Raw genomic sequence first — 143367 nt, 5'->3', positions numbered from 1 at the left:
TGCTCGACAAACAGTTCACCCACACGTTTTCCATGATATTGACATATTGAAAAATTAGTGGTCGCTCAAGAAAGGGGATAAATTGTTCAGCAAACCAACTCAAAGCGCGATGAGATGAACGACAGGCCCCATTATCTTGCTGGAGAACAAATTTTTCGCCAGAATCCACATTGAGAAATGACAGCAATTTGTCCGAAAGTAAGTTTATGTACTCTTCGGAATTGTTGCGTGAGATTGATGAGAAGAAGTGATCTTTCCAAGTGTACTTACAGCTCTGCAACAACTGCTGCTGCTGTAGAAATAAACACTGTTCACGGAGAGGATACCGTGAGTGTAAAGACTGCGCAAAAGTGGTTTTCAAAATTCCGAAGTGGTAACTGCGACGTGGAGGATGCCCCGCGCGCTGGTCGTCCTGAAGTCTTTAACTTCGACGCATTGCTCGAACTCGTGAAAGCTGAGCCAAATTTGACAGTCGATATGATAGCTCTGAGGTTAAAGTCATCGCCTAGAACAGTTCACAGGCACCTGATTCAGTTGGAAAAAGTTTCAAAGCTGGGAAAATGGGTCCCGCATAGACTTTCCGTCGCCAACCTTCAGCAGAGAGTGAATGTGTGTTCCCAGCTGCTGCAACGGCTTGAAAATGAAAGTTTTTTGAACCGTATCGTTACTGGTGATGAAAAGTGGGTCATTTACAATAATCCTGTTCGCAAACGCTAATGGTTAGATAAAGATGAAACACCAGAACCGACCCCTAAAGATGGCCTTCAGCCCAAGAAGATTCTCCTGTCTATTTGGTGGGTTATGGCCGGTATTGTTTATTATGAACTTCTGGAACCAAACCAGACGATAACTGCTGATTATTATTCCCATCAGCTGTCAAACTTGAATGAGACACCTAAAAAAAATGGCCGTCTTTAGTTAATAGACGCAAAGTTTTGTTTCACCACGACAACGCAAGACCTCATACCGTAAGGCAAACATTAGCCAAGCTGAACGAGCTCGGATGGGAGCTAATGCCGCATCCACCTACTCTTTGGATATTGCACCTTGTGATTATCACCTTTTTCGTGGACTTCAATCCCATATGAGTAAAAAGAACTACTCCTCAAAATAACCTATAAAAAGGGATATCGAAGCGTATTTTGGCTCCAAGGACAAACAATTTTTTGAGCAGGGAATTAAAAATTTGCCTAAACGTTGGAAAGACATTGTAAATAATGAAGGAAAATATATTATTGATTAATAAATACCTTAAACATCTTTTTTATTAATTTTAAAACCACTTTTCAAAAAAACGCACGAACTTATGGATGATCAGATACAAGCTTGTGATATCCGTGAGATATAAGAAGTAGGCAAATAAGAAAGGGCACAAATATATTGTAGAAAACATATAAATAAAAAGCATTACAACAATGATATTAATAAAAATATTACAATATATTATTATATCAGCAAGTCAGCTGATTCTGTCAAATTCACTCAGAAGGAGGTAACGATCTGCGGATGTCGCCTACACCGTTGCCCAGAAGAATTCATTCATTACTTACTAAGTAGGCTTATACGTGACCAGATTTAGTATTCTTAAGCAAGATTTCCGCAGTAGCAATCAGAATGTGTACGAAAAATATCTTGTAATATCTCGGAGAGCCTTGCGGTATAACGAAGGCTCAAAGGCTCATATTTATGAACTATCGCTTGACCTAATCTAAACAAGTTGGGAAAATATTTTCTGTTTTAAATTTTCTCTCTATAAAAAAAACAAAATTTATAAATTAAATGTCGCACCTTGACGTACATACTTGTATGTATTAGTGCCACAGGCAGCGATGTAGATATGTATATATGTATGTGTGTATGCACGTTTATATGTATTTATGTATGAGTATGATAAAGTAGTGTTAAGCACTTCCTAGCAAGTTACAGTTCATATATCAACCCTTTCGAGTTGCTTTCTTTTAGAAATGTTAAGAACGCAATAATCTTTCCTTTCACATTTCTGTAACTTTTGCTGTTGTAATACAATATTTTCTTTATTTTCGGCAAACAATTAGATTAATTAAAATGCATTTTATTATTCAAGGTATTTCAAAGACATTTCACACGTCAATTCATATCAGAAATTCAGAAGGAGAAGGCAAGCGAAGATTATTTATACATATGTACAGCGGTGTTCGCAATAATAGCAGCGTGACACATTGCAAAGTTTTGACAAGTTAGTTATTTTTTATTATATTTTTTTTAGTTTTATTATTTTTTAATTAATATTTTTTAAAGTTTTATAAAGGTATAATTTATACTAATATAATATAATATATTATATTATTTTAATAATTTATTCAAAGTTTTAAACTTATATTAAATTAAAAAAATTATCAAATGCTCATCAAATTTTTCATCCCTTTTAATCCAAGCCTTTTAAAAAATTCCAGGTATGCAGTTTTGTGAGCGAATAAATTTTTGGGGCCATTAAAAAGTTTGAATTTTTGATGAAAATTTGTTGAGTTTTTTTTGGCAAAATTTAAGACTGTGAACTCTGTGATTTTATTGCAGTTTAAAATATATTAAAAAATAATTGAAAAATTATGAAACTATAAATGAAAAATAAATAGTCAAAACTTGGCAATATGTCGCGCTGCTATTATTGCGAACACAGCTGTATGTATATATGTACATATGTATGTATGCAAGTATGAACGCTTACATTTATATGTCGCAACCATGAAGAAACTTTCTTTTGTAGATAGAATTCACTAGAGAGTTGTTCGTATTTGTCTTGCGTAAAACGCATCGAATTTCATAACGTTCGAAATTTTTCTTTCTATTGTTTTTTTTTTTTGTTTTGTTTGCTGTAAATTCTATGCAAGCAGCAACGAGTTTTACATTTGGTATGAAAATTTTAAAGTGCTTGCATACATACATATGTATATGCATATGTATGTATAAGAAAAATAAAAATCCAAACGATGTACTTGCATACATACATACAGATGTACGTACAACGCAATTTGAGTTTGCAAAAAAAACACCAGAAAAGAATCTCCGTGCACAGGCGCACTTTAGGGCTCACTGCAAACACATCAAGAGATTCACTCCAATTACTTACATATATGTATGTGTGTACGCCTTGAAGTTAAACAAACACATGCGTATGTATTTATGTGCGAACTTGTAGAGTGTCAATTGATATACTTTCCTGTCTGAAAGGCTCTGCGCCTGTGCGCCATCGTCCTTTTTCCTACTCATGTAAGTATGTATGTGCATACCACCAGCTGCTCATCTGTGCGGCAGCTCCTTGAGATTACTTCTGTTTAATGCTTTTCCCTCCACAAGTACATATATTCAGCAGCTGAACTACCCCCTAATGGAAGACATTTCCAATTTTCAATATCTTTGCATTGTTTATAAATTTTTTTCTTGATTCTTTCCCCTGTCATTGAACCTTTCAGCATTGAATTTCCTCAAATGCTCCGCCACTAAAGGAGCTGTTAATATGTTTATAAGTATGAGTAAATGTTTTCATATATACCCGGTGGGGAAAAATTTCAAAATTGTCAGCGATTCCACGTCACAAAAATTAATAACTTTGAGATACATATATTCAGTGTTGGAAATTTGCGATTTTGAAAATATACAAAAAAAAATTTTAATTTTGGTATTTATTCAATGTTGAAAATTTTGGTATAGAGTTTTTTCGTATTTTTTGAACATTAAATAAATCTTTTTTCTTTTATAAAATTTACTCAAAAAAAATAATTTAATTTTTTATTCAACGTTGGGAAATTTATAATGTTGAAAAAATGCTAAAGAAATAATAATAATTTGGGGATTTATTCAATGTCGGGATTTTTGATATAGAGTTCGTTAGGTTTTTTTAACATTTACTCTAAAAAATTGTTTTTGGAAATTTTGGAAATAAAAAAAATTTAGAATTTTTCGCTTCTTTTGTTTCTTAGGATAAAATTTACTCTAAAAAAAATTTGCGAAACAAATTTGGGGAAAAATGTTACACAAAAATTAATAAGATATATTCAATTTTGAATATATGCCAAAACAAATTATTAATTTGGGGTTTATTCAACGTTGAACATTTTTGTATAGAGTTTCTTCGTCTTTTTTCAACATTTAATAATTTTTTGTTTGCATAAAATTTACTCAAAAAAATAATAATTTTGGGATTTATTCTGTGTTGGACATTTTCGTATAGAGTTTGTTCCGGTTTTCTTAACATTAAAAAAACTTTTTTCTTTTAATAAAATTTGCTCAAAAAAAATTATTTTCGGATAAATAAAATATTTTAGTTTTTTACTTTTACTTAGAAATTTGCGATTTTTCAACACTAAACAAACTTTTTTTGGGTTTCTGAGATAAAATTTACTAAAAAAAAATCATTTTTGAAAAAAAAATATTTAATTTTTTATTCAATGTTGGAAATTTGTTGTTAAAAAAATGCGAAAAAATAATAATTTTAGGATTTATTCAAAATCGAAATTTTTGGTAAACAATTTGTTTGATTTTTTTTTTTTTTTTGAACATTAAACAACTCGTATTTTTTGTTTTTTTTTAAACTTACTCAAAAAAAAAATTTTGGAAAAAAATATATTTTAATTTTTTATTTAATGTTGGAAATTTGTAATGTTGGAAAAATGCGAAAAAATAATAATTTTGGGATTTATTCAATTTAGAGATTTTTGGTATAGAATTAATTTGGTTTTCTTGGATATTAAACCAACTCTTATTTTTTGTTTTTTTTAAATAAAATTTACTCAAAAAAATTTTCGGTAAAAAAGAATTTTAATTTTTAATTCAATGTTGGAAATTTGTAATTTTCAAAAAATGCGAAAAAGTAATCATTTTGGAATTTATCGGTTTTTTAACATTAAAAAAAATTTTCTTTTTTATATTTTTTGGGATAAAATTTTTTCAGTTTAATTCTCATTATACGCAAGCCTACTAATGAACCAATTTTCAGGAAAATTTATGGAAATTACCAAAATACTTGGATTACTTGACATGAAATCGCTTAAAAGTGGTACGAGTTTCTAATTCAGAAAAGGGCCAAAATGCAAATTTCCCAGTGTGCAATGCGGAGCCGACAGGTATTCAAGCTCTATGCTTATGGCACGCAAATCACCATAACAATGAGCTAAATAGTTCGAGACGACCTTGTTTAGAGCCTTGGAACGAACTTACAGCGAACGGCAAGATTTTCAAATTCCACAAAGTTTCTGAAAAAAACATAATCAAATTATTTATCTTTCCAAGCGCAATGCTGAGCAGAATTCGCCAGCCGATACATAAAAAGCGAAGAAATACAAACTACTAACTACTCCGAGCTCACAAGAATAGCTGCAGCTCAGTAATAGCAAATTTCCCTGCAGGGTTGCATGCGCGTAAGAATGCTGCATATTTCCGTGAACGCACGAGTTGTGTATACGCGCGCCTGTGTGGCATGGACACTTATGTAGCTGTCGTTGCACATCTGCTCTGGTGACTCCAAAAATGGAGACAAGCGTAGATAATTGTGGCTGCTCTTGTTTATATCCAGTCTTCCTTATTTTATCGATCTCGCCTCCATATACATATTTTTCTGCTCTTCCCCTCTTTGTTTTGGCGCACGAATTGGTATACGCCGATTGTAGAAGCGAACCTTTTAATGTACGATTCATCATTTACCAGGCGTCGAAGAAAATGAAAAAAAAATGTGTGGATGAAGAAATGCATTTGGTGTTTATCTCCGTATGTATGTGCGTCTGTGTGCATTGAGAAATTTTTCAAGTGCCACCAAATACCTAACTACTTCTGCCCGTACCTTTCGGTTAGAAAACATCTGTCTTGCTATGGTTCATCTGCTCTTCATCAATCCAATTCAGGTCAGTTCAATTGTAAGATTGTTCCTACATGCATGCATACATATTTATGTATGTATGTACCTCATACTCGTACATACCTCAGCATCATGCCGCATTAACACATTCCATCTGGCCGATTAGGCAGTTTTCGGCGCTTATCGCCATGCCGCGGTCGAATACAGAAATGGATTTTCGCAGAATTATTACGTTTATGTAATTATAATTAATTTTTATGTTTTCAATTCAAAGAAGACGTTAGAGTTCAACAAAACGTACATACATACATACATATGTACATATGTATGTAGCTTTCCATGGTCTCTGATATGGCTCAAGTTGTCCTAATGGATACAAAGACTCCGACTCTGAAAGTATGCGCGATGCGGTACCAGCTGGGAGGTGGTAGCAGAGGAAGAGGAAGGCCTCATCTGGGTTGGAAAGATCAGGGGATAAGAACTTGCCTGAACTTGGTGTATCCAACTGGCGCCGATTAGCACGCGAAAGAAAGGACTGGCTTTGTTAAATTCGGCCAAAATCGCGTAAGCGGATATCGCGCCAATTAAGAAGAAGAGGAAGATACAGAACACAGTCTGAAGTATCCTCCTCTTCTATTTCTTCCTTCTTTCCTGGTTCCTTCTCATGATAGTTAGTTTCTCAGTTTAATCCGCTTGGCAATACGGTGGCCATGCTAAAGTTTGAATATTTTGTGACGCAACCAAAGTTTTGACCACTGGAAGTATGTACAGGTGTATTTTTCTTTTGAAAGATAGAATTATTAGGTCCAAATGTTTCACGAATCTCGGGGAAAGACGATTCAATTAGAGCTTTATTGCTTTCACGCCATAGAACGATATTACTCCACATACTATAACACCACCTTTACGGCTGTGATGTCGACTCAAGTATCCTTACCCCTTTCTTAAGACATGGAAATAGTAATTGTTCACAACCGGCCCACCCAGATTGAACTTCTTTTCGTTACTAAATACTGCTTTTATTCATTCACCGGGATCGTTATTTGAAGCAATGCTCCAAGCCATTGGATCTCCTGCAAAATGGAGCCGGCATTCTTTGCGAAATTTATTCAAAGGTGCTTTTTTGTCATTTTTTATGCTTCAGATGTAGCGCTTTTAGAATAGCCCTTCGAACAGTAGATTTGCTGGTTGCAACATTTCCAATTTTAAAAAATTTTTGCTGTCGAAAGGGTTGAATTTAATGGAATCCTAGGGATTTCAAGTGTTTTCTTCCGTGTTAAAGCCATCGCAGTTCTGCCTTGTAATTCTTACCATAGGAGGCACCTTATTTCACGTGAAGATTCAAAACATTTGGATTTGAACCAATATTTTTGACAATTTGGCGATTTAAGGTCAATATATCGATTTGTCCTTTTTCGCGAATATTACAATTAAGAAGTTTTCGACCAAACACAATGAATGCTCAACAAAACGATCGTTTTTCACAGCTTGATTGCGCCTCTATTTCAGTGAACCCATAAATCAAGCAATAATAGGTGTTATTTTGAATAGCCCGCTATTTCGATAGATGCCACTTTTGAAGCTGTCATTTTTTGATATTTGACAAGTAGAAGCTACGCCATTAATAAAATAGGAAAACGGAACGATACACGCTTAAACAACGCATATAAACTATTAAAATTCACTATAAAAATGGTGAAAATTTGCCAGAGAACTCGAACATTTTTGGGTCATCGTGAAGCACCTTGTCGGACCGCAATACAGAAATTGATGAAAAAATTCGAGCTGTTGGGACAAATTAGTGATGTGAAGAATAAAACCCGTGCACGTCGCTCCAGAACAGCCGAAAATATTGCTATTGTAGCCGAACGTGTTGAAGAAAACCTAGGTGTGTCTATTTCTTGTCGTTCTTTGGAATTAGGCATTCCACAAACGTCATTACACCGTATTTTGCATAAAGATTTGGGTCTTAAGGCTTATAAAGTCCAGTTAATACAAGAACTCAAGCCGGCCGATCATCAACAACGTCGTGTCTACTGATTGGGTCGTTCAAATGCATGAAAATGATCCGGAATTCCATCGAAAAATCATCTTGAGTGATGAGGCCCATTTTCACCTCGGTAGCTTCGTCAACAAGCAAAATTTTCGGATCTGGGGATGAGAAAATCCAAGAGTTATTGTTGATCTCTATTCTCAACGTGTGACTGTTTGGTGCGCTACAGCCGAGCCAGATGTCTCACTTTTTTTATAGATAATATAATGGCCGCCGTGGCCAAATGAGTTGGTGCGTGACTACCATTCGGAATTCAGAGAGAGAACGTTGGTTCGAATCTCGGTGTAACACCAAAATTAAGAAAAACATTTTTCTAATAGCGGTCGCCCCTCAGCAGGCAATGGTAAACCTCTGAGTGCATTTCTGCCATGAAAAAGATCCTCATAAAAATATCTACCGTCGGAGTCGGCTTGAAACTGTAGGTCCCTCCATTTGTGGAACAACATCAAGACACACACCACAAATAGGAGGAGGAGCTCGGCTAAATACCCAAAAAGGGTGTACGCGCCAATTATATATATATATATATATAATCAAGTTAACCGTACTACATAAGTATATAATCCTGTAAACAGTTCAGACTCTCAAGAGGAATATCGTCTGAGCCAGAAACTGGCAACTAAATCTTAGAAAATTCGATTTAGCAGACACGCTACAGCGAAGACAGGCCAGGCAGATGTCTAACTTGTTTTTATAGATAAGATAATGGGATCACCCTTTCTTTTATTACTACTTCGTTGAAATATTTAGTTCATCAAATCCGATAAATCTTTGAAATCAACTTTTCTGACTCAGCATTAAGCGGAAAAGGAATTTCTTTCAGAATTTAATATTTTTTATTACCAATTGCGTATAATTAAAAGAATAATAAAACATTTTATGTGCACATTTTCGAGTTTAAGACAAAATGAAACGCAGATTAAAATGAAAATGACGCACTTATAGCCACAACATTGAAGGCTTGTGCGAGCGCGCGTGCGTGTGTGCGTGCATCAAATGTAACATAATATGTTGTTGTTAATATTCTATTACAGTTGGCTATTTAGCTGTTGCATGTGGCATCTTCAACGCTGGCACCCCATTATGCCGGCCCGCCAAGCAGTAAGCCAGCACACACGCATGCCACTGTGGAGGAGAGTGGAAAAGCAGTGACTCCATAGCTGATGAGTTGCACAAAAAGACATGTCGTGTGGCAACAATGTGCTTCGAAGAAGAAGAAGGCGAAAGAAAACGCAAAAACAGAAAGTGATGCATTCTAGCTACGCAATGCGAAATTATGCGCAATTTTATGCATTTAAAGCAAAACGACAAACCGACCGACAAACTTGGCGTAAAGAAAAGGCAGATGTTTGATTTATAACCAGACGAATGACTGCAACATACCACATTGCAAGCGTTCAACGCTCGCCGATGCCACATTAACTTCTAAGTATAGGCTAAGCACTTGCCACAAAAACCGACTGGGGCAAGCTGCGTTTGCTGGTCTCTGGCTCGTTGGCGAGTTTGTGGTCATCAGCATCATCTGCTTCTATGGTTTTCAGTTTCAAATAAATTATAATTGTTGTTTTTGCACGCATAAATACCTACCTACATGTAATCTATTCCATTTTATTGCACATAAAGGCAGGTCTACATTTCGAAGCCACGACTGCGCAACCGCCAACCACCTCGCCTTGTTGCACCTCGCCTGATGTTGTTGTTGTTGCTGCTGCTGCTGCTGCTGTCTGCTTTTGGCGTTTATCTCGCTTCGCCACGCTTGTTGTCTTATTGTGATGTTTGCTTGTCTATTCTACAATTCTTTGTCACCCTCCCTATTTGTTAGTTGTAGAACACACATACACACATACGCACATAGCAGACATTTGCACGTACAGCTGCATTTGCTTTTTTCCTATTAAACATATCGCATGTCTCTGGTGGCCTTTTGTGGTGGTGGTGGTGGTAGCGATGGTGGTGTAGTAGAATTTTCCACTGGCTCTGGCTGATGATCTTGGACGTTGCGCTTGATTTGGCGCACACAATTGTACTGGTTGGCGATTCCCTGGAATCGTAGGGCGACGTGGTTGATGCCCACTATTTTGGTTAATGATACTATAATTTAAATATTTGTTCCACAAAAGTACTTAGTAGTCTGTAGAATAGTTTGAATTTTTCCGGATTGCTAGAATCGAGTAATGCACAGGAAAGAAAGCCGGAGTTGGCGAGCCGGCTGGTTAGTGGGTTTGATTGGCTTCGTTTAAGCATCTTATCGATTTCTTTCGCGTGAGTATCATTGATACTCCCTGGCATCAGTCATAATTTTACATTTTAACTAGTTCGGTCGAAAGATTGAAAAGAGAAAGAGAGAGTGAGAGAGGAAAAAAATTAGCGCGGTGATTTGTTGCAATGCGTTTTCAGTTTCTTTACACTCAGCCAAATTACAGCTGTAAAGAAGGTAGCTTATTGTTGTTATATCAGCATAAAACTTTCCTTATGCACTTTTGTGGAATGCTACACCAGTGCCAGTCATCTGCATGATAAAACTCCAAGTCATCCCGTTGGTGTAAAGTAAAGGGTGTACAATTATATTGGCGCACCATATTTTGAAATTTGAGGCAATGTTTACCTGCGTTTTTTTTTATAAAAAATTCGTTTTTGTATGTGGGCCACCGTAGCCGAATGGGTTGGTGGGTGACTATTATTCTGAGTGTATTTCTTCCATCAAAAAACTCCCCATACAAAACCATTTGCCATTCGGAGTCGACTTAAAACTGTGGGTCCCTAAATTTGTGAAACAACAACAAGAGGCACGCCACAAATAGGGGAAGGAGCTCGGCCCAACACCTAACAGAAGTGTACGCGCCAATTATTTATTTATTTTTATGGCACATAAAATTCAATAGAGAATGCAGTCTTGCGATTTTGAACTTGTTGATGATTTTTTAATGACTATTGGCCACATAATCAGCGCTTAAGCAAACTATAATAATAATATCACCCTTAGAATCCGATGGAGAATCCCTCTTGCCAACAAATGCTACTTTGGACTAAGTAGGCAATTGAGTAGTAAAGTCCTCTCTCGATGCTCAAATGAGACCCTGCATCATCCTGCCCATTTTAATATTTGGCGCAGAAGTTTGAACGATGATAACGTCAGTTGGAATGTTTGAGAAAAAGATTCTGCGCAAGATTTTTGGACCTTTTCACGTTGGCGACAGCGTGTATCGCAGGCGATGGAACGATGAGCTGTATGAGCTTTACGACGGCATAGACATAGCGCAGCGAATAAAGATCCAGCGGCTACGTTGGCTGCGTAATGTCGTCCGAATGGATACAAAGACTCCGGCTCTGAAAGTATCGATACACTACCAGCTGGTGGTAGCAGAAGAAGAGGCGGGCCTTCCTCTGCGTTGGACAGATCAGGTGTAGAAGTACGTGGCTTCACTTGGTGTGTCCAACTGGCACAAGGAAGAAGGCTTTGTTTAACTGGGCCGAAATCGCGTAAGCGGTTTTCGCGCTAATCAAGAAGAAGTTGGTTGGCATAGTTACGATACAATTTAAACAATAACGCATCGATTCTCACTTTTTATTTCAAAAGTTGTTCTTGGTTTAATGACGAGCACTAATAGCATATAAATTTAGTAGGCAACTTACATCAAAGTTTCGGTAGTGGATTTTCCACAATTGCTATGTTTCGTGACTAAAGCTAAATTTTCACACCGGACAATCATAAAACAACAAAACTAAGGCACTAAATTAAAAAAAAGCGAGCTCAGTTAGAAACTCGTGTGATGAAATTAGTGAAATCTAAATGATTAACTTGGTGAGAATTCTAGACCGAATGAAAATGGCGAATTGAAATGAACGCGGAAGGATTACCTCAGCTTCGGGGCAAACTCGTTAGCAATTTTATTTATTTGAGCTGAATAGCACGTGGAGTAAATTTGTTTAGCTTTGTTGCTTAAGAGACTCCGAAAGAGGGCTGGGCTCCTCCTCAGGACACGTTATCCACTTATTTGATTGTAGACTCATTGGTAACAACTTTCTTATAATGAAGTCTGCAGTGTATTCAGTATCAGTAGAGACTATCCAACTTTTCTCCCTATCGTAGCTGGTTGAAAAATGGTAGCTCGCTTCAAAACGTGAAGTCCTTCAAAATTACTTAATCATCAGAAAGAGAGTTTTTAATTTAAGTGACTACTAAATGCAACTTTCTTAACGCACATCAGTCTCTTGTGTCGATTTGATAACGTCGCTTCTTTTTCTGTGAAAAATATGAAGCATAATGAATTTTTTTTTTATTTTGCATATATTATATTTTTTAAGGTATTGTACATATTTTGATTTTTTTTATATACAGGGACTCACAGCTTATTTGATGCAGCCAAAAAAAATTATTCAAATATTAAATATATTTTATGGTATTTCCATTACAGAGTAAAAATCGTATATTTTGTATTGTTAAATAACATGTTTTATTCAATAACAAAAAATGTTTCTTCGTGGCAAATCAAAATAATTCAGTTAGATACAGTTTTGAGGTCACAGCTTAAATGATGCACTAAATTAAAAGTATTCAAAAAACATAAACACATAAATATTTCGATTTCATGATTACGGCTAATACTTAGTGAGGATATCCCTTTTGATTCAGAACAGCTTTTAATCGGGAATTCATAGATTCTACAGGTTTTGCTGTATAATCGGAACTAATTGTATCCCATTCTTCCTGCAGTGCCCGTTTCAGATCAGAAGCATTACAAATATTGTGGTTGAGATATAGACTCTATGCAGGTGTCTGTACTACATGTGGGCAGTTCGAGATAAGCCAAGTTTTTACAATACCAGACGTATGCTTGGGATCGTTGTCTTGGTAGAACCTAAACCCTAAAGCCCATTTTATATGCACTTTGTACTAAAGTATCTTTTAGCAGGTCCAGATACATCCCTTTATTCATGTTTCCTTCGATAAATGTAAAATTTCCGACGCCTGAATAGGACATGCAACCCCTTACCATCACACTGTCCCCGCCGTGTTTAACTGTAGAACGCAAATTACATGGTTGAAGCACGGTGTTTGGTTTTCTCCAAACGCAAGACTTCCCATCAGACCTGAAAAGGTTAAATTTGCTTTCATCCTCAAAACCAACAGACTTCCAGAACGAAATGTTTTTGTTCAAATGTTGTCTGCAAAACTCTATTCTTTGTTTTCTATTACGAGCATTGATCAACGGCTTATTTCGGGCAGTCCTTTCAGCAGTCCTACGAACAGTTTCAGGGTTACAGATCTTGCCTAAGAATTTTTCGATTTCGTTCGTTAATTTTGGAGCGCTTAAATCGGGGTTTTCTTTAACTTTGCGAACAATCCACCTCTTATCTGCATCATCAAATATTTGGCGCAGATCTGCCCTTAGCTTCTATCCTATTTTCCCTTTCAATAATGTGCTGGACAGTTGAGAAACTAATAGGAACAGTTTCTGCAATTTTTCGTTGACGAATAACGTCTTCCCTTTTTTCAAGTGAGGCCCGTTTTTCCATTTCAAAAAATTAAAATTTTTTCAACCTTTTTTTTACAAAAATTTTTTGCTTTAAGCTTTGAGCATATTTTGATGAGAAAACTATTTACTTCTATATTTTTTCAGCAAGCTTTGTTTTTGTTATTGTTCTTTCTGCAGTGGTAAACAGTGCATAAATATCTCATTATAAGTCGTAAACATTATTTTATTTTATATAATACAAACTCAGAAAAGTATACAAATGTCAAGCGTTAAGCAGCTTGTGACTATTATTTCATTCGCCATACACACAAATTTTCTATTCTCAGCAGGCGTAACATTCTCTAAACCGTTGCAGAGAACAACCAATAAAAGATCATAGCACTGCGCGAGGTTTTCAATTGGGCCACTTGATGAGAAAAAAACATTTAAGTTCCTCATTGTTATTCAGCTCCATTTCCTTAAATTGTTGTTACTTATTTTTGCATCTTTTAAAATTAACTAGTTTTTAAATTTTAATAGCTCTATAGAAACCTATCAAAAATTTGTCAACTTCGCACTTGCCATTAAAAAATAAGCGCCCACAATTTAAAACTATGATACAAACAATTATTTGTCTTCACACAACTAAACAAGCATTTAAGCGGCTTACCATTCGCCGCCACATAATTGAACGCTGCTGTTAAATACGTACATACATACCTATGTATAAGTATAAACATAACTTCAGAGCACCGGCTTACCAATGTTTTAACATCGTCACCCGACCAAATGAGGTCGCCTTGACAGAGGTCGTTCGTTCACTTGAAACGCGAAGTGAACTGAGTGAATGTTCAATAAAGAGCAAAGCCGATGACGGCGCTGATGACGATGTTGAAGTGATCGTTCACTTTTTTTCTAAGGCGAATGCTTGTATTAGAAGTACACACACAAGTTTGTATGTGATAATGTGAGTATTTATGTTTAAAGAGGTACATTGAAGTTACGAAAACGACATTTATGCAAATTTGTTTTATTTAGCGTAATTCATGTTGCTGGTGGAGTTGATTTAAGTTTCCGCTGATGAAAAATTTCAAATTGAATTAATTTAATTTTTTCTGTTATTTAATTGAGGTGCCTTCTCAAACTCGAGTTACTTCCCTTGTTTAGTTGATACTCTGGAGGGAAGATTACAAAAGTTGATAGCACTGAAGGGAAACCCTTTAGCTATTGCTTATTTACATCTTCCAAAGAGAAAGATTTGCTGGCATGCCTCAACATTTCGCTCTTGTGCTTTTAGAGCATCATAAGCAAAAAATGAATAAATAAAATCCAGATAAGTATACTGAAATTACCACGGGCGCTTCCCTTGTGCCGTGTAAAAAAATTCGTGGCAATATCTATTAACAATATTTAATAAGATGAATTTTTAAGATCACACACCAGGAAAGCGAAGCAGCTGTCAAACCCCTTGATAACCCGTCACCATAAAAGCAGTTACTAAATTCCACCAACACCTAACAAAATTACTGAGCTCTTGTTTTCAAGGCACTACGATATGGTAGGGTAATTGTGAAATTGGAAAACTTGCTCGTGTTGGATCGAGGTTTCCTTAAAATAAACACCAAACTGTAAATTAAAAAACTCACCACAATTTGGAATAAGGCCGGGGAACATACCTAGAACCCACGAACCAAATTAATCTGAATCATTAGTCGACGTATGAAGTAATAACTCAATCAATTTACTTTCGAACTCCTTACTGGACGTTGGTTGAGAGGCTTACATTCAGCCTTTTGAAGGAAAACGACACCATAGAATTTATTCTTCAGCACTGTACTGTTCGATCAAGCGCCTATGGCGAATAAGACTTTACACTTAGTACGGCCTCAGGCATTTCTACCATAAGCCAACCATGAAAGACACCAAGCAAAAGTGCACCACTGAAAAGTGCAAAATTGAGCACAATTGAGAAAAATTCCTCGAAAGTGATCTTACATATGAGCGATTCGATGTCCAGTGATCCATATTTTTTGGACATTAAGAAAATTTTAACATTCTAAAAATTGTCATTCTCACAAACTACGCATCTGCCTTCGCAGCAGAAATGGAAGCAGTTGTCTGGGAATGATTGTGTGCACAAAAACATAAAAAAAAATTTATTTTTTCTGATTTTCTATCGGTAATCTTAGCTATGAAAGCATCATTCACACTGATCCTACAATGAATAACATTAGGGATATTCTTAAGAAGAACAAAATGCTTAAATTACTCTGGATAGCAATTTATTTTGGCATTTGTGGTAATGAAAAAGCAGATGAATTAGCTAAGTTTGCACCAAAGCGCCAATCATGACTTCGCCATTCTTCAACAATAAAGACATCAAAACAGCTACCAACCCGATGGTAGCCAACATTAGCACACAAAATTGGAATACTTACACCCATTTTTACAAACACCACAATAACCACAATAAAACTCTTCTTCTCTATCCAACAACTGTACCACATAGAGAGCCGTCGCCTTTACCAGATTCCGAACCGGTCACACTTAACCAATAAATGTTTATTTGCATCAACTGCAATAATAAAAGCATGTCAGTCAACCACCTCACAAGTCAATGTGCAATAGCTCGATCCGCGGCAAATTCAATAGGGATCCTCAATCTATGAGATCTACTCAGTACTGTCAATGAAACAAACATAAAAATCGTTTCCAAATTTTTAAAAAGACACCATATTTTCTATGAAATATGACACACCAGTTAAACAAATAAATGTATTTCTTTGTAATAAATATTTGTTCATTCAATTATAAGGCCTTCAGTTGCTAGTGCTACCATAGAAATTAAAATTAAAATTTGTAGTTTATTTACATTTTTAAATAAATAATAATGATATTTTGGACATACATATGTAGGTACTTGTAAATTTTTCTGAAAATTGGTTTATTTGTAGGCTTGAGTAGGTATAATAAAAAGTGAACTGAAAATATTAAAAAAAAAAATTAATTAATTTTAAGATTTGCTCAATGCTGAGAATTTTGGTATAATTTTTTAAAGTCAAATATCCTCGGTTATTTTTAATAATATTATAATTTTTTAGGGTACAATACAATTTTTAAAAATAAAATATTTTGGGCTCTTTCTGAAATTTTTATAACTTTTTTTTAATTTTTTAGGATCAAATACAATTAAAAAAGTGAAATATTTTAGTTCGTTTTTTACATTCATTCAATTTTTTAGAATAAAATACAATTTAAAAAAAAGTGAAATATTTTAAGTTCCTTCTTACAAAAAAAAATTATTGTTTTTTACGATAAAATATAATTTTTAACAATTTAAATTTTTTACAATTTTAGGTTCTTTCTGACATTTTTGTAATATTTTATTTTTTCAAGTTTTTAGGATAAATTGGTATTTTAGGATTAAATAAGTGAAATATTTAAGGTTCCTTCTTATATTTAAAAATACTTTTTTTTTAATTTTTTAGGATAAAATACAATTAAAAAAAGTGAAATATTTTAATTCCTTTTGGCATTTTTTTAATTTTGTCGGATAAAATACAAATTAAAAAAAGTGAAAAATTCTTTGTTCTTTCTGGCATTTGTATAATTTTTTTAATTTTTTAAGATAAAACAAAATTTTTAGAATTTTTTTTTAAGTTTTGGGTTCCTTGTGACACTTTTTTTTTTAGTTTTGAGTATAAAATTCAGTTTCTAAAAAAGTGAAATATTTTAGGTTCTTTCTGACATTTTTTGATTTTTTTTTTAATTTTTTAGGATAAAATACAATTTAAAAAAAAGTGAAATATTTTGGGTTCTTTTTGAAATTTTTATATATTTTTTTTAATTTTTTAGGATAAAATACAATTTTTAGAAAACATGGTAATATTACAATATATAAAAAAGTGACGTAGTACGATAATATACAATTTTTAGAAAAGTTAAAAATTCTGGGTTCTTTGTGGCACTTTAAGTTTTTAGTATAAAATTCAGTTTTAAAAAAAGTGAAATATTTTAGGTTCTTTCTGGCATTCTTAAATTTTTTTTAGTTTTTTAGGAGAAAATACAATTTTTAAGAAGTACAATATTTTGGGTTCTTTCTGGCATTTTAATAATTTTTTTTTTTAATTTTTAAGGATAAAATATGCCTCAAAAACCTTTTTAAAAACCTTTTAAAAAATAAAATTAATAGGTTTTAGTCATTTTTGAAGAAAAACCTCTCCAAATTTTTATTTTTTCCTTTAATAGTTGCGACTATACTCATTAATCTCTGAAAGTTTCATAGTGGGATTGCTATTGCTTTTCGAGTTAGATTTGATCATATCAAAGCGGTGATACCTTCTGGAAACACGTACAACTTTAGACTTCCATCTATGACTTCCGCAGATCTAAGCCGCTTTTTGCCCATCAGTTTAAATTCAAATAACCCATCGTTCTGATCTCTTCATGTATGGATATTGATCAATAAAGAGAAATGCCTCTAAGCCCAGCACCTCAGGAATCACACACCGCGGCAACTTTGAATCTTTGTCAGTTTTAAACTTTACAAAAGTAACACCAAGGTTTCGCTCGACCTGCAGAAGTCTCGTCCTCCACCGAAAAATATTCGGTTTAGATTTACTCAAACTACTTTCAGACAGTCTCAAGCATTCGTGAATTTTCTACATAAGATATTTAAGGGGGAAGTCTACTGTGACAAGGGAAAAAACAGGCTTATTTTCCGGATTTTATTTCTAACAAAATATTGCTCGTACATAAAATCTATTTAAACTCTTATCTTTATTATATATTTAAGTTTTTGAAAAAAAAAGTTAAGTCAAAATATTCAAAATGGCCGCTGTGGCACTTCTGCAAGCGCAGGTCCGCTTTTCTTAGGTGCCTAAACGGTGTACATGAAATCTTACGTTTCGGTGATCTAAAACAAAAAAACAAAATATTGTTATCATATACATAGTATTGACTCTCGTCTGACGTAGGAATATGTCGATAAAAAATTTTGGCGTTGAAAAAAAAATTCTTGAAATTTTTTTCTTTTTTTTGCCTAAAATTGATGTTACTATTGTTTATAACAATTTAACAAATAACGATATCAAAAAAATCCTATGTCAGACGAGAGACACTATTACAGAGAATATATAATTAAATTTTTAAGCTGATTCATTTATCAGAACTCGAGATATCGTGTACACCGTATACAAAAACTTAGTTTCGAGAAAAATGCGTTTAAAGTTTCAGTATAGCAGGTACGCGCTTTGGAGCGCTTCGGGAAAAGGTCGAAATTTCAACGAAGAAAAATTTAGCCAGCTGTAACACATATTGTACCTTATTTAAGAGGGTTCAAAGTATTTATTAAGCTAATAAAAAAAAATTGATTTTTTGAAAAATTCACAGTAGACTTCCCCCTTAACACTCATGAAATATTCCCCCCCAGCCATGGAATGAACGGCAAAACGAATATTTGGCTGTGAGCCCCTTTACTTTATCAAAACTCATTTTAGTATTACGTAGTAAGTGAACTTTAATCCCCACTTTTCACTAAAAATATTAAATACTTTTCTATGAACTCAAAGACTTCGAGTACAACTGAACTTTTTAACTTCGGAGTGGACTGGCATTAACCATTTTTGTAATGAAATATACTCTATTAATATCAATATGTAGACTATTCGGATCTTTTCTTATTTAAATTTCAAATATTTACTTCCATTAAAATTATAAAAAGCCATTCAGACAGCAAAAGAGAGGCCGCAAAAGATTTATTCTAATGTAAAGTGTTGGTTATACAGAAACGAGATTTGCATAAAGAAGCGTGGGATTTTCAGGTAATTTAAGTTTTTCTTGTTATTGCTTTGTGTTGCATATGTAAAACTTAAAATATTTTATGAAAATGTGATCGTAGCCATTTAAAAACGGAAAGTCAACTTTTCACAGTATTTCAACTTCAACGCTTCACATTTTTCGCTGTTGTTCGAAAATATTTTTTGTTCATGAGAAATAAAAATAAAAAATAAAAAATAAGAAATAAAAAACAATTTACTATTACTGCGTGTCAAGCAAAAGGTCGCCGCTACTTTCAGTGTTTTTATTGACAATTGTTACCAAAATTACATAGACTGTGCATGGAATACTAATTACGCCCAACCGCGGCCCATTTTATCGTCGCTTGGGTTCAGAGTATATTGTGCATGCTGACATTACGTATAAAAGAGTATTTTCCCACATATCAAAGTGGGAATATTAGTTTGAATATCACTAGGCACCTTTTTTCATTTTTTTTTTTCTTGGTTTTTGTAACTTTTAAATTTTTCTTTGCTTTGGTTTTTAGCTTCAAATCGGTCATGTTTGTCGGGCTGCTTTTCTGCTTATAATCGCCGCAATTAAATGGTACCACAATTTTTCGTAGAATTAGTGTAAAAAATTTTTAATTTTCTAAACATTTTCTCGTACACTGGCAGGCAGAGAAATAAGCACAGTCAGAAAACGTGCCACGAAGGGTGACATTGTACAAAAATTATAAAATTAAATTCATTTTGATTAAACAGATGCACTTTAAAAGTTTTTTTTTTGTGTTTTGTGGTGAAAGTAAATAAAGTTCCATTTCAAAGGACTTAAGTGCATACAGGTTAATTCAAAAGTGAGAAAGAAACAATTAAATGTAAATTAGTTAATGAATGTCAATACAGCCTCACTCAACTTCAAAGCACTCATTCCAATTATCCTTTATACCAATAATCACTGATTTTCCGGAGGCTCTATAAAATAATGTTCCACAGCTGTTTGTTGAATCGCTAACTTTCGGAACAACTTTTCCACACGTAATTCTTTATATTTCATGAGTGCATGTGTACATGGAGTACTCGTTTATCTGCGCTACCTATACATGCATACATACAGCCGTTGTAAAATACTTAAAAACGATGCCTTGAGATCGGAAGCCGTAATAGTACTTTTTGCGCTTGAATATATTTGCAGTGATCATTGAAATGCGTTCATTTGTCTATTCCTCTTGAAGAGTTCGCATTGATTTTTTGCGTTGTGGTAGCGGCACTGATATTTTTGTGAGGAATATGCTTAAGAACGATTCAGTTTTTTTTTTTAAATTTATGAGTTGTTTTCTTTTTTATATTGTAACTCATAGGCAAGTAAAAAACAAAGTATCTGGAGGAATATTACAGCACTTTACTTTAGTTGAAACGATTCAAAAATGTCGAAAGAGAAAAATTGAACCTGCAGCTCTTCGAAAAACAGACATAGACTAGATTATCCTACAGTGATATTTCAACACAATTAAAAGTTTCAAAAACGATGGTTTTAATGCTTTGAAATTATTCTTAAATTGCTTCTTTGGACTCTCAAACCGGTGTAGTGTCTTCCAAGCTGAAATCTACGCTATAGACCAAGTAGCAAAAACGATCAGACTGATGGACTTACCTCCGACAAACCTTACCATTTTGGTTGATAGTCAATCAGCGATCAAGGCACTGGCCTCAGCGTGCATCAACTCAAGATGTGTTAAAGAATGCAGGAGGTCGGTTTCACTTATCCAACCACAATTTGTTGGGTACCGGCCGTGTGCATGTGCGAGAAAGGCTCTGAGTTCGACCTTCAGCGAGTGGTAGAGGACATAAACATTACTATAAACGAACTATACAATGCGATTGACTTAAGCGTAATCGCGAAAACCAATAGAAGGCTGTCTTTCGACTACTAACAGCAGGATCTCAAAAGTGCTCTGGCAAAATTGAATCTTAAATGAACAAAATGTCTGCTTGGATTCAACAGATCAACTACCAGTGTCCTCACAGTTGTTATAACGGGTCACTGCACTATTGGCCCCCTAGACAGTAGAATGGGTGTACCTCACAATGACTTCTGCAGGAGAAAAAATTGAGTCGGTACAACAACTCCTCTGTGGATGCCCTGCACTTCAAAGAAGCCGTGCCAAATATCTTGCCGATTATTTCTTTGAAGGCCTGCGAAATTTGGAAAATATCTCACTGGAGTGACTAGTTACCCTCTTCATAAGATCTAAGTGGTTTAAGCAACGTAGTTAGGAGATGGAAATCAAATGCAGATATCACAATGGGCCTTAGGGCCACCCCCGAGTTTCTGGTTTTAGATAAGCAAGATGGCTAAACTAACCAAACCTAATGTTTTCAAATATTTTACTGAGTATTAACAGCAGAAAATGTTTCCAGAAAAAAAGGAAGTGCGAAAGACCACTAGGCAGATTAATAAGATGATCGTTAGATTGTCAAAATAGGCTCCCAATAACGAAAAGAACAGTTGGCAAAAACAACAGAACAAAATTAGTGGCATTATATTTCATTCTGGAATGAAACGAATATAAATAGAGTTGGTTCAGATGGTAGGAAGTACGTGCGGCGGCCAACACGCTCGACCCCAATTTCGTGTTACCATTCATAAAGCCTGTGGAAGGCTCAATAATGGTGGGGGGTTGCTTTTCGTGAAACGGTGTCGGGTTAATTCAACGTATTTAATATTATATGGAAGCGGTCAAGTATCTTCAGATACTTCAAAATGTAATGCTGCTTTATTCTGAAGCGAATTTGTCGGTGATTTGGAAATTTCAACAATACAATGATCCGATGTACACTTCTGATGTGTCAAACAAGTTTTTCGAAGACAGTTTAATCAATTGTGTAGAAAAACTGTTCATTTCATAATTTTGGTGTTTCATGTCCGGAGTTTTGGATCACTACCGAATGGCAGCCATGTCCTAACCCATTCAACGACGGCGGCCGCTAAGAGAGGAATACGCTACGAATAGAGAGGAGACGCTGACGACTTCTACTCCAGTAAATAAAGAAATATGGTTTACGGGAACTTAAAATTGGTATATAAATTCGGATTTGCTCAAGCTTTGATTCCTCTATTTTTACTTCTAATCTACTAGTTTTGTTAAAACATCTGAAACATTTTTTTCTGAAACGATTTGCTCTAAAACTTCGATGTAAAAATTAGGAATTGTTTGTGTGTCAACATTTCTATGTTCATCACTGTTTCTCATGGCATTGTCTACTAGCTTTTCACAAAATTTCTGGTTTCAGCTTGTCACGCTACCAAAAAGGCACGTTATTTGCGTTTATGTCAACGAAATTACATTTCTTACATCCAAAAATATGGTATTAGCTTATTAATTACCGTTAAATGGGCGCACGTACTTTTGGACTAGAATTCTCACAAAAAACAAATGCAAGTTTTTGAGGCACAGAGCACAGGAAAAAAAAAATAAATTTATTACAAAAAATATCACATAAATAATCAAAAAAGAGGTGTTTTTAATAAAGCCATGAAAGGTATTTTAATACGCTATTATTTCAAGAAAATGACAAGAGTAAGAAAATTACTAATTCTCCCCATAATACTCTTCTAATTGGGAAGCGGGTAATGTTTAAAAGTATGTAAATAAATGTTTCTAATTGTTACCTTTTCTTCCTAACCTCTCCCATGGCGTGCAACTATGCGGGTTTTGTCCACCAAAACGCTGCTGTAGGTAAACTATTTATCTCATAACGATTCCCAATTCATTTTCTTATCTTTACCAAATATTTACCTACATTGAAGTCACACAGTTTTTTTCCATTAAAAACCTGTCAGCATCCAATGCAGGCAGCAACTCCGCACCATTCAACAACATCGTTTGCTTTTAACACCTACAAACGACCTTCCACTTTTTTATTTTTCTATTCCATTTTTCTCCTTTCAAATCTGGATTTTTAAATACCAGTTCAAACGAATTTCCATACACTTACTGCTATTGCAAATTTACTCCGCTTTGTCCTGAAGCGTGTCCACTCGTGACAGGTTTATTTGCCGCCGTTTTCTTTTTTTTGTGTTTTGGTTTTTGGAAAACCCCATGAGCGCTACCAACTGGCTTTGCCACAAATATTATTAGCAACACGCATACATAAGTATTTTTTATTTACCTAATGTTTGGCCGATACTGTGGCAAGCACCATAAACTCTAAAGCCGCATTAGAAGCTGTTAATTTGCTTTCTGACTTTCTGACAGCAGGAACTTCTTACTAAGCAATCGGTCACACCTTTACGGAATTAGTCACAACTGTTTGAGTTCGAACAAAGATTTAAGGTGTTTTGTAGAGTCAAGTTAAGTTAGTGCGATAATATCAAGTCTTCAGCACATCAAAAGTGTCCTTATGAAGAATGTGCATATGTGAAATATGTAAATCGATAGATGATATGGGGGGGACTTCAGCCCACAAATGTAATTAATATTTTAGCAATAGACCCTTCGATGAGATATCTCCGCTGAGCAATTAGCAATTAAGTGAGGTCAACTAGTCAACAAACAAGAAATAAACTACTCTATTCTTAAATTAAACCTTCGACAGCCTCTTTAAGATGAGCATACCGTCAAGAAGAGAGAGCAAAACACACAATTTCTTATAAAAACCATCTGCGATGAAGTGATTCTCGAAGATTCATTTCAGAAGTTTTATATTACTACTAATAAAGGGTTTTCCAATAACAGGTGTTATTTTGAATAGCCCGCTATTTCGGTAGATGTCACTTTTGAAGCTGTCATTTTCTGATATTTGACAAATAAAACTACGCCATTAATAAACATGCAACGATACACGCTTAAACAACGCATTCGAACTATAAAAATTCACTATAAAAATGGTCAAAATTAGGCAGAGACAGTTCGTAAAACTCGAACATTTTTGGGTCATCGTGAAGCACCTTGTCGGACCGCAATACAGAAATTGGTGAAAAAATTCGAGCTGTTGGGACAAGTTAGGGGGCGTCCATAAATTACGTGAGATGTTTAAGGGGGGGAGGGGGTCGAGTCAAATCTCATCTAATCTTACGTTGGAGAGAGGGGGGGTCTCGGCAAATATCACGCAATTTTTTTTCTGATTGAAACAAAAAAATTGTACATGCTTAAGATTTAATCTCAAGCGTAATCGTAGTATGATTAAGATCATTCACTAATTCGTTCGAAAGAAAATAATTTCATTCATACTTCGACGTTATACATTACTACTGTCAAACCACCATATTTGTTTTATACCAAATAGCTCAATTTAATCTGAATTTGCGGTACAGTGTAGCCCGTCGGTTGTTTTCGCGCCACTATGAGCCGAACGCCCTATCACTCAGGTTGACGTTTGACAATTCCGGACTTTAAAGAACATGACGGAAAATCATTTGCTCCGTTTCTAATACGCGTACCGATTCAACCGCTGAATGTCTTCATCAGCACGCCTATTGATCTCTATTGCCCAAGTATACGTGATGATTTAGAGAAAATATGCTGCAGTACATGCGGTATTTACTTCGCATCTATCACAAGAGCTGCAGAGCACAGGAGAGCAGCTCACATTGCACCAGCTAAGTAAGCGCGTATGTTCCGCAAAGCGCGACCCTCACGGATTATCACAAGACGAGCTAATGAGTTACTGTGCGCAAGCGTCAACGGCTTAGAGTGGCTAGATTAGAACGAAGTTGAAGGAGCACATGATTTTACTGAAAATCATATGAACATGTTGGTCCCAATAGTCTCTCTTGAAACCGCCCATGATTCTCCATGGACTGAATTAGAGTAGATATTCTTTTTTTAATCGCAGTAGTTACGATTTAAGTCTTCTATTGTTAAATTTTTATTACACTTATAACTCTTAGCAATATTTATTACTAGTCTTAACTAGTCGTAAATAAAAGCACGAAGCAAATTTTTTTTCTTTTTACAATAACAATCCAACGCGTTTACATAAGAAACCCACATTTTGAAAAATCTCACGTGAGATTGGGGGATGGGGGAGGGGGTTGAATAAAATCTCACGACATCTCACCAGGGGGGGAGGGAGGGTCAGAAAATTGAAAAAAACACCTCACGTAATTTATGGACGCCCCCTTAGTGATGTGAAGAATAAAACCCGTGCACCTCGTTCAAGAACAGCCGAAAGTGTTGAAGAAAACCCAGGTTTGTCCATTCCTCGTCGTTCTTTGGAATAAGGCAACGTCATTACACCGTATTTTGTATAAAGCTTTCGGTCTTAAGGCTTATAAAGTCCAGTCCATGTTTTGGAGATAACTCCGCTTCCATGAATTTCAACGATGTTTTCAGTTAATTTTTGATAAATTTAGAACGATTTCGTAGGTTTGCCATTGCCTGCCGAGGGGTGACCGCTATTAGAAAAAAAAAAATAAAAAAATCTCGAGTTTAAATATAATTGTGAATTAGTCTGTAAGAAATTATTGCTTCATAGTCTCCTAGAGTCTACTAGAGTTTTGGTAACATCCCTTGGAATATTTGCCCATATTTCTTCAATGGCTGATTTTAGATAATTTTTACCACTAATCTGACGCTTTTGCAATTATCTTTCAATGTGGGCCCACAAGTGCACAATGCGATTGAAGTCTGGGTTCTGAGGAGGATGAGGCAATGCTTTTTTTACATTGTTAAGTAGCTTTATCGAGACTACAACGCACTGTGGCCATCTGTTGCACCGGAGTTTTCCCGACTACTTCAGGCCCGACATTAGATACTCATGATTGATTCATGCTTTCAGGAGAGGCCTTCAAGGCCATGCTGAAACCCAATGTCCGGTATTGGAAAACAGAGAAGGCATGGACTTCGATTCAACGATTCTCTCCATGCCCCTTGACTCCATGCCATCAAGAGTCGTACTTGAAAAGAGATACAGTGTGGTGCTGCCAGAGGCTCAGTTGTGGTCAAACTCTTGAGGTAGTGGCCAATGAGCTCGGCAAACACTGTTTTCGCATTTTCACGAAAGGCTCCAGAACCGAGCACAGCTCCGGCTCTGGGGTTTACGTAGAATCCAACTGGATAAAACTGCACTTTGCTGTTGGAATGCATGCATCTGTGTTTCGAGCGGAGGTTATGCTGTTCAAGAAGCGATGAACTTTGTTGTGGAAAACAGATGCAAAGGCAGATCTATATGTGTCTGCAACAACAGCCAAGCTGCGTTCATCATCTTAGGCAGCCCCCACACTACATCAGGGGTAGTCGAGTACTGTAAATCCAGGCTGAACTATGTCGGTAGGCATAATAGTATGATGCTAACATGGGTCCTGGGACACGTGGGTACCATGGGTAACGAGACCTCTGACTCCTTAGCTAGGTTCGGCTCTGAGGCCAACTTCTTGGCCCAGAGCCCGTTCTGCCACTCCCTTCTGCAGCCATCAAAGCCACGGTTAGCAAATAGGTTACTACAACCCACAAGCGAGCTTGGCAGGCTGCGAGAGGCTGCAGATAGGCTAAACTGATATTACCTGTCATGCCCGATCGACTGTCGCAAATCCTCCTGGCATTAAGCAGAAGGGACTGCAAATAGCTGGTTGGACTGATGACGTGGCACTTTCTGTGGGCGAAGCACATGGAAGAGGTGGGCATCTCAGGCAGTGCACTTTGCCCAGTATGTGGAGAGGAGGATGAGACGGCGGACCACTTTCTGTGCGTCTTCCTCGCCTTCGCTCGAATCAGGCTTAAGGTCTTTGTCACTGATGTGTTAAGAAGTGACCACCTTGGCTCCTTGGCACCACAAGATCTGCTCAGATTCCTTCGGAGATGGGGTAGATTTAAAGAAAATTAAAAAGGAATCCGAGTTAAATACAGTGGACTTAATTGTGTCTGAGGACTGCACTTGCTAGTTGTCCCGACAAAAAAAAGCAACCGTTCCCTTACAATCAGCACAGTATGCTTTGGTTCGTTGTTGTGCATGAAGGTGAACGTTCCTGGTAACTTTAATTTTTCTATAGTACTGATAATGCACTCTTGGAATCACAGTACCAACCGCATTAGACGGATTAAGCGCTGTACTCTTCTTTTTCCAGACAAAACTGCGGTCATTCGACCCAAATATATTGACTTACCGTTATTATTAAAACAACAATTTTGCGTATCGAATAGTTAAAAATGAAATATACTCAACGCAAACGATTTCTGAAAAGTCTGTGATAATTTCTTTACTTCTATAAATTTGAATTTTTTGAATATTTGTGTCCCCGTTTCTTTTTAGTTCACTGTACATCAAACCATAAAATTTTGTTTTTCTTAACGAACCGCAAAACTTATTGCACGACCTAGTATATAATTTTTCTAATTTGAACCTTGAAGAAATATGAAGAAGTCTTGAATTTCACCGAACTTGATTTCTATGTATTTACAAAAAAAATTATTTAAATTATTATTAAAATTATTTAAATTGATTTAAATTATTATTAAATACATTTTTTAAATAAATTGAATTCCTTTTAATTCTTCTCTCAGTTGTATCATAACCAATTTATATTTTCTAGATTATAAATCTATTAAATAAATAAATATTTTACTAAATCAATATTTTTTGCCCACATTTTTTCTCATTCCACAAACAAAATTTTAATATGACTCAGCTATCGAGTGCAATAAAAGTCAATAATTAAGCAAAAATCCGCCAAACCCCTGCACTACTCCGAAATGTGCTACTTTCGGCAATTCTGCGCCAACGAACGCCTCGCACTTCGGTCAAATTATTCATGGGTCTGGTATGCGGTGGCTGCCCTTGTCAGAGCAATCAAGTCCAGTGTAACCGCATTCTTACAGCAAACAAGAATATTCTTGTACATCTGTCTGACGTGTATTACATGCGATTTCTTGTTGTTATTGCTAACTGCATAAACACGGAGTCACACCTCATGCATATCTAATGCATATCCCGATCTACTTAGAACATATGAATGTATGTGTGTGGGTAGGCACATTTATTTGTGTGTGTGTACACTGGCAGTTCTTGTTTCGCTGTTGGTCAACAAACTCTCATTTTCCACAAAATTCAACTTGTCGTGAGTTCTTTTTCTCCTCCTCCTCTACTACGCTTCATCAATGTGCTTGTGTTGTATGAGTAAATACATACATACATATATATGTATATGTACACATGCATTTACTTGTCAAGTCAGGTTGCTGTCGTTTGGTGTGGCACCTGCTTCCGTTGCATGATTGTTCTGCCAGTCGTGTACAGGGCGGCGGGCGTCCTTTCGATTTATGATTTGCTAAGCGCTATAGATTTTCTATGTAGGTGCACGTTCTCTTCTGTCGGTGTTTGCCTTCAAATATTTACGCCTAGGACGCCGCCGAATCGCCAGCACAACATAAACAAAGGATGTTAGTGTTTTTAGCGTGAAGAAAAGTTGAACTTTGTTGAAGATTGCAGGATATTTTGAATAGCTTTTGTGGTGAGCAATTTTGTTGATAAACGCTCGTAAGTAGTTTCGCAGAATTGGCACAGGAAGCCTTGCTCAAATATATAAAGTAGAGTTATAAGAAAATCCTTAAACAAATTCAGGAAATGTGGAAAATGGTTAAATCCGTTACCGACTTCAGACACTCAAGTGCCAATACATGGATTAACTTAGTTCACATTGCGTGAGCTGGAATATGTACATGGGATATTCTCTTGCCATACTTAAGGTCTGAATAAGGGTACAATAATATAGATTAAAGGAGATGGAAGATGCGTAACTGCACACATCTACTCCTTCTATACATAGATTCTGTTAAAGAAAGTTTTGTCAACAGAAATGTCAAGTAGAGACTGCGAATTTCACTGTTAAAACGCATCTGTTTTACCGAATTACTGTCTTCATATCCGCTCTCATTTCGCGGATTCACAACCCCATTTTAATTCTACCGCGCCATTTGCATGTGCGAAAACCGCAATTCGATTTGCTTGATGCCATTTTGAAAATGAAATGTTGAGTTAGGCGAGTTTCCACAAGAATAAATGAGACAAAATAAAAACAAAAATGTGAAAGATGTTAGAACACATTTAGTAGAAGGTATAGATGTGGGGTTGGAAATTTGTCGATGGATAGAGGATTTAGCCGTGTCATTCTCCCTATGACTGAAAGTCAACAGGAAGCATATACAGACTTGTCGTTGATACCATATATCAGCCATATGTTGTCCCCAAGGATTATGCTCTAGTGACTAGCCGATTTGAATTTAAATATGCGCCGCCAAATCCATAAGAAGGGTAATCCTGCAATCTGTGCCAATTATCGCGGGATTAGTCTTCTATGTATATATCGTCTATAAGGTTCTAGCTAGCGTATTGTGTGAACGACTGAAGCCCACCATCAACCAATGGAATGAACTTTATCAGTGTGGCTTTAGACCTGGAGAGCTCACCATCGACCAGATATTCACAATACGCCAAGTCTTCGAAAAGACCCATGAAAGGAGAATCGACACACACCATCTTTTCGTCGATCTCGAAGCTACATTAGACAGTACGAAAAGGAGTTACCCATATGCCGCGATGTCTGAATTTAGTATCCCGCAAAACTCATACGGCTAAGCAAAATGACGTTGCTCCACACCTCAAAATTGGGAAGGACCTGCCAGAGCCGTTTGATACCAAACGAGGTTTCAGACAAGGTTACGCGCTGTGGTGTGACTTCTTTAACCCGATGTTGGAGAGGATCGTACGACCCGCAGAACTTAATCCCTCAGGCACAATTTTTTATAAGAGCGTACTATTGTTGGCGTATGCCAATGATATTGACATCATCGGCCTTAACAACCGCGCTGTTCGTTCTGACTTTTCCAAACTGGATAAAGAGACAAAGCGAATGGGTCTGGTGATGAACGAGGACTAAACCTCCTTTTATCAAACAAACAGTCAACTCACACGCATATCGGCACCCACGTCACTGTTGATAGTTATGACTTTGAGGTTGTAAAAGACTTTGTTTATTTAGGAGCCAGCATTAACATCGATAACAACGTCAGCCTGGAAATCTAACGCTGAATCTCTCTTGCCAAAAAGTGCTATTTTGGACTAAGTAGGCAACTGAGTAGTAAAGTCCTCTCTCGACGAACAAAACTATCGCTCTGCAAGGCACTCATTATGCCCGTCCTAACATATAACACAGAAGCGTGGACGATGACAACATCCGATGAGGCATCCCTTGGAGTGTTTGAGAGAAAGATTCCGCGAAGATTTTTGGACCTTTATACTTTGGCGATGGCGAGTATCGCAGGCGATGGAACGATAAGCTGTATGAGCTTTACAACGACATAGACATAGCGCAGCGAATGAAGATCCAACAGCTACGTTGGCTTGGTTATGTCGCCCGAATGGATACAAATGCTCCGGCTGTGAAAGTATTCGATGCGGTACCAGCTGGGGGTAGAAGAGAAAGAGGAAGACCTCTTCTGCTTTGGAAAATCTGGGGGAGAAGTACTTGGCTTCCCTTGGTGTGTCCAACTGGCACCGATTAGCTCAAGAAATAAATGACTGGCGCGCTTTGTTAAGCTCGGTCAAAATCCCATAAGCGGTTATCGTACCCATTTAGAAGAAGATTATTCCTACTACGCACAGTGCGGCCGATTCCCAAAAAGCTGGCCAAAAGTCGAAAAAAAAAGTTTCTAGATAGAGTGTTTTTGTCTTTGGGTTCGCTACAGTAATGCCTTGAGTAGTGAAAACCGTTCATAGCAACGTCCTGTACCCTAAGTATCCTCTGTATTTTCAGTCGCAACGTGGCCTTCGTTTGAGCATCGTATTACTGCCGATGAATAGTGAAAGTTGTACACATTTGAAAGATTTTGTAATGCAGTAAATTGAACAAAACCAAATGGAATCATCTTCGGAAGGTTAGTAAAATACGAGAAATCTTTAGTACATATCAATACCTCGACACAAAATTTTTAGCTGCAGCAATACGTAGATACATTTTTTGCAATTTTTTTATAAAATTTGAGTTTTCAAACTGTATAGTAATACAACGCCGTCATATGCTGCTTTGAAACCTATTAAAGGTTACTCAAAAAAGTAATGGTTACTGAATAAAACAAGATTCAGCTGCTACCACTTGCTACCTTGCGACCCCGAAAACACATAAATTTACATGCATCTTGATTATTATTATTATCCTTTTCAACTTCAAATTGGGACTAAACACATTCAAATTGGGACTAAACAACTTCAAATTGGGACTAAACACATTCAAATTGGGACTAAACAATTTCAAATTGGGAATAAACAATTTCAACTTTAGTAATAAGAATTTTAAGTTGGAATTTAGCATTTTAAGTAGAAATTAAGCATTTTTAAAGTGATGCAAATTTGAAGTTATTTATTGTAACATACTAAACATTATAAATCATCATAACAAATAACACAAATAATAATTGAAAAGATATATATATATAATAGGACTATGAATAAGTTCGTGCGGTTTTTTTTCGAAATTTGAAACTTTATTGACGTAAAATGGTTACAAATTTAATATTCAAAATATTGTCCATCGCTTACTACTACTTTTTCCCATCTTTCTGGCAATTCACGGATTCCCTTTGTGAAAAATTCGGTCGGTTTTGCCGCAATCCACGAATCGATCCATTTTTTGACTTCATCGTAATTACGGAAGTGCTGGTCAGCCAGGCCATGTTGCATCGATCGGAAGAGATAGTAATCGGATGGCGCAAGGTCTGGACTATACAGCGGGTGGGGTAGGACATCCCATTTGAGCGTTTCTAAGTATGTTTTGACCACTTGTGCAACATGTGGCCGAGCATTGTCATGTTGCAAAATAACTTTGTCGTGTCTATCGGCGTATTGCGGCCGTTTTTCTCGCAGTGCTCGGCTCAAACGCATCAATTGTCGTCGGTAGACATCCCCCGTAATCGTTTCATTCGGTTTCAGTAGCTCATAATACACAACACCCAGCTGGTCCCACCAGATACACAGCATAACCTTCAGGCCATGAATATTCTGCGCCGACGTCGATGTTGAAGCATGGCCAGGGTATCCATACGTTGCCCGACGTTTTGGATTGTCGTAATGGACCCACTTTTCATCGCCAGTCACAATTCGATGCAAAAAACCCTTTCTTTTGTGCCGTTGAAGCAGTTGTTCGCATGCCATAAAACGGCGTTCAACGTCTCTTGGCTTCAATTCATACGGCACCCAATGGCCTACCTTTCGGATCATTCCCATGGCTTTTAAACGTTTGGAAATGGTTGATTGATCAACTCCCAAAGTTTTTGCAACCTCTTCTTGCGTTTGAGCCGGATCTTGATCGAGCAATTCCTCCAATTCGGTATCCATGAACTTTGGCGGCGCACCCTCGCGTTCTTCGTCTTCCAAGCCAAAATCACCACTTTTAAAGCGTGCAAACCACTTCTGGCACGTTCGCTCAGATAGAGCATGCTCACCATAAACTTCCACCAAGATACGATGACTTTCGGCTGCTTTTTTCTTCATATTAAAATAATGAAGAAGAATTCCCCGCAAAAACACATTATTTGGCACGAAATTCGACATTTTCAAGTGTGGTAAAAATATTGTTGTTTACGCTTCAAATAAAAAACTTATACTGACGTTTGTGCCTTACGACAGTAGCTCTCCAATGAATGTTTGGAAATGTGGATCGATGGAATAATAATCAAGTTACGCCATCTGTTGTAAAACCGCACGAACTTATAAATAGACCTATTAATAACACAACAAATTAAATTGATTAATACAAATAATTATTACATATGATTAAAAAGACATGTCATTCATATTTAACGCATCTGGTATAAATCTTTGGACATGGGCGACATATTTGGCACAAGTAGCTACATTTAATTTGGCGATGTTCGGTTGTATTACATTTTCTAGCCGTTGCAGGCGATACTCAGTTTGAGTCATATCTACTCTATTTTCGCCAGCCAAAATTTGTGGCAGTTCAATTGCCAGCTCACGTTTTACACCAGCTTTCAGGGTTGACCAGGCAAGCTCAATTGGGTTGAGCATTGGGCTGTATGGACTTAATCTCAGCAGGCGGTGATCAACAAATTCGTTTTCTGCAAAGACATCCTCAATGGAAGTATGGCAAAGTGCATTATCTATTACCAATATTACTGGTGATTGGTAAATATTTCGAGCATTACGAAGACAACGACGAATAAACTCATTAGCTTCTGCTTTTTTAAATGCACCTCTTCTTACTTCATGATGAATTAAACCCAGATTTCCTATACATCCAATTAGGTGAATATTAGCTCCACGACTTCCAGCTGAAATAAACGTACAACGGCTTCCTTTTTTGGACCGGCCTCGTTTTCTGGATATAAATAAGTTAAAATTGGTTTCATCCATATAAATAATAGGTTTATTCTCCGATTGATATTCTAAAAGTTTCTGAACATACACACATCTTTTTCTTTTATTTTCTTCATTATTTGCTCTTTCAGGTTCGTTTCGAATCTCTTTCAATGTACATATATATAGAATATACGCTATTTCACGTGAGGGGGTGGCCAATAGGGGTGGAAGGGGGTGAATTTTCAAAATTTTAAGATCAAATTCGTAATCAGCGACCCCGACAACCCCCGAGTAAGAAATTTTGAATCAATTACTTAATTTTTTGAGTTTTGGCCAGCTTTTCGGGAATCGGCCGCACTGTGCTACGGTTTAAAATGTTTCAGTTTGATAAGGAATTTCGCTACCTCCCTGGACGTCCTAGCACCCTTTTGGTATACGTAATGAGTTTGTCTCTAATACTCATCACTAATCTTGTTCTACAGGCTTCTGTTATGATACAATTTTGTAAACTACAGGTCTGTAATTTGCCCATTCGATGTTGTTCTTGTTATTGTACCAATTCATTAAGCACTGCCAGTATGGTTGAGTCACCGGCCGTCATCGTCTATCTCATTTAACGGGAGGCCCAAGAAACATGCTATATCGACGGGTTGGGCTCTCACGGGTGTAAGGTGAGTGGGTGCAGGGGGCATGTGAATAGATGGTTAGTGTAATGCGAAGTACCTTCATATGCCGGAAATATGTTCATTATTTTGGGATTGATTCTGGATAGGTATGAGTTGAACTTACTAGAACATCCTGAACGCCATTCTCCCAAGATAACACGGGACTCGCGAGTAAGCTGAAACTCTTCGCCTGCGATGGGCGGAAGCTTAAGAAGTTGGTAAGAGGCTCTCGGTGAATACCGTTCAATGTCTGTTTGTATACTATCTTGTTTCCGGTCCTGGATCTCGTCAGTGTAGCTAAAGAGATACCTTCTAACTCGCCTGGGAGCAGGCTCAGCAGAAATTGCTTGCTGTGCTTCTTAACCGGGAGCATAGTGATCTCTCTGTGGAAATGTATTAAGGAAGACAACAGGTGATGTTGACAGCATTCTAAAAGGTTTTGTGCTTTCTCCACTGTGAATCATTAGTACCAGGCGACCAGTCAGTTCGCTTCTCTGAACACCGCATTGATCTTGTGTCCACATTAGTCAAAGCTTATTCCATACCACGAAAAAATTCAGACTCAACTTACACTCCTGGATAATTTTGAGGATGTACGAGTAAATTCCTGAGCCTTTAGAGCAAGGACAGAGATCTGAAGTTTCCATCCACATGCCTGTCAGTCAGTTAGGTTAGGATACTCGGTTGCCCACTTGGACGAGAAACACAAATATCCATTGAGAGGATAAAAGACGAAAGACAGGAAAGAAATAATACAGATGGTTTGGGTTATGATTAAGAGTTACAGAGAAGACTGGACGATGGCTGCTTGCAGTTGTGTTAATCGTTTCATACATTTGATGTAATTATTTTTTTAGAGTACTTTTGTGCGATATCTAAACCTGCTGCATCGACAGGAGTAGCAAAAAAGTAAGAACCTAAAAGTATGAACCCCAGCCCAGAAAGACAGTGCAAGTAAGGAAAAAGTGCTGAGACGATTTCACCTCATCCTCCAGACAGCCGCTGTAGAAAGAACTCAAAGCAAATCCAAGTCAATACCTAATGAGCAATGCCCGAAAGAGAAACCAACAAAATTCCACAGATGCAGCTTTGTAAGCCGTAGAAGTTCGCTCGATCGCCCTCTATCCACCTTTGGTCAAAAGGAGCTTGTGACTTTACATGTCGCGGGCGGCTATTAGATAGCATATCCGCCCAATAGTTGCCTTCAATGTTCAAATGACGCTAATATCGAAGCATTCAGAAACGGTCAAGATTGAAGTCAGACACTCCCCGACTAATTTCGAGCGCACTAAAAACGGTACCTATAATGACTGCGTGCTTTCTTCCGAAGCCAAAGGGGATGTCTTACGTAGACTATTCTGCCAAAAATTCAGTTTTGAAAACATTTTAAAAAACACGTGCAAGTAATGTTCCCGATTAACCAACCCGTTGACTCTTCCTCCAAAGAGACAGTTTTGAAAATATTTTCAAAAAGAAATCGGAACAAAAATAAAATATTCTTATCTTAGGAATAACTAACACGGACTTATTCTTAAAATTTTAAGAGCGAAAGAGGTGACATTTAATAACAGTCAGACTAGATTTTAGAATGAAACATTTTTTCTTGGTGTAGAAACGAGATCTCACATCTACCTAGAAAATTATAAAATATTTTAATATTTTCCTTGGGAGTAACCTTTTCCTATCTAAGACTTTCTGGAACTTCTTACAACAGATTCTGAAATACAATTAACTATTTTGAGTACCATTTGACGATATCTGAAAATCAAGTTGTAAAGTACAGTTTTTATTCGTGCCATCCTCAAAGGGTTAATTATTTATTTTAGTGATTATCATTTTTAAAAGATCAAACATTAATTATTTCCCTTTATCACAAATTATACGCAAAATTTCATTACATTCAGTTCTATTTTCCTGGCGCATTTACACTTTTTAGGTATATATATATTTCCGTTTTTTAACTACAAAATTTTCTCTTCTTTTCAAATAGTCCAATGGCTTAGAGGTCGGTTGAAGCGTCATAAAATATTTTTTACTATAGTAGAACAGAAACAAAAACGCGAAATGGATATCGAAACCCACAAACGACTTGACAGCCTCAGCTCAACACTACATCAATACTTATAAACGCACATACATACATATGTATGTGTGTGTGCATGTTTGTAATTTTCACCATCACTTCAGTTTAAGTGGAGATTCTGCGTGCCAATGATTTCACGAGCTTAACTACTTTGAGCTGTCAGCTACTATAAATTTGAATGCTTAGTTGTGGCTGAGTTCTACGCAGCTCATGCGGTGTCTGTTGCAGCGTTTTGTTGGTGCCATTGTGGCGCAGTGACCGCTTTTCTCTGCGCCATGCGAGTTCACTGATATCAGATACCAAATGGCTGATGCCTGCCGCCAGTATGCGTTACTGCAGAGGCGTAATTCACTTTCATTATTTTTATGTGCTAGAAAATATATGTACATATGTATGTATGCACATACATACATACATACGTATGATTTGCGCTTTGACGATTTTTGATTTCTAAATGAATTTTTAATTAGACGAAATGAAGGTAATAGATTTGAGTATTTTATGAATGAGTTTAAATTTTATTGAAGTGATTGCTATCGACTTCATAGACCAAAGTGTGTATATGGATGTACATATGTATTTACATACATATGTATACGTATGTTAATTCGTAAAAAATTGGGAGAATTCACAGTCTGCCTGGCATCGTGTCATTTGCAATTACTGTGTCAACACAACAACACAATTTTTATATAATTCTATCATAATATGCCAATATTTAATTTTATTTCATGGCCATTATATACATATATATGCAATGTTTATTGAATTATAATATAGATTAAAATAAATTGAATGTATGAATGGAATATACTTTAAATACAATGAAACTCGACTTCTTCGCTCGGCTGCTACTTCACGACTTTTCTCAACTTCGGCGACTTAACGACTTCAACGTTTTTAATTCTGACAACTTTGCTAACTTGGCTACTTCGTTAAGATAATTGAACGACTGCTGATGCCACCTCCTTACATATATGTACGTATATACATACATATGCATATACGACTGTTTTCACAATAATAGGAGCGCGACATAATGAAAAGTTTTGAATATTTATTAATTAATTTTTTTACAGTTTACAATTTTTTTAATTAATTTTTCATAGTTTTATAATTCCTTAATTAATTTTTTTATTGTTTTATAATATTTTCATTAATTTTTTTTTCGTAGTTTTATAATTTTTTCCATTAGCTTTTTATAGTTTTATAATTTTTAAATTATTTTGTTTTTAAGTTTTATAATTTTTATATTAATTTTTTATAGTTTTATAATTTTTAAATTAATTTTTTTAGAGTAATATAATATTATAATTAATATTTTTATAGTTTTATAATTTTTTTTATTACTTTTTTTTATAGTTTTATAATTTTAAAATATATTTTTTTAGTTTGATGATTTTTAAATTAATTTTTTATAGTTTTATAATTTTTAAATTATTTTTTTTTAAGTTTCATAATTTTTAAATTAATTTTTTTATTGTTTTACAATTTTTTTATAGTTTTATAATATTTTAATTACTTTTATTTTGTAGTTTTATAATTCTTTTAATTAATTTTTTTATTGTTTTATAATTTTTAAATTAATTTTTTATAGTTTTATAATTTTTAAATTAATTTTTTTACAGTTTTATAATTGTTTTATTGTTTTATAATTTTTTAATAGTTTTCTAGTATTTTCATCAATGTTTTTTTGTAGTTTATACAATAATTTTTAAATTAATTTTTTTATAGTTTGATATAAAATATTATAATTTTTTTGTAGTTTCATAATTTTCTCATTAATTTTTTTATAGTTTGATAATATTTTAATATTTAAATCTGCTTTTGTATAGTTTTATGATTTTTTAATTAGTTTTTTATATTTTTATTATTTGTTTATATATATTAATTAATTCTTTTATAGTTTAATAATTAACGTTTATTGTTTTATAGTTCTTAAATTAATTAATTTTTTATAACTTTATACTATTTTAATTAAATTTTTTATACTTTCATGATTTTTTTGAGTTTCTTAATTTTTTACTTAATTTTTATTGTTTTATAAAATTTTAATGAATTCTTTTATAGTTTTATAATTTTTAAATTAATTTTTTTGTAGTTTCATAATTTTTTCATTAATTTTTTTATAGTTTGTTAATAACACAGTTTGACAAAAAAAAAATTAAATATACTTTTATGGAGACCTAGCACAACTTGTGGCTATAGAAAAACTAAAAAAATGGTATAGGAGAAATTTCCAATACACCCCCAAAATCTCATTTTATGGCCATAAAACCGTTTTTCAGTAGGTTGATGTGAAGAATAACTCCTAACTTCGCCAATTTCCATCCGATTTCGAATTTGCTTTCTTAGTTCGAAAGAACAAAAACAAGCCTTTTTGACAGTGTGTTGACATTTTTTCTGAAATGACAACTGACGAGACTGTAGACGGAAGTATTTGGAATTTTTATATTTTTTCTCTATTTTTTCAACTTTGACATAATTTTTACGATATTATCCGATATTGAGGATTTTTTTCAGTACCCTATTGTTATAGTAAATTTAATTTTGCGTCAAATGAGCTATATTTGACTGTAATTGAATTAAAATTAATAGAGTTGTGTGGGTTTTAAGATTTTTTCTTTTTTTTTACTACGAGGTTTGGTATGCGTTTCGAAGCATGAAAATGATAAGAAGTGTCATTATAAACACATAATATTTATTGGAGTATTGTGCAGTGCAGCACTGTACGGTGCGGTACGGTGCAGTACACAACGGAACTGGTTCCAAACTTAAAAATGCATTGGAAACGGCCCTTTGGAGTTTAGTATGATACGGTACATTTGTCATTCTCTTCATCAGATTTGAATACTTCTCTGTAAGAAATTCGATCATCATCATTCATCTTAAGTCGTCATCAACTAAATTCCATTGTTTAAATCGAGAAGCGAGTGTTTCAGATTGTCTTCCCGATAGAAGTAAATCACGAGAAAGATCCTGAAAATCTGAATTTGATACAATGTGTCGTTCTGAAGACTTAGAACCAGACGGAAAGTATGATTCATCATCAGGTTTATTGTTATCAGTTTGATCGTCATCAGCAATGAGTTGAACTTCCTTCAGTTCCTGCAGTTGAGTCAATCATATCATCCAAGACTGCGGGGTTCTTAACAGTTGCAACATCAGCATACTTTATGTGCTTTCGAGCTGTATAATGATGACCGTTTACGTCCGTTTTATAAAAATAAACGCCGCATCATCGGAGAATATTGAGAAATTCGACTTTTCGGCCAACGTTTTGATTTAGATCTCTTAAATTTCAATGAAACAAACAATACAACTTTGACGTTTTAATAAGGTTAAATTATAATAACAAACTTCTTTTGTTAATCAATGTACAGTGTGAACTTTGGTACACTTGGGAGCTTTTTTTCATTTAAAAAAAAAGTGCTATAATATGTCAGATATTTTCGTAAGTTCTAACCAGTTCTGTTGTATGCAGTACAGTGTACTCTTATGTATACATATACACTCCAATAAATATTACGTATCTATAATAACGCATCAAAACACGTCCTTATTCCCATTTAGCGTAAGCTATACCTACATACCAAATTAGTAAAAAAAAAAATAAAATCTTAAAACTCACACAACTCTATTAATTTTAATTCAATTACAGTCAAATATAGCTCATTTGACGCAAAATTAAATTTACTATAACAATAGGGTACTGAAAAAAATCCTCAATATCGGATAATATCGTAAAAATTATGTCAAAGTTGAAAAAATAGAGAAAAAATATAAAAATTCCAAATACTTCCGTCTACAGTCTCGTCAGTTGTCATTTCAGAAAAAATGTCAACACACTGTCAAAAAGGCTTGTTTTTGTTCTTTCGAACTAAAAAAGCAAATTCGAAATCGGATGGAAATTGGCGAAGTTAGGAGTTATTCTTCACATCAACCTACTGAAAAACGGTTTTATGGCCATAAAATGAGATTTTGGGGGTGTATTGGAAATTTCTCCTATACCATTTTTCTTAGTTTTACTATACCTACAAGTTGAACTAGGTCTCCATAAAAGTATAATTTCACTGTCGCACAGTGTAATTTAATTCCGTGTTTGTTGGTTGGTTGGTTGGTTTAAGGGTGACCCCGCATCGGAGTGCCACAAAGACCGCAAGTTGGGTCCGTTGTGTTGCCCTAGAGCTCATTATGTTATATGATTTCCCCACATAACCGAGATTTTGGTCAAAGATATTAATTCGTTTCGAGAATTTGATGAGAGATTCGATTTTCAGGCTCGAGAGTACTGAAAGATTGTCAATTGTTGGAGAGCCAAGAAGAGCGAGTCGACTTCTGGCTAGACCGGGACAACTGCACAGCAAATGTCTGCTCGATACTTCCTCATCTTCGTCCTCGCAGTATCTGCACAGGTCGTTTTGAGGAACCCCGAGCCGACGTGCGTGAGTGCCCAAAAGGCAGTGGCCGGTGATAAGAGATATTATATGCCTTAGTTCGTGTTTCGAAAGACTTATAAGGGTTTTTGTCTGTTTCAGATTGTAGGATGGCCAGATTTATCTGGTCGTAACGCAAGTAGTTTCCACTCGCCACCTCCGATCAGCAATGCCGTGAAATTCTCGATCGATGAGCATTTTACATGTTGAGAGCGGAATGTGGATTGTGGGTAAGTTACTAACATTTGATTGCGCACCTCCTACTCTTGCGAGCTCATCAGCTTTGCAGTTACCTTCGAATCCACTGTGACCCGGTATCCAGATAACTTGGACAGAATTCTGAACACTTATTTCGTTAAGTGATAAGAGACAGGATCGAACCACATCTGAGTGAGTATAAGAGGAGCTGAGTGCTCGAACGGCCGCTTGACTGTCGGTGAAAAAGCGGATATCCTCTAGTGATATTTTATTTTCTAAGAGAGTTTTCGCAGCATACCAGATAGCGCATACTTCCGCTTGGAATACGCTACAGTAGTCAGGTAATCTAAATGATAGATTGATGTGAGGGGAATTGGAAAAGATTCCAAATCCCACCTTGCCATCTTGTTTTGAACCATCTGTATATATAATCAGAGGGCCATCGATTTCGGTTAGATTTGTCTTCCATTCTTCCCTAGTTGGGAGTGAACAGGAGAATAGCAAGGGTGGTGATGGAAGACTTACATGATAGTCTATGTCGGAAGAGATAACAGTGTTCCTGTTCAGTATGGCCGAATGGCCAAGATACTTATTCCATTTCGATATAGCATTCATGCGTGTCGCTGCTTTCGCTGCAATCGCTTTGCCAGCCAGATCGATAGGGAACAAGTGAAGCAACGTATTTAGAGCCTTAGTAGGTGTTGTACTTAAGCATCTTGTTATCAGGAGGCAGGCTGTTCTTTGATCTCGATCAATTGTGGCTACTCTACACCGTTTTCCGAGTGCGGTCCACCATACAACCACACCGTAGAAGAGTATCGGTTTGATGATCGAGGTATATATCCAATAAATGATCCGAGGTGAAAAACCCCAGGTTTTGCCTATAGCTTTCTTACAAGTATAAAGAGCTATGAAAGCTTTTTACATCTGTTTTCGATGTTCAATTTCCAACTCAACTTCCTATCTAGAATAACTCCTAGATATTTAGCTGAATCAGATAGGAGTAATGATTCCCCTTTTAAGGTTATTGTTTGCAGTGGAGGAGATTGTTGTTTCCTGTTGAAGAGAACAAGATCTGTCTTTGCTGGATTCGCATTTAGTCCGCATTCGGTGCACCATTTTGACAGAATATTGATTGAGCGTTGCATAAGCTCAATGAGGGTATTCAGGTGTTTGCCTGACACGCAGAGAGCAATGTCATCTGTATAGGCTACAACCTTGCAGCCTGCTTTTTCGAGATTTCGAAGCAAACTGTTTACAGCGAGATTTCAGAGAAGGGGTGAAAGTACTCCACCTTGAGGAGTGCCTTTGACGGCGTACATTCTCATGCGGCTTAACCCAAGCTCTGAAGTGATTATTCTATTTTGGAGCATTTGTTCGATCATCTTTCGGATGGAGTAATTAATACCCAATTTGGCAATTTCAGACAAAATAGCGTTGGGTTCAATATTATTAAAAGCACCTTCTATGTCCATAAATGCGACAAGAGAGTACTCCTTGTTGTGAAGGGAAGTTTCCACTGTTTGCACCAGTGAATGAAGTGCCGTTTCAGTCGATTTCCCTTTAGTGTAGGCATGTTGTGCCTCAGAGATCAACTTAGTATCAAGTTGGGTTTTGATTTGCTCATCTAAGACTTTTTCAAAAGCCTTTAAGCAAAAAGAGGTTAGGTTCATGGGCCTGAAGTCGTTTGGTTTGCAGTGTGAAGGCTTCCCCGTTTTCGAAATGAATACTATCTTCGATTTCTTCCAAATTGTCGGAAGTAAGAGAGATTAAAACACTTGTTAAAGATCCTTGTTAACCAAGGCAGTAGAATTTCCAGTCCTTCTTGAAGTTCTGCTGGAATAATGTTGTCAGGACCTGGGATTTAAATTTTTTAAAACTTAGTATTGCTGTAGAGATGCTATTAGAGCTGATTAGATCTGATCTATTCCCATAATTACTCTGAAGAGGGCTGGGAAGTGCAGGTAAGTTGGCAACACAGCCTGGAAAGTGAGATTCTAGAAGTATTCTAAGAGTGTGGTCAGTTGAAGTAGTCCAAGTTCCATCTTGAGTCATGATAAAACTGGGAGAGACTGGGTTTGATGCAAGAATCTTGCGTAGTCTGCTTACTTCTGAAGTGTTCTGTAATTCTTGAGTGTATGATCGCCAGGATGTGCGTTTTGCACTTCTGACAGCTTTCTTAAAGTATTTGTCGATATTCTTCCCATTCGTCTGTTATTTTAGATTGGTTAAAGAGTTTCCGAGTTCGATTGCGAAGTTCTGAGATTTCTGGAGTCCACCAAAAAGGTTTATGCTTGCCTCCTGTTTTTGTCAGGAGACAAGATTGTCGTGCTGCGCTTTGACACGTCTTCGTTATCATGTTGACAGCGTTTTCGATATCGTTTTTATTTGCCATTTGAAACTGCCTGATATCAGGAAGTCCATTGGCAAGATGTTCTTTATATTTGATCCAATTCATACGTTTTTTGTTAAGGTACTTCATGGGTTTTGCCGTTTCGGCTTTTAAGGTGAATGTTATATATTGGTGGTCGGAAAAAGAGTGCTGTTTATCAACGCTCCAGTCCTGCACCAGTTGTGTACATGATTCGCTAGCAAGAGTAATATTGAGTACCTTTCTTCTAGACGAGTTAAGAAACGTAGGGGCGTCACCTCTATTACATATAACAAGCTTATTCGCTAGAATATAATCAAAGAGTTGCTTACCTCGTGTGTTGTTGTTTGTACTACCCCAAACAATATGATGTGCATTAGCGTCTGCTCCAATGATGATGCGATTCTGGTTCAGATGCGCCGTATTGATGAGCCTTCTCACTGCTTCAGGAGGAGGCGCCTCCGCTGCGTCGTAAGGCATGTAAGCCGACACAATCCAAATCGGGCCGTGGACAGCTTCAACCTCTATGGCAGTGGTGTCAGCATTGCTAAAGGGGAGAAGAAAAGCATTAATATGTTTTCGAATGAGAATACAAGAGCGCGATCTAACGTTAGCCTCACCTTGAAACAAGGTGTAGTGCCTATCTTTCAGGCCGCATATCTTGTTGTTTGATATCCGTTTTTGTATAGTTTTATAATTTTTTAATTGATTTTTTATAAATTTATTATTTTTTTAATTAATACATTTTTTTATAGTTTTATACTTAACGTTTATTATTTTATCACTTTTAAATTAATTAATTTTTTTATAGTAATATAATATTTCAATTAATTTTTTTACAACTTTATAATTTCTTAATTAAATCTTTTATAGTATCATAACTTTTTAATTAATTTTTTTTAGTTTTTATAATTTTTTAATTAATTTTTCATAATTTGTTAATTAATTTTTTTATAGTTTTATAATTTTTTGTAGTTTTAAAATTTTTTAGTACATTTTTTTAATACTTTTATAACTCAAAGCTTCAAACTTTGTACAAAATTCAAAAAATGTGCATCAAAATTTCAAACTTCTTATCAAAATTTTTAGAAAAAAGTACAATAAGTTTGCAGTTTTGTAGGCCATTGAATTTTGGTATTGTGCCACTTCAAAGTGGATCACAATTTCCGCTGATTTTTTATAATTTTTTATGATTTTTTGTTGATAATATTTTGCATTTTCTTCCATTTAACAAATACCCGAAATCGTTTTTAAATTGAGAAAATACACGAAGTCGCCAGCAAAATTTTTTGTTTTTAATTTTCAAACTTGCACTTTTTTATAAGCAAAATTCGATTTTCTACAGAACTGCATACTCAAAAATATTCTAAAGATTATTATTAAAAAGTTTGAAACTTTTAAGAAAATTTGTTGAATTTTTTTTTAATTTTTACAAATTTTAAGACTTTAAGTTATATACTTTGTGTTGTATAAAAGCTAGGTTTTGCTAAAAAGAACTAAAACATAAGAATTAAAAGAACTAAATAAAGTACTTCTTTTAAAAAAATTAAACTGGTTTATGCTTACCCCTTAAATTAATACTGAGAGTACTTTCAAGGTAGAAATGCTGTCTCAAGAATAACAGATTACCAGGTTTGACCATCCGAAGCAAAATTGTGAAAATAACTTCGGCTGCCACGCCACTTGGGGATTCGGCAGCTAAATTCTACACGATCATTTCACATGCATGGACACACACGTCCAATCGGTTGTTCCGCAGACGGCAACGAAGTCTCATTGGTTGATTTTTTTCGTATATCGCCAACACAATCTCAGTTTTTTTGTAAACAAACCGTTGTCATAACCCCAGCAACGTCAGCCAATCAGTTGAAAACTTCAAAATTGGTAAGCGTCAGTTAACGGTATGATGTTGGTCACACCTCTATATCCTGTACATCGTGATTGTAAGTACGTGAGAATGATAGAATACAAAATTGCACCCTTCAGAGAGGCGCTACGGCACACTGGTTCAGTTGCACGAGAGAACAAAAATCAAAGAAGAAGAAGAAATTACATAAACACAAATAAATTGCACAAATATGACTTAAGAAATACAGCGATTCTGGCAAATTCGCTGAAGAAAAATAGCGGTACCACGATCGGCGCCACCTTAGAAGAGAATAACTCTCCATTGTAGTACGTACGTAAGTTGCTATATACATACCTTATGTGAAATGGACACATTTCTGCTCGGGGTCCCTGAGTGAAATTCTACTCTCTCACTTAAGATAGATAGAAAACCTCGTATCAATTCGCGAATGTTGAATATTCTTTGTAATACTTTAACAACAAAATTTTAAGGAAGCAAGTTGCCCTATGCGGGCAAAGGGCAACTCTACAACTTCGGCGTGTCTTGGACTTTTTGGAATTTCTGGTGAGTTTAGCTGAATTTCCCATTCGAAAGAAGGCGCTTCTATCACCTCCTGTAATTTAACACCAGTATGCTTTCGTTTCGTAAGTTACTTAGTTAAATATGATAGTAAAAAAATAAAATAAAATAAAAGTAAAAATAAAAAGAATTGACCAACACAAAATCACACACACTTTACTAAGCACAACCTAATCGCTTTCTGCGAAGCCGAACTGACAAGTCATTCCCACAATAAATATGTACATATGCACGCATACATGTACTCGTGCATACCTACTTATGTTATATAAAAGTAATGTAAATTCACAGTCGAAGGGTCAATGCATTTATTTATCATACTGTCCACACAGTACCCAAATGCCCGACTGGACTTTTGAGTAAGCAGTGACAGTTTTTAATTATCAAGTATGCACACACTTACGGACATACATATATACGTACTGTTATGGCAACATTTGTATGTTTTTCGAATATTTATTTGCTTGAATTCAAACTATGCCTGGGAGTGTTAAACAATTGATAAAAATCTTATCAATATTCAAGAATTCAACAACAAGCATTGTAAAAATATTTATATTGTTTTTAAAGCATGTCTCGTTTGCTTTCTACTCTATCTACATTCTTTTGTTTCTGTGATTCCTCAACGCATTTTGGAAGTGGCGTTTTACTTGATTAGTTTGCTACTTACTTTTAATAGTTCAACAATAGTTCTTTGTGGGGGGCTTAAGCTAATACTCTGCGAAGGGGCAGACACGCATAAACCTGGAGAAGGAGCCTGGAAGCAGACAGGCAACTAGAACAGGCATTAGGTGGGGTGAAATCAAGATGTTGGCGGTTGACAGAAACAAATGGAGAAAACTTGTTGTGGCCCGCCCTATACTCGGCCGCGGAACAATAGGATTTATTATACATTTGTAGGTATATATATTCATATATTCCCATACTACAAGATTATTCAATTTGATTGTTGAGGAGAGAAACGGGATCTAGGCTGGAGAACTGTCGCAAGCTTTCCCCGAAAAGCACACTAAGGAAGCGCTGGGGGGCTTAGCCATTTGCAAAGAAAGTGTGCAACAGTCTCTTTCTCTGACGGATCGCCACAGCAAAGGGGGTCGTACAGAAGTGTGACCACCGCTATGAGTTTGGAAATTGAGTGGCGTGGGATCCCCAGCACTTTAAGCGTCCTGTTTCAGTCGTACTGAGTCGATGGTGTAAGATGGAACTCCATATGTCTAGCGATTTTGTAATAAAGAAATTGTGCAGTTTCCCTTTAACAACGGTCAATCTTCCTAAGCTCTAGAACCTAGATAGGAGAAATGTTTACTGCACTCCTTACAGGAGTTGACCCGAAGAAAGCTGCAACATGGCAGTTGGTCGCAGATTCCCTATCGAAAAAAATATTTATGTCCCCCTCCCAATAGCGATTCCTAAGCATTTTGCATGCCTGCAGGATCGCCAAGTCCTCTTCTTGAAAAACACTACTAGTTTTCGGCAATTTAAAAGTGCTACCATGTTCTACTGTGGAACACCTGCAGAGGCCAACCTCCTTCAACCTAATAACGCTGTGAGCGGAAATGGATTGAACTTGAAGATCAAGGGGAATGATTATTATTGTGTCAAGTTCTTTTTTTTTTGCAATTTCTGTGATGTAGTTAGTATTGAATTTAGCTACAAATAATTAAGTATATTTGTTAAAATAAAATATATTTAAAGAAACTATTATTTGTTAAAATATATTTAAAGAAACTATTATTTCTCAAATATACAATTTTATTACTTTTCTGCTCACTTTGTAAAAAAATATTTGCGAAATGATCCAAATAATCCGCTCTAAATATTAATTTTCCCACAATGGCAATGAAATTTGTATGCACATACAAGCATGAATTTTCTACGAGTGAGAAAGTGACCAATGAACCAGATTTATGAATTTGTGTTCGTGCATATGTATGTACAGGGTGAACGATATGAAGTGTTAGCAACTTCACACTGCTTGTATCTGCAAAACAGCTCATGACTTCAACTTCAAAATTGTTCTAATGACATTTCAATATATTGTTTATAAGCTATCAAAAGCATTTGCGTCTCAGTTTTGTTGATTTTTTTTTTCTGCGATGGAATTCAAACGTAATAGAGTGATTGCGTTATATTTGGCTGGAAAATCACAACCAGCCATTGTTCGTGAGCTCAGTCACCTCAAAGTGAAGAAAATGTTTGTGTATCGCACTATAAAACGTACTGGTAGAATTACAAAACGCTATGGAGGTGGACCAAAAAAAACGCAACAACGCCAGAAATGGTTCGGAAAGTGAAGACTCGACTTGAGTGAAATCCACGTCGAAGTGAAAGAAAAATGGCCAAAGAACTGAAAATATCGCAAAACAGCATTCGACGCATATTGAAAAATGAGCTGAAGGTCAAGGCTTACAAGGTCCAAAAAGCACACGATCTTTCACTCCAGCAAAAAAAGTTCGGTGCGAAAGAGCAAAGGAGTTGTTGCGATTACACGAACGTGGCGAATTTCCTAACATTGTGTTTTCTGATGAAAAAAATTTCCCAATTGAGCAGTTCATAAACACTCAAAAGAATCGTGTTTACTTGACCGAACGCTCATACGAGAATTTGAGCCTACGTATGGCCACTCGAAGCAATTTCCCATCGCAAGTAATGGTTTGGGCAGCAGTGATGGTCGCCAGCCAGTATGGATGCGCTGAAAAAAGCGATTATACGAGAATGGGCCAAAATACCTCAAGATCAGATTCGTGCAGCATGCAACTCATTTTTTCGCCATTTGAAGGCTATAGCCAAGGCAAAAGGTGGTCATATCGAGCTAAAGTGAATATACATATGTTAAAACTGTAATCATTTTTGAACAATTTTGTCTTTGAAATCAATAAAAACTAATTTCACACAAAAAAGTTATGGTTCACCCTGTATCTTCAGCCAGTTGAAAGTTGAATTAGATTTTCTTGTTGGATACCAGTTTAACGAGCGCAATTCAGCGCAGCAATCACTGAATGAATGCTAAACGTGATCTCTTTGAAATCTTGAATATGTGAGTGCGTGCGTGAGCGTACGAATAAGCAGAGGTCGGGTCAGTAAAAGCTGTGAGGCTGTGAAACAAACTTATTACTCAAATTATTTCCCACCCATACTTCAATGAGAAATTTTTTAACGAGGGCAGAGAATGCCAAATTGCACAGGTCGAAAGTAATGAAAAATTACTAAATGCTATTTGAATGCGTATTAGTTTTACATAAAATATATTTTTATAGTTCTACATTTAAATAAATCAGTATTAACGTCGAGTAAGGACTGCAAAATTCTTACGGAGTAGTTTTTTTTTTTTAAGTTTGTGACGAGGCCATTAAGATCATGCTAAAAATCGCTACATCATCAGGTCCATCTGAAAGACGCTGTAATGGGTGAGAGGGAACGCCATCCCATGTATGTAGGTCAATGTGTGATTATAAAACGTACGTTACTCACCGGGAAAGAATTTATTTTTTTTTTTTAATTTTTTTTTGTTAACTTATATTAAAATTTTATTATGAATGGGGTTATTTGTAGAAATCATTATTTATTCAAATCTACCTGCCCTGTATCGAAATACATATTTTCTCTTCTCGAAAATAGCTCTCTTTCTGTCACATACATATTTATCATATTGTCGCTGTTCAAATCTCTCTTTCTTTGGTGCAATGGGGTAGTCAATGTGCATTGCATTTTCTAATCCAAAAATTCGCAACAAATCATGAAAACTATTATTACTGGTGTGGAAAAAACAGCTGTTTCCGTTTCAAATACAAGCTGAAAATCCAAATTGCTAAATCACAAAAAGTATGTGACGATCAATTTTTGTAACAATGTCTCTTTTCAAAAGCAGAAAACAAAAGAAAGTAGGAACAAGAAAATGAAAAGCGCTGCAAAAAAATTGATTTTACTCAACAAATGAACTGACACCCGAACACAATTGGATTCTATGATGCTGTGGTAGTTGAACAAAATGTAAAAAAAAAAATTTTCACTATTGGGGTGAAAAATTGTGTTAATTTTATTAAAAGAAAATCATTCCATTGTATCAGATCAGGCATACGCGCAAATGACAAAGCATACATTTTTTTTTTTAAATTGCCATATTTTGAGTGAAGGTTTTCAATTCATTCCTGATTGTCACAAAAATCGTTCAAGCGTTTATGCCAAGTTCAACAGCAGTCGTTTTTTTTTTCTTGCCCAAACCAACCAGACCTGAAGTAGTGTTTTTCTCCACACTTTACTTGAACTATGGAGGAGAAGGTTTCCTCACCTTTCATGGCAGCAAATATTGAAGGCTTACAGTTATATACAAGGCGTATTCAAGTAAGATGATAGCGGTTGGTTGGTTAAAGTGAAGATTCTTCCAGAATCCAACCAGCGCTTCCACACCATTTTATTGCCACATCATCGTTACCAACTTGTTTAACAGTTATTTACAGCATGACTATATCCAGTCTGTGCGGCTTAAGAACCTTATTAGGTTGTTGTTTGAGACTCTCTGATAGCAGTAGTACAAAAACAAATTTACATGACTTTTGTTCTTGCAAGCGCGACAAATTTGTTGGAATCCTGCGAATATTTAAGCCCCCCAGAGCATGAATTTCGTCTATCACCACATGATTTATTGCATTTAGCTTATCTCGGTCAAATGGCAGCTATTCCTAAAAAAAGTGTAAACCACATATTGAAAAGTTTTGAATATTTATTTATTTTGTAATTTCATTTATTTTTTTATAAAAATATAATTCAAACTACAGCAAGAACCATATTAAGCAAAGCTTCGAACTTAAAATAAAATTTGTAAAAATTCTTTCATTAAAATTTCAAACTTTTTACTCTTTTTACTTGGTATAATAAAGGAAAAGTGTCAAGTGATTGATTTTTAACAATTTTTTCTGGTGTCAGAGTTGGGTATTTTATTCCATATAAAAAAATGTTGAGTATCTAGACATTAAATGGAGAAAATGCACAAGACCGCGACCGAAAAAGATTCTCAAAGAGCAGTGTAATTTTTGAGCTACTTGAAACTTGCGCTTTGCTATTTTAAAATTAATTGAGGCATAAAATTGTATACTTTAAATTTTTTCGGAAATTCCGAGCACTCTGGCACTCCCCAAGTAGCACTAAAGCGACGTTTTTATACCATTATGAGACCTCCAATAAGCAGATATCTACAGACAGCCAGAGCTGTTGATGTAATGGACAGGACTTGGGGGATTTAGGTTGGCGCACTGCAACAGGCTGTCGAAGAAACGATCACCTATATATATAAAAATATATATATATAATTGGCGCGTACACCCGTTTCGGGTATTTGGCCGAGCTCCTCCTCATATTTGTGGTGTGCGTCTTGATGTTGTTCCACAAATAGAAGGATCTACAGTTTTAACCCGACTCCGAACGGCAGATATATTTATCGATCACCTAGTGGGCTTAATTATCTAGCTGCCAATCCCGGACATTTAGAGAGAAAGTCCCAACAGTTTCCTTCCCTGAATGGTGCCAACAGCATCTGCAATGGGGGTTAAATGGTAAACCCAGCTTTTGTCTCCATGTGCCGATCGTCCAATGACGACTTAAGAAATTGAATGGCGTGGAGTCCCCATGAATTTCTGATTCAAACGGGGACATGAAGGAATGAAGCTCCATCCTTTCACCGCTTTCCTGAGAAAAAAGTTGTGCAATTTCTTTTTAACCCCCCTAATACTAATTCAGACCCCTTCCTCGCAAGCTCATCAGCAATTTCATTTCCCTCTATGTTCCTATGTCCTGGAACCCAGATCAAATAAATTTCACCTGCACACCCAAGAGATTTGATCTCCTCTTTACAGGAGCTGACTCGTTTGTATCTGCACCAGCGTTGTCAGAGTCTTGACTATCGGAAAAAAGTTAATATCTCCTTCACTCCCACGTTCCTTAAGCATTTTGCATTCCTACAGAGTTGCGAAAACTTCTGCCTGAAAAACACTAAGAGTATTCGGCAGTTTTAAGGAAATAAATAAATTGACTGATTTAGAGAAAACCCCTACTCCGACTACCGATTCCATCTGGGAACCGACAGTGAAGACAAGGTTCCCAGCTTCGGCGCAGATTTTTCCCTCATTCCAGTCCTGCCTACTTGGAAAGATTGCCCTGGCACGAGCCTCAAACTAGAGGTACCTAAGATACCTAACTTCCGATCAAAGCGGGAGAATGTGGTTGTTTAATTTGGAAAGTTTAAAGTGTGGAGGTTTGTACTTTCTAGTTAATCGCACCAGCTCAGTTTTGTTAGAGTTGACTCTGGTTCCGCACCTGGCAGCCCAGCGACTGTGACCTTTCCACAATCTCAGCGTATGCTGCTACCTTAACTCCACCCTTATTTAGCATTATCAAAACTTCGTCAATAGCAACTAACCACCGCCCTGCGCAAGAATCTAATGGCTTTAACCCCTGCTGTTTATGTATGTCTTCTTTATTACTTGATCGAAAAATAAAAACCAGAAAATACGAGAAACTAAACTATATACTGGCAACACTTTTTTATTAATATAATTTTTGCATCTTTCGTTGCATGTAAATTTTGTTACTCTATAAATATAACTAAACCATAGATATAACGAAATATTTGTCCAACCCCTTCAACTTCGAAGCCATTCGTATTTCAATGAGTGTTGGACCAATGATGCCTTCCTTGCACGATACAGCAGTGTTTGTGTACTTATGCACTTTTCAAAAACAGTTTATTGGTCAAAGACAACGCAGTTGCAAATGCTTAATCGCATTATTTTTCTAAAGGGTGGTTAAGTTTTAAGGGCCGGTGTTGATTTTGAATAAAATACAATTTTTTTAGGAAATTATTGCCATTTCTCTTTATTATGATAATATTGGTATGGCTCGACCAAATAGCCGCCGCGGCTTCGGCGGCACACCTCAATCCGATGGTCCAAATTTTCGATGACGCTGAGGCATAATTGAGGGTCTATGCCGTTAATGTGCCGAATTATCTCATCCTTTAGCTCTTGAATTGTTGCTGGCTTATCGACGTACACCTTTTCTTTCAAATAACTCCAAAAAAAGAAGTCCAACGGTGTCAAATCACATGATCTTGGCGGCCAATTGACATCGCCGCGACGTGAGATTATTCGGCCATCAGATTTTTCGCGCAAAAGAGCCATTGTTTCGTTAACTGGGTGACAAGTGGCACCGTCCTGTTGAAACCACATATCCTCCACATCCATATCTTCCAATTCGGGCCATAAAAAGTTCGTTCATTTCACGATAGCGAACACTATTCACAGTAACTGCCTGACCGGCCTGATTTTGGAAAAAATACGGCCAATGATGCCGCCGGCCCATAAACCGCACCAAACAGTCACTCTTTGTGCGGGCATTGGTTTTTCGGCAATCACTCTTGGATTATCATTCGCCTAAATGCGGCAATTCTGCTTATTGACGAATCCACTGAGGTGAAAATGTGAGGCCACGAAGTGCACGATATGCATTTTGATTTGAACTCCCGTTTTCATAATAAGCCTGAATAACTTTAACGCGTTGCTCGATTGTGTATCTCTCCATGGTTCAAATTGAGTTAGTCTGAAATTGAAAAATGTCAAATGAAATACAGAAAAAAACTAGACGTTTAGGTGAGGATCACATTCAACATCGGCCCTTGAAATTTAACCACCCTTTATTTCAATTTTAATTTTCTAACAGTCGCAGCAATTTATATTTTTAATGCCAAATATTCGCTTTTACAAAAAAAAATTTAATTCATTTCAACAAATTGAAAATTTTTGAAATATTAAATTGTTGCATATTTAAAAGCGCATTCGCTTTAATCTTTTTTTCCTTGTTCACTCCTCTCGCGAGCATAGGGCCTCGACAAGACTATTCCATCGTACACGGTGCTGCACTATTGTATTGCTGCAATATTGATCCCCTCATTTCCCTGCTTCATTTAATTTTATTCGAATTTTTGTATTAAAACAACTCCCGAGCTGGCAAAGAAACTTCCGCTAATGATCTCATTTTGGAGAATTAATTACAATTCCCCTAAATTACAAGCAAACATATAATAATATTAAATATGTAATATATATGTACTTGGGTATGTGTATGTGTGTGTGCACAGAAGAAACACATTCATTCGCTTCGTCCAATGTAAGCCGCTTTTAATTATTTAAACCATGAATTTCTTGTTAATGATCGTGATGTTGGCGTAAGCGTTGTTATTGTTGCTGCTGTTGTTTGTGCCGCCGCCGCCACCGTAGCTGCCATAATTGGCAGCACTCGACATGCCAAACACGTACCGCAGCGCAACAACAAATCCAACAATACTATAATTTCAATAACAACAAGAACAAGCATCATAGCATTCACATGAAAACCCGGTAAAAGCTATCACAACAACAGTGACAACAAAACAAACAACAGCAGTAAGTCGAGTATAGAGTAATAACAATCAAACAGTCACAGAGCGTTCAAATTTCGTAGCAGCAGCTGAGTTTGCGTAAAGAAAAGTCACCAAGCAACTGCTGGATATTCTTGTTATTTATGTACTTATACGAGTTGACGTTGTTGTTGCTTTTCTTACACTCCAAATGAGCCCGTTTCACATACTCGCACTCTTACACGCCGGCTTCTACTGGCAATGTGTGGAGTTTTGTGGCATTCGCTCATAAACATCTTTCCTTTCTTCTTTGCCTTTGCTTGTGCACTCAACCTTGGCAAGGCCGTTGAGACCAGGTTTTTTCGGCGTGTTTTAGCCGGGTTAGCATGGCAAGATGTTTGCCAAGTATGTATGTATGTATGTAGTTGTTGCTTGCTGGTACTTGTTTTGTTTTTATTCTGGCATCTACTTTTTTCAAACTTTTAAGGCGTTATTTATTGAGCTGTTGTTTTTGTTGCCTGCCTATCTCGAATTTTTCGATTTCGACTTTCAGCACCACACCAGAGCAGTGTAAAGAGAACATCTCAATGTGGTAAACAGCTGCTGGTCGGCCGTTGAGATCGAGCTGGGTTGATCGTGGCGGCTATTTAGGCCGTTCGTACGCAGAAAAAAAAATCAAAAACAAAAAAAGAAAAATAAATGAAACGCTGCAAAATAAAATTTCGTGGAATGTTGAACGGAAGTGCGACCCTCTCAAAAGCCAACAGACATTTAAGCCAATCTGAGACTGATACTTAATTATTTTATTTTTATTTATTTGGCTTTACTTTCATTTACTTTTAAAGGCACACATATTTGCATACATCCAATCATAAGCATAAAAGAAAAAGTATTACTTTCAAAAATATAATTGGGTTTAGTGACTCGCTTGGCAATTGGAGCACTCACTGCAAATGAGCGCAAATGATATAAGGAAGCAAAGCTGTATGTTATGCTTCAGCAGCTGGTGATAGCCAAATTTTTAATTAAGCTCTCAATTAAAGCGAAAATTAGAATTGGGGTTTATGTTAATTTAATTAAATGAGGGCAACGTAATTTTGGTAGAAAGCTAAAACAATGCATTGTCGTTTTCTGGATGAGCGATGAGCGCCATCATCGAATGGACTGGAATTAACGAAGGAAACAAAGGAACAAATGTTAGTCTACTTTTTTCACACGCAATTTAACGCCAATTAGAAAACCACGTTCAGTCAAACTCTTCTCCACTTTTTCTTTCAAGCTCAGAGAAATACTGAAACCAACTAGCAAGAAGCCATTAATCTGCGTAGAATCCTTCTCTTGAGCGAACGGTTATTTGCATTGCATCGAAATGTATTATGGTTTCGGACTGCCTTTACGACTCTTTGAGCGTAAAGAGAGAGCTTTATTATTGGAACAATAATTCGATATTTCTCCTATTGCAGAATAAGTGCGGTAATTAACAAAGAGAAGACTGGGGAAATTATAAGACTTTGATAGTTGCACTTCCTATTTTTACACATCCATACACACATATGTATATATTTACTTGTTTACTTGAAATCGCATTGCTGAAGGGCTAGTGCGCTGCTTCATTAATCGTCGCAATATAAATCTGAAAGTCACTTCTGTGAGCAGAGTTGGTAGATTTTCGGCTGTAAAACCGTTACAAACAGACTACTTCTCACTGAAACTTTTCTTTCAGAGTTGAAATATCGGTACAAAAATTATCTTTTGAATGGTTCCGAGGTTTGCTGTTGTCCAGATATCTATGTAATATACCTGTAAGATAATAAACTACCAAACGACCAATGTTCGTTCTACTTTACTGGAGCGACCCGGATTTAGTCCAGCAGCATTCCCCGTACATGTATGGGAAATGTTTTCTGCTGCAACAACAACCAATGTTAGGCACGAGGACCATTCCAATTTGACTGAAATCAAAAGCTCGTGATAATCGGTTATTATCCGTAAGGTGTACGAAATCTATAGCCAGTAGGTTCAGCTCATTCCCCGCGTTTCAACGGTTAAGATATTTGGCTTTTACTTTAGACATTTCCAGTGGAGTAGGAGAAATCCAAAACTGCAAAAGCAGTTTGATAACCTCCTTACATAAAATTACATTGAGAAGGATCCCACAACATTCAACATTGCAATAATACGTGGCCACCGAGTTATGTGTGCAAGTTGGTTTTCTTGATTATTGATTTTTCAAAATATTACATTACATCTTGGAAGCCCGAACACCTCTGCATTCGCTTAAACCAATATTCAACGAACTTTCGCTACTCAGAAGTGGATACCTTCAAAACGAGCCATTTAAAGACTTCAACACCTTCTTCAAGCATTGAAAAAAGTTGATCTCGCATTTTATTTTTGTTGTTCGAAAACAAAAAGAAATTAGGAGCTAAATCTAGGCTATAAGGCGGATGAACCAAAAAGCCGATACGTGAGAGATCGCATTATCTTTGTGAAGAATGACTCTTCTTCAGTGGTTGGTTTGGCTCATTCTCCGAAAACTTCCGGCAAAAACGGCTGTGTACCACTCAGAATTGACTATTTTTAGTTTCTTTAATGGCACAGTTGCGACATGTTGTTGTTGTTGTAACAGCATAAACATTCTCCATACATATATGGGGACAGTCCTTGGCCGGAAATAAATCCGGGTCGTTCCAGTTACGAAGAACCGACTGTCGTGGGAACGGACGGCATAACCAGTTGCGACATGAAGAAATTTCCCGAAAAAAACAGACCATCATTTGCCGTAAGGTGCTCCTCTCGCAAACATGTTTTTTTTCGATTAAGCTCGTATTGGAACTCTTCGTCATCTGTTACGATGTCATAGACGTGCTACAAATTTCCGCCGCAGCTAAATTACTTCCGCTCTCCAACGGTTGTTCGGCAGCTACACAGAGGATATTTGAGCGAAGTCCGAAAATTGTGAGCTGCTTGAAACCTATGCAGAATAATCGTCCTGGCCACTCCCAAGTGAATGGCGATACACTTGCGTTGACTTCTACATATGGAATCATCCTGACGCGACTGGCATGCTTTGTTAAACTCGACCAAAATCACCTAAGCGGTTGTCGCGCCAATCAAGAAGAAGAGAAAGTGTTGCTTCAACGCCACAAGTTGAACTAAGTTGGTCAACGCACTCGTGTCCCGATAATCTACATCGAAAATCGATGATCCGTCGCATAAAAAATTTGACAAGTTAATTCCCTCCTTCCGAGCGATATAAATTTTTTCACCTATTGAAAAAGGAACAAATAAAGCTCGTGAGTGAAAACATTATGTGTAATTTTATGCTAAAAATACCCAACGGTTTGATAAAAATATCGAATTAGAGATCATCACAGGTACTGTTGCAGAGGCGCTAAATATAAAAGGTAGTCCTCGTAATAAACATGGAAAAGAGATCTTATGTGCATTAACAGCTAGTCCAGTAGTATTCCAGTATCAGATTTGTTTGTTATTGACAAGACCAAAGTAGTAGGCATAGAATGCCACCGTCTAATGCAAGCCACACGAGGAGACATTAATAGACACCATCTCAATGTTTCCAACACTTAAGGTCTTTGTTAAGATTTTATCAACGCCTTAAAAGCAGATGGAAAAAACAGTTGGATGGTAAAATTCGTTCAATCGAGTTTGGGCTAAGGAATTATGAAGAGGATTTAATATTTACACATACGTAAGTGTTGAGAAATAACAGAAAGCAATCAAATACATTCTAGAATGAAAGTAGGTAAGCGAAAAAAGAATCAATTCTTGAAAATTGAAGTCAGCTGAGCACCTCCAGCCCACCAAATTCAATATTTCATTCCTTAACAAAAAGCCTTTTAATATGATATTAAATCTACATACATACATATGTATGCAAGCACGCGTATGTCACGAAAATGTGTGAATTAAATTATACTCTATAATCATATTTTTAATATACTCAATGATCAAATATTGAAGCCATTATGTTCCAATACAACTGAGATCCCCCAGTTGAAAAGCTGAAAGAACAAATAAAAAGCCGGTCAAACACTCACAAAATTAGTAGTCAACAAAACAGCTGCGAAAAAGAATTTCCAACCACGATTGGAAGTCAACATTTTTTAGCCAGTGTCTCCAATTGACCAAGACACAGCTGATCAATCGATCGAACGACTTGAGAAACAACATTTTTCACACATTTTCTCTCTGCCAACAAGCAACAAACAATAAACAAACCACCGTTGATTAACAAAAGTTGAATGGCATGTGATCACGCGCAATGCAAAGCTTCACTACACATATAGTGCACTCATTCACCCTCACGCAAATGACAAACCCGAGCAGACTGAATTATATGTTAACTATAAATACATAGGAGAGCAATAAACATTAGCATGAGAGGAGGGCCAATGCCATGTGTTGCTGTGTGGTTCTTCACTCTCTGCTACTGTTACTGCACCACTGTTAATAGACGCTGCTGTCGCTTTTGCTGGTATTGTTGTTGGCAAATCGTCGCACTCTTTGCTCACTGCCTACTGTTTTTCAACCATCTGCCATACTTCAAAGCTACAGTTGTCTGTTGATGGCCTGCTTGGAGTTTTGCTGCAATTCTTCACTTCATTCCGTTTTTAAAAAGCAACTTGTTCGGTTGGTATGAAAAATTGGTGCGGATGCCAAAATGTTAGAGTGTGATTTCGTGCAAACATGAAATTGACTTAACGTGTATGTGAAAAATATTATATTTCAAATTGACCAAAATTATATTACAAAAATAAGAATAGTTGTATGTTCGATAAAAGAGCTGACCAAAATTTGCACTTGTGTGTGGGTGCGAAATATGTGTAATAACTCTCAAGCGACTAGAGTAAAAATTATATAAAATAATACCGAAAATTCTGTGTACTTTTTCCAAAACTTAGTGAAACATTTGTTTACGCCGAAAAAAAAATATATTTACATATATTTATTCGAAAAAAGTCAAGTAAATTTACTCTATAAAATCAGCAAAACAAACTTAATTGAAACTCTACCAAATTTTTATCGCCTCTCTAAAATGGTACGCAGTCTGGCGCAGTGGACGAAAACCCTAAGTTTTCCTTCACGCCTCTCGCCAAATCGCAACTCAAAAGATTGCACCAATTTGAACGCCACTAGTCCTGTGCCACCACCCACTCCGCCAAGGAATAAAACCAAAACCAGCAACAACTGTTCAACATCGCGCTCCTCCTCGTCGACAGTGTCATCTTCACATTCCACTTCAACGACAAACACTTCTCCATCACCCACGACCATGGGCAACAACAGTGCCAATAACAATAGTAATTGCAATGGCAACAACAACAAACATAATTTGCCCATCACGGAACTAGAGCAAATTGTAAGTAATAAGCGAATTACAGTACTTAGAAAAAATATTTGAAAATAAAATAAGTGAGGTTCATGCTAGCTAAAACGTATGTATGTGGTTCAATGCCTGTTGGCTTAAAAGAATGTTACGTAGCAGGTCAAGAATTCGAGCGTCCAATTCTCATGCATTCCATCAATGGGTTGAGATGGGAACCCAGGAGATGGTGCCAAGAATGCATTCAATTTCGTTTATTTTTTTTTTTTTCTTTTTTGTTGGTTTTAAGAATGAAATGAGCTGCATGCTCAACGGTCGCCAATTAGTTCCACCAGCTTCTCATTGTGATTGCTGTAAATCCGCGGCATTGATTGTGTCAGTTTCTCTGTTTCCATGTATGTATGTATGTGTGTACGTGTATGTCTATCTCATTGCGGTATTGTTGTGCATGAGTTGCCAGAAAACGTTCGCATATTTATGAAATGAAGTGTACCATTACAAAAGCAAAATAAAAATTTCACCGCATTCAAACGCGTTGACTCACAAAGCTAGCGGTTTTTGGACTTTGGTGGGTGCAAAAAGGTCACAAAGCTACACATCACCTAAGCGGGGATAATTTAATGCAATTTGAGTTCAATAAGAATAGTCATGCTTAAGTGACATTTTTATTCAATGTAAAATTAAATTGAAATTAGAACAGGTAGAATGTATGTCTGTCGTATACTATTCAATGTGGTGCAAAATTAATCATCCTATTTTGTTGTTGACTAACTTTTTTACAAAATAAAAAAATTAACATTTAAGCAAAAATGTAAGCAAAAAAATGAAAACATTTGAAACAAACAAAATGTGTGAAGCACATTGAAGATTATGAGAATAAAAACGAAAATTAAAATAGAAGTAAAAATTAAAAGAAAATTTCAAATGAGTACAGTTAAAATTACTGCATTTACAAAAAATAAAGCCAAAATAAAACTTAAAAGAAAAACAAAAAAAAAGTATGACACTTCAATAATAAGACATGAATTAAAATAAAAATCAAAATAAAAGTTAAAACGGCAAAACTGCTTACTTAAAATAAAAATTCAAATAAAGACAAAAATAAAAAAAATTAAGGCAAAACTTTCAATCCAAATAAAAAAAATCCCTATTCGAACATAAATAGAAATCCGTAAAAAAATTTTGCAATTGCACCACAACCTGTACAAAAATTAAAACAAAACTAAAAATCAATAAAACAAATACTAAAATACAAAAACTTGAACAAAAAAAGCGAAAATAAAAAAAATTTTAATAGAACAAAAAATTCAAGCAAAACTTAAAATGATAACAGCTAAATTACAAATACAAAAAATAAAAATACAAAAAAAAACAATAAAAATTATGATAATAAAGCACGAAAAATCCTAATTAAAGTAAAAACTAAAATAAATACAAAATAAAAAAATTAAACAGAAATAAAAACGCCTTAATTTTAGATCCAAATTTAAAATGGAACTTTGAACATAAATTCAATAAAAAACAATTCACCAATTTACACATAAATTAAAGCAAAACTAAAAATCCATAAACAAAAATAAAAAAATTCGAACAGAAATAGAAGTCAATAAAAAAAATGTTTAATTGCACCTCAAAAATTTTTTTCAAAAATGAAAGGCAAAAATTAAACACAACTAAAAATCAATAAAACAAACACTAAAATAAAAAGATAAACAAAAAAAGCGAATACAGCGAAAATATAAATTAAAGGAAAAACAAAAACAATAAAAATTAAGACACTAAAGTAAAAAAGAAATTAATTAAATTTAAAATAAAAGTAAAAATTTAAACAGAAAACACTTCTTAATTAAAATAAAACTTAATAAAACAAAAAAAGTAGTTAAAATTAAAAAAAACTCCTTAATTAAATTAAAATAAAAAAATAAAATACTTAATTTTAAGTATAAATTTAAAAAAATACAAATTCAAACAGAACTAGAAATCAATCAAAAAAAATTTTCATTGCACCACAAAAAAATTTTTACAAAAATTAAAGACAAAAATTAAAACACAACTAAAAATCTATAAATCCAACGTAGAATCTCTCTTGCCAACAAGTGCTACTTTGGACTAAGTAGGCAACTGAGCAGTAAAGTCCTCTCTCGACGAACAAAACTAACACTCTACAAGACTCTCATCATGCCCGTCCTAACGTATGGCGCAGAAGCGTGGACGATGACAACATCCGATGAAGCGACGCTTGGAGTGTTCGAGAGAAAGATTCTGCGTAAGATTTTTGGACCTTTGCACGTTGGCAACGGCGAATATCGCAGGCGATGGAACGATGAGCTGTATGAGCTTTACGGCGACATAGACATAGCGCAGCGAATAAAGATCCAGCGGCTTCGTTGGCTGGGTCATGTCGTCCGAATGGATACAAACGCTCCGGCTTTGAAAGTATTCGATGCGGTACCAGCTGGTGGTAGCAGAGGAAGAGGAAGGCCTCCTCTGCGTTGGAAAGATCAGGTGGAGAAGGACTTGGCTTCACTTGGTGTGTCCAACTGGCGCCGGTTAGCACGAGAAAGAAACGACTGGCGCGCTTTGTTAAGCTCGGCCAAAATCGCGTAAGCGGTTATCGCGCCAATTAAGAAGAGAAGAAGAAAAATCTATAAAACAAATGAAAATATTAAACCCAAAAAAACCTTTTTAATTAAAATGAAAATTAATAAATAATTAAAATAAAAGAAGTCCTTCATTTTAAATATAAATAAAAAAAATGCAAATTTGTACATAACTAGAAATAAAATTAAAAAAATTTAGCTCCTGCATCAAACCCTCTTCAATTTTAGAAAAATTCCCCAGCATTCCCGGCACAACGGATTTTTGTAAGACCAGGGATATCAACTTAAATAAATCCTTTGTCACAGTATTTCCTTCCAAAGAGGAATGGGATAACGGGCTTATTGTTAAGAAAACTGATATAAACATCTACACAGATGGCTCAAAACTAGGCAACAAATTAGGTGGAGGGGTTTACTCCGATAAACTCGGAGTATGCCAATCATTTCGCCAACCTAATCATTGCAGAGTATTTCAGGCGGAAGTCACTGCCAAAAGAGAGGGACTTACGGTAATAAAAACGAGAGTATTATCCACAAATTAAGTCTTCATTTACTCGGACAGTCAAGCGGCAATAAAAGCGCTTGAATCTAAAACACACTCGTCAAAAACAGTTTTAGAATGTTTTAAACTTCAAGGCGGATGAACTTGCTCGAACCGGTACAACGCTCGATCTCCAACCGGATAAGGCGCTGATACCCATGCCTATAGCCACTTGTAAATTACTTATAGACGGGGAACCATCAAAAAGGTAAATATAAGCTGGCAAAACCTCACAACATGCGAACTAAGCAGACAGACATGGCCGAACTGGAACAGCGGTCGATCGAAGATCTTGCTAAGATTTAACAGAGAAGCTATAAGAAAAATGATAGGTGTATTAACTGGTCATTGTTTAATAGGCAGCCACGCTGGGAGGTTAGGACTCCCGTACATCGATTTCTGTAGAAGCTGTCTTAATACAGAAGAAGAGGAAACAGTCAGACACCTTTTATGTGAGTGTGGAAGCCTAGCTATGAGAAGGCTGCGCACTCTTGATACAGCATTTCTAACCCATGTAGCGGACATAGCCCATCTAAAACTAACGAAGCTCTGCTCGTTTATTAAAGTTACCGGATGGTTTGAAAAGGAACACGTAGGGTAAGGATAAGCTCCAGTGGTATCACAATGGACCTGCGAAAGGTCTAAGTGTGTCTTAACGACAACCACCCAACCTACCTACCTGCCCAGCACCTGCACCACAAAAAATTTATACAAAAATTAAAGCAAAACTAAAAATACTAAAATAAAAAAATAAACTAAAACAAAAACCTATTTTAAAATATAAAATTAAAGCAAAACCTGATATTATTATAGTAAAAATTAAAACTAAATGAAAATTCAAGTAAAAACTCATTTAAATACAAAATATGTAAAAAATGCAAATTATTTTTCAAACAAAATAAATTAAGCAAAAAACAGAAAAAAATAAATCAAATCCAACATAAAAATTTTAATGAGTAAAAATACGGAAATAGAACAGAAAAAAAAGGTTATGCGAACTTATTATAAAGCGAAAATTTCAAAATCAAACACCGAAAAAAAAAAACAAATTATGTTATCGAAATCTCGAAAAATTAATCCAGCACCTATTAAACGCCTAATTAAAAGGTGCATACATATTGCATAATGAAATAAAAATAATAATGAAATGCAAAAAACCGGATGTGAATTGTTTTAGGGCATTTCACATGGGCCGTTTTTTTTCACTAAATTCACTTTTGGAATTCGGCGACGACACTAATACCAATGGCAAAACAGCTGTTGATATCCGACTAAGTTTCAAATTACCCAGCTACTATGCAAATTGAGGGCAGCTGTCAATTAACGATAAAATATATTCACACAAACACATGCACCTATCCATACATATATATATACACATACATACACATATACATATGTATGCTCGTATTTATTTTATTTCATTTTGACCGGCAAAAGCATAATAACGCCGCAGATAAGCTAAGGTAAACAACGGCATTTCGTATGGCCTAATTAATAAATGTGAATAGGGGAATGAGGAGACTTGTATAGTATCTAGACACGCATAAATATTTGTGCATATGTGTATGTATTTCAGTGTGAGTAGATATTAGTAAAATATGAAGATGGGCGAGGGTGGTAAAAATGGCCTACTTTTGCATACATATAATATATTCTTAATGAAAAAATGCTAAAATATCTGTGTATAAGTTTTTTCTAATAACGGTCGCCCCTCGCCAGGCAAACCTCCGAGTATAGTACACTCTTCTGCTGCTGATAAAAAATATCTACAGTTCGGAGTCGGCTTAAAACTGTAGGTTCCTCCATTTGTGCAACAACATCAAGACTCACACCAAAAATAGGGGAGGAGTTCGGTCAAACACCCGAAAGATGAAAGCACCATACATAAGTATGTATATGTGTGCATATCTGTGTATTATATTTTTCACGAATCTGTAGTAAACGAAAGCATATGCATATGTAATTTAGTTAGAAATGCAATTGACCACAGCGGAGGAGACATTTACAATAATCCATTCGTATTTAATTTTGAGGAGGGGTACTTGCAAATTTTTTACTCCCTTACGTATTTCCATTTGATTCCAATGCACAAAGGTTAAGGTTGAGTATCAATAACACTTGAATTTGATACTCGCTTCCATTCGCTTCTTTCCTAGTAATAAAAATATTTGATAATAAAATTTTCGGATCGGACAGAAATACACAAAAGGAGTATTAAGCGTGCGTAGAAAACTCACAATATTCTCTTTTAGTACTTGGAGAATTTCTGCTCCGCTCTTAGCAATAACCAGATGAAGTGAAATGTTTATTCGATTTAACATGAAAAGAAGAAGACTCATTTAACAAAACGGGTCAATACTTGTGATACTCTTTTTCAACGCAAAGCAGTCGACACTTTTTTGAAGCGTGATAAATTAGTGAGTTGGTGATAAAAACTGAGTCTCACACGAAAATGTCAACCGAAGCGATTATGGCACCCGAGTGATGCAGCAGTACTGTATGGTTGTATCTGGCATCTGAATAGTTTAGGCCGTGGTTAACATCTTTGCCGTTATTTACTAAAACTAAAATTAATTTATTTATTAATTATTAATAAAAAAAAGGAAATCTGTCATAAGCAAATCAGTCGCACTAATCTTTTTTCGATGTCATAATATAACATACGCAATATGTTACGAAAAAAGTTACCCTCCATAAATACATTTCAATAAATTTAATAAATCTTGCAATGTCAGTTATGAAGCAAAATCGATTTAGCTTTGTACAAATCTTATCAATCACAACAACAAGTGCGTTGGCTAATTGGATTTGGTGCTACCGTTCACAAAAAAAGCGTAAAAAATGCATTCCACAAACAAATATCTATTCAAGTAGTTGCGCATATGGACATAGCTTAGCATATCGTATATCGTACACACATACATTTGTGTACAAATCAAATAGTTTACAATATTTTCCAACCGTGAAATAGGTGACCCACGTGTTTTATTTTTAAATTTTTTTTTTTTGTTTTTACTTTATCACTCTTCAATTTGTATTTGCATTGAGTTATAAATAAATCGGTTTATATTAAAGATGCATTGGTGTCCATAGGCTCGAAAAAATAAACAACCAAATACATAAATGCATTTTATCTAAACAAAAAGAGCAATGAAATTCGTTATTGCCGATGCCGGACGCACAGTCAAGTTCTTGAAGACGTGAAAATTCCACATGCACAAATTCCAAATCTAAAGTCAAACAAACAAACCAAATATTAGTGTAAATAAAGCCAGCAGAGTTGGTTTTTTTTTTTAATTTATCATTTTTTAACTACTGTAGGTAGCTAATATCTTTTGCACATTAAATATTTGTACAAGAAATGTTTGGTTTTAATTTAAAAGAATTTGTTCAAAACACAAATAAAGGCTTGTGAAGCGCGGAAATAAGTTAAGATATTTATTTAGCTATAAAAGGTAAAAAACTCTATGAATTTTAGTAAATTTGTTTTTAGTTTCACCTTCAAATATACGTCGGTATGTAAAATGAACTGCTTTCGCTGCACCAATAACCCGAGGCAGTAGTTTGCAAGTGAGAGTAACTTCAGTTGCCATGTCATAGGGGATTCGGTAGGAGAATTGTGCTCGCTCATTTCACACGCATGCACACACTCGACCAATCAGGTGTTAGATGACAGCCCATGATGGAAGGAATAATGAGATGGCGCCTATCGTGGTCCCGTTACTTTGCTCTCAGCGAATTTGACAACGAGTTACGTGATTTTAGCTCCAGTATGGTCAGATTACCATTTTCGTAACTTGATTTAGCATTTGTTTTTTGTTATTTAGTCTCGGAGTTTTAGTTCTTTCTTCATGACATTTTTCTAGCCTGTTCTAATTAAAATGTAATGTTTATAATTTTGTAAAATTACATTTTTTAATATGTAATTAGTTAAATAATTTACTCAGTTTTATTTAGCTTTACTTTTTTTAACATCTGGTAGCATTCCCCGCGATTGCAGGTGTTGTTAGTGTTCTTCTGCTTTCGGCAGTCAAATCTCTCTCGCTACTGCAGTGTTGCCTAGCTTTGGATATAAAAACGCACTAAAATACCCATTTAAAGAAAATAAAACACCAAACTTTTATGAATCACTTAAAGAACTTTGTATGCGTAAAAAATTGTCTTTAGAATGTGCGTTTTTTTTTTTAAATAAATGTGTTATGCTTATGTACAATTTAATTTATGCGTTTTTTTTTTTTGTTAAGCGAACGACTTATTTGCTATATTTGAGGTTATGTAACTAGATAAGGTACTTTTTTTTTAAAAATGTCAGTATGGTTTCTTTAGTATTTTCTGGTATTTTGTGGCTTATTTTTACAATGAATACACCTCACTAACCATTGATGGCCGGAAGAAACGATTACACCGCTATGGTTTTAATCCGCATTCGGTAAATTCAAACGCCTTTTAAAATGTGTAAAAAGGTTTTCAATTTTAAGAAGAGTTGAGAGAGGGACATTTAATATTCCTGCATACCCTTAAAAGGAGCAAAAAATTTAATTCACACTTTCAAAATATCAAATTTTATAGGAACCAACTAATTTTCATTAACACTAAAATCTTCTCAAAGTGACCTTTTTTAACCTTCTTTTATATAATAATACAGTTTTTTTTTTAACTTAAAGTCTCGGTAGCTTTAAATTAAAAAAAAGAAACAAACACGAAACTTCAAAATTTTCGCATTTTTGGTATAAAAAGGCACTAAATTTATTGCGAAGAGCAAATGGTTGGCAATACTGCACAACTCGGAAAAATGTGACGTCACACACTCTCTGATGGGCGCAATCTTCTTTCTATCATTCTTGCGATTTAAATGAAATTATCAGACCTGGAAAGACAAAAACTAACAAAGTTAACTTTTCATTTTTTATAGCTTAGAAAAGAACAGAATTTTGTAAAATATCAAAAATTAAAGAGATCACAATTCAATTATCTGCTTCTCCTGACTTGGCATGTTGAAATCTCATTGCCTCCCGATGAATTCTCAAACTCGAGCTAAAAAACAGAATTCCAATATAATTTATTAGCTTAAAACATCAACCTCGCACTAACTTTAATATTTGCCTTCTTTATTTTTGTTATTTTTTCTTTTATTTGAATATAAATTCTTGCAAAATATGTATATCGCGGCATTAACATAAAATCTGTTTTCGCCAGCTACTTTTGGGGCATTATTTCTGGTACCAGCTATTTCGTCTATCAGCTGTTCATCAGCTCAGAGATTGGCAGTACGGCCAAGTACTTACCCGAGTTCTCAAACGAGCGCTCACATAAATTAAGAGAGAGTTTACTTTGTTTTATATTTTCACGAACAATGCTTGTAAATTACCCCTCAAAGGTATAAATCGCAGCTAATTTCTGCTTACAGCTTTTCTAACACTTCTGTGGCCTTTTGTAGTTCATAAATTAAATGCAGATGCTTAGACTTTTACAAAAAAATGTAAATGAACTATTAAGTAAAATTGCACTTAAACGATTTCGCCTTGAATTCGCCTTCATGTACAAGAAAATTCATGTCTGCTTTTGCATGTGTACATACATACACACACGTGCTAATCTACCATTAATAAAGTCAATTAGCAAAGTGTAAAGAGCAAGAAAATGACAAGTACCTTACTCACTCACTGCACTCAATGTCAAGCATTTGATTTTTATTACAATTATTGTTATAAAAAAGTGAGATTAAAATAAAATATTGCAATTTGAAGTGTTTGCAGTGCAATTAAAATGTGACAAAGGTTAAAGGCAAGACAAAAAATTGCTTTAATGATTCAAATAGTCAAAATCACAGCAAAAACGCAAATCAGAAAACAGCAAGGCTCTGATCTAGCTAACCTCAAATTATGTACATTTACATATAGTCACATGCCCATGCTCTCACTACCAACAACACACAATTCCTTACTCGTTCTCTCCTTACCACCCCTACTTATATTCTCATATCTCTTCTTCACGTTTCTTAATTTGCTCCTTTACTAACTGATATTTTCTTTAATGCCGTTATCTGAACCAATATATTTCTCTTTGATACATAACAACAACAACAATTTACATTTTAACTCTCAATATTAGTTTTAAACTGATATTTGTTAACTTAGTAGTAAGAATTATGCACAAATTCAAACAATTAATGCAAATTAAGAAAATAAAAAACCTCTTTTTTAGTTCCAGAGTTCAAGAAACGTTTATCACAAAAAATTAGTATTAAAATAGTGCTAAATGCTAACATATGGAAATTAATTTAGTATTTCGTATCAACTCTTGCTTGTTTTATGACTTCCTCACATCCTTGATACATTGAATTTACTAATTTTACACATTTATCCGGGGATAAATGTGGTTGCACATTTCTTCCCTATTTTTGTCTTTGAAAGGCCCGATTATCTCCCTCAGTTCTGCCCAAAGGGTCTGTCACAATTGGGTTTAAGTCAGAAGACCTCGACGGTCACTCTAAAACATTCACTTTTTCTTCACTCCTTTGCTAATTTCAATGAGTATTTGTCACCGTTTTCCTGCATAAACTCCCACCTTAGAGGCATTTGTTCTCTTGCATGGGTAAACATAACCGTATCCAATATTCTCATACAGTCCACCGCACACATTTCTCATACTCTACTCCTTCCTCCGACAAGCATCCCCTCACCATTTTGATTTACCAACGTGCTTTACAGTTTTCTTCGTATATCTGGAGTCAAATACTATACTTGTGGGTCGACGAACATATTGTTTTCCGTCAGATCCAAAAATATTATAGGTTTTTATTTAATAGCACATTTTCCCAGTATCGACGGAAGAGGGGTTTTCTGGCAAATGGAAGGATGTATTTTTGTTTTGATCTACATATACAACAATGGTACTCCTCTGGGTATCGAACTGTCAGCCTTGTAGCTTGGAAATTTAGCTCAGTTTGTCCCGATTTACACGAGGAGACATCTGGAAAGGAGACACTGGAAATTCTCTTTTGATGTTTCATTCGCGTACACACTGGCAAAAATGTTTCCGCGACATTTTGACATTTAATACTTTAGCATCGTCTGGTTCGGATGTATTCTAGCACGCGCTTACATGTAAAGCAGAGAGCGTTCGACAACAGTTTCTTAAATATATGAATGAAAAATGCAAACTGGTTAAATAATAAATAATTTGTTTTTTTTTTTATTGAAATATATTTATAAATTCTTATACTTATGCAAAAAACTAAATTAAAAATACTTCATATGTAAATAATTAACTTAAAATTAACTTGAGTATCTAAAAATGCAGGGAAAAATTAGAAATCAACATAAAAATGTCCCATAACTATTTTAAATTATACCTACTTTACTAGCAAAAATAATCGTGCATTTCCCAAGCAGCGTTCGGATGTTTGTCATCGTTGTTATCCTCCGTTTGATTGAAAACCAACACATAACTTAGAACTTTCTTCCACAAAAGAAGAAAACGAATGAAGCAACTGTCAAAAATTGCTTTAAGATAAGAAATACGAATAAGAAGAGCAAAGCGTGTCGCCGAGTACGGGAGACAAAATAGCTTCTCTCTTCCCCGACCGTCCTTCGCCCTTGAACAAAATGTTTCCCTTCCAGATGTCTCCTCGTGTCTTTAAAGCTCGTTTGATGACAAAAACGGTTTAATTTTTCTGTAACGTACGCGTTTTTTTTTTCTTTTCCCAAAATTTTACATATTCTTCCTTGAATATCCGCTTTTGGTACGTTTAGCATAGCATTAAAAAATCCTTCCTTTCGAACATTTCATTAATCCTGGATTTCTAAGCTTTCAGTTACGATCACAATACCCTACATCTCGCTAAGTATCCGAAGAACTCAAATAATTCGCCTTATTCAAATTGGCAACATCACATCACTTTTTATACACATGTCCAATGCATATAAACCACCTCGTGTCGGAAGACCGCATGCGGAGAAAGGATTTAACGTACATATATACATATCTATGTATTTTTAAAACCGTTTCTTGTAGTTGTTCAAGTAGAAAACACTTGAGACTCTTTCGTAATATATAGGCTTAGAAAAAACTTTGATCTCACATTTTTACTGACCCATACAAAATGGGAAATGCTGTACAAAAACAATGAAATAAACGGGGCCCCGAAAACCTGCAACTATTCACACAATTTTGTCATATTTTTCACACCATCTTGGCGACACATGTGTCGATTGGCTGTCTGCATGCTCGTCACGACTCCTCACTTGTGCAAGTAGTTGTTCGATACTCTACCCAGCATACCCTTTTGCCACTGTATCTGTACTAACTGTTGCTGTTGCAAGCATGACAAGCATTTAGAATCAATTGTGAAACTGTAGTAGAGGGAGGGGCAAATACAATACTTATACTATCTACTGCACATGTACATAAGTATGTGTTTGTCAACAGCGTGGAGGAGTAAGCAGTGTGTTGTTGCAGGATGTCGTCGCTCAATTGATATGGTAGGCAAGTGTGATGTGAGGGGACAACATACGCATTTGCAGGCGGTATTGCCATTGCCATTGTTATTACTATTTTTTTTGATTTTTTTTAATTTTTTCTTCGCTGGAATTTGATTATACATGTGTAGCAATGCGATCTTCCAAGTTTCCGGTTGAGCATTGAGAAAAAAATCACAACAACAAATATGCTTTTCATCTCGCACATGTGCTGCGCAGCAATCCTTGGCCAATGTCAGCAGAAGGCGCATACTTTCTTTGAGGTCTGTTGGTATTTCAAGTTTTTTCTACTTGAATTTTTCTTCTACTTCAACTTTTACACATCACTGCAAACACTTAACAGTTGAGGCATGCATAAATTCATATGTACATACAAATGTCAGCGGAAGTTATGCTGTTTACAGTTAGATGGCTATTTTTTCTTCATTTAATGACTGTTCGCGTTAACTTTGAGTTTTTGTCGACGGTGCATTTGTACTTGACATCAATAATAAAAAATTGCTTAATGTCTTTTGAAAAAATTGAAAAATGCAATGGAGTAATAAAAGAATAGACAATTGTATTAGAGCTAGCCGCTTGGAGCATTATCTAATAAAAACATTTGAATAAGCAAATAATAGTTTTGGAAATTTAAAAAATTATCTGCACAACCAACAAGTGTCAGATGCCAAACCCACAAGCCAGCCATTCTAAAAATCTTAATCAAGGTGCCAATTTCGCAAGAATAGCGACGCTGTCGCCATAACATAAATCACACTCGCATCTACACTTATTGTACATACATGCACATACATATGAACCTCACCTGTAGGAAAAACTGAGAAAACTAATTAGGTGTATTTCTAGTGCATTCGTAAATGTGTATCAGTCTGGTCACTTAGGTGAATGTACTGTAGATATAATCTAGGAAAAAATAAAGCGAGATTATGTTGACACTCTTCAAAAATTTTACGGAAGTGTTAGTGGACTAACAGTATTTGGCCGTAGAACCAACTATTGTGGAAGCGTAGCTGCTAGGATCTTGGAAATGGCCGCCGTCAGAATAACAGCAGCGGGGCAGTAGGGTGGCGCTTATAATCTTAGCAGACTTACCCCTACAGGGATTATACTGTCTCCATACTGTAAATGGTGTTTGTTAGAAGCTGTCGTGCGGCCGTCTCGCTATAAGAAAATATTGCAGTGTGAAAAAAAAACTAAAGAAAATAATAAAATCGAGGGAAATAAAATGTATATTAAAGGGGGAAATCCACAACTTATGAACCATTTAAAAGTTAAGCCATGCCAGAGTTAGAACGGGTGTGGTGACATGTATAGAAGTATTTACAATAAATATACTTATTTTTGTTGCAAATTAAATATAAATATTAAATTAATTTTCAAATTTTGTTGCAAATTAATTTTTAAAATTATTACTTTTTTTTGTTTTTGATCGTCTAACCATTCGCAATTCACAGAAAGAACGTAGGTTTGAATCTCGGTGAAACACGTAAATTAAGAAAAACATTTTGCTAATAGCGTTCGCCCCACGGCAGGCAATGGCAACCCTCCGAATGTATTTCTGCCATGAAAAAGCTCCTCATAAAAATATCTGCCGTTCGGAGTCGGCTTAAAACTGTAGGTCCATCCATTTGTGGAACAACATCAAGACGCACACCACAAATAGGAGGAGGAGCTCGGCCAAACACACAAAAAGGGTGTACACGCCCTTTATATATGTATATAATTTGTGATAAGTTAATAATCACTTAAGTTCCAAAATAAAAAATTAGTAAAGTTGTTAATTCTCATTTATTTATTTCACAGTGTTAACATTTTCTTGTGCTCAATCACCCAGTAGCACCCAATTTGGAGGCCAGCCAATGAATTTTCCTACAAGGCTTATCTACTCCCATCTATCGATGCCTAGGCTTGTGTAGGTCGTTCGCACACGATGCACCCGAAATGCCAAAGTTTATAGATGCTTTGGAATGTTAGCATACTAGCTCGCAGCCAGCAGCCACAAGCCATGCGGCACCACCACACTAAATCGCCAAACTGCCAGCGTCAGTTACCGGTCACAGTTATGTGGCAAGAAATTCGCTGCTTGTGGCGTCAGTTAGTTAGTCACATGTTGCCAGTTGGTGCACCAATGCAAACTTACTCGCATTAATACATATATACGTACCTACATACATAGTTAGATTATGCAATGTTGCACGATGCACTGAGCCAAACTGCTGAGTGCCTCATACGAAGCAAGTAGCTTGGGAAACAAGTTTGGCCCGCATTGCACATTCTTTAATGGCGGCAACTAAGAGATAGTCAAACAACATTCAAATGCCGCCAATAGGCACAGACATAACAACAATAGCAGCAACAAGTTTTCAAGAAGAAAAGTTGTCGAACAACAGTACCGTGAACAGCTGTGGGCAAAAAAACAAAAAAGGAAAAAAGCCAAATATGCGAAAAGCAACAACATCGAGTATTAATGTCGCAAGTGCATTTGTTGGTAGTTCATCCTTGCAAATACAAACAAGTTCCACTTTTTCTTTTCTCTTTGACTGCATGCAATGCTGCTCTTTTTTTCACATTCCAATTTGATGTTTTCCATTTATGCACTCTTCCACTTTTTAATTATCAACTGCTGGGAAATTCATTTTATTAAGAGATAAAAATAAATGGAAATACATAATTTCTTCAATGAAACGTTTGAAAAAAATGGAAAGGTTTCAAATCCAAACAGCCTGGATATGTAGCAACTCGTCAAAAGGCAGTATTGATCTAAAAAAACTGCAAAACTACTCTAAAAAAATTCTAAAATCCATTAAGATTTATGAAGCTTTTGGCAAATTTTTTTCGATTTTCGAATTTTTCGAGTTTTTTTAAGTTTGTTGCTCAAATGTATACCCTGTTTGTCAGATAATTAACTATACTTTTATGTTGAGCTAAAAAAAGTAAACATTACAAAAAAAAGCTGTATGACTGAGAAGGTGTGGCCAATAACAGACCTTTATTCGGCTCTCAGCGAATTTGACAGAATCATCTGACGCAACTGGCTGGTAATCAAGCTGACGTACATAAAGAGGCAGGAAGCGGTTTGCTTACGAAAAAAATATACTAGTGTGTGAATACATGTAAAACGATCGTGCAAAATTCGACTGCTGAATCCCCAGTTACGTGACAGCCGAAGTTTCTCTCACAATTTTCTTTTTCACTATAGTTATTGGCCAAGCCTTTTAAATCTATCAACCTTTTATGCCAGTATTTTCTTATTGACTCTCTTTCAGCCTCAAATGTACATTTTTATATTATTATTATATTATTATTTAATAATTAAATTAAATTAAATAAGTAAACAAAAATAAGGCGGCCAAGGAAATAAAAAGTATTCTAGCCAATCAACGATGTGTGTAAAAATTCTCCAAATGAAATGTTAATGGCCTAGACACATAACACAGCTCAGTGCTGTCTGACAGTCAATTAACTAATAAAAACAAAAAGCAAGCAAAAAAATTAAACTACCTAACAGATTACCCATAACAATCGACAACAACAACAGTAGCTGTTGCTGTTGCTTAGAGAAAACAGCATGTAAATATATTTTATGTGTATTTTTCCCTTCCAAACCAATCAACCAAATCAAAGACGAGTGGAGAAGCAGCAGGAGCGAAGGCAATGCATAGGCAATACTAGGCCATTAACTTCAGCTGATTGTATGTTACGCTGCAGTGAACGAACTGAAGAAGAATGCATTTGGTATGCATATGTAGTATGCGGATTGTGGGGAAAAAAGCAAAACCAAGCAGCATACAACTGTGTGTTAGGAAAATAACTGCAAAAGGGCAGCTGTAGCCGACGCACCTTCGAAGAATTTTCAATTACATTTTTATTTACATAATTTGTTGATTATTTTGTTTTATTTCCTATTTCTCTTCTTTCCAGTTTTTATTAATTCTTTCCATTTCTTACTTTAAAATATTGCTTGGCTTATTGTTTAACTATTCGGCCAGTATGAGTATTTAGTAGACTAAAGTATTAGGGAGAAAAAATATGCTTATACATACATACATATTTGCCCTTTTCGGACTAATGTCATTTCCGTTTCACCACAGTTATAATTACAACAATGCTTTTGTACTTCCTCTATTGCATTCAACCATATGCTCTCTCAATCATATGTATTTTACTATTGTATTTTCGAATTGAGGATTTTAAAGGGATATCCATTCATTTCACGCAATCAGGTACTGCTATGCCGCATTCCAAGCGCCTACTCGTCGTGTCATTCGTGTCGTTTGTTATTGCAATTGCCTTCCACTCTTCGAAACTACTTTTTTGCTACTCTTGTCTATTTACTTGTATGTGTGTACGAGTATGTACACATGTAGGTAGTTAGTCTTGTTCACTTTGCTAAGCATTAATGGCTACCTTTGTACGTAATTTTTAAACAAGTTTCAATACTTTTAACTTTTGTTGAGGCTGACGTACTGACTCAAGAACTATTGCTGGCGCCACTCATTATAAGTAGATATGTTGAAATTATTTCTAAATTACAAGTATTGAAGATCATAGAGCGTCTACTACACGCAGGAATGTCGGTTTTTATGGAAAGAATCAAGGGAGAAATAGTGGAAAATGTGCTGAAAATGTTTTGTACGCAGTATAACAAGCAAAGAAGGCTAACTTTGGATGGAAATACATTTTTTTATTCTTACCACCCTGTATGGTCCACTAGCTTTTGAAATTTAATTCGGCTATAAATAAAAGACGTATGATTTTATTTTACCATTAAAAATGGAACACAATTTCGTTCAAGTATCCGGGCCGAAATCCGAATCAAACAATTGTAGCTGTATCAGCTTCTCCATGACGACGAGGCGATTTTCCAGCCTCCGAATGCGGCAGTTCTTGTGTTAACATAACCACTGAAATACACGTCGTGAAAAACTTTTCTCAATAAGCGTACAGTTTTGACAACTTAGCATACACCGGGAAAAAGTTTCCAAAATTTCGAAGCGTTATCCCGAACAGTAACCATAGAAATGGTACCCTGCGACAACTATTTATAATTATGAAATATCATTGCCAGGTGTAGCCATAGTCAACTGCATCCATAGTAGCAACCTCCTGATTACCATCTCGATACCGTTACAAGTTGTACAATTGTCGCCAGAAAGGGATTTTTACATTCAATCACAAAGGTTTAGTGGCACACCCATTTCCCTAGATATTGATCTAAAATCCCTACATTCATATATGTAGAAGAAGCAGGCTTATTGTAAACCGGAAACCGTGAACTTATATAGTGGAAATTTCGATTGGATCCCTTTAAATGTCATTTAAACTGTATAGATAAGCATGTGTGCACATATGTGTATGTACATATGTACTTATATACCTCCAATTGTGGCAGTGATACAGTTCTTCCCGTCGGTTAATAGTAGTATGGAAGAAAAATAGAAAAACAAAAAATATTATATCTATCTATATACAAGAAAAACAACATCCGCTTACAACGAGGCATCGAACAGCTGATGGCCAACAACAAAATACGGCTGCAACTCTGCAAACCTGATTAAATGACTTGATCTAAAGGCTTCTGAAGCAGAAAAATATTCACACAGTCAAGAAATAAGAGATCTACAACGAAATCGCATTAAAACATCACAATAAAAAAATTGAGTAAAAGCAGCGCAACAAAATAAAAAATCGTAAAACAAAAACAGAAAAATAAACCAAATCAAATTCAGCAACATATCAAAAGCATGAACGAGCAGAAACCAACGAAAAAATAGCGGCATAAACAAGTTTCGCCCAAACACAAAAAAAGCAATAAATAAAAAAATAATAAAAACAACAAATGACCATCCCGTCAATGCAGTAGTGGGCAGTAAGGCAAAGGCAGAAACTGGCACAAACGAATCAAACGAAACAAAGGCAAAGTTAACAAGAGTCAAATTGAAGAAGCTGAGTTGCCGAATTGGTGATGGTGGTGCAATAGCAGCTGATCATAAATGCACACTTAGCAGAGCCAGAGAGCCGGTAGCTATACATGTACATACATATGTAGTAAGAGAAGAAAGAGCAGATTTGAGACAGTTAAAATTAAGGTAAGCGCTGACCGTATAACTGCCGCCTGACTGAACTTGGCGTTTGGATTAAAAATGAAGCAATGAGAATGCAAAAACAAATAAAATATGCATGGGATGAATATGAATGCGCGACGTACTCAACAAGCTTCATATACATACATATATTCTCAGTAGCAGTAGCAGCAGCGGTGAAAACGCAGCAGCACTACTGCCATAATGGCAAGTGTGCCACAAATTTTATTATACGCGATTACTATTATTTCAATACCAATATGAGTGGCTGTTGTTGTTTTGTATGGTTGATACTGCTTGCAGCTAGCCAACTAACTAACGAGTGGGTAATATTTATAATTTTTTGCTACTATATTGTTTTTATTTTCATAAATGCCAAACTAACCTATCTACCGCTGCTTAGTAGGTAGTGGTAGATCTGCCGGTGCGTAAAATTTTTCTCATGCTCCAACTGCAATAGCAACATTTTTCTTTGGCTCACCTTAACTATGCACTGCTTACAAGTTTTTGTTGTTATTGTAATAGTTAAATTTAGTGTTGTAGCATGTCGAAACATGTTGGCTGTTATTGATATTATTATTTTGTTATTACATGCTGTGAGAGCATTGAGCAAAAATACTGTATTGCATTGGTTAGTGTTGTTGTTGATAAAAAAGCAGCTGGAACTGCAAACTACATTTTCGTTACTACCACTTTGGTGTTGCTGTGTGCTTGTACTTCATTCAGGTAGTAGGCAGCTGCTGCTGCTGCCACTGACTTCACTCACCTGCTTATTAGCACACCAACAAAATCGACATCATACATTTTGTATGTACATATATATGTATGTATAATATGTATGTGCAAGGAGCACGAACAAATGAAATTGTCAAGCATGTTAAATATAAATTGCTGCAGTAACAGAGAGCGACCGACAGCGATAGTGCAGCAACAGAACTGACTACAGCAGCAGCGGTACAATGCACAGCTGCAGGGGCTTCCTTTGCTTCTTGTTGATTACTGTGCTCAATTGCAATTATGCTGACGCTGCAGAAATGAATGTGTGAGAAAAATCAAGAAGAAGCAGGCAGTGTAATAAGGTGATATGTTGTTCAATTTTATTTGCAATGAAAAAGCAAAAACGTTTACTTTTGTACTGTACGAAAAAGATTCATGAGAATTTCGCTGCACAATGTAATGCGAGTTGTAACGAAAAGATTTTGTATGATGCTGAAGATCATATTTCTTAATTAGGGAATCTGTAATGTAATTAGGGAATCTGTAATGAAATAAAACTGATAATTTTGAGGACATTTTACTAATTTTGTAGCTATTGAATATTTGTAAAGCTTTACTACATATATTCACACGTAGTCGTTCATTAATGAAAAAATTCTAAACAAAGTAAAGTGTTTTTGAAGTTTTTTAAATTAATTTCTGTTTAACACTAGTACTAGTAAATTTTTGTAATACATGTACAAAATAAAATTATATACGTTTTTTTTTTATAGTTTCTTTTAGGGTTTCTTTCGATTAAAAAAATTTACGTAAATCTATAAGTTTTTATTCCCCACATTTCGCAAGACCTTTTTTATATTATCTGCGTTTTGCCGTGAGTTTTCCAAGGTTGACTGCCAGCTACGCAAAACAATTGCTTACTGACATACTTTTCAGGTTGTGAGACATAATTGAGGCGTAAAAATTGCATGTAGTTGTGGCAGGTTAGTTTTGGCAAAAAATAAACGGCAAAGAATAAAATGGCACAATAGCAATTCAAAAATATGTAAAATGCACCTATCATCAGGATGGAATGCAATACAAAAACAAAAATGCAAGCCCATGAGTAAAATTGTTTGTTTAAATATTGAATTGAATTTAAATGAAATTATAAATACGTAGAGTCCTTCTAAAGGGTTTTCTAAAAAGAGGTGTTATTTTGATATTCAAAGAAAAATGATATTTTTTAATATAAATGATCGGATGTTTATTTCATTATAATGATGATGATTATACCACGCTTACAATATCCTTTTTATGAAATTTTCCATAACCGAATTGGCTGCCCTATGCCCTCGATAGCCTCAAGAATTCCGCCTTTGAGGTCTTGAATCGACCCTCCTTCTCTTTCACGTGGTCCCAAAGATAAAGGTCACAAGATCTCTGTGGCCAATTGTGATAATCTCTTCCAGAGATAACACGGTCCCGAAACTTTTCCCGTAAAAGATCAATGGTTTCGTTGCTTGTAGCGCCGTCTTGTTGAAAATAAACCTTGGCCAGATCAAAACCATCCAATTCCGGCCATAAAAAATCATTAATTATCTCTCGATAGCGCAATCCATTCACCTGTAATACCTGTTATTGGAAAACCCTTTATATGTATTTGAAAAGTTCGATGCATTTTTATATAATTTTATGACTGCATATGTACATATTGGCAGAACTTCAAACAAATAATTCTAGCAAAACATTTGAAAATTGAAATTTGAAAGAAATGATGGCGAATATTGATGAAATTTTACTCTCAAATTTAAATAAAGTTTTATTGTCTCTTAAACGGAAAAAGTTAAAATAATTCACATCTCGCGCTTCCGCCGGAAATGATATTCCACTTAATTGACTTAATTTAAAAGATTAAGAATTTATTAAAATTTTCGACCTACAAAAAAGAAGCATTTTTAACACGCACATACATGTACACATGTATCTGTTTATTTGTCCAGTGCCTTGAAAGCGCTAATAACTACCAGCAAGCATTTAACCCAAACATTTTAACGAGATTTCATAGAAATCAGAGTGTGGGAAGATTTTCGACAGAGTAAACAAAACAAGTTACAAGTCAGCAGAAATACAATAAAAACATCAAAACAGGTAGAATGTTTGGGTAAATTAAATTACCACTAACTGGTCAACGCCATGTGGCAAGAAGCTAGCACGCTTGTGGTAATTAACATATGTAGCTTTAAGTAAATACAAAATAAAAGCGTACTAAAAATATTTATAAATACATGAAAAAATAACGACCCCACGAAGATCATTTGAATATTAAGATACTGTAAAATAATTAAACCCATACATACATAACAGCCAGTTAACTTCACTTGTTTGCTTGCAAACACATTTCTCTAATTTAAGAAACCTTGCACAAAACATGGGCTCCTCGTTGCCCAAAAAGTTGGTTAAATAATAGACACAAATTTCCTAAGTCTACAAACGCTGCTCAGTCAAAGCAGAACAAAGAAGAAATGACGCATGACACACACGCCGAAGACTACAATCGGTGGCTCATTCGTTTGGACTTTTATTTGTTAGCACGCCCTCAAAACCGCCTAGTGCGCTAAAATTTGTTAATGGATTAATACAGAGTATTTACTTTTTTATTAACGCTAAGAGAAATTGAGAAGATGGCAAACAGAAAGTTTACGATAATGAAAAGGTAGTAGAAAGCAAAAAGTTATCGAGTCTCGCAGAATGAAGTAGGTAAATTATCAAATTCGGGAGGTTGTTTCTAGACTCTTAAAACTTAGGGTAAAGAACCTTTTTTGATTACATATATGTTAGAAAACATCTCCAATATTTTTCAAGTTATTCTTTAGAATTCAAACTTTCACAAGATTTTTATAGATATCTCGTTCCACAACAATTTCTGGCTTCAAATTTATATTCATAATAAACTTATTTTCTAAGGCATTGCTGAAATGTTTGTCCTAGATCGCGTACTTTAATCTGAGCTGTGCTTTCTTTTGTTGAAAAATCTATCCAATTTTCCAGATCTCTCAATATACATTTTCGTGCAGACTTTTCTTTGACAAGTATGCTATTGCACCTACTCCTCTTTTAAATACGAAATTTTTATGATTTTTTAATGGAACTACTAATGAAATCCTAAAAAACTCTGACTATTAACTGATTTGGTTTTTTAGTTGTGACTTTGTTAGCAAATGTGGTTTCTAAAACTTGTTTATTTGATTTTGCTGTTGCTCATGTTGTTGTTGTTGTAGCATTATAAACCTTCCGCATACAATTAGGGGAAATGCTGCAGGAGTGACTGCTTGAATTATTGTGTAAACAATTCAGATGCTTGTAAGAAATTTATGTGGGAATGTTAATCTCTAGTCTCAGTTTTGTGGTGCTGGCAACCTTGGTTGGCTGGCATCATTGGCAAACGAGGAAAGGTTTGATTTCGCGTTTGTTTCAAGAAGAAGTTTTATATTAAAGTGAAGACGATCGTTCAATTAATATCTTATTTAAAAAAAAAGTCCTAAATTGTTATGCAAAACTTTATATGTCGTTTTTAATAAAACATACAGACCAATATTCATATCATCTGCATACAAAAAATTCTAACAATATCCGCTAGCAATAAAATCCAAATCATGTTCCGGAGTATTTCACAATTCCGTACTCCAACTCGTATTTCTTTGCATTCGGCAGCTGCACTTCGACACTTATTGACTTTGTTGGCTAAATATTTTATTTGATTTTCAATTTACATAGCAAATCAGATTCAGAAAAAGGTACATATTTGTGTTTTTATTTTTTTCTTTCCGAGAGATTCTTTAAGTAGTCTGTACTTCCGCCGCAAAGAAAGAAAACAAAAAAATTCAAACAAAAATAGAGGGGAGCTGTCTTCCTCCCCGCTAAGCTTTTTCGGTTTTTTTTTTTTTTGTGTCTCCACCGAAAATGCCACCTATCTATTTATTTATTTATTTATATAAACGACACGACACATTTGTTTGCTTACTTTATTAGTGTTATCTTTCCACACACACACGCCAACGACCTGGTTGATAGCATTGGAATTGCGTCGAAGAAATTTGAATTTATGTTAATTTATTTGCTCTTCAAATTTTTCTAATTTTTTTCGTTGAGCAATGCAGCGGAAATCAAATCGAAACAATAAGATTCTTTGACTTTCGATTTCAAAAGCAACACAAAAAAGTAAAGCATAAATGCCACAAATCCCATAAGAACTCTGCTGGGGCCATTTGCGCCTAATTTTAGTTTTAGAGCTTTTGTGGCATTTAATTTGTTTCGAAAATTATATTTCTATCATATCCTATTCGTATCTCCTACTGCAGCTCACTTCCCTGCTTTGGAAGTGCCACTTAAAATGTTGCACCCTTTTAATTGTAACAGCCACTCGAATTTATTGCTGGAATCTATGTTTATAAATATACACTTGAGTCTGTATGTATGGTATATGCACTTATGAGTGCACATATGTACATTACAACAACAATAACAACACAAGTTTCTACACAATAAACTCTTGAGAATGCGCTTTGGTGATCGCGGATGATTAGTCGCATATATCAGCGCTTCAAATTACGCCCGGGGGACCCATGCAAAGCTGGTTGACTGGTTAACTGGCTGACTGGCTGGCTGTCTGTTTAACTTTTGTCTTAATTCTTTGAGTGGGTAATTTTTTCATTCGTTTGCTAAGTATAGTTCTATGCAAGTACATATATAGTACATACATGTGTATGTATGTATGTAAAGTGTGGTATGGGTGTTTTTATTTCAAATGAAATTTTATTCCAAACTTTTTTATTTCAACTTTAATGTCTTATGGTTTCATGTCAGTTAGCTTATAGAAATATTAGTGTTGTTTTTTAACGTTGACTTTTTAAATCATAAATGAACTTGCCACAAATTAATGGGAAAAATGTGCACTTAAGTCGCAGTGGCAATTAAAAGAATAATAAAAAAGTGAAAAACAAGCCACATACATATTTAGAATAAAACGGTTGATTAAAAAGAAAAATGAACAACACAACAAGCATCTAAATTAAAGTATTGTTCTCCAAAATACCGTTAGCTTATGAAAAAATTCATGAAGCCGAATTCGCCTCCCTGAAACCTGAAACAGTTACTAGGTAGGCTATTCTATGCGATTATCCACTTGGTTGTTGTTGTGGTTTTTGTTATAGTCTTACTGAGTACTCAACTTTGAGCTAGAATTTATAATAAATTCGATCAATCAGTCATTGTGAAAAAAATTATTTATAATAAATTAACAGGCAAAAAAATTATTATATTTAAAAGCAGAATATAACAAAAGGAGGAAATTATTCTGTAGATAAAGAGAAATCAGGGCAGACAGAATTCGAGATCTCGTTGAATTCGAAGAGTGCAAGCAATAAGGAGGTAATCATTGCATAATTAGTCGTGACTTTATCTGAATAGAAGGAATTGAAATGGCGTAGAGTTCTCGGTGGTACAAGAAAATTGATTTTTTACAACAAAGACGACCAGTCGACAGTTCCCACGACAGTCGGTTCTACGTAACCGGAATGACCCGGATTTATAAGGACTGCCACTTCAGCTGCATTCCCCGTATATGTATGGGGAATGTTTATGCTGCTACAACAACAACATCAGTCGACAGTCCCATTAATTACATTATAAACGAAAGAAAGCGACAGAATATGTATTTCTCCTCGTTTCAAGAGGCTCTTATGTAAGAAGCAAACAAGGATTGACCAGCAAAATTTAAAGAAGATAGAGCAAATTTCAAGAACACCTTTTGTACACGTTCAAATCTGTCTATAGAAAACTGAGAATAAGGTCTCAAAATAAACGTTGCATACTCCAATCTAGACCGGACGAAAGATGAAAAAAGTTGTTTTATACAATAGTATAAGGGTATTCAAAATTGGCGCTGTTTCGACAAACAAAGCCTAAAATCGAGTAAGATTTAGAAATAATAAAATTGATGTGGCTATTAAAAGGAAAATTGGAATTAAATATAAACACAAGGTCTTTAATTTCCTCAACAAACTTCAGTATTATATTCGCAATAGAGTAAGAATTGTGCAGAATGTTACGAATTTTTAAAACAGTAAAAATATTCATTATTTTCTCGGTACATCGCTGTAGTAATCGATATCTCGTAAAATATCGATCGAGAAAATTTAAAATTTATGCTCGTGGACAAGGTGACATTTCATAGTAAAAATATTCGTTTGCTGTTTTTTGTTTGTTCCATTCAGTTGTGAGTTACAGGGTGTTAACAATGGAAGTCAACAAAGAGAAAATTCGGCACATTTTACAGTTTTTCTTTGATAAAGGCGAAAATGCAAGCCAGGTCGCTGAAATTGCGAACGATGTTTATGGTGCCGATGCTTCAACTGCTAATTTACGTACAATTTTAGTTTCGTTGATTCCATTCAGACATTTTTTATGTTAAATAAAATGTCGATAATGTCGAAAACGTCTATAAAATCACAGAAATAATCGAAGTTGACCGCCGTGTTAATTAGCCTAGAAGCTATAAATCGACCATAAAACAGTTTTAAACCATTTGCGCAAAAATTGTACCCAAAAATAATGGATTTCTTATTCCCCCAATCTAATATGAAAACAGTTTGTAATATTAAGTGAGAGACGAGACTTTTTTAACACCAACCAATCAGTTTATCTATCTCTACTTGAAGGTTGAGAATTGAGCAACGGTCGCATTTGGAAGATGAGAGCCGGAGAACTATGGAATGCTATGTTGTTGGCTTACATTTTTCAATGTTATACCTGTAAAAGAAAGAACCAACAACAAACTAAATGTATACATACAAATTTGTAACATACAAATACAATTATCTCGACTGGAGAAATTGATAAGATCGTTCCTCTCAGCACTGTATTCGTCTGTTTCTACACCAATTTACAGTGAATTTGGGCATAATTAACTCTTTTTTAGCAAAATAAATTGTGAAGAAAAATATATTTTACAGAAAATATTTTAGACGTTCAAAATGATAACCTTTTATGAGTTAAATTTAATGGCAACTCGTTAGTTGGATCGGCGTTTTGGTTATTTTATTCCTGTATGGAACATAGAGCCTCATTCGATCGTTTAGTCAACTTAGAATTGCATTGGAGTAGAAAATGTAACTACTCATTTATAACATTTTTATAAAGATGTTTGTTGTGACAAGTCTTTAATAATAATTACTGAACAGTTGAAAGAGAAGATCTTTGATAAACGTCACTCAACTATACGAATTGCGATAAAAGCAAGCTTAAGCGCATCGAAGAAGAGTTCCCGTAATTGTTTAACATCTAACAGTGGTTATTGTGCGGTTTCATTTAACTTAAAAAATATCATATCAGCATGACATCAATTTTAATTCTTCCTTAATTTGCAATGCTGCGCATTACCCATTTCTCAACGTTAATCTGTCGCACTTAACAAACAACTTATTTCTATTAAATTCTTCTCATTTCCATTATTTTTCCACTGTCCATTTCTTTTGCACTGCTGTCACTGTCAACCGGAAGTTCATTTATATTTGAATTTCCTTGCTGAGTTAAAGAATCTAAGCAATCATTGACAATAATCTCGTCATTGCAATATATTTGCAACAACAATACTGTACGTGTGTATGCGTATGTATGTATCGTGTTAGCTCGGCTGCACTGCAGATGGGCGACAGCTTTTACTTTAGCAGAGCACTAAAAACATTAAACAAGTTTTTATTTGATTCGCTCACTACACATCAACATTAAGAGCAGAGAAGTTTTGGTTTATTCCTTATTTATTTTTTGTTTTTGTATTTCACGCTTGTGTTTGTGGATACGCGTATTGTCAAATGTGTTAATTAAAGTTGCAGTGGAGGAATTAAATGTACGTGTGTGTGTATGTTTATATGTTTGTACTAATATTTCTTAAGTAACAACAACACACAACAACATCTATCACAGCCTCAGTTTGTTTAATTGTAAATGCGACGGGCACTGCCTGTCTGCTTGCTTGGCTCCATTGGCTTTGCTGTTGTCATGCGACGGCACAATTTATCAAAACGTTGCCTGCCTGCCGTCTCAATGCTGCTTTTTGTCTAGCTTGTCTGCTTACTGCTAAAGGAGCTGCTTCAAAGACTATTTTTTATGGCTCTATGCTTTAGCAGAGATAAGGTCAATTAAAAAAAGTCAACCGGAAATGTTTGTCACTCGCTGGCGGCAACAGCTCACAACTACAGAGGCAATAACAACAACAATGACATGTAACATACTCTTAAAGGGCAAGTGAATCGTTGCTGTTTTAATTTTCCATGACAGGACTTCATTTTATTCGCTCTTTTAATTGTTTCGACTTGATTTACTTTTTTTTGTTTTAAGTAAAACAGTAAGTGCACATTTCAGAGGTGACATTGAGGGTACAAAAGATACAAAAACATTATTTGATATATTTAAACTTTGGAAACAATTACAACAATTATTGTGAATTAATTTAAAATATGTATCATTAATATTTTACTCTTTAAAGTCTGCGTCTACGGATGTGTTTATGCTTGTACGCATGGTTTTTAGCGACGCATTTTCCATTACTTTTACTATATTATAATACTTTTTACTTTTACTTTATACAATTATCACTTTTTGCCGACAGCAGAAAAATTGCAACGCACTTTTTATTATCAGCGCAAAAAAAGCAGCGGATTGCATTCAGGAGGCAGCCGCATTTTTTCTACATTTATCCATTAAACAGCTGGCCGGCCGACAGTGTTTTATGTTTTTGTAAATACTCGTTATTCGCGTGTTCATTGCGGTTTTTTGTAGTTTTGCGCATTTCTTTATTTCTGCATTTTAATTTCATATCATTGTGTTCCACATAATCAACCGGATGTGGCGTTGCACTGCCTTACATTGTGAACAGCGGCAGATCCCCATTACATTGCATTGCAAAACTCTGCATACATATGTACGCTGCACTGTATAGTAACATACAACATTGTCGTCCACCCTCTGCTACTCACTCAGCAACTCAACTTTCCAACACTTATCTGTCCCTTTCAAAATGGCACATAAAATCATGAGCTTGCATTTTACTTTGGTAATATTTACTTAATTCTTGCCCCCTATATCTGCATTTTGCACACTTCTCTCTGCTGCTTGGTGTTTGCATATTTTTTAATAAACTTAACTGAAATGTTACAGCAACATACAATTATGCTGGTTGCTGGTTGCTGTCGACTATAGGGGAGCGTCAGCAGCTGGGCACTAGTAGTTGTTGTAAGCGGCTTGTATGCCATTGTGGGCATTTCGTTTACAACAGCAAGTGGGCAATTTACATTTGATTAACGTATGTAAGTGTGTAAATCGATATATTCATACAAACTCAAAACATTTATGACGACACGTACAAAAGTATTTAATTCAACGGTTTTGGTACAAAAAAAATATGTTTTGCAGCTTTTGCGCTTAAAGTTTTGTACTATTAAAAGAAAATTCAATTAAAAAACACAGTAAAATAAATTAGAATTAAAAAAATTAATGTAAAGCTAAATAAAATAAAATACGGTGGAATTAAATTAAACAAAATCGGAATAAAAATATACGAACGTATAAATGAAAAAAAATCAAAATAATAAAAATTTAAATGCAGATTAATTAAATAAAATTAAGAAATAAAGTTAAAACTATAAACAAATAATTTCTTGAGAATTAATAAAAATCTCTATTTGATAAGTCAAATGGTACAAAATATGATCTTGCTTTAAATTGTGCTAGCAAGTTTTAAATTTAAAAGTAAAAATAATTCCTTGTAAAGTCCCTATTCACACACAAAGACATCTGGCAGGGAGACATTGGAAATTATCTTTTGATGTTTCATGCGTGGTCACACGAGTAAAATTGTTTTCAGCAACATTCGTTTTTTTTTTTGACGTTTACTTCTTTAAGTTTGGCAATACAGATAAGAAGCACAAGGCGTGACGTCAGTACAGGAAACATAATACCCTCTCTCTTCCCCGTCTGTCCTTATCCCACGAACAAAATACTTCCATTCCAAATGTTCCCTGTGTAAATGAGGACTAACAAGTCACACATCGAAAACAATTTTTATCGACTTCCTAAGCATAATTTGACACCATGTCGAGTGCCAATAAAACTAGGAGAATAAGGTTTAAACACAAAAATAATTATTTTCACACATCAAATAGCCAAATGTTATTTCAATGCCTTCGAGTAGGATAAGTTTATCAATTGGCTTGTTTTTTTTTTCTTGCTGAGATAACTTGGTTTTCCTGTTGAATATATTTCCAGTTAGATATTTAATGAACTTTGCTTTTGCTTTTTGGATAATAAAAACAAATATTTTTAAACGTAATGGAGTTACTGATAAGAGAGGTCGCTCCCTGCCGTGTGCAGTTAGTAGTGCATATCTAGAAATATCAGCGTCCCTCATCAATATTGTCAGGTCGCCGGCCTATCTATGATAAATGTCACTTGACGCGCACTTGAATCTACCAAATAACGGGCAGAGTAAAAATGTCAAATTATATTCGAAATTTATGACAGTCTGAGTACTTAAAGTGTTGTGGGCAGAGTGCATATAATAATAAAATCTTGATGAAGTGTTTCAAAAATATTTACGGCAAAAATGCTGAAGATCAGGTTGGTATTTGGAATTGAAAGGAAAAAAAATTAAGTTAACAAATTAAAACAAAAATCACTTCCCAATTGAGAAATCACATCAATCTTTTAGATAAAATAGAAATTGTGTTATGTGTTTATGAGAATTAAAAGTTTTATACTCAGTGAGAAAACTGTGTGATGTATTCATAGTTGGGTTTGGGGTGCCGTTATTTCACTTACTATTAAAAGTGATTTTTACTAATCGAGCCGTTAAACTATTCCTAAAACGTCCTTTAACTCTTTCGTTTTTTTCCACTGTCTGATTCCTTTATTTTTTTTTAACTATTTTCAAGATTCGTAAGGCGGTCAACAAAACCAGTTTTAATTAATTTCACTTCACTTTAGTTCCATCTAGCAATTCTAAAGGGTATCAACCAAAGCACATTGAACAGTTATTAGAATTAAAGCAATGTAAGTGCAATGTATTTTCAATACAAAAATAATAATAATATTCATTCCCAAGAGAGTCGGTTCTACGTAACAACAACAAGTTCAATGTATTTTGTATTTGCTCTTGGTCCCCAAAATGTCAAAACCTGTAAACAGAGATTAAAAGTTTAGAGTGATTTAAAGAAAATGTTACAATTTAGAGCCTAAATAAATAGAAAAAAAATTAAATCTACAGCTTTATTAATACAACGCATTTAATCTGACTTAGGCTAGGTTATGTTAGCCAGGTTGCTTGCCTAAGACAAGACACTCGGTGGCCCGAAGACCCATTGTGATACCCTTATTTGTTTTCTATCACCTAACTAATTTGCTCAAGCCACTTAGATCTTTTTAAGAAGATACTAGTCCCTCCAGTAAGATATAATATTTTGCGAATTTCCCAAGTCTTCAAAGAAGTAATCGCCTCGTAATGTAGGACATTCACATTCTTCACAGCTCCTACAGAAGTCATTGTAAGGCACACCCATTCTACTGGCTAGAATGACAATAGTGCAGTGACCCGTTATAACACCTGTGAGGACACTGGTAGTTGTTCTGTTGAATCGAAGCAGACATTTTGTTCTTTTAAGATTCAGTTTTGCCCAAAGCACTTTGGAGATCCTGCAGTTAGTAGTCGAAAGGCAGCCTTCTATTGGTTTCCGCGATTACGCTCAAGTCAATCGCAGTGTATAAATCGTTTAGAAGAATGATTATGTCCTCTACCACTCGCTTCCTTGCACACTCATCCACTCTTTCGTTTCCCTCCACTCCAGAATGCCAGGGAGCCCAATAAAGTGTGGTGTTGTATTGTTGGATAAGCGAGACCGACCTCCTGCACTCTTTAGCACATCTTGGCCTGAGGTGTCTTGGTATCAACTAATAATAAAACATATCGATCCCAGCTTTTGAGTGAGCGGTAACATTCGAATCTGGCTAAGAAAACGACTCTTAAGTATTTTAAAGTGTAAATATTTGGTACAACGATAGGAGGTTGTAAACAATTTTGGAAAAAGTTTTTTTTTTTTAATAACAGGCGACTTTTGAGAGCCAACAGGGTGACATAAGAAGTTTAGTGCCTGGTCGACCAGGCTCAGTCAAGAAATGCTGAAGATGACTTCTAATTTGGATTGAGTTATCGACAAATAAATAAAGTAAATAATTTACTTTGTTGTTTTATTACTAAAGCGGTTTAGAGCTCAGAAACTAAAATTACGAAAACTAATTATTTGTACGTCACTACGAGTAAAACAGTTTAAATAATAAAAAAATCTAATCAAAAGTTAGCACACATTTGGTATTACAATCAGGAAGAGAAGCTAAATATCTGATGTGAGTTTGTTTCCTGCCGTATTTTTACGTTTTTATGACTTTGGTGCGTTACCTTGTCTTTAAACCTTTCTTAGACTTAAACTTATTTACACTGGCAATATTCATGTTCACACTGTGAAATGTTATTATATGAGCATATATTACATTTTTTTTAAATTCCAAATAACTAATTAAAGCAATTATTTCTTCTCTTATTCTTTCAGATCTACCCCGGTCCTGATCCTAAACAAGCCATCATGGGCTCGCTCGTCTTCTGCATACATCACAAGCAGGGCTGTAAATGGTCCGATGAGTTGAGGAAACTAAAGGTGTGTACAGAAAGCCAAAAAAAATTTAACAACCAAACTTATGCACAAGTTTTTTGTTATTATACAGAATTTCTCAGTATAAAAAAGTATAAAACTAATTAACTAACAAGTTCATAGCGTCGAGCAAAATAGCTACATAGTAACTGAGATTTCATTCATTAAGCAAATACTTCTTTATTAGTGTGCTTTGAAAAGTACTTATAAAAAATATTAGAAAGACCGTTTTGTTGTATTAGACTTCTAATGTGGTCATAAACAGCCAGTGGTTATTTTGATGTTTTCCATTTTTGTGTTCATTCATAAGAAGCATTAACAGGAATTTTAGGTAGTGAATGAAACTGAGGTCAACAGGGTGACATAAAGAATAAAACGAAATCAAGTTGAAGTTATTGTTGAGTTGAAAATTCGTGAGTGATATATCAGCCTTGCTAAGTGATGTTACTATAAATATTTTAGCTGAATACTTAAGGTGTCGCAATTAATTTTTTTTTATTTTCTGGTGATTAAAAGTAGAAATGAAATGAAGAACAAAAGGTTGTAAGCATCTCCTCAGACCCCTGAGTTCAAAATAAAAGGAGCGCGAGGAATTACCAAGTTTTATTTTTTTTGTATTTGTATTTCTTTTATGTTTATGTTTGAAGTCGCTGTTGAAAAATTAGGAAAAATATTCTCAACAAATCAAAGAGATTTTTGAGCAGCTTAAAACTTGCACACTAATATTGAACGGGCTGAATTGACTTAATTGGCTGAATAAAAGGTAGGAAATTTTGATACATATATCTTCTAAAACTCGACTCAGCATTACCCAATGAAAAGTTCGACTTATGGCGAGAAGAAATCCATTATTTTCGCGGTAGATGGGTGTAGGGATCGAAATCTGGTAAAGTATCGTATGGTAAAAAAAAATTTAACATTTATGCTCGTTGACAAGGTAATATTTCACACTAAAAAAATCGTTTGCTGTTTTTGTTTATTCCATTCAGTTGAGAGTTACAGAGTGTTCACAATGGACGTCAGCAAAGATAAAATTCGGTACATTTTACAGTTTTTCTTTGATAAATGCGTAAATCCATCTGAAATTGCGAACGATACTTACGGTGCCGATACTGTAACAGCTAATTACGTGCAATTTTATGTAGTTTCGTCGATTCCGTTCAGTCATTTTTTATGTTAAAGAAAATGTCGATAAAATCACAGTAATAATCGACTTGCATGTTAGTAGTTGTAGAATCGCCCAGGGGCTAAAAATCGACCATAAACCATTATCGCAATCGTTTTACGCAAAAATAATAGACTTCTTTTACCCCCAAACTTGGAACTTCTTTAAATAGGGGTTCACATATATTCATATAAAAATAACAATAACAATTTCATTTCAATATAATTCATTCCCACTCTATACATAAATCTCTATAAATATTTTCTCATTCCAGGGCCACTTGAACGTGTGCAAACATGACGCCACCCAGTGTCCGAATAAGTGTGGCGCTCAAATACCTCGCATCATGACGACCGATCACCTACAGTTCACCTGCAATATGCGGCGCACCAAATGCGAGTTCTGTCACAGTGAATTTTCTGGTGCTGGCCTTGAAGAGCATGCCGGCACATGCGGCCAGGAGCCCATATACTGTGAGGCCAAGTGCGGTCAACGTGTACTACGCGGCCGCATGACACTACACAAGTCAAAGGATTGTGCCAAACGGTTGCGTCGTTGTATACACTGCACACGTGAATTCTCCTGCGATACGCTACCACTGCATGTGGCCCAATGCCCACGAGCTCCAATGACTTGCCCACAGCGCTGTGATGCAGGTGCTATAGCGCGCGGCGATATGGAGGCACATTTGCGTGATGAATGCAAAGCTCTAGCGATCGCTTGTAGTTTCAAAGAAGCTGGTTGTCGTTTCAAGGGGCCACGTCACATGCTCGAGGCGCACTTGGAAGCGAATGCAGCTTCGCATTTGTCATTGATGGTGGCGCTGTCGTCGCGTCAGGGACAACAAATACAAATGCTTAAGACCGCCGTCTCAAAACTATCGATCAACTACACCGGCACATTGTTGTGGAAGATCACCGATTGGTCGGCGAAAATGACAGAAGCGCGCAGCAAAGATGGACTCGAATTGGTATCGCCGCCATTCTATACCTCGCAATATGGCTACAAATTGCAGGCTTCAATGTTTCTCAATGGCAATGGTCCCGGTGAGAACACGCACGTGTCGGTGTATATTAAAGTGCTGCCAGGCGAATACGATGCGCTTTTGAAGTGGCCATTCGCACATTCCATCACATTCACCCTCTTCGAACAGGGCGCCCAAAGCGGGCAAGGCGGTGTGGCTGAGTCGTTTGTGCCCGATCCAACATGGGAGAATTTCCAACGGCCATCGAACGAACCGGATCAGTTGGGCTTCGGATTTCCGCGTTTCATTTCACATGAAATGCTGCACAGACGGCCTTTCATCAAAGACGACACGGTATTTTTGCGTGTGAAGGTGGACCCCAGTAAAATTGTGTCGGTCTAAGTGCGGAGGCCGCATTGGGTCAATATGCGGTTTGGGGTACATATCTTTGCAATTGGCGAAATACGTTTTCATATGTTCGTATGTTTTTATTAACATTTAAATAAATACTGTGTATTTAAAGTAGTAATTAGCTATGTAAGAGAGTGTAAAAGACAAGAAAATGTCGTCTCAAGATAAATGAAACAAAAAGTCAGCAGTCAAAGCAGCTTCGCGAGCGTAGACAAGACAGCTACACTGCGCGCAAGCATAGGCTAAGTTTGGCAAACCAGCAGCAACGAAAAACAAAAATTGAAAGGAAAGATCTTACAGTGCAGTAAAGATTTTAATTTCGTAAGGAAGACAATGAAAGTCAGTTTTATACACACAAATACCATATTTTAAAACATATTTAAGTTGAATTGAGTAGCAATTTTTAAAAGCACCGCTGAATAAAATTGCGCAATTTTCAAAAACAACGAAATCAGACCAAAGTAAAGTTAATACAAACGAAAAAAGAGCAAGAAAAACTATTTTTAATTAGGAATGTAAGCAGAAGACCACTTCATGTTGAATGCAAAATTTGGCATAGAAAAGTTCGTGTCTTAATTCTTTTGTTACAACTAAGAAATAAAATTTCCGATTGATGAAATTCATTCATTTTAGTGAAAACACTTTCAAAAGATCTTCATTGGTTTAAATATGAACTCTTTTTAGGTTAGTTTTAAGCACGCGAAGAGAGAAATTTATAATTTGTTTTTTTTCTTTATTTTTTTGTTTTGTCCTTAATTTTTTATTTTTTGTGCAACTCCTAAAGTGGTGCACCATTTGTGTAAATATTCATTACGCGACAGTTAAATACTGTTTGAAAGTCAAGATTACTACATGAGAAGACATTTGGAGGAACAAAAATTTCGTTTTTACTTAAGTGTTGAAAATGATTACAATGGCAAATACATTTTCACAAACAGCATTAGTCATTAGTTATTAAGTTCAGTTGTGTCTGAGTAATTTCTAAAAGCATACAATGTCATACATACATACATATATATGTGTGTGTACACATTTATTTCATTTCTACAGCATACATACTAATGGTTATTAAACTCAAAAAATGTTTAATCATCTTTAAAAATACATTAAAAAAATATTATTTGAAAATTAAACGCTATATAAGGCCAAAAACTTAAACAAAAAATTGTGTGTTTTATTTAATCAAATTATAATACAATAATAACAGAAATATTGTCCGGAATCCGAGACAATAGGTCTGTCATGAAGCAAATACTTTGTAATAATTGCAAATTCTCCAAAAAACTTGCAAAGTAGGGGAAGGTGAGAGACTAAAATGGCTTTTAATTTTGAGCGAAAGTTGCAAGTTTTTACTGGATAAATTTTTACTTGTAATAATTTGCAAAGTAAAAAACACGAGTTAAAATTTGCGAATTGAGTCAAAATTCTAATTTCAAATAAAAATGGTGATTAAAATGAAGAATCTATTGTAAGTAAATATTTTTCAGTTAAAATTTATAAAGTTTATTTGAAGTCATGTATTAAATGTCTGGCTCTGGTGGCTAGGCACTTGAGATTCCTCAGCGTGCCCTTTGGGGATGGCTTGAGGAAATTCTCCAGCCTAGATTTTTTTCTCTCCTCTGCTACATCAATAGCACTGGATGGCTCCCTAAATTTTTTCGCATTATGGTATCAAAACGGCACGTAAGTGCTGCTTAAAGTGTACCTAGGGTACTCTTGCCATCTAACCTACCTAGCTACCATGTATTAAACAGGAATCGGGCAATGATATAGTATGTACTTTTACTGCAGTTTCCGAAATACAAATCGACAGCATTGAAGGAGGTATATTTTGTGTTTGTGAAGCAAGGAAAATATACAGCAAGCTGTGATTGCCACAACAAACCAATTGCTAATGAAATGTTCTTCATCTGACAGCGATGATTAAATGGAACTAATTATTGTGGACAAAATAAAATCATGTGATGTTAAGCTCGTTATTTTGCATTTTATTCGCTTTATATATATATATATATAATTGATATAATATTAGCTTTATTTCATTTTAATTTAATGCGTGGTAGCTTAACTGAAAATTTGTTTACTTTGGTGATTTTTCCCGCCAATAATTTAATCAGCTGCTCGTAAAACTTGCAATTTGTTACTGGTTTTCCGTTCATGCACTTTTTTCTTTTTGATATTTTTCTCTTTGATAGAGAATTGTCGGAAATTACAGTTACTGGCAATTTACTAGATAACTTTTACATGAACAGACCTAATATTTAATGGAAAAGCCCAAAGCATAGATGAGGTTACGATATGTGATTGCCCTGAAGGAAAAGAGAACGCACTTGAAAGAGAATTAAATTCATATAGTACATTGCGATACCGAGTGTGCTCGGGCAGTAATAATTGTAGCAGTGTTACTTTTTATGAGATAGCATTACTTTCTGTCACTAGCTAATCAAGCGTATTATAAAAGTTTTCGCTGTGGAACTGAAATGAAGAGGAAAATTAATTAAATAAATACTAATTTGAAGTTTATTTGTTGTTGTTGTAGCAACATAAACATTCCCCATACATATACAGGTAATGCTGCTGAGGTAACAGTCCTCGACCGGATATAAATCCGGGTCGCGTACGTAGAACCGACTGTCGTGGGAACGTTGAAGTTTAGTATTGTTTTTAGCACAAAATTAATTTCAAATGAAAAGAAGTTATTGATACAAATTTTCATATTTTTATACAAAACGTTTCACGCGAAATACTTTCTACAATATTGTCGCAAAAAATCAGCTGACTAACAGCAACAGGCCATCAAAAAAGTAGCAGAGTCGCAATATTGAGTCGCTCTAATTATTGAGTGTGACGAACATGCCCACCATTATAAGGGGAAAGGGGCTGAAAAAAAGAGACTTAGGTAATGGGGTACACAGAACGATTTGGCTATTTATGCTTTGTGCTGCTGATAAAATTTAGCAAGCGGGTGATATCCAAACCTCCGAATTTCTCAGGCCTAAGCCTTAGTCGCGCGAAAATGGAACAGCTGAAGTGAAGGGAGTAAAATATTTCCACTTGAACTTCCGCGCATCTGCCACAAACGGCGCTCAAGGTAAATTTGGCATTACCCCATCACCGCATGCACACCCGCATAGGACACCGACATCAATCGAAAGCTGGGGCTTTGTTTGCTAAATCCAAAGCAAATGCATGTTTTTTTTTTTTTAAGAACACATACGGCACCTCTTCCATAGCCCATAAACAAAAGGTAACTTCAACAATTTAATTTTTGTACCAAAACATGCTAATCACTCATACATCCAAACAGTCGCACGACGATAAATTGCATGTCCTCACTTTGCCAAGCACTATTGCTTTTACCCCCTGTAGGTACTATTGACGCAACGGATTGCACTGCGCTCACAGTATCAAACTGCGAAGAAGAAAAATACTTTTGCTCCGTTTACCAACAAAAGTTAAAAAACAAACTATATTATTAAACAAAAAAAGGGTAAAAAAGGTCAGTCTGAGAAGATTTTAGTGCTAATGAAAGTTTTTTTTACTCTTATAAAATTTGATAATTTGAAAGTGCAAATTTAATTTTTGGCTCCATTTAAGGTTATGCAAGAATATTAAATCTTTTTCTCTCAATTCTTCTTAAGATTGAAAACCTTTTTACACATTTTAAAAAGCCTTTGAATTTATTGAATGCGAATTAAAAGCATAGAGATGTAATCGTTTCTTCCGGTCATCAATCCTTAATGAGACATAGGACATTAAGAGTTGTATTCATTGTAAAAATAAGCAACAAAATACCAGAAAATACTAAAGACACCATACTGACATTTTTACAAAAAGAGTACCTTATCTCGTTACATAACTTCAAATATAGCAAATAAGTCGTTCCCTTAACAAAAGAGTCTCGCTTAACAAAAAAAAACTCATAAATTAAATTGTACATAAGCATAACACATTTATTAAAAAAAAAACACACATTTTAAAGAGAATTTGTCACGCATACAAAATTCTTTAAGTGATTCAATAAAAATTTGTTGGGTTTTTTTCTTTGAATGGGCATTTTGTGCGTTTTTATATCCAAAGCTAGGTAACACTGCAGTAGCGAGAGAGAGATTTGACTGACTGCCGAAAGCAGAAGAACACCAACAACACCTGCAATCGCGGGCAATGCCACCAGATGTTAAAAAAAAGTAAAGCTAAATAAAACTGGGTGAATTATTTAAATAATTATTAAAAAATGTATATTTTACAAAATTATAAACATTACATTTTAATTAGAACATCTAGAAAAATGAAATGAAGAAAGAACTAAAACTCCGAGACTAAATAACAAAAAAAATGCTAAATCAAATTACGAAAATGGTAATCTGGCCATACTGGAGCTAAAATCACGTAACTAGTTGTCAAATTCGTTGAGAGCAAAGTAACCGGACCACGATAGGCGCCATCTCATTATTCTCTCCATCGTGCATGGTAATGAACCATTTCTCTGTTGAGAATAGGACGATGAGAGGAAAAGTAAGATATTTGAAAGGGAGTGTTTCGAGTGTAATGTTTCTTGAAAGAGTCAAATCGATGATGGTGCTTCTTCGTGTTGTTGACTTATTAACGTCTGATGCACAATCGAAATTGAACATATCTTTCATGAATTTGATAAATGTTTCGTCATTTTTCACGTTTGTATAAATGTAACTTGATCAATTCCATTGCGATAACATTTACCTCCTTCTCTATATCCATACAAAATATCTATCAAACAAATACAATTAAAATTTTGTTTTGAAAATTGCAACCATTACATAAGTATTTTCTTATGACGTTGTCACGTTAAACTATCGTCAGTAAAACGACATTACAGACAACCTCTTTTTCATGAAGATATTCAGTGCAGTTATAAATAGCACCCGAGAAACTGATGACCGCAAAATATTAACCTTAACCTTAGCACGACTCTCAGAAGTGGAAACCGAATGTCAATAAATGAACGTAAGCGCACCATGTTATTTGACATCCAAACCTAACAAATTATCGCACAATCAAGATTATGGATTTCTACTGATATTATGAGTACATAAAATTCCGTACAAGTATAAGCTTCCATTTATAAAGTCTCCCTATAGACACAAATGTTAAATTCAATTGATAGGCAACTTTTTTAAGTACAAATTCGTGTAATATGCGCCCTTATCATAAAATGTTAACAGTTTTTTTAAAGCGTTTACGCATTTGCATAATAAACGTTGCCTGCTCAAAGAAATGCTCCGGAAACGATAACTTTCAATAGTCAGTGTCAGTTGGACTAATGGCACGAATGGAATTGGAATAAACGAGTGTCAATAACTTCCGCATGAGAAATATATCGCCAGTCGTGTATTTAGTGTACGATTGAATTACTGAAACAATAGAAATTTATTTTCTTAATATTTAATTTGATGAGAGGAACTTATTTATAATTACCCAAAGATTTTTTTAACCGACTTTATTTCACTTTTACACATTACTCTTTTTTCGATAAAACATTTAAACTAATGGTAGATTTGCCAAAAAACGATCACTTTGGAAATGCCTATAAAAGGCATATGAAAGACCTTCAAAACCACAACGATCAGATTGAATATACAGCAAATGAGAAACGTCCTCACACTTGTGAAATGTAATTACAGAGTCTCAGTAGTTTTAGTAATGCTCGATGATCAAAAAATAAAAGAGAAATATAGTTTTTACAATATTGTAAGCAGCTTTCTAACATCAATATTTTTTCATATATTATCTTCACTTAAAAAATACTCAGTTTTTAATAAATTATTTATTGATATATATTTGCGTGTATTGTGTTTGTGTAATCTGCCAAAAAAAAAAGAATCGGCAGCTCATAATTATTCCAAAGCAACGCATTCAAATCAATTTCGAACAATAAGCAGAATTCGATAGCTTATTGTGCAGTCCATTAATAAAACTTCACTCGGTTTATGTTATGTGTTAAATGTTAAAATACTTTGCAAACAAGGTTAGTTTTTTTATAAGGAAAAGTTTAATTTAAAATGCGCACCGTAGCATTTAGACCTGCATTCACTTCAGGAATAACAACAATCTGTTCAGTGTTTGCGCTCGCAACACCACTCACTGGCGGTTTTATCCCCATCAGTGCACATAACTTATTACGTATGGGACGCACTGTAATCAGAGGCAAACCCCAATCTGTCTCAGATAATAAATTCAATATCTCATCCATATTCTCTTCGGGAATGTTACAAGCATCACCATGCAGCGCTAGCGCTTCGTATAATTTAGTGGCACTCGTTTTGCGCACATGCACATGCGTGAGGCCGAGGAATATGGACATTTTAGACAGTATACGCTTGCAAATATTCGGCACTTGCACCAGCTGGCTATAGACACTTATGCTCGATACTAATTTGTAGAGTTTTTTGTGGCCTTTAATTTCGAGGTTCAGCAAGCGGTAGATATCTTCACCAAACGTATTTGAGTCATCCAATAGCACATCGTTTATGGTGCCTATTAATAAGATAATTTTTTTTAATGGGATACATTTGAGTGTATGCGTTTAATACTTACCTGAGCTTATTAATATATCTAAGAAGTTTAGCATAGGGTAGGTGACACGCTCATTCAAGACATTCTCTTGGAAATTGATGACAACTTCCTTACACAAACGTGGCACTTCTGCAGGATGTGTGCGTAGGAATTCAAATAATGCTACCGAAGAGTATTTTATCTAAAAACCGCGAGAAAAAATAATGAATACCCATAAAATCTTCGACTTCACTGTTATTCGAAAAAATCACGCTTTACTTACCAAGGATTCAGTCAACTGTCCAATGCTTGCGCTCAACCCGAGCAGCACTCTGCGAGAGTAGTCGGGCAACTCAAGTAGGGAACAAAACAGCGGGAATGTCTGATCGGCAAAGAGCCACAACACGCTATTAAAATCTTCAGGGAACACTTCCAGCAAGCGTTCATGTTGGCGAATGTGTGGTATAGGAGGAGTAGTGGTAATTATACGAGAGAGTAGCCGTCCGGCGAGGCCGCGTGTACGATCTATTTTCTCAACAGCTTGTTGCGTGAAGCCAAGTATAATTTGATGCACTTGCTCCGGCTGCAGTAATTCCTTTGGGCATGTTGTGATTATTTGGAAGAGCGCTGAAAAATAATTTTAGTTGCTTATTGGCTAAAAAGCAATTTATTTCAGTTTGCACACCATTCATTGCGGCTTCACGCACCCAAGCGCCAATATCACCACGATTATCTAATGTGTATTCATCCAAGGCCTTCAGCAGGCAGTTCACGACTTTGTTAAAGTACTGCGGATTGCCAAATGAAACTTAAAAAATAAAAAAAATGTTAATTATCTACAGAATTGGATAGTACGTATTTGTAGATCCAATATGACTTTTTTTCCTTATATTTATTTCAGAACTGAAATTTTTAACAAAATATGCCAAAATATTTGCGATTGTCCTCACCCGTGCTCTCTCTACCGAAACCCAAAGTCTGCACCACAGTGCTGAGTGCCTTGACACTATCACGCCTCGCCTCACTCCAAGTGCCCGTTGCCAGGGTTTCGTGTTGGTTTAACATCTCGCCAGTCGCAATAGTCGCTTGTGTTGGAGTGAGTGAGTATTTGATCAGACTTTCAAGTATATCATTTAAATGTGGTATAATCATAAAATCAGGCAACACCCCCAAAGCGCTTATATAGCCCATACGTATGTGCTCTTCCAAGCTGTTGTCAACGCCCCTTAGATATCCACGTATAATATCAGCGTTTCCAGCTGCACGATGTTCACCGTTATAATAGGATCGACAAAGCTCGGCGAACGCAGCTGTAGCGCCCTCGCGTATGGCTGCAGCTTTATTTAGCAAACATTTGTCCACTATATACTGCCAAGATTCTGAGAATTCGGTAATTGTTATTATTATTCTTTTTTTTTTGTAATATTATATTATATTATACCATTACTCCAGTATTATGTTAACTAGTTACTTACCCAGACAAGTGATTGATGTTTCGATGCGCGCCATGCTGCAATTCTTTATAAAATCGGTACAACAGTGCTTCATTATTTCGCCGCTCATACCGCGAAACGAGTCGCGTAGAACATACTTGGGTAACAACTCATTGAGATCGGTTAACAGCTGATTCGACAGTAATTTTTTGCTTGCCATCTCTTCCTCTTTCTTTTCGATCTTGCTCAGCGCCAACGTGATCTCACCAATGGCCAAGACAGTGCCATGTCGCATATTGACATCAATAGAATCTGACTTGCTAAAAAGTTGCCCCAAAACTACAGTGGACATGAACTCGGGCGCACGGAATGTCAGTTTGTGCAAAGCCTTCGCAGTCAATTCGCGTATTGTTGTGTCCCAATGATTCACTTTTCTTTCTATCAAATGATCGATCAACGGTTTTTGGTACTCTTCAAATTGTGAAATAAAATCAGCTACATTCAGGTAAGCATTTTGTCGCAAACCCACTGAAAAGAAATCAGTTTCTGTCGAAATTTCTATACCATGTGGAAAATTGCCTAGACGGCCGACACTTTCTTGGAATGCAGCTGCAGCGGCTCTTCGGCAATTTATTTCACGATCGAAAACAGCTACTGTCAACAGACCAGAAGATATTTGTTCTACGAAAGGTTGAAAATCCTCTGGATTGTATGAGCGCGCAAATGCCCAGCACATATAGCATGCAGCGTCGCGTATATGCTGGCCTACCGACATATAACCCTTCATTTCATCGTAAAAGAGTGCTTGCATCAACAGTGGCACCAGCGTACGCAAGCGATGTGGCAAAAGCAGTCCGCGCTTTGCCAACTCAGCCAACGCTAAACAAGCACCATGCCATGCCTCGTGCGGCTCTAGTGGATTTAGTATGTCAATGACTGAGCCAATTACTTCGTCAGCTAGCTCCTTGCTGAGACGGTTGGTGACACGCCCTATACCTTTAGCAGCGCTCCAACGAATATCACTGCCACCGCTACGTAGTGCCTGCAACAATTCCTCAATGACCTCCTCAATAGCATCGGGCACAACGATTTCTTCCCCATCATCTTTTTCACTCTCAGGATCATTGTCATTTCTGCCAGCACTTTCCTCAGTGGCGGTGTTGGTATTCTTATTCAGATTCATTGCCAACGAACGAGTACCTAGAAGTGATCATATATGAGAGTTTTTCAAAAATTCGTATTTAAATGATTTTCATTTACCCCGCTTGTAGCGCCAACCAGCCAATCTCGGCTTTAAGTATACCAAACCTATGCGCTGTACAATCTTTATGTAGCTTTTGTATTTTAAAAAGTCATTGCTCTCCTTATACTGTAAGCTAACGATCCAATGGAGCAATTTGTCGGCGTATGGCAGCAAATCTTCGCGTTTACCGTGCTTCAAAATGTCTGCAACAGCAGCTAATTCACCGAATTTTGCATCACTAGACTCTGATTGATGTTGGTCCATCACCCAATCCAAATAACGCTCCAAGTAGACATCTTTGATATCTGCGCGCACTAAATACTTTGCTGCCAAATAAGCAGCAATATTACTACACGTGTCATTTGTAGCGGAATATAGCTGACAGAGATCAAAAATACGTTCCATTTTCGATTTGTTCTGCGTATGATTCAACATTTTTGTGGAGCCAACACAGTTACCAGCTGTGTTTGACTCGCTTTTGGATGTGGTGTATGCATCCAAACGTGACATATGAAAAGGATTCAATACCAATATCGACATCCAAAGCAACAGCACATAACGCGTCTCCCAATGATTATATTCATTTGGATTTTGACGCTCGAGCAGATCTAATGCGAATTCCAAGTCAGTCAGCTCATGTGGCAAAAACTTCACCAACACCTTATAAGTACGTACTTTACTAATAATATACAAATATTTGAAGGCGGCATGTACAGTTCCTTCTGGCAACGCCCGATTGCGAACTCTCTCCAGAAGCCGCTCCAACAACACGTTCAAATGAGGATCGAGCAAATGTGGCTGTTCTTGGTATCTAAGGTATAAACAGCGGTCTATAGTCGCTTGCCATTATTTCAATTGCATTACACTCTTACCTCGACAAAACTTCTGTGTACTGCTCGTATTCTTTTTCAAAGCCCGGCGCATCACAGTCCTTCATTGTATCGATCATTTCGAGTACTTGCTCCAATTCCGTGAATTGTTCCAACGTATTCGAGGGACCTTCATCGTCCTTCAGTTCTTCGCATTGCATCATTATTAGACAGTTTTTATTTTACTATTTTACTTAAAAATTTTGGATGATTTTTATAGTTTTTTTAACAGCAGGTTACTGAGTGTGATTATAGTGTTTTTCAGATCAACATTAAATTATTGACTTGCTTTGTTGTTGCTTTGCATGTTGAGTTTTGTTGACTATTTTTCATTTACAACCGTTCCTAAACCAGATGACACATTCTAATACACCAGCGAACATTTTCGCTGGCAGTATTTTCTTTAGAAGTGGAATGGAAATGAAATGAAATGAACGGAAATGATATCAACATTATAACATATTTCCACAACGGCGCCATTCGTAATTCAATCTCAATCTATATCCTCCTTATCATTTATCTAAAATATATCGTAAAAAGCTATTAAACCCAAAAAAAAAAATATTGTTATAATTTTTTCAAATGGAACATCTCTCTATAACTCCTCTGAGTTCGATCACTGGATTGTTAAATAAAACTCATATATTAAAGGCAAACAATTTGCCAGTTTTTTTTTTAATTTCCCTACTAAATCACTTTAAACGTTCACACGTCCAACTTAACACTTTGTTGCTCGATAACGAGCTAATAATACGTTCACATATGCATTAATCACCTATAAATCCACCAAATTAATCTACCCGTTCACATATGGCAGATTACCTGCAAAATTGACAATCAGCTGTCAATACTGTTGCGAAAGGTTTTTCTTCATAGAAATTATTTTGGTGGAATATTTCGGTGTTTTTGGTTTCTTTAATTATTACTAACGATATGAAGAAAAGACAAGGAGAAGGAATAGCTAATTTTGTCGCGCAATTGGCTACTAGTAATAAACAGTTGGAGGAGGCATTCGAAATTCCACATTATATTTTATAATAAGTAATAAGTAATTTATGGACATACGCTTTTTTCCGTTATATGAATGCATAGTTAACAAAACCTAACATACATTTTATTAGAATTATGTCTACAAACCTGTTTTCTTTGCCAGCATCCATTTTATTTAGTTTTTACTTTGACGTTTTTCTTTCCACGCATGAAAATAAGGATCTATGAAACAGAAAATACAGGGTTGTATGTCAAAAAGTATGGTTGTAATCTAGGATTATTTTTTTATCTCAGATTTTGGGAGAAAAATTTTGTATGGGAAATCTTCCAGGACAAGCAACCTGCCAAATCACTTGAAGCCATAGATACATCTACTGAAGTAAGTGTTTCTTTGTAGATATTTGTAATATGTAAGTCTTTTAGTCCGTCTATGGTTATGGTTTTGTGCTAAAGTTGGTTAGTGGATGCCTTATGATTTCAAGCGTTTATTGTATTCTTAACTTATATTGCTATTCCTGACTTTGCATACGTCAAATCTTTGTTGTGGTGACAAATTTGATAGTTCGGTAGGTGAAGTAATTGTTGGTTTTTGTTTATTATAAGAGTTTCCTGTAATAATACGATATCTGGATTATGTGTGGAAGTTAAGGATTCCAGTCCAAATGTATTATTAATAAATCCTTGAATATTCCATTGTATTATTGAGAGGTTTAAACCAAAATCCATTTACGATCTTTTTGTGTGTATTAGGTGTGATGACGTTTAGCTCAGGTAGTATAGTTCCCTACTTGTGGTTTTTCCCATATTATTATCTTTTGTGTGTGGTGATCATATTGTTTTTTTGTGTATTTTGTTTTGCTGGATTTTCTGTTTGTGTGTATCTGATAGTGTCTGCATTTGTTACCTTAGTTTCTTTGTTTAAATCAATCTTCTTTTGTGTGCTGTTAATTGTTTGCGGGCTATTGTTTGGTAGTTTGCTTTGGTTTGTTCTTGTGTTCGTTGTTTCGTTTTGCTTCTCTGGGTTTTTTGTTATATTAGGTTTGGTGTTTTTAACTATTTGTGCCATTGTTGATTTTGTTGTTCGCTTTGAGAAAGGCTCTATTTGGTAGGCGGAAGGGTTACTGTTACATATTCGGTTCCATGTTAAGTTATGTTATGTTATGTTATGTTGTGTTATGTTATGTTATGTTATGTTATGTTATGTTATGTTATGTTATGTTATGTTATGTTATGTTATGTTAATGTTACCTCATTCTCTATATCCATACAAAACATCTATCAAACAAATAATATTAAAATTTTCTTTTGAAAAATGCAACCATTCAATCAGTATTTTCTTATGACGTTATCACGTTAAACTATCGTCAGTAAACCGACTTTACAGACAACCTCTTTTTTTTATTATATATGAAGGAAAAAATGTATGGTAATATTTACCACATACCTTATAAGATATGTTGTATACTAATATATGTATATAAACATGCATATACATATACAATTTCGCGCAATTTACAAAAAGAACAAATCTAAATACAAAGATGCATACAAGTCATATGGACATATCAAATATACGAATCTATTCCGTACGCAAGCAAATGTAAGCTAATGTGCTTGAACTGCAAGCGAGAGCGCGGAACGAACGACAAAGAGCACAATCGGCCCCGGCGTTCGGCAACGTTCGACATCTGGCTCTGTCCTACTTGAGTGAGCATATATATGTATGTATATGCGCATTTGTATATAAATTCACATACTTGTATTTGCATATGCCTTCTTCCTGTGTGCATGGTAACGAACCAATTCTCTGTTGAGAATAAACGATGATAGAAAAAGTAGGAAATGAAAGGGAGTGTTTCGAGTTTAAAGTGTCTTGAAAAAGGCAAATCGATGATGGTGCCTCTTAGTGTTGTTGACTTATTAACGTCTGATGCACAATCGAAATTGAAGATATCTTTCATGAATTTGATAAATGTTTCGTAATTTTTCACGTTTGTGTAAATGTAACTTGACCTATTCTAATGCAATTCCATTTACCTCCTCCTCTATATCCATACAAAATATCTATCAAACAAATAAAATTCAAATTTTGTTTTGAAAATTGCAACCATTCCATCAATATTTTCTTATGACGTTGTCACGTTAAACTATCGTCAATAAACCGACTTTACAGACAACCACTTTTTTTATAATCGAATAATGCTTTCACATATGCATTAATCACCCATAAATCCACCAAATTAATCTACCCGTTCACATATGGCAGATTACCTGCAAAATTGACAATCAGCTGTCAATACTGTTGCGAAAGGTTTTTCTTCATAGAAATTATTTTGGTGGAATATTTCGGTGTTTTTGGTTTCTTTAATTATTATTAACGATATGAAGAAAATACAAGGAGAAGGAATAGCTAATTTGATTGCGCCTTTGGGCGCTAATAATAAACAGTTGGAGGAAATCCGTATGCGACGTTCACTGAGGTTGCAAAAAATTATGGCAGCAATGCGCATGGGATATTCTATATTACATTTTATAATAAGTAATAAGAGGACAAAACGTTTATGGACACAGGTTTTTTCTGTAAAATGATTCCATAATTAATAATATTTAACAAAAAAATTATTAGAATCGTGTTTACAGACATTTTTTCTTTGCCGGTATCCATTTCATTTAGTTTTATTTGGATGTTTCTCCTTGCATTCGTAATAATAATTATCGATAACACAGAAAATACAGGGTTGTATGTCAAAAAGTATCGTTATTATCTAGGATTATTTTATAATCTCAGATTTTTGGGGAGAATTCGCGCTTTTTAATTACGGATTTTGAGCTAAGCGCGAAAAAGTAGATCATCTAATAACTTATATGTGAACGTATTTTTAGATTTCGGGAGAGAAATTTTGTATTGGCAATCTCGTTTTTTAATTACGGATTGCGAGTTAAGCATGAAAAAATATATTTTCTTCTATATCTTGTTGTTAAATTGTAGTGAACATTTAACAAAAAAATTCAGAGGAATATTCCGGCGATAGGTTCTGTTCCTCCCCAAAATGAGGAATGGGCCAGGACTGAATCTTCTCTATCAATTCAACATTCTCTGTTTAAATTCAATGCCGTAAAATTTAGATAATAAAAAAGTTTTCTTATAAAAAGTTCTCCCTGCAATTAGTAAATTTGTTTCTTTGCAACAATACCACCTTGTGTTCAATTCCAGTGCATTCCACAGAGCAGGCGATTTATGAATTACACGACTATTGCTTGTTACAAAAGGAGTTGTGAATGACAAGTATAAAGGCAGTAAATTTTTAAGTTATTTTTTAGTTTCAAGCCAAATTTCGTTAATAGAAGCAAATTATTTAGTGAGTACGTTTAAGTGTTCAGTTAGAAATGGAGACAGCGCCAACCGCTGAACTTGTGTATCAGGGCATCTGCACCCTTTTTCATAACAGCAACCCAAAAGAAAAAGAAAAAGCCAACAAATGGTTGGAAGATTTCCAGAAGTCGGTGAGTTATCAATTAAATATGATAGAGTGGAAAATTCAGCTTTGTATTTGAACATCTATTAATAATATATTTCGCTAATTTTCAGATATATTCATGGACTATTGCGGACGAGCTACTACAGCAGAAACGCGATTTGCACTCGTGTTATTTTGCAGCGCAGACGATGCGAAATAAAATACAAAACTCGTTCAACGAACTCCCACCTGCATCACACGAATCTCTGCGAGATTCATTAATTGCCCACATCGGGCAAATCACCAATGAAACCGATGCAGTAATTGTAACTCAGCTGAGTCTCGCTGTTGCTGACTTGGCATTACTAATGGCTGCTTGGAAGCAACCTATTATCGATTTGTTAGATTTGTTGTCACCACAACCACAAGCTGTTTGGCCTTTGTTGGAGATACTCACACTGATACCAGAGGAGATAGACTCACGATATTTACGTTTGGGCTCCAATCGACGTGAAGAGATACATAAGCAATTAGATGCTGCTGCACCAAAAGTGCTTGAGTTTCTGTGTGTGTGTTTACAACGTCAAGATTGCAGTCAAGAACTTCTCATAAATTGCACGCTCCGGTGTTTCAGCTCCTGGGTAGCAGTGCAAGCAATACCCATCCAGCACTTCACAGAGAACCCAGTGGGGCAACAAGTTTTTCAACTACTCAACAGCGGAGAAACATCACGGAAATTGCATGACACGTGCACCGAGTGTTTATGCGCTTTGCTTAGCTGTATTGAGGCAAATACTACCCGTTTTAGCCTACAACCGGCAATGGAAACAAAAATTTTTAATGCAGTTTGTTCACTGGAGACGGCGTATCATATTAGTGTGGCACACGAAGACATAGACAAAACGATGAACTATTGCCGTATATTTACGGTGTTATGTGAGGCTTTCTTTTACGAAATGCTTTCTCAGGAGGATATACCACATTATTCTATTAAAGGACTGGATCTGGTGCTGATGTGCGTGGGTCACTTTGATTACGAAGTGGCGGAAATTACATTCAATTTGTGGTATAGGCTAAGTGAGGATCTTTTTCAACGTTATAATGACAAATTGACAACGCATTTTAAACCACACATTGAGCGCCTTTTGGGTGCACTTTATCGTCATGCGCAAATGGACGCCGATCATGATGGGCTAATTGAAGAAAACGATACATTTAATGTAAGTATGAAGATGTAAGTAAAGAATTTATTTGTAAACCTCTATTTTCCCCCTGTTGTTTCAGGAATTCAGACGCAAAGTGTCTGATCTTATTAAGGATGTGGCTTTTATCGTTGGTTCAGGCGCATGTTTCAAGCAAATGTTCCTCCTTTTACAAGCACCAAATACCACTTGGGAGTCGACAGAGTCCGCATTGTTTATAATGCAAAATGTTGCCAAAAATATAATACCGTAAGTGTTATGAATTCAACTAATCGTATTTTCTAATTAAAAAAAATGTCTTATTTTAACTTTCTTTTAGTGATGAGAATGAAGTCATACCTAAAGTAGTGGAAGCCATACTTAACCTGCCCGATAATACCCACATTGCAGTACGCTATACCTCTATTATGTTGCTGGGAGAGCTGTGCGATTGGATCGAAAATCATCCAGCCTCACTGGAGGCAGTACTAAATTTCCTGCTTTATTCGCTACAACAGAAGAATGGTTTAGCTGCCGCCGCAGCGATAGCGCTCACCTCGATATGTTCGGCTTGCCGGCAAAATATGATTTGTCACATTAGTGGTCTCGTGGAAATTGCACGTAGTCTGGACAGTTTTGAAATCAACAACGACTTGGCCATCGGTCTCCTTAAAGGCATTTCATTGATACTATCACGCCTGCATCGCACGCAACTGGAAAGCGCAATGCGTGAAATCATCTCCTTTCAATTGCAACCGTTGGCACAAATGGTTGAGATGTCGCCAGCCACCATGGCAACAATGCAGAAGGGCGAACGCACCGATCCAGCTTATTGGATTGATCGTGCTTGTGCAGTTATACGTCACACAAATCCTGACATTGCCGATAGTGAACTGCATCCAACTTTGCAGATACTCACCGATGCCTGGCCATTGTTAACTCAAGTTATGGATAAATATCAGACTGAAGTACGTATCATGGAACGTACTTGCAGGCTCATACGTTACGGTGTACGCATGGTACGGAAGCAAGCTTCACTTTTGGTTGAACCATTGGTCAAGCAAATGATATCCATCTATGCGTTACATCACCATAGTTGCTTTTTGTATCTCGGATCAGTACTAGTCGACGAATTCGCCAAGGCCGGCGAATGTATACCAGGTGCGTAACAATGGCAACATTTCGCTTATCTTAACATACTCATTTCATGTAATTTAATTTAATCATTTAATAATTCATGAACTGAACTTTTGTGGCACCAGAAAGATTAAAAATAACAACATGAACATGAAAATCTGTATACTGAAAACGAAATGGCAGACTCTTTTTTTCAATAAATAATTAAATATTCCCTTGCCTTCCAATAGGTCTACTGGAAATGCTGAAAGCATTTATTGAACCCACCTTCAGCATGTTGCAAGTGGAAAATGGTCTCAAAAATAATCCGGATACCGTTGATGACTTCTTTCGGCTTTGCTCGCGCTTTATCGAATGCTGCCCCGTACCGTTCCTACAAAGCGCACTCGTCACACCCATCTTCCAATGTGCTCTGTTAGCCTGCACACTCGATCATCGGGAAGCCAATTCATCGGTGATGAAATTCTTTTGTAACCTTTTGAAATGGGGACGAAATTCGAATCAGCGTCAACCAGAATGTCGTCCATTGGTGAAGGAGATTGCGCAACAAAACGGCGAAGCATTGATTATGAATCTCATACATGCCTCAGTCTATTGTTTGCACTCTTACATGTTGTCCGATGTGGCAGATGTAATGTTCGAATTGAAATCGGTTGTGACACAGGAGCAAATGCAGACGTACGTGAAGACAGCACTGGATGCGTTGCCAAAGCGAAATAGTGGCGGATATGTGACGGCGACGCAACAGCAATTGGATGATTTCACTGCCGCATTGCTAGGGTATGTAGAAGGAACTCCAAAAACCCAGAATTTCAATTACATACTTATTATGTTGAACAAATATTAATTGATGTTTATTCCCCATTTAATAAAATTTTCTGTTTTACAGCGCTGACACTCCCAAAACGATAACCATGGCGCTAAAGAACTTCACACGCTTGTACCGCTAATTTAGAAACACACACACAACAATAATGCGCAAATCATACTATAATTTATATAGAAAATGTTTTGTTTTGCATACTTGATGTATTTAACGAAAGTGAAAAATTTGTTAAACTGCAAAAAAATGGAAATGTCAATGATTGCACAGCAGGAATTTCCACCAAGTCAACTTGAAACGACTGACCATACTCCAGAAGTATGTAATAATTAGTTCATTTATGTAACTAACAATGGATTTTAGTTCTAAAATCTGACAATGTATGAGTACAAGGCAATTCCAACGTAGAAAGTTGAATTATACATAATAAAGCAAAATGTGTAGTAAATATACATACTTAGCCAAACAAAACCAAGTCGTCGGTGTGGTTGGAAATATAAAAGAGAAAATGTTAGTGTGCGTCTATTGTGAAAAGGCTTAGAAAGTAATGCTTATAGTTTATTTTTAGTAGAAAGGACATCAAAAAAAGAAACCATACTTACAATTCAACGGTTAAATTAATTAATTTTTAACTTGAATATATGTATATTGAAATTTTTAATGTTAAATAAACGTGACCGAAAGAAATGAAAATTGTGCTTTGTTCTATTTTGTATAAAGGGTGAACAGATTGCAGGTACTTTTTCCAATAGGGTGACGCATGACTACTGTCAAACTAAATATCTACACAATTTTTTCGGTACTCATTGGCGTTTCATGCTTGGAAGGGCTTACGCCTCAACAACGTTTACAAATCGTACAGTTGCATTGCGAAAATCGACGCTCAGTGAAAAGTTTTCATCGCGCGCGCTCAGACCAGCTTATGGTGTACAGCGATGAGCCCCATTTTTGGCTTAACGGCTACGTAAATAAGTAAAATTTCCGTATTTGGGCTGAAAAGCAATCCGAAGACGTTCAAGAGCAGCCATTACATTCGTACTTAAAACCGTTTGGTGCGGTCTATGGGCTAGAGAAATCATCGCTATCATGCCGTAAAAAACGCCTTTTTGATACCGGAAATTGAAGCCCGTAACCTCCACAACATTCGGTTCCAACAAGTCGGCGGACGGCGCTACTTGCCATTCATCTCTCCTCTCAGACCGCGGTCTTGGAATGGCCACGAAGATCGTGTGATACCACACCTTTGGACTTTTATTTGTGGGGGTGTGTAAAGTCAAAATGTTTTATGGATAAACCAGTTTCGGTTGAGGCATTGGAAGCAAATACAACTAAAGGTATTCACGACATATCAACCGAAGTCCGCCAGCGAGTCATTCAAAATTGGTGTTTACGAATGGCCGAATTTTGGCGCAGTTGCGGTCAACATTTGATGAGATTATCTTTAAAAAATGTCATGAACCATTCATGAACACAAAAAAAAATAAAAATTATCCAATCAATTTAAATTTTCGTTGTTTTATTTCCATTTAAAATCCAATGCCTCTAAATTGATCACCCTTTATCATTAACATTTCAAAGGGGTTGTTTTTGCTGTTGTAGCAGTTTATAAAGCCCTGCCGAGCACGGAGAACTCAGCGGTCGTCATTGTCAACCTCATTAATGGAAGACCCAAAAACACGCTGTTTCGTCTAATCGAGCCAAGTGAAAGTGGTTCGTGTCGTACTGTATCGTCACGTGCCGGACATATGCTGGGTGTTTCGGTGCCGATTCTCGATAGGATTCTACCATTCTTAAGGCAGCCGAGCGCAACTGCTCGGGTTTTCCCCAACCAAGGGCTGCTGTCCCAGCAAACTAACCCTATTTAGTGCGCTGAACCTCAATTAATGAGGTCTTACGTTTTGAAAGAAAAGTGGCATCATCATAAATAAGGGGTTGTTGTTGTTGTAACAGCATAAGCATCCCCCATAATTTTTCAAGGAATGCTGCTGGAGTAACGATCCTTGGCGGATGTCAGTCCGGCATACAAAGAGTCTAACCGTCATATTGAAAAAAGGTGGCATCTACATACATATACATATGTACTGCATAAATATTTTTATTTTTTCAATATTGCAGAATATATCAAGTGCATATGCGTACATACAGATTCAAAACAGATAAAATTCAAAAATCAAAAATGGAATGTAATACTCACCCAAAATGAAGTGAAATGGATAAACAAACAATTTAAAACTTAAAATCCCGAGACATTCAATTTTTTCGTGTATGCACTATCGCCTTACGGTAAACGCTTCTTCAGCAAGCTCTCCAGTTTGCGTATGCGCCCACGATCTCCACCACCATTGGATGAGCCATCTGCGGTCTTCTCTGTGCCACCAGTAAAACTACCAACACTAAAAATAAAAGCACGTTTAGGCGTGGACGTGGTGCCGGCTGTAGCTGTAGATTGTGCCGCTGTATTAGTATCGCCACTGTCAATGGCTTCCTTTGACACCACCGAAATAGCATCTGAATTCATGTTTGCATTCAATTCCGCCTGTGCCGATAAGCCACTATCTTCAGTCGTTGGCGATGCCTCCGGCGCATCACCTCCAACTACAGATACATGTGAAGCAGTGTGTTTAAATAGGTCAATCAATTGTAATTGATCCACACGCTTCACGGCCTTCATATCCAGAATTTTTTGATACTCAGCAATAGTGATGTCCGGCAGCAGTTTAAGTACTTGTTGAGTGAAATGCGATGGCGGTTGTACGGGAGTCATTACCACTTTAATGATCATTTCGGCACGTGTCATATCCTTCACGACAACTTTGGTGTAGCTGGTGGGGGCCTTGCGATTCACACTCGAACCAATTGAGGGCATGTCTAGCAGTGCCGTTTTTAGGCTGTGCGTATCGAGCAAAAGTTGCTCACAACCTAACACATTGTTGGAGCCATCGGAATGCGTCAGCTTACATTTGTATAGAACGTTAATGAATTTTGGAATGAATGCATTGACAAATTTATGGCAAAATTGTGTAAAATATTTTCGTGAGGTGGCCAGATTGTCTCGAATAACGGGAACGGTATGCTTGAAATTCGCGCACATACTGCTGATGAAGGAGCTTTGATCACCGACGTTGCTAATACTCTGCCACTGCACTTTGGCCATGGATTGAAGAGACGGTTCACAGCCTGCTTCTAAATCCTGTACAAGCAATTGTATGCTGTTCGAGATAATGCTACAAAAATACAGGTCGAATAGAATGCATCAGGAATTTAGGTAAAAAAACGAAAAGGCACTTGAAACGAACCGATGAAACACATCCTTTTCTTCTGACATATCAATTTTGTTTACATAGGCTGCGGATACTTTCTCCTTTAGTTTATCCTCTAATTGCTGTACAGTCTCCAAACAGTATTCGGCGGTGGTTAAGACACAACAAATTTGTATTAGATCTTCGCGTGTGAAACGTTGCGTCTCTCCCTCCTTTAAAAAGTTGTGGAATACTTGACCGGCTGCTGTGGAGAGATTCTGCATATCACGGGTAAGTAAAGACATGCTTTTGCCTACCACGATAAGAGGATAAGTAATAAAATTTCATGTTTAATAACAAAAAAAATGTTCAAGTTATGCAGCTAAAAGGATGCATAAACACAAAATAAACTCACCAATTGACGCAGTTGTAGTCATCAATTTCGGCATACTGAACTCTAATACCTTGCTTGCATACTCGCGTAGATATTTTTTGAACACCAAGGCTAATTCATACATAGGCTGCTCATTGCTTAGCTGGTTGCATTGCACCATACACTTCTTGTAGAATACAAATAAGTCTGCTGAACTGTGAGGCCAAAAACATTACAAAAATTAGCAAGTCAAATTTGCAGTCACTCACCTTGGATATACAGTGGTTTTTGACTCAGACACTTTGAGCGGCTCCTTGGCCATTTCGACAAATTTTTCCATTAACTCCGATAAATTACGGTCAATACTTTTAATATAAATACCCAGATGTGATTTGAAGCAACTACCAATCTGATCGTGAAATAAACCAATTGTAGGCGGCGCGTTAGGATCGCCAACACCACTTTCAGGTAATACCTTAAGAGCTGCTGGTGTAATTAGCTTTTCAGCGCCCAATGTGATACCAGTGAAGCGTTTGGAAAGCAACTGCTCAAAAGCTTGTGTTTTATTGATGGCAAAGAGCAAAAGACGTACATCTATTTCATTGCTGCGCTTTGCCATGATTTGAGTGAGTTGCTCGTGTGTGAGACGGCAAAACTCGACGGTAATGCGTTCAGATACTTCCCAATCAAGCGGGAAGACTGCGCCGAATTTATCCTCAAAGTCGAGTAGGTGCCGCTTAAGCCACGCATAACGCTTATCGATTTTGTCTAACCAGGCTATATCTTGGTTTTCGTGAAACAGTTGCAAGTATTCTTCCAGTTGTTGAGCTGTGCAAATATAATAAGCAAATCAATATTACATCATCATTGACTGCCAAAATAGTTCGTACGTACCAATAAACCACTTTAATAGCTCCTTTTTGACCTTCGGATCTAACACAGAAATCACTTTACATGCGTCTGTCAACTGATTTAAACCCAAACGTTGCTTGTTTCCAGCATTTGCTGCCGAACTTGATTTGGGCGAAAATGCATCTTTAAAATCGTCCGTAATTTGTTTGGCCAATGTTACTTGGATCTTATCGACATTTTGGGAGAGATTCTAAGATATATAGAACATATTAGCATGAAATATTTAACTCAGTTTTGGTTTATTTTTACCTTTATTTCTTCAATATCAGAATATTGCTTAAAATGTTGGTTTACTTCGGTAATTGCTTGCAATGGATTAAGTATCTCACCATATAAACGCTTTTCAATCAATTTATTTAAACTTTCAATTCCGCCTACTAGCATATGGAGATGGTTTAGTGTAGTTATTGCCGAAGTGAGATTTCGTTTTGCGCAGTCCAATTGCTTGATATCGCGTGTAATCTCCTTTACCATTTCCTCCGTTTTCTCGGCACGCGTTTTCACATCTATAATATGCACATACAATGCTGATATAACCTTTCGTGCTTCCGTTAGGGCCATTTGTCCATCTTGACCCGTATTTGTCTGTCCACGTACCACAGCGCGGATATTATCATCAATTAGTGACACCTCGCATTGCATGCGCTGAATAGTCTCATCAATGCTCACCAAAGATTGTTCGTTCGGAAAGAGTTGATTAATGTAATCGACAGTGTTGAAGTCTGGCGAGTCCATGGGGTCGTCAGTTTTTAATACCTGCATTGTAAAATGCATTTTAATGGCTCAATTGATTATTATTATGCCAGGTGTTAAACATACCTTATCAATTGCGGACTTTACGTCTTTTGTAAAATGAATTTTATTCCCACCAGACGGTCTAATGGCAGCGTCATTATCTGTTTCCACTTCAGCACCGCTCGAAGCCATTTTCTAAGTTTTTAAATAATTACTTAATTTTATTTGTGAAAACAGTCGCAATGATTGTGTATAAAGAAAATTGCATCAACGCAAAACGTCATCAAAGTCGGATGAACGAAACAGCTGATTTGGCTTTGTAGCAAGGCTGCCAGACCGAAAAGTACCGTGATTGATTAATGAAGCTAAGCCAAAATTACACCCAAATAAAAGTCCTTTCGCGACAATATTACTAGAAATACATGTATTAAGGATAAGTAAGTTCAAATAAATCATTTTTTTTTTGTTTTAATTTAATTTATTGCATAAAATTACTTGTGTTCATCGAATTACTCAATCCTAGTGAGGACGTATCGCGTTGAGTTGCCATTGCCGTTCGTTGGTAACGCGCAATATGATCCAATGAATGCGGCAGAATTGGACGTACGGTATGTATTTCCAACAGTGTTAAGTTATCCAACTTGGCATATGTGCCTTCGCCTTTGATGAATGCGTCAATGGAAGTGCGTAATTTAGACTCACGTATATCAAATATATCTTTGATAATCGTTCGCAGCTCTTCACATCGTGGTACATCGTCGGGTGCCGTACTCATAATCAGCTGTGCCTCAACCATGTAATGTTCACTCGGCATCTTTGTGAAGAACCTAATAAAACAAATATGTGAGTGTAGCATTTGATTATTAAGTAACTAATTTTCACTCACTTTGATTTCTTTTCCGCTTCCTTGATTTCCTCCAACAGCTCCATATCCATCCACTCAGGTGGCACAATACGGCATTTTTGTTGTTTGCGTAGATGTATGCCGAGCCAGAGTGGCACGTGCACCGGGAGACCAGCACGGAATGGTCCCACGCTACCCGATATCAAATGCAAAGGATCAAATGAAAAGTTGGGCACAATACCTATGGTTGACTTCTCGCCAATAAATTCAATAACACTGGGCTCCATTGTAATTTAAATAAATACACTTTTGCTATTGGAATGCAGCTGATCGACGCAATTTTACCGCCAAATATGTAAACAAAATAATGATCCGGTCGAGAATGACAAAATCAAAACAAACGCGTTGAAAGTGTTCGGAAACGAGATAGCTTATTTCAGAAGAAATCGAAAGAAAGCATCAATGTAATCGTATTAGGTATAAATTATTATTATTATTATTTATAGGAGATATATACAATATAACCCTAACTTAATTAGCACACTGGCTACTAGGGCAAGTATAAATTATTTTTAATACGTAAATATAAAAAAAAAACGTATTATTTTTAATACGTAAAAAAAAACTTAAATTCGAATATAAAATTCAGGTCTACATATATCTTAAAATTTATTGAAAAAAAGAGGTTGTCTGTAAAGTCGGTTTACTGACGATAGTTTAACGTGACAACGTCATAAGAAAATGTAATGGTTGCAATTTTCAAAACAAAATTTTAATTTTATTTGTCTGATAGATATTTTGTATGGATATAGAGGAGGAGGTAAATGGAATTGCAATGGAATAGGTCAAGTTACATTTACAAAAACGTGAAAAATTACGAAACATTTATCAAATTCATGAAAGATATCTTCAATTTCGATTGTGCATCAGACGTTAATAAGTCAACAACACTAAGAAGCACCATCATCGATTTGCCTATTTCAAGACACTTTACACTCGAAACACTCCCTTTCATTTCCTACTTTTTCTATCATCGTCCTATTCTCAACAGAGAAATGGTTCATTACCATGCACACAGCAAGAAGGCATATGCAAATACAAGTATGTGAATTTATATACAAATGCGCATATACATACATATACATACATATATATGCTCACTCAAGTAGGACAGAGCCAGATGTCGAACGTTGCCGAACGCGGGGGCCGATTGTGCTCTTTGTCGTTCGTTCCGCGCTCTCGCTTGCAGTTCAAGCACATTAGCTTACATTTGCTTGCGTACGGAATACATAGATTCGTATATTTGATATGACCATATGACTTGTATGCATCTTTACATATAGATTTGTTCTTTTTGAAAATTGCGCGAAATTGTATATGTATATGCATGTTTATATACATATATTAGTATACAACATATCTTATAAGGTATATGGTAAATATTACCATACATTTTTTCCTTCATATATAATAATAATAATAACATTAAAACAACAGGTATTATTAACAAACTTGGTTTTATTTTAAATTCTTCAAGTGAATCAAATTAATAATACAGTGCACTCGCGATAACTCGAACTAATTAAAACAGGCGCTGTTCGATTTATCGAATTTGTTCGACTTATCAATTGAGTGTGCTATGTTAAAAAAACAGTCATCGATATCGATTTTTTTCAATTAAATTTATTTATTTATTTACATATGGATATGAACATGAATATGTTTAAAATAATTAATTCGTTTCAATATTTTTCATCAAATATTTGGCAGTCTTTGTGTCAGTTACACAAAAAAAGTCAGCTTTAACAGAAAAGTTAGGCCGAAAAGAAAGTTGTAATGTGTGTTTGTCTTTTCTTGCCTGCAGCAATGTTGAATATGACTTTTTCACGCAGCAATTGAAGAGTGTTAACCTTTGCGGGGCTTACTTGTTCAGTTGTGGCCCACTGAATTACCTTATTGATAGAGCTAACTGCCTCCTCAGATGATATCCGCTCACATGTCTCAGTTGTGTTGTTAAACTCAGACTCAGAATCACTAGTTTCAATTATTACTTCTGTGTCGGTAAATTCGGCACCATCATTCCATTTGTTAACATCATAAAGCGTAAATTCGACCTGTAAATTATGTTTTTCATGTTATGTTCTTTCAAGATGAATCCACTTATTGGGTAATCCTTTTTTCTTTGGCACAGAAACCATTTGTATAAGGCGGCTTTCATTTTAGGAAACTCAGAAGCTTTTAAAGTTCTCCTCTTCCCAGGACCCAAAAACCTGTTGTTTACTGCTTTTAAAATTACCTTGTCTTTCTTTTTTATAAGACTTATGGTGGACTTGGCTACCCCATATTCCTTCGCTAGAGAAGTAACACTACATCCACGTTTAATTTTGTTAAGGACTTCAGCCCTCTCTTTTAATGTTAAACACTTCAACCTTTTACGATCCATTACTCACATGCACTGATACACTACAAATGACAAATTTAAAGCAATTTGGTCAATGCAAGATGTTGTTCCCAGAAAACTAACGGGATATTAACGTCGAAATATTCATATGGACAATACACTAGTATACATATAATTTATATACATATACTATTACATATGTATGTATGTACAAAATGTACATGTTTGAAAAGAATGTGTGTACAAATAAATTTGTTTTTTTGTTCGAGTTATAGCGCTTTAATATTGTTCGAGTTACAAAGAAGTCAATAGGGAAAAAAATGTGTTCGAGTTAGCACGTCGTTCGACTTAGCGGCTATTCGAGTTACCGCGAGTGCACTGTAATCAATAAGAAGGCATATGCAAATACAAATACGTGAATTTATATATGTAGATATGCGCATATACATACATATATACGCTCACTTAAGTAGGAGAGAGCAAGATGTCGAACGTTGCCGTTCGTTTGCTTTGTCGTTCGTTCCGCGCTTTCGCTTGCAGTTCATTCAATGCAATGAGCAAGGTAACGGCAATGAGCAAGGTAACGGTATATGAGCAAGGTAACACTAATGAGTAAGGTAACGACATATGAGCAAGGTAACGACACATTTTTTCGTGCGTGCAGCCTGTTAAATCGAATTATAAGACGTTATCACGTCAAAAAACAAGGGTTGGGGAATGGTTCAGAGCGTTTTTACATATTATTTTATTTTACAATGATTTGTTTGTTGTTTGGCAAAGGGTAAGATTCATTCGATACAACTCTTTCTGCTCTACAAAACTATGGTAATAGTATTTTTGCGTTATTTAATTTTTTAATTAGTTTTTATTAGAAATAGAATACCCAGGAAGCAAAAATCAACATTTTCGACACCTGTTCTTCTTAGTTTTTCATCAAGATCAAAAAGCTGCCGAAGCAGCCCGGGTCATTTGCGACGTGTATGGAGAAGTTGTCAATGGCGCGTCCACAGCACGGAAATGGTTTGCAAAGGTCAAAAATAGCCAGTTTGACAACGATGACACATCCCGCAGCGTAAGACCTTCTGAATTCGCTGAAGAACGTCTCAAATCGCTTTTACAGGAGAACAGTCGTTAAACTAGTCGTGAATTGGCGGAAAAAATGAACAGCGGTCATAAAACGATTCTCAATCACCTTCATTCATTGGGATTTACCGAAAAATTGGGAGCCTGTGTGCCTCACGAGCAGATTACAGATCTATTGTATTTTCCTGAAATCTTAAATTCATTGAGAAAAAGATAATATTATATTATATTTATTTTCAAATGTTCTTTGTACAAAAAACTACACTGTAATACGATATGTTCTTTACAATGAAAAAAGTATAATTAGTATTCCATCTAAAAAATATGATTTTTTTTAGTTTAAAATACATGCATATTAAACATGTGTAAAACAATTGACAATGGTGAATGTTATAAAAATAAAAAAGTATAATTTATTTTTATTTAAATTTATCTTGATCTACCATAACTATGCTTAAATATACATTACATACGTGCATACATCCCTCGGAATAAAATTTCGAAACACTACAATAATTTATCCGTACGCATTTTTGCATGTATACAACGCGGTAATTTTGTAAACAATTGCACTTTTTATCTTAGCTACTAGTAAATAAAAATGAGTAATACCAAGTACTAAAAGCGAACAAGCACTTTTTCTATGTATGTATGTATGAATTTGTATATTCGCTGTTTTGCATATAGATTATATAGTCTCAGTACGAGGATCCAACTTATGAATAGCCTGAATTAGTGTAGGACCATTTTTTGTATTAATTCCTTTTCTAGACATTTCTTCAAGGCGATCAGTTATTGGCTTCTGATCCAAACCACGCTGCCACCTGAAAGCATACAATCTTTACAACTTTAATTGCTATATTTAGAAGATCATCTCCCACTACCCACCAGAGATGTGTGCATGTGTGCAACAGAGGAATGTACAACTGTAGGAGGTCGATGTCGCACAGCGTATCGTAACGACTCAGCGCCAAAGTTGCCCAACGTTCGGCCGAATGATGTGGTACCGGCGACATAGTACACGCAGCAACCAAGCGACACAATATTAATAGGACCGGTCGTGAACGATCCATGAAGATTTTATTTAGTAAACGAAAGCAATTTTCTAGCAATGGTATCGCCATTTCATTGCGACGCTCATCTAAGAGTTGGCAAGCTTTGGATAGTTCATTGTCTTGCAGGAAGTGTAAAAACTCAGGTGTATCACGTAATATACTGTTACTTGCGACATGTGTTAAAAATGACTCAAAAGCAGCACTACGTTCAGCAATTAAATCAGCCGAAAAATTTCCAACAAGCACCTTGTTCGGAAAATACAATGAAGACATCTTATTTGGAAAATCTTTCTTAAAGCTATTGTAGAGATTACGAAAGTCCGTATAACGACGCTGTATACTTGCTGGTTGCGGATCGATAATGGAAGAGTCCTGACGCACTGACAATTCGTAGACTACATAACGTTTCACCTTGAGATCTTCGCCGTCAGGTGGCATAATACGAGCTAATTGGATTTCAAAGCGTAATATAGTGGAACCATCATCAGGCAAATGGAGTTCCACTGTAGATGCTGGACGTTCCCATAAATCTGAATTCAAAGTAATGAAATGAACAATTCAAGTAAAAGCATTTGAAATATTTTGTAACTGACCTTTTTGTGCAGCTTTTGAAGAGACATCTTGTATAGCTAACGAACCGGACTCTATGGTTTCTGGGCTTTCAAGCTCTTCGGTGTTATCAGGTGTATCTACAGAGTGCACTTGTGTTCTTCTGGCCATGGCTGCGCGCACTAAAAAATACCAAAAATCTGTTTTAAAGTACAAAAGGGATTTTTTAACACTTAACTCAATGCAAGTAATATAACGATGCGAGTATGCAAATGCATATATTGCAGCCAATACACTCAAACAAAATTAAATTAGAAATGTTTCTTTGTTACAACAGAATTCTCAAATAACATTCACAAACACTCTTGCAAGCCATATCCCATAAATATAAATATGCTTTTTCTGTACATTCGAAACTTACTCGCGGTTGACTTATCCGCTTATTATAAAAATGGTTGTTTGCTTTTCGCTTCCTTAGCAGACTTCACTAATGCGTTATTGTGCAACAACAAATTCTGCCTGAAACAAAACAAAAGATTATTCATCTGCCCTAAAATAAACCAAGTCTTCGATGTTTTATTTTATGCTTTAATGCAAGTATGACTAATATGCCATTCCTCAATAAAGGAGGAAGTTTAGAAAATTGTAATCAAAAGAATAATAAGGTAAGTAGTTTAGTACTTTTACTTTAATGTGTTGTTGTTATTCAGTTGCTAACAGATGGAACGTTTTTGTGTTGTCACTTCAATTATTATGCCGGGGAATCGCTTACCTTTAATTTCTCTTTTCGGGTCGCGTCCTTTTGTTTATATTATCTGTTTGTTAGTATTTGACTAATCTTTTTATAATTACAAGTTAATCCGCGGTGATAGTTGTGAATGAACTTGCACTGCACTAAATAAGATCGTACGTTATATGAAATAGTTGGAGCTGCCAGCTGGTCTTTATATATATGCAATTATCAATTATTCAAACTGCGGTGGGATATGTTTTTAGATGCACATACCATAAACACGATAAAACATCTTATTATTTCGCTGATTATACAACAGAGCTGCTGTCTCCATCATATGAATAATCTAAAAGAGTCATGCAAACACCCACTTCAATCGTTATCGATATACATCTCTAAAGACAAATTGTAGACTTCGCTCTGTTTGGCAGCACCGCTTTTTTCACAACACAATTTTATTTGCAGATAAACTAATGTTCAAGTGCACTTTTATACTTGGCAGCCCATCATCATTAGATTAACGTAATCATAAAGGAAATGACGCTTCCGGAATTCTTTGGTTGTACCTTTATCGCGTTCGGGACTCCGTTCGCGATGTTTTTTTTCACAATAGCCAATGATTCAGTACGGATAATTATTCTTATCGCAGCCGCCTTCTTTTGGCTACTGTCACTTTTGGCATCAGCCTTGTTGTGGTTTGCAATTGTCCCAATGCGGGATTACTTGTGGTTTGGTGTAACATTTTCAGTGCTATTTCAAGAAGTATTTCGCTATATTATCTATCGTATTCTGAGACGCACTGAACAAGGCCTTCAAGCGGTAGCAGAAAATCCACGGATCATCGAAAACAAGCATATTTTAGCTTATGTTTCGGGCCTTGGATTTGGTATAATATCCGGCATGTTTGCATTGGTGAATGTACTTGCCGATTTGGTGAGTGAATTTTGAAAATTTTTACAAGTATTTTTTTTTTATTAATTTATTTTTTTTCTGCTTTCCAGTCGGGTCCAGGCACCATGGGACTTAAAGGTGGCTCGGAAATTTTCCTAATAACTTCGGCAACTCAAGCACTCGCTATGATACTATTCCACACTTTCTGGAGCGTTATATTTTTCAATGCGTTTGATATTAATAATTACTTCCATATAGTTTACGTTGTCGCCACTCATCTCTTTGTATCGCTAATTACATTGCTCAATGCTAAAGAGATGTACGTAGCCACATTATTACCTACATACATTATATTGATAGCGACAGCAGCTTTGGCATTTAAGGTAGCTGGAGGAAGCAAGAACTCACTCATGCGATTTATTAAATGCCAATGAAAGGAGGGCAAATATAGAAACTACTGGTACACTTAAAAATATTATTGGCATTGACTAAATTGCAATCAATTAACTTATAGTGCAGATTAGGCAATCCAACTCTAGTTAAGACCAAACTGCTAAACTAGTTGTAAGATCTTTAATTCTACTCATTTATTTTCGACATTCTTTCATAAAAAATGAAAGCTTTAACACATAATAAAAAAGCAAATAAATAATGTAACAATAGCCATTCTTTTTATCTAATTCTTATGGAAAATACTGCGCTTTGCGCACAGTTATGCCGTAATCTGCAAGAGCGGGCGCCAAGTCCTCCATAGTTAACGTGTATTTGCGATCTTTTGTTGCTTTCTGACCCTATGAGAAACGAAAAATTCATAATAATAAAATATATAATACAAAAACACTTCTCACCGGAACATGGGTCCCGGGCCCAACGTTTTGACTGTTGCAACGAGTTATGCATTGTTGTAGTGCGTCATTAGCAACATCGGAAATAAATTTTTGCGTGGCCACCGATATCAAACGCACGATACGAGGATCATTTGATTCGAAACCGGCAGAATTTAAGTAGCAAGCAGTTACTGCGTCTGGTACTGTTGGGACGTAATCCTCCAACTGCAACATAAAGTCACTCAGTTGTTGAACAGCTGCACGTTCCTCAGGCGCAGCAGTCCCACCTGGGGCATTTGAGTTAGAAGAATTTGGACGGTAGATACCGAAATTCGTGCCAATCATTTCAACTTGTAATTTGTGTAAATTTTCTACGATTCTATAGAACTCTATTGTTAATATTTTGTCTAGTTGTTTATTTTACTATAATAAATGTCAAATGTGGAGAGTTGTCTCACAGTAGTGATGGGCGAGTCCGAAATGTTTTAGTCGATTGCATCGATGGTTCTCGATGTTTTCTCTCAAAGGCGAAATGCATTGAACCTTGTGCAAAACAAGGCGAATTTATGAAGGTAGTATCCATGGCGAATTGAATGCTAAAGTTGGCGTGTTTCCAAAACTGTTACTTTATTTCTCGCGATTTTGACAAAGCTGATGTCAGGTCCCTTACCTGTAATAAACAAGAGGGGGAGAAATTATATGTTTGAGTGAACGGCTTGGCAATGTTATGATATGTGAGATATAAGCTAAAGAAACGAATGAAAACAAGTGTCACGTGTTAAATTATGAAAGCACAAATGAATATATAATATTATTTTATTGTAATTTTCACAAGCATGTTATTTTCTTCCTTTTATGTGCTTTGTTCATTTGTTTTGTATTGGTAGGGATCTGAAGCAGACTTGTCAAAATCGTCAATAATATTGTAACAGTTTTGGGAAGGCGTCACTTTCCGTTTTTAATATGCCTTCATATAAACATAATTGGCCTTCAAGGATGATAGAGAAACAGATTATGCCTTCCCAATTCGCCATGAATTCACGGAATTTCCACAAACACGTAATTTTTCCTACTTTTGTTTGTTTTGTTCATTTGTTTTGTATTGCGAACTGAACTGACATCAGACTTGTCAAAATCGCGAAAAATAAAGTTACTGTTTTGGCAAGGCGCCACCTATTGTATTGAATTCGCCTTGCCTACAACCGTAAGCAATCGATTTTTTTAATAATCAACAAACAATCAACAAAAATGCAGTGAACAGCTGTTTTCACATTTTTGCAATAGATAATTATCAATGATTTCTACATCACATTCACATTCAGTCTTTGTGGGAAACAAAACATCTTCGCAGCTCGAATAAAGTTTTTATTTTGTCCATCAATTTCAATATTTAAAATGGTTATAGGCAACGAAGAGAATTCACCCTCACCGGCTTCACCACCCGAAGAGCAGGAAGATTCGCCTCCACTGCCAACCCCTCCAGCGCTAGACGAATTACTGGAACAGGTGGAAGACTATATACCAACTGTACCAGATGCTCTTACTGCACGTTATTTGAATCAGTCTGGTTTCGATAGTATGGATCCGCGAATCGTCCGCATCATTTCGGTGGCAGCCCAGAAATTTATATCAGATATCGCCAACGATGCTTTGCAGCATTGCAAGACACGCACAATTAGCCAGCACTCTGGTGGGCATGGTTCAAACAAGGTAAGAGCTGACAAATCAAGTAAAAGTATTGAGTGCATGTAAAACTATCTGTAAACCATTTCTTTTCAGGATAAGAAGCCAAACAAAGATCGTCGGTATACTTTAGCTGTCGAAGATCTTACACCAGCTCTAGCAGACCATGGCATTACTATGCGAAAACCGCAATACTTCGTATAAATTGAATCAACATATCGAATCAATATTACATCATTTTAAAATGAATAAATTTAAAAATATGTATAAATAATGAAATATTATTGAATAAACTCTGGCCTAACTACGTAATTCCTTAAATGAAAAAGACATTGTGGACGTTTAATACGTAAGTGCGCGAGTTTTTTTACACCATGAGGGGTTTTTAAATGTTTTAAATAAAAAAGCAAATAAACCTCAAAACATGCAAGAACTGATTATTAAATATTGGCAAGAAAAAAGGGCACTCGTCAAATATGCGGAATTCTTATAAAACCTAAACCAGCGGAGCAGTGCAAGAAAAACGGTAAAGGCGAGGATATGGAAGGCCCAAGAAAATTTGTTGGTTGTATTAAGAAGAACTCGAAAACTCCATTGTAATTATCACAAAAGAGTTGAAAGACGTTGCCTTTACAGAAATTATTCCTCATTCTATGAAGATTTTTACATTCTCTTGATTTTAGGCATACCCCGCGTACGGAAAATATTGCTAAACATTTACAATATGCCAGAAAATATGTCCACCGCGATATTGACTTTTGGAATATTCCATCCGCTCAAAAATGGGATATTAGTGGTAATTATTACTTTGGGCAGAATGACGACCCAAAATATTCCGCCGTAATAATTAGCATGAAAATCAAGTTAAACAAGAGCCACGTACATAGGTAAAATGAGGTTGAGATCGCTCTTCAGAAAATATAGAAAAATATAGCGCTCGATGTTACAAAAAACTTAGTAGATTCTATGGCAAGAAGACTGCAACAATGTTAGACGCCAAGGGTGGCCACATAAAGTACCACTTATTGTATTATTTTTATTTAATATATAATGTAAGTTTTTCCTTCGGTCTTCGAAAAAGGAGTTCCCTTTTTTTTTTTGAAGTTTTGGGTAATAAAATGAATTTTTCAAAATAAATGGTCTCTTCTGATTTAAGGGAAATAAATGCAAAAACCTTTGTTCTACAAGTTGTTTTTTTTTCTTCACTATGTAATTAGCGTTTCATCTTTGGGTAGGTTTGGCCGAACTCCTTCCATTTGTGGCGTGCGTCTTGATGTTGGTCCAAAAATGGAGAGTCCTATAGGTTTATATATATATATGGCGCCCCCAAACGGCAGATAGTTTTTATGAGGAAATAAATGCACTCGGAGGGCATGTTCGATGGCGTTCATGCTCCTACACGAATAAGAATAAGTTCAACCGATGTTTAAAAATACTTCTTTTTCTATGTATTAATGTTTCATGCCCGATGTGGGCACAATCGTAAGGTAGTCACAGACAACCCATTCGGCTACGCGAAATATAGTATTAGAAAACATCAAGGTATACATACATAGATATTCAAAATATAGAAATCTATAATATTTTATATTTGTTAGAAATATATTTAAACAAGCACCGAAGGTTATATTGTATATATCCGCTATAAATAATAATATTTTGGACATTTATTAGAAATATATTTATTATTTATATTAAAAGCCAAAGTAGTTCATCTACGGGTGATCTTCAAAATATATAGGTATTCCCCTGGTATACGTCTTTCCATAAACTTAATTGCAATAAAACCTAATTTATTGAAATCGCGTATTAACTCATCTGGTTTATTTTCGCGTAGTACTAGTAAATAGAAAACCCCGTCAGCAGATAAAATACCATCCAAACGCTTAAGCAACTCATCGATAACACGTCGTCCATGTAAACCACCTGCCCATGAGCATACAAGATTGTTTGGCATTTGTGCATTTGTGCATGATTTACTTATCAATTCTTCGTCTGATGTTACCACGTAAGGTGGATTGAATATAAGCAAATCTACAGATTTTTCGCGCACGGCATCCACTAAGTTACAATTTATACTATCAACATGGGTACTGTTACGCTGCGCCGTTTTCATCGTTGTACTACAAGCATGCGAATTGATATCAGTTGCCAAACAAAGTGTTTTGTTGAGTTTTTTAGCCAGTGCCGTTACAATTATACCACTACCGGGACCTATTTCCAAGCAAACTCGTGGTTGTAACCGTTCAATATATAATAGATCAGCTTCTAAGGCATCTAGCAAAAAAAACGAGTCTTCTGCTGGCTCATATATCTGTTCGTAATCGTCCGCTGTTAGGTGGTTTGTATAGGGCGTTTCCATTCTCAAATTTCTAAGGTATATTTGTGTTTATAGCTGAATCCAGCAGAGCTTGCCTCCGCCGCTGTTCCTTCTCAATAAGCTGGTAAAGACCAGTTAAACGATCCTGACTTGTGCTGAGAATATTTGTTATAACAGTGACTTTATGTTTCACGTTAATTAACTCTTTAACTTTGCTTGAAAATTCAGGAATATTATGCTGAGCCTTCTCTATTTCCACCAACTGAACTGAGAGTGCGTCTAATTGCTTCTTTAATTCTATTTGAGAAGCGCGGGTAGCTTGGATGTGCTCGTCTAATTTCTCCACTGCGGGCTTAAATAAGTTAACGATACCTTCCGCTAAGATATCACGGGTAGGATTAGTGCAGAAGTTCTCTGTATTCTCATCTAATGATGTTACAGTGCTATCCGAGTCTTTATCCATTGCTCAATTCAAACAAAAATTTTACCAAATTTTTATGTTTCCACAAATCTTTCTGACTCCCATATCAACTATGAACTGATTAATGTGATGAAAATTGGGAATTACAGGGTGGTATGCAAAAAGTAAACCGCAATGATATAATTTCACAGTGAAAGCAATTCCAAATTTCGTATCGGCTGTTCATAAAATACATACACATACATTTTCTCACATTCATTATTTAACCAAATAAAATTCTTTAGGTGCTTAAAAATATTTCCCAAAAATGTGAACTATTGATTTTACAAGAAATATAATATTACTATTCATAGCTTTTCATTCTTCAATTTCATTTCCACCTGAAATATTAAAGTGAAATGAAATCGACAGAAATTCATATTTGTGCGATTTTAAACCACTCTGTTTTGTTGACATTTACATTCGTTTGGAAATACATCATTGTGAAATGTAAGTAATTTCTAATATTTTAAGTTAATTTAATGATTTTGATAATTATAAATTTACTTTTTAAGGGGTCGGCACAAAAATGTGGCACAAGAAGCCATTATGGTAGATTTTATGAAAGAATATTTAGATCTTGCACGCGGCACATTACAGAACAAAGACGTGAGAAATGCTTTATGGGCGATGCTTGCGGACAAACTAAATAATCGTGGACCACCAAGCAAACCACCTGAGCGTTGGAAAAAAGTTGGAAAGCTTTCACTTAGTTAAATTGATTCCATGTTTGCTCTTTTATAGGTTTGGTTCGATTGGCGCGCTGCCGTAAAAAGAAAAATTATGTATGAAAGAAATGAGGCTCACGCTGCAGAACAAGATGAAATACCTTATAAAAAGACTTCCTTATCTCCTGTTGAATATGATGTCGCGCGTATATGTGGATTCTTCGATGATGATGCTGACATTGACAAAGGCTCAGATATGCAAGAAGATTTGAGTACACCCTCTGAGGGTGTGGCGAATATAATCAAAGAAGAGTTAATGCTCGACGAGGAAAATGATGAAAATCCAATTGACTCTCATGTTGCGATTGAAACTTTTAAGGACCAAACTAATGAAAAGCCCTCAGAGGTTGAGCGCATAAGTGTGCGCTCATTTGCACTATGTCAATCAACTGCAAGTAAAAGGAAAGTTGAAGCAGAAAAAAGTGAAGGATGTGCAGATGCTAAAAAACGTAATATACGTTCACCAGAAACAGAGGGAACTGAAAAATTATTTCACTTGGTAAAACAGCAAACAACAGTGATAAATACAGTATCCCAATTTCTTAACGAAAACGCCGATTTGCATGCGGAAAATTTGCGTGTTATGAAAGAAATAAGCGAAGGTCTAAAGCAAATGTGTGAATCGATTAATAAACTAAGTGAGGCGACTAATGATAAACTTAAGGAACAGCGTAGGCATAATTATGAGATAGAGAAGTTGCGAAGAGAAGAAATTTTATTGAAAAAACAACAACTTGAACTGAACGAATTTAAGGTATTTGGTAAGGAATAGAATGGTCGAGTTAGAGCTGCAGTATTTTAGTAAGTTACTACATACATACATGCATGTATGTATATATATTTTTCTATTTAAACTGAACGTTATCGTATATACACATTTAAGATTGCCTAAGACATTCCCATAAATATGAAAAAGAAGAAAAAAATAAACATTACATTTATGCTTTAATACTTCAACCATTTGTATAATTGAAAAAGTCTTAATGGAAACACCATTAGGTGATACATTGGCTAGAGAAAAACAAAACCAACATGATCTAAGCCTTTCCTGTAAATTGGGTAATACATATATATGTATATATGTATATAATTGTCGCGTACACTCTTTTTGGGTGTTTGTCCGAGCTCCTCCTCCTATTTGTGGCGTGCATCTTGATGCTGTTCCTACAGTTTCAAGCCGACTCCAAAGGGCAGATATTTTTATGAGGAGTTTTTTCATGGCCGAAATACAATCGGAGGTTTGCCATTGAATGCCGAGGGGCGACCGCTATTAGAAAAATGTTTTTCTTAATTTTGGTGTTTCACCGAGGGACACCTATTGAGTAACACACGGTCAAGAAATATCTCAAATGTGAAGACCTAAGACCGAGCTACTTAAGCTCGTTCCCACGACAGTTCTACGTAATCGAAACGACCCGTATTTCTATCCCGCCAATGACTGTCACTCCAGCACCATTCCTCGTACAGGAATGGGGATGTTTATGCTGCTATAATAACAACAAATACTTAAGCCTGCACCAAAGTATGGGGCCACGCGCAGTGATGGTAAATAATTTTTTGAAAAATCCCTACACAGCCCAAAAAAATTCCCAACTTTTCCCTACGCTTCAAAAAATGTTCCCTACAAAATTCCCTACATTTTTTTCTCCTGTGTTTACACTATAATGAGGCACTTGCAACGTCAAAATTGAATTATTTGCTTAAGTTTTAGACTTGGTGCTGTTTTAACACTTTATAAAATAAACAAATTTTATTTCAAATATATATAAATACACATATTTGTTATATTATAAACACATTTATAAAGAAATATTCAGTAAAAAGACTAAAAATTAGACCTTTTCATCTCATTCAGTTCTGTTTAAAACAAGACAGAGTTTCTATTTTTTCAGAATCCGGCACGATTACTTTTAAGAGTGGGATTAAATGGTCCACCACTTGCATCACGACATTATGCTCAGCGAAGAACATGCTAAGTCTTATTTCGAAATTTCTGGAACCATTTGGTTTACTCGGCTTTTTCTTAAAAAAAAACTGTTTATTTTAGGTGTCTTTTTTATTTTCTTCATATTTTTTTTTGGTGCATTTTTGTTTCGGCGTGCTTCTGCAAATCAGAATTGCCGCAGTTCGAAACTTTGTCGCACTCAGTGCATTTGCATTTGAATGAATCGTTAGCCACAGCTTTCAACCAGCCACTAAAATTGTCGTCGTCAAGCCACTTGTTATTGAACTTTTGTTTCCGATACTTGAATTTTTCTCCTACTGTGCTCCGAAGAGTCAGTCGAAGAGGAGGAGCTCATTTCTTGAAAATATATGCATTTTTAATATAAAAAAAAGCTAAAATTAAAATAATTGCAAACTTACTTCAAAAGTGAAAAGCGCCAGAAAACGCGGGACAACTAACAATTTCGAAGAAAAAATCGCGTTAGCGTTAACGAAGAAAAAAATGGCCATGTTGCCGTATTAACGCTTTAAAAGTATGCTACCATAAGGAAAAAAATCCTGCTTTGAAATCTTACTGCGGATTTCTATTTTAAATGAACTTTTTTAATTTTTCCCACTAATTTAAAATTTTTTCTGTCCTTCTTGAAAATGCCCTACATTTACAGAATTTAAAAAAATCTGTCCTTCTTTTCCCTACACCTACATTTTTCGACAAAAATCCCTACATGTAGGGAATTTTCCCTACATTTACCATCACTGGCCACGCGAAGCAAAAGTTCTTAAATGGGATATTAAACAATCTCATAAACTGCCTATATGCAAACTGAGAATGCTACGTAGTCAACTGTGGATGGTCTAATGGCCTCTGGTGACGCTCCAGTATGCTTGTCCAGCAGACTTATATGTGTGCGTGTCGGGTGCTTGACGCTAATATCTAAAATTTTTGATTTTCATCATTCAAAAGCCGACAACAAGTATGTGTGACACGAAGCAAGTACGAGTGTCACCCGACACGCACACATATAAGCCTGCTGGAGCGTCACCAGAGGCCAAGGTGGATTTAATAAGGTGACAGCATTCACCCAGCTGAATTTTTCGCCGTAGGTATGGCTTATGTCAAAATGATATGCTTTGTTTGTATGTATTGGTATGTCTACATTCGTATGTTTACATTTTGTGGGGACATGAAAGTGCCACATATATATATATATATTACTATTAACTGCTTTATTCAAATAAACGATTCAAATTTTACAAACTATAAATTTAGTGATAAAAACTGCTTTGCGTGTTACTCGATTCAAGGTTCTGAAAGCTAATCATTTCAGTTACGAAAAATGATTATTCAAAAAGTTCTTGCTACAAAACTGCGAAGAAGAAAACAAAAGGAATTCGTGAGAACTCCTTTACGAATACTGGTGTTGCCACATTGGATTGTTCAGTTTGTTCCCACAATACTCCCCCCTAAATGAGGCTTTATGTGGGACTTCTTAAAGTCTAATTTAAGGTTGGCTATTTGGCGCGTGTGCTGATCTCTGCTGCAGTGGTAGACACGTTGATGTTGTAGGATGAAGGGGTACCCCCGAGTTGACCAATGCGCGTCTAAAGTGGGCAGCGCTTCCAAAAATATCATCACTGGCTAAATGAGCGGGTTTAATACGGTCTATGTTGACGGTGACTTCTCGCCCATTTACGTCTATTATAAAGAGCCTATTGTCTATGCGTTTGACTATTTTGTGGGGGCCCGAGTATGGCTGGTCGAGCGGCCGTTTAACTGCATCAACTCTCAGGAATACATGAGTGCAGGTCTCTATATCTTTGAAACAAAATGTCTTCTGCTTGTTGTGGTGTGTTGTCGGAGCGGGCCTTATTTTTCGCATATGTGAACGGAATTCGTCTAGAAAACTATGAGGGTCCACTGGCGGATCGGTGTTTGTGAAGAACTCGCCGGGCACCTTTAGTGTTGAGCCATAGAGATATTCTGCTGGAGAGGCTTTTAGATCTTCCTTGTAGCATGTCCTAAGTCCCAGGAGAACGGTGGGTAGCGCCTGGGTCCATTGCGGGGTCTGATGGCACATTATTGCTGCCTTCAATGTGCGGTGCCATCTTTCAACTAGGCCATTTGAAGCTGGGTGGTATGCTGTAGTACGGATTCGTTTACAGCCGACCAATCGTGAGAGTGCTGTGAAGAGTGCGCTTTCGAATTGTGAACCCTGGTCCGTGGTTAGCAACTTGGGACATCCGAAGCGTGATATCCAATGTGTGTAGAATAAGCTGGCAACGGTGCTGGCTGTAATATCTTTTATATTACGTTTCCACCAAAAGCAAACACCGTGTTTGCAGGAGTTGTGTTTGGGAGAACTATCAACTGTTTCCACCGAAAGTTTGGGAGAAACTGTGTTTGAACTGTCTTTTGTTGACATTGTGAAATAAGAATTATAAAAATTGATAAAATTATAAAATGGTGCATAAAATTCAATTTGTTATGTTGATTTTATCATTTTATTTTAAAATAATTGATAGTGAGTTGGTCACATATTATTTAAAAAAGAGGTTAAGGGAAAATAAAATAATTTTAAGCGTTGCTGCCAATTTAATGCGTTCGCAAAGTGTACGGTCTTTGGTATGGTAAACAGATTTATGATACATTATTTGTGTATAATGTACATGTATATTTTAGGAACATTCCAATACCTTTTGGGAAGTAGACTGCCAGAGTAATGGGGACAAGTTTTTCAAAGATAATTTCCGAATGGAAAGATCCTGCTTTGAAAAATTGTGCAGCAAACTTGAAAAAATAGCCAAAAGAAAAACGAACTATCGAAACCCGATTTCACTAAAAAAGCGCGTGGCAATTGCTCTGTATGCACTAGGATCTTCTAGTGAATACAGATCAATTGGACATTTGTTTGGAGTAGGCAAAGCAACTGTTTGCAAAATACTCATCGAGTTTTGCAATGAAGTTGAGCATCTTTGGCTCCAATATATTTGAAAAATTTTCCACTGACAAAGGCGCAAATTGAGAATGGAGTCGCAGATTTTAATGCAATGGGCTATCCACAATGTATTGGAGCAATAGGTAGGTTTATAAGTAATGCGATAAAAATAATGTTTAATCAAAAGCATCTTTATTATACAGATGGATGTCATATTGAAATTCATCCAAGAAAGGAAGAAGCCATTGATTACTACAACTACAAAGGGTGGTATTCCGTAGTACTATTGGCTTTGGTAGACGCAAAATATAGATTTGTTTATATACATTGCGGCAGTCCTGGAAGATGCAACGACTCCGGAATTTTTGAAAAATCATCGCTAAAGCGCGAGTTGCAAAGTTGTACACTTCTTGATGAATTGAGCTTGCTGTATGGATCCACAAAAATACCAGTCCATATTATAGGGGACTCTGCTTTTCGTCTCTCTCAGCATTTAATGAAGCCATATCCGCATAGTGTGACCAATACACCCGAACAAAAAAAATTCAACTATAGATTGTCTAAGTGCCGGCGTGTTGTGGAAAATGCTTTTGGCCATTTAAAAGCCCGGTAAATACAACTTAGAGATTCTAATATTTTTAAAAATTGGTAATACAGGTTCTATTTTAGATTTAGGAGAATTGGAAAAGGCGTGGATAACCACATCAAAAATGTAAACACAGTTATTTCATGTGCATGTGTTTTACATAATTTTTTGATTGCTGAGAAGGATTTAATTTTGGAAAATTGGCTAGTGGAAATGCATCGCGATTCCAGGCGCAATATTCAATACGGCACCAATGCAGTTGACCGATCTGAAGGAGAATCGATAAGAAATGCGTTAAAGGAATATTTCAGTGAGTAATATAACTTCTTTCATGTAGATTCTCCCGTATGTTTTATTAAATTAACCATAATTTATTGGTTAAAAAGGTTATTTGGTTTAAACAATTTTATCTTCAAACCAAATATTTATTTAAATATTTCGACCTACAAAGAGTCCAATTGGTTTAAATCTGAAAAACAACTTTTCACCAGAACAATAAAATTTGTAATACATAGGCCCCTATTATGAGCAACATTCGATCTTCGACTGTAGTCGAAAGTGCTGATCGAACGAATTTTCATTTGGTATTATGGTGGTCATTCGTTGAAGAATAGGACTATTGTGAATTTCGATCGCTCGACGCATTTACAATAGATAATTTTTTCTCAGCTGATACACCAAATCAAAATAAAAGAAAAACCGATTGTGTTGAAATTCTTTGCTAACATTATTTTTAAAAGTTAAAAAAAGTATTTTTTGTGAAAATGAGTACAACGGAGTTGTGGTTCGACGATTCTTCGGACGATGAAAGATTAGTGGAACTAGCTAGAAGTAGAAAATAGTTGAGGGACGCATCCAAACCCCTGGAAATGGCTTCCACTGAGTAAATTTAGAATTTTCAAAATGTGTTGACGTATTTAATATTACAGAAATTTCCTTACAGATTTTTAAAGAACTTTAGATTATCTAAAGAGGCGTTGGTGAACCTACTGTCCAGTACAGAAAACCTGTTGCAGCAGTGCACCCGAGTTAAATTGATTCAAATATTTTAAAGCTAGCCACAGTTCTGCCATTTTGTGCTCAGGGATCGTACCAATTGAGTATTGGTAATGAAGGTATGCTACGACTTGCTCAACCCACTGTGTACAATGATGCTGAACATATTGAAGTGGAGTCAAATAACGCCGAAGTAGAAAACATAAGAAATGAAATTTTGAGAATATTATAGAAAAATCTAAAAAGTATTAAATAGAAATCTTTACGCCACAGTTTCTGTTTTATTTTTGTTATAAATTTTCTTTATTCAATTATTCGTCATTCGAAAAAAATATGTATTTCAGTTCCTCTACGTATTTCAGCCCATGCCTGCCAATAAAATATATTTCTATAAACATCACAAAAGAAAACCATTATTAAGCTTAATCCATTTTGCTGCCGTTCTCACTGGTGGTCCCAAGCAATTCAGCTCCGTTGTAAATTCCTCCCATTTTTTTGCTGCTTGAACTTTGGTGCATTCCCTTTTGCGAATTGTGGCTTCGCCTTTCTAATTGTTGTTTGGTACTCACGACTTTCGACCTGCATAAAATTAACAAAATTAGTATATATTTATTATTTGGTTACTATAAAACCATAAATAATCGCAAATAACTTACACTTTAACAAGTTTTCCCACAATACGCTACACAATCGAAAGCAAAATTGCAATCGACTCTAAATTCGGTAAACAACGAAAATTTCGATAGGGTTGCACCGCTCATAATACCAAATTGGCATTCGATTTTCGATCTTCGGCAACCAGCGAATATCGAAGATCGAATGTAACTCATAATAGGGGCCATAGTTTTATAAAATAACATTTTATTCATTTTGGAAAAAGATAGTAGTAGGCACTTAGTGCAACTTTAAAAGGCACAATTCATTAAAACTTAAATATAAATTTAATAACAATATTTTAGTTAATTAGTTTCTCTCCAAGAAACTAACCACACTTTTTGTCAATACCTCAATAGCAGCAACCTTTTTTTTTTTCGATTTCAATTAACTCAGCAGTTAATTTATTGTTTTCTGTCATACAAGATTTTATTGTTTCGTTTAATTCATATATTTTCGCATTTTTTGTTTTTGCTGCAGGTGCGGAAGCTTCGTGCAGTGCTGGAGACGATGGTGGCGAAAATGTAAACGAAGCAGACGGAGCAGCTGAAAATGAGGAGCATGAAGGTGATATCGGCGAATTTGATGGAGCTGGCGAAGCAACCGAATCAGGCATGCCTACATATATAAATAGAAATTAACATTATACAATTAGATGTAAATACAAATAAAATTACATATATAAATAAAAGAAATACCTGTTATACTATCCGCAACGAGTTGATTCAGTATTCCTGAGGAAAGATTGTAGATTTATTTGGCTTATTTGACTTATTTTATATTTTGCGCGCACCACTTAACGATTACCACAAGAAAAATATTAAACGTCAATCAAATGTCATATTGACAAATTGCAATCATTGTTGCCATATTTCGATAAGAATGCAATAATAAATGAGGAAAATGAGCAACATTGCCACCACTTAATAATTAAATTAGACGCAAACCCAACAAAACACGCTTTGAAAAGTGGGTTTAGGTATGGAGTTGTGTTTTAATTTTGTATGGGATTTGACAGGTGTTTTGTTTCGTGTTTGCGCTAAGAACACGATAGCGGCAGAGAACCCCAAACTCCGGCTGCGGTGGAAACTTAGTATTATAGCAATTGCTTCGGGCCACTTGGTGAAGCGATCGATGGCTGTTAGGCAATACCTGAACCCCTGCGATTCGGGCAATGGACCGACCAGATCCAGGTGGACGTGGTCGAACCTTTCGTCGGGCTCTGGAAATGCTGCAAATCTTGTGTGCGCGTGTCGCGCTGTCTTGGAACGTTGGCATGGGATGCAGTTTCTGGCCCACTCGGTGATGTCTTTGTTCATTGACGGCCAAACGTATCGTTGTGCGACGATTTTAACGGTGGATCTGCCGCTGGGATGTGCCAAGTTGTGTAGTGCCTCGTAGACTTTGCGACGTAACCCTAACGGCACAAATGGACGAATGTTATTGGTGGAGACATCGCAGTAGATTGCCTGCCCGTCCAAACCAAAGGTTAGTTTCTGGAACTTAAGTGATGTTTCGTTCTGCTCAAGTAATTGTTTTAGCTCATCGTCTGCTGCTTGGGTGCGTGATAACTCATCGTGGTCGATCATAACCGGTGTGTGCATTGTGTCAATACGCGAAAAAGTGTCCGCTATGTCGTTGTCCGAGCCAGAGATGTGCTCTATTCTTGTGGTGAATTGACTAATGAATCCCAGTTGTCTTATTTGGCGTGGAGAAGCTTTATCAGACTGCTGTCAAAATGCGTAAATCAACGGTTTGTGATCGGTTCTGACAGTGAACTCACGGGCCTCGACCCAATGCCGGAAGTTCTTGATTGCTTCGAAAATCGCCGTCAGTTCCCTATCATATGTGCTATAGTTCTTCTGTGCTGGTGAAAGTTTCTTCGAAAAGAACCCAAGCGGCTGCCACGTGCCGTTATGTTGTTGCTCCAAAACCGCTCCTAACGCTGTGCTAGATGCGTCGCACGTGACTCGAAGCTTGGCGCCAGAAATCGGATGTGCTAAGAGGGTAGCTTGAGCGAGCTTCTCTTTCACCTCTTCGAAAGCCTTTTCGGACTCTGTTGTCCATGGAACTGGTCGCCGATCGTTTTTCTTAGAGTCTTTAAGAAGGTCGTTGAGTGGTACTTGAATGGAGGCGGCTCTACTGATGTGTCTTCTATAGAAGTTAACGGCCCCTAAAAATCTCCTTAATTCTAAAATAGTTTTAGGCTTCGGAAAGTCTCGTAATGCTTGGACACGGTCTGGAAGTGGCGCGGAGCCGTTGGGCGTTATGCGGTAGCCTAGGAAATCAACGGTGGAAGCTCCGAAAACGCATTTATCGGCGTTTATGCAGAGTCCGTATTTGCTGAGTTGTTGGAAAACTAGACGAAGATGCTGCTCATGTTGTTGGGTGCTGTTTGATGCTATCAGTAGGTCATCGATGTAGGCGTAAACGAATTCGAGTCCTGACAGGGCTTCGTTGATGAAACGCTGGAACGATTGGGCGGCGTTACGGAGCCCGAACGGCATTGAGGTAAACTCAAACAGACCGAATGGGGTGATTACGGCAGTTTTGGGGATGTCCTCTTCTGCTACCGGTATGTGATGAAATGCGCGTCTGAGATCGATTTTAGTAAATATGTTTTTCCCTGCCAGGATCGAAGAGTAGTCCTGGAGCAGAGAAATTGGGTACCGGTCCGGGGTAGTTTGCTCGTTTAATCTGCGGTAGTCTCCACATGGTCTCCAATCTCCGTTCTTTTTCTTTGCCATGTGGAGGGGGCTGGCCCAAGGACTGTTCGATGGCCTCGCGTAACCCAAATCTACCAAGAGTTGGAATTCTTCTTTTGCGATTTTGAGGCGTTCCGGACATAGTTGGCGGGCTCGTTGGAGGCATGGTGGGCCGGTGGTGGGTATGAAGTGCTTGACGGAGTGTTTGGTTGCCGTACGATTTGACGGATTGCCCAACAATTCCGGGAACTCCTTCAGAATGTTGGTGAATCTGTTAGTTTGCGTGAGTGTGGTAATGTCGGTGATTGATGCTGTTGCATATGAGCCGACGCTACGGTTACCTGAGTTGCGGTCAATTAAACAGCCTTGTTTCAGATCCACTATAAGCCCGTATTCGTGTAGGAGGTCTGCGCCGATTATGGGGTACGGTACGTTGGCCATACAGAATACCCAGCGAATCGGTTGACGTAGTCCTATGTTAAGAGTGAGGGGCTTATCGCCATACGTGTCGATTTTGGTGCCGTTTGCTGCCTGTAGTCGAAGCGCTCTTGGTGATAGTTTGACTCCTTGTGGAGGTGGGGTGACAGAAATATCCGCGCCGGTATCGACGAGGAGTTTCATGCCTGTGTTGCGATCGTAAACGAAAAGTCGACGAGGTGTTGTATCGCCGCCGGTGCTCGTCGATACTACTGGCGGCTGCTTGCGTTTCCCTTGCCTTCGACGAATGCGCAGGGTTTCGTGCATTTGTTAGCGCGTGCCCCGAACCTGCGGTGGTAGAAACATACAAGTGGTGTGGAATAGGAAGCGTTTGGCAATGGATTGCTGGTTCCACTGCTGTTATTGTTACTGCGCTCAAGGATTAACTTCTCCAGTTGCTCAGCTAGTTTGTCGACTTGTTGTTGTAGCGCATTCGTACTGACATTTCGTGAGACTGGCATGAGATTTTGGTAATTTGCGTTGCGTTGCACCTCCATTACTTGATTAGCGAGCTGGGAGAGTTGGACGTTATCTTCTTGGTCCCTTCCCACTAGTGCCATTTGGACTTGTGGCGGAAGTCGCTCTAACCAAATAACTCGAACGAATGCCGGGTCGAGTTTATCTCCTCCCAGACGATTTATTTCCGCGAGTAATTCGGATGGGCGTCGGTCGCCCAACTCTACGCCAGATAACAGCATTTTGAATCGTCGACTCTGTGAGAGTGCAAAATGGTTCAATAGTGCGTTTTTCAGCGTGCTATACTTATCGTTTGTAGGCGGGTTGGTTATTAAATTTTCCACGACGATTAGAGCATCTTGATCCAAGCGAGCGATGACGGTATAATATTTGGTTGCGTCGGATGTGATTCTGCGAAGCTGGAATTGCGCCTCTACTGCAGCGAACCATAGTTGTGCCTGCTGGCTCCAGAATGGGGGTAGCTCTATGCGTTCGTACCGGTCTACATGTGTTCTGGGGGATTGGAAATCTGCCTCGGAATCTCCGTTGGATGCACCATCCTGTTCAATCGTGTCCTCAGTGTTGGACATCTTGTTGCGCTAAAATTATCACGTCGGGGTCACCAATTATGTGGGGACATGAAAGTGCCACATATATATATATATATTACTATTAACTGCTTTATTCAAATAAACGATTCAAATTTTACAAACTATAAATTTAGTGATAAAAACTGCTTTGCGTGTTACTCGATTCAAGGTTCTGAAAGCTAATCATTTCAGTTACGAAAAATGATTATTCAAAAAGTTCTTGCTACAAAACTGCGAAGAAGAAAACAAAAGGAATTCGTGAGAACTCCTTTACGAATACTGGTGTTGCCACACTGGATTGTTCAGTTTGTTCCCACAATTTGCTTGCTGATTTTGACATGATGCTTGCACCAAACGCAACAACAAATACATGTAGGGTTTTACTTATATGTGTTTGCTGTCACCTGTAATAAATTCGCCTTGCCAGAGGCCATAACGACTCTTGTCGAATTTGCGACTTGCTCCCAGAAACAACATCACACTTATTTCTCGAATGTGATGCCATATCGATTAAAATAAGCCAGCCAGAAGCGAGTAATACGCTCAGCCCACAATAGGGCCTGAATGAGGTATTATGAAAAGTAGATGGCGTAAAAGGCCTTAAAGTCGGAAGGTAAATCTCTATATCTAACTATGCCCGGCCAAGAACTGTTACTTTAGCAGTATTCCGCAAATATTTGTGAGAAATTTGTATACGGTTACAATAACAACATCGAAAGGAGTCGATTTTTTTTTTTTTTTACTAAACTAATGAATATAATAATATTCGAATCTGGGTGAAACAACAAAATGAAGAAAAAGTTTTTTCTAATAGCGGTCGCCCCTCGGCAGGCAATGGCAACCCTCCGAGTGAAAGCTCCCAAAAATAAATATCTGCCATTCTGAATCGACTTGAAACTGTCGGTCCCTCCATTTGTGGAACAACACCAGGACGCACGCCTCAAATAGGAGGAGAAGCTCAGTCAAACACACAAAAATGTGTACGCGCCAATTATATATATATATATAATGAATATAATATAAAAAATTCTTATAAGCAAGGATGTACATATGTATGTACATATTTCAGATGTTAGTAAGAGTAAGAGAAAGCTTAACCTAAACTACTTTACTAGAGCCAATCCGTGAAGCGATTATTGGAACTGAAAAATCAATCGCGACAAAACCAATGGCTCTGGTAGTAGAAGCATTATGAGTATACGAGCCCTATAAAGGCCTACGTAGAAAAACTCTGAGCATCGAAGGGATCTAGTGGGAATTTTAATGAAAATCTTCTCATGTAGCACAGGACGATAAACAACACAACTTAGTATTTGGAACACCCAATAAAATAAACATATTTAAGCGGGGTGCCTTGCTTACCCCGACATACTAAACATATGTCCGGCATGTGAAGGCGCCTCGCACGACACTAACCACCTTTTCACATGCCCCATCAAACCCACTCATCTAACACCTCTCTCCCTCTGGACCCAACCCGTTGTTGTTGTTGTTAACAGCATAGGTAGCCCTGTCAGTGTAGGCAAATCATCGTTCGTCTTCGTCTAGCTCATCTAGGGGTAGGCCCAGGAAACATGCTGTTTCGACAGGTTGGGTCCAGAGGGAGAGGGGGGTTAGATGAGTCGGTTTAAGGGGGCATGTGAAGAGGTGGTTAGTGTCGTGCGGGGTACCTTCACATGCCGGACATGTGTTTGGTATATCGGGGTCGATTCTGGATATGTAGGAGTTTAACCTGCTACAGTATCCAGAACGTAGTTGTGCCAGTGTTACACGAGTCTCACGGGGAAGCTGGAGCTCTTCATCTGCGATAGGTGGTGGTTGGACTCCGATAACGGCATTCACAGGACCGGAGTTCAAGAAGGTGGTAACGGTCTCCCGGTGAATGTCGTTTATAGACTGTCTAAATAATGTCCGGTCCAGTAGGTTACGGTCAGTCTTGTCCTGGATTTCGCCAGCGTAGTCTAGGAGGTGTCTCCTGACGTGCCTGGGAGGCGGCTCGGGCTCAAGCAGGTGTCTGCAGGGATGAGACCTACGGTAACATCCGAGCAGGAACTGCTTGCTGAGCAATTTGTTGTGCTCCACAACTGGGAGCATTTGTGCCTCGTTATGAAGGTGTTGGATGGGTGACATCAGGATGCACCCGGTCGCTGTCCGAATGGCGGTATTTTGACAGGTCTGTAACTTTGTCCACTGCAAATCACTAGTTCCAGGCGACCAGACAGGCGCAGCATAGTTAAGAACCGGCCGGCCAATTGCCTTAAATGTCGAAAGCAACAGTTCTTTGTCTTTGCCCCAAGTGCTGCCGGTAAGCGATTTGAGGACCTTGCTGCATTTTGGACTTTAGTGGCAATTGCGGTTCTGTGCGCAGAAAAAGAGAGCAAACAATCGAAGGTAACTCCCAAAATTTTGGGGTTCTTTACTGTCATTATTGCTGTGTCATCGACTTTGACCTTAAGCTGTAGTTTGACCTCCTTTGCCCAGGTGGTA

The 143367-nt window shown here is 36.2% G+C and overlaps 13 protein-coding genes across 17 annotated transcripts; 6 read left to right on the top strand and 7 right to left on the bottom strand.

Annotated features, from left to right (window-relative positions):
- Positions 1 to 58591: 58591 nt before the first annotated feature.
- LOC128865248 (TNF receptor-associated factor 4) lies at positions 58592 to 94090 on the top strand. The gene is made up of 3 exons (XM_054105389.1): positions 58592 to 59376; positions 90400 to 90504; positions 91938 to 94090. The coding sequence occupies exons 1-3, from the start codon at positions 59053 to 59055 to the stop codon at positions 93027 to 93029; spliced, it is 1521 nt and encodes a 506-aa protein (XP_053961364.1). The 5' UTR covers positions 58592 to 59052; the 3' UTR covers positions 93030 to 94090.
- A 4809-nt stretch (positions 94091 to 98899) lies between these two features.
- On the bottom strand, positions 98900 to 103487 carry LOC128863266 (tubulin-specific chaperone D). The gene is made up of 8 exons (XM_054102358.1): positions 103118 to 103487; positions 102263 to 103056; positions 101045 to 102202; positions 100520 to 100948; positions 100255 to 100377; positions 99853 to 100196; positions 99612 to 99771; positions 98900 to 99551 (listed from the first exon to the last, which is right to left on the bottom strand). Exons 1-8 carry the CDS (start codon positions 103276 to 103278, stop codon positions 99067 to 99069), a joined length of 3654 nt encoding a protein of 1217 aa, XP_053958333.1. The 5' UTR covers positions 103279 to 103487; the 3' UTR covers positions 98900 to 99066.
- A 3838-nt stretch (positions 103488 to 107325) lies between these two features.
- On the top strand, positions 107326 to 111396 carry LOC128863697 (transportin-3). Its single transcript, XM_054102976.1, has 6 exons — positions 107326 to 107608; positions 107694 to 108782; positions 108847 to 109013; positions 109084 to 109904; positions 110111 to 110660; positions 110770 to 111396. The coding sequence occupies exons 1-6, from the start codon at positions 107492 to 107494 to the stop codon at positions 110828 to 110830; spliced, it is 2805 nt and encodes a 934-aa protein (XP_053958951.1). The 5' UTR covers positions 107326 to 107491; the 3' UTR covers positions 110831 to 111396.
- Positions 111397 to 112774: 1378 nt separating this feature from the next.
- Positions 112775 to 116249, bottom strand: LOC128863518 (vacuolar protein sorting-associated protein 53 homolog). The gene is made up of 7 exons (XM_054102723.1): positions 116047 to 116249; positions 115477 to 115983; positions 115210 to 115417; positions 114585 to 115143; positions 114358 to 114530; positions 114000 to 114255; positions 112775 to 113927 (listed from the first exon to the last, which is right to left on the bottom strand). The coding sequence occupies exons 1-7, from the start codon at positions 116152 to 116154 to the stop codon at positions 112982 to 112984; spliced, it is 2757 nt and encodes a 918-aa protein (XP_053958698.1). The 5' UTR covers positions 116155 to 116249; the 3' UTR covers positions 112775 to 112981.
- Positions 116250 to 116284: 35 nt separating this feature from the next.
- On the bottom strand, positions 116285 to 117166 carry LOC128863519 (probable DNA replication complex GINS protein PSF2). 2 transcript variants are annotated; one of them, XM_054102725.1, is made up of 3 exons: positions 116849 to 117105; positions 116458 to 116789; positions 116285 to 116374 (listed from the first exon to the last, which is right to left on the bottom strand). In XM_054102725.1, the coding sequence occupies exons 1-3, from the start codon at positions 117091 to 117093 to the stop codon at positions 116328 to 116330; spliced, it is 624 nt and encodes a 207-aa protein (XP_053958700.1). In that variant the 5' UTR covers positions 117094 to 117105; the 3' UTR covers positions 116285 to 116327. The 2 variants fall into 2 exon arrangements, with proteins under 2 accessions (XP_053958700.1, XP_053958699.1); XM_054102724.1 differs by lacking the exon at positions 116285 to 116374 and having other exon boundaries at positions 116441 to 116789; positions 116849 to 117166.
- Positions 117167 to 120499: 3333 nt separating this feature from the next.
- LOC128863534 (sorting nexin-20) lies at positions 120500 to 122960 on the bottom strand. 3 transcript variants are annotated; one of them, XM_054102743.1, is made up of 5 exons: positions 122667 to 122960; positions 122316 to 122413; positions 121939 to 122094; positions 121179 to 121875; positions 120500 to 121114 (listed from the first exon to the last, which is right to left on the bottom strand). In XM_054102743.1, exons 3-5 carry the CDS (start codon positions 122063 to 122065, stop codon positions 120979 to 120981), a joined length of 960 nt encoding a protein of 319 aa, XP_053958718.1. In that variant the 5' UTR covers positions 122066 to 122094; positions 122316 to 122413; positions 122667 to 122960; the 3' UTR covers positions 120500 to 120978. The 3 variants fall into 3 exon arrangements, with proteins under 3 accessions (XP_053958718.1, XP_053958717.1, XP_053958716.1); XM_054102742.1 differs by having other exon boundaries at positions 121939 to 122076; XM_054102741.1 differs by lacking the exons at positions 122316 to 122413; positions 122667 to 122960 and adding an exon at positions 122133 to 122278 and having other exon boundaries at positions 121939 to 122076.
- Positions 122961 to 123076: 116 nt separating this feature from the next.
- Positions 123077 to 124180, top strand: LOC128863535 (gamma-secretase subunit Aph-1). The gene is made up of 2 exons (XM_054102744.1): positions 123077 to 123560; positions 123629 to 124180. The coding sequence occupies exons 1-2, from the start codon at positions 123165 to 123167 to the stop codon at positions 123950 to 123952; spliced, it is 720 nt and encodes a 239-aa protein (XP_053958719.1). The 5' UTR covers positions 123077 to 123164; the 3' UTR covers positions 123953 to 124180.
- On the bottom strand, positions 124078 to 124838 carry LOC128863536 (transcription initiation factor TFIID subunit 10b). 2 transcript variants are annotated; one of them, XM_054102746.1, is made up of 2 exons: positions 124367 to 124838; positions 124078 to 124303 (listed from the first exon to the last, which is right to left on the bottom strand). In XM_054102746.1, exons 1-2 carry the CDS (start codon positions 124688 to 124690, stop codon positions 124202 to 124204), a joined length of 426 nt encoding a protein of 141 aa, XP_053958721.1. In that variant the 5' UTR covers positions 124691 to 124838; the 3' UTR covers positions 124078 to 124201. The 2 variants fall into 2 exon arrangements, with proteins under 2 accessions (XP_053958721.1, XP_053958720.1); XM_054102745.1 differs by having other exon boundaries at positions 124078 to 124309; positions 124367 to 124831.
- A 755-nt stretch (positions 124839 to 125593) lies between these two features.
- Positions 125594 to 126340, top strand: LOC128863089 (transcription initiation factor TFIID subunit 10). The gene is made up of 2 exons (XM_054102018.1): positions 125594 to 126055; positions 126125 to 126340. Exons 1-2 carry the CDS (start codon positions 125741 to 125743, stop codon positions 126230 to 126232), a joined length of 423 nt encoding a protein of 140 aa, XP_053957993.1. The 5' UTR covers positions 125594 to 125740; the 3' UTR covers positions 126233 to 126340.
- Positions 126341 to 127573: 1233 nt separating this feature from the next.
- Positions 127574 to 128390, bottom strand: LOC128863758 (methyltransferase N6AMT1). Its single transcript, XM_054103074.1, has one exon. The coding sequence runs from the start codon at positions 128388 to 128390 to the stop codon at positions 127740 to 127742; it is 651 nt and encodes a 216-aa protein (XP_053959049.1). The 3' UTR covers positions 127574 to 127739.
- A 10-nt stretch (positions 128391 to 128400) lies between these two features.
- LOC128863759 (SNAPIN protein homolog) lies at positions 128401 to 128924 on the bottom strand. Its single transcript, XM_054103075.1, has one exon. The coding sequence runs from the start codon at positions 128809 to 128811 to the stop codon at positions 128401 to 128403; it is 411 nt and encodes a 136-aa protein (XP_053959050.1). The 5' UTR covers positions 128812 to 128924.
- Positions 128925 to 129156: 232 nt separating this feature from the next.
- On the top strand, positions 129157 to 130493 carry LOC128863757 (uncharacterized). Its single transcript, XM_054103073.1, has 3 exons — positions 129157 to 129258; positions 129324 to 129501; positions 129553 to 130493. Coding segments are annotated over exons 1-3 (936 nt in total). The 5' UTR covers positions 129157 to 129256; the 3' UTR covers positions 130309 to 130493.
- A 4004-nt stretch (positions 130494 to 134497) lies between these two features.
- On the top strand, positions 134498 to 135320 carry LOC128864853 (putative nuclease HARBI1). The gene is made up of 3 exons (XM_054104611.1): positions 134498 to 134559; positions 134620 to 135025; positions 135086 to 135320. The coding sequence occupies exons 1-3, from the start codon at positions 134529 to 134531 to the stop codon at positions 135318 to 135320; spliced, it is 672 nt and encodes a 223-aa protein (XP_053960586.1). The 5' UTR covers positions 134498 to 134528.
- The last annotated feature ends 8047 nt before the right edge of the window (positions 135321 to 143367 follow it).

The sequence above is a fragment of the Anastrepha ludens genome, chromosome 5 (assembly GCF_028408465.1).
Source record: "Anastrepha ludens isolate Willacy chromosome 5, idAnaLude1.1, whole genome shotgun sequence".
Lineage (NCBI taxonomy): Eukaryota > Metazoa > Arthropoda > Insecta > Diptera > Tephritidae > Anastrepha > Anastrepha ludens.
This window is presented reverse-complemented; position numbering and strand designations above follow the sequence as displayed.

What these genes read in the sequence shown, in the direction of transcription:
- LOC128863757 (XM_054103073.1), top strand. An exon ending in CACCTGAGCGTTGGAAAAAA is followed by an intron (nt 129,502 to 129,552) that starts GTTGGAAAGCTT and finishes GCTCTTTTATAG; the next exon opens with GTTTGGTTCGATTGGCGCGC.
- LOC128863266 (XM_054102358.1), bottom strand. Translation starts at nt 103,278, where the DNA reads ATGATGCAATGCGAAGAACTGAAGGACGATGAAGGTCCCTCGAATACG. An exon ending in TGGTTGGCGCTACAAGCGGG is followed by an intron (nt 102,203 to 102,262) that starts GTAAATGAAAAT and finishes GATCACTTCTAG; the next exon opens with GTACTCGTTCGTTGGCAATG. An exon ending in AACATCAATCACTTGTCTGG is followed by an intron (nt 100,949 to 101,044) that starts GTAAGTAACTAG and finishes CCGAATTCTCAG; the next exon opens with AATCTTGGCAGTATATAGTG.
- LOC128863759 (XM_054103075.1), bottom strand. Translation starts at nt 128,811, where the DNA reads ATGGATAAAGACTCGGATAGCACTGTAACATCATTAGATGAGAATACA.
- LOC128863534 (XM_054102741.1), bottom strand. Translation starts at nt 122,172, where the DNA reads ATGCATTTGCATACTCGCATCGTTATATTACTTGCATTGA. An exon ending in CGTTATATTACTTGCATTGA is followed by an intron (nt 122,077 to 122,132) that starts GTTAAGTGTTAA and finishes GGTATTTTTTAG; the next exon opens with TGCGCGCAGCCATGGCCAGA. An exon ending in TTCAAAAGCTGCACAAAAAG is followed by an intron (nt 121,876 to 121,938) that starts GTCAGTTACAAA and finishes CTTTGAATTCAG; the next exon opens with ATTTATGGGAACGTCCAGCA.
- LOC128863089 (XM_054102018.1), top strand. Translation starts at nt 125,741, where the DNA reads ATGGTTATAGGCAACGAAGAGAATTCACCCTCACCGGCTTCACCACCC. An exon ending in GTGGGCATGGTTCAAACAAG is followed by an intron (nt 126,056 to 126,124) that starts GTAAGAGCTGAC and finishes ATTTCTTTTCAG; the next exon opens with GATAAGAAGCCAAACAAAGA.
- LOC128863536 (XM_054102745.1), bottom strand. Translation starts at nt 124,690, where the DNA reads ATGATTGGCACGAATTTCGGTATCTACCGTCCAAATTCTTCTAACTCA. An exon ending in GGCCCGGGACCCATGTTCCG is followed by an intron (nt 124,310 to 124,366) that starts GTGAGAAGTGTT and finishes CGTTTCTCATAG; the next exon opens with GGTCAGAAAGCAACAAAAGA.
- LOC128865248 (XM_054105389.1), top strand. Translation starts at nt 59,053, where the DNA reads ATGGTACGCAGTCTGGCGCAGTGGACGAAAACCCTAAGTTTTCCTTCA. An exon ending in TCACGGAACTAGAGCAAATT is followed by an intron (nt 59,377 to 90,399) that starts GTAAGTAATAAG and finishes TTATTCTTTCAG; the next exon opens with ATCTACCCCGGTCCTGATCC. An exon ending in ATGAGTTGAGGAAACTAAAG is followed by an intron (nt 90,505 to 91,937) that starts GTGTGTACAGAA and finishes TTCTCATTCCAG; the next exon opens with GGCCACTTGAACGTGTGCAA.
- LOC128863758 (XM_054103074.1), bottom strand. Translation starts at nt 128,390, where the DNA reads ATGGAAACGCCCTATACAAACCACCTAACAGCGGACGATTACGAACAG.
- LOC128863518 (XM_054102723.1), bottom strand. Translation starts at nt 116,154, where the DNA reads ATGGCTTCGAGCGGTGCTGAAGTGGAAACAGATAATGACGCTGCCATT. An exon ending in CTGATATTGAAGAAATAAAG is followed by an intron (nt 115,418 to 115,476) that starts GTAAAAATAAAC and finishes TATATATCTTAG; the next exon opens with AATCTCTCCCAAAATGTCGA. An exon ending in AAAACCACTGTATATCCAAG is followed by an intron (nt 114,531 to 114,584) that starts GTGAGTGACTGC and finishes TTGGCCTCACAG; the next exon opens with TTCAGCAGACTTATTTGTAT.
- LOC128864853 (XM_054104611.1), top strand. Translation starts at nt 134,529, where the DNA reads ATGGGCTATCCACAATGTATTGGAGCAATAG. An exon ending in ACAATGTATTGGAGCAATAG is followed by an intron (nt 134,560 to 134,619) that starts GTAGGTTTATAA and finishes TTTATTATACAG; the next exon opens with ATGGATGTCATATTGAAATT. An exon ending in TTTGGCCATTTAAAAGCCCG is followed by an intron (nt 135,026 to 135,085) that starts GTAAATACAACT and finishes GTTCTATTTTAG; the next exon opens with ATTTAGGAGAATTGGAAAAG.
- LOC128863535 (XM_054102744.1), top strand. Translation starts at nt 123,165, where the DNA reads ATGACGCTTCCGGAATTCTTTGGTTGTACCTTTATCGCGTTCGGGACT. An exon ending in TGAATGTACTTGCCGATTTG is followed by an intron (nt 123,561 to 123,628) that starts GTGAGTGAATTT and finishes TCTGCTTTCCAG; the next exon opens with TCGGGTCCAGGCACCATGGG.
- LOC128863697 (XM_054102976.1), top strand. Translation starts at nt 107,492, where the DNA reads ATGGAGACAGCGCCAACCGCTGAACTTGTGTATCAGGGCATCTGCACC. An exon ending in AAGAAAACGATACATTTAAT is followed by an intron (nt 108,783 to 108,846) that starts GTAAGTATGAAG and finishes CTGTTGTTTCAG; the next exon opens with GAATTCAGACGCAAAGTGTC. An exon ending in GTTGCCAAAAATATAATACC is followed by an intron (nt 109,014 to 109,083) that starts GTAAGTGTTATG and finishes ACTTTCTTTTAG; the next exon opens with TGATGAGAATGAAGTCATAC.
- LOC128863519 (XM_054102725.1), bottom strand. Translation starts at nt 117,093, where the DNA reads ATGGAGCCCAGTGTTATTGAATTTATTGGCGAGAAGTCAACCATAGGT. An exon ending in GAAGCGGAAAAGAAATCAAA is followed by an intron (nt 116,790 to 116,848) that starts GTGAGTGAAAAT and finishes TTGTTTTATTAG; the next exon opens with GTTCTTCACAAAGATGCCGA. An exon ending in GAGTAATTCGATGAACACAA is followed by an intron (nt 116,375 to 116,457) that starts GTAATTTTATGC and finishes ATGTATTTCTAG; the next exon opens with TAATATTGTCGCGAAAGGAC.